This window comes from Procambarus clarkii, chromosome 73, assembly GCF_040958095.1.
Source record: "Procambarus clarkii isolate CNS0578487 chromosome 73, FALCON_Pclarkii_2.0, whole genome shotgun sequence".
Classification (NCBI taxonomy): Eukaryota; Metazoa; Arthropoda; class Malacostraca; order Decapoda; family Cambaridae; genus Procambarus; species Procambarus clarkii.
In genome coordinates, this window is record NC_091222.1 from 22,965,599 (window position 1) to 23,091,468 (window position 125,870).

At 41.6% G+C, this 125,870-nt stretch overlaps 1 protein-coding gene and 1 long non-coding RNA gene across 2 annotated transcripts; both read right to left on the reverse strand.

Annotated features, from left to right (window-relative positions):
- Nucleotides 1–18,961: 18,961 nt before the first annotated feature.
- On the reverse strand, nt 18,962–21,206 carry LOC123774183 (zinc finger protein 271-like). The gene has a single exon (XM_069312694.1). The coding sequence runs from the start codon at nt 21,141–21,143 to the stop codon at nt 20,109–20,111; it is 1,035 nt and encodes a 344-aa protein (XP_069168795.1). The 5' UTR covers nt 21,144–21,206; the 3' UTR covers nt 18,962–20,108.
- Nucleotides 21,207–21,391: 185 nt separating this feature from the next.
- LOC138356530 (uncharacterized) lies at nt 21,392–104,533 on the reverse strand. Its single transcript, XR_011224499.1, has 3 exons — nt 104,267–104,533; nt 57,752–57,907; nt 21,392–22,968 (listed from the first exon to the last, which is right to left on the reverse strand). It is a non-coding gene; the product is annotated as an uncharacterized lncRNA (long non-coding RNA).
- Nucleotides 104,534–125,870: the final 21,337 nt, after the last annotated feature.

The window sequence follows — 125,870 nt, forward strand, 5'->3', positions numbered from 1 at the left end:
TACATCAACAACCACTACAGTAACAAGAACCACACCAACAACTTCCACAACAAATACATCAGCGACCACAACAACAGGAACATCATCCACAACCAGTACAACAACAGGAACTACACCAACAACAACCACAACAACAGGAACTACACCAACAACCAGTACATCAACAGGAACTACACCAACAAACCCCACAACAACAGTAACTACACCAGCAACCACTACAAATTCAACTACTCCAGCTACTAGAACAGCAACTACTCCAATAACCACCACAACAACAGGAACTACACCAACAACCACAGCAATAATAGAAACTGTACCAACAACCACAACAAGAGGAACGGCACCATCAACCAACACAACAACAGAAACTACCCCAGCTACCACAACGACAGGAACTACACCAACAACCACCACAACAACAGGAACTGCACCAATAACAACAACACAAACTACACCAACAACCACAACAACAACAGGAACTGCACCAATAAATACTACATCAACAGTAATTTCACCAACAACCACCACAACAACAGCAACTACACCAACAACCACCACAACAACCACAACAACACCAACAACCACCACCATAACAGGAACTACATCAACAACCACTACAACAACAAGAACCTCACCAACAACTTCCACAACTACTACATCAGCGACCACAACAACAGGAACATCACCCACAACCAGTACAAAAACAGGAACTGCACCAGCGACCAAACAACAGAAACTACACTAAAAAAGAGTACAACAATAGGAACTAGACCAACAACCACTTCCACAACAGAACCAACTCCAGCTACTACAACAGGAACTACACCAACAATCTCCACAACAACAGGAACTACACCAAGAACCACAACTTCAACTGGAACTACACCAACAACCACTAATACAACACGAACTGCACCAACAACCACATCAACAGGAACTACACCAACAACCATAACAACAATAGAAACTGCACCAACAACCACCACAACAACAGGAAGTGTAATAACAACCACATCAGGAACTACACCAGCAACCACTACAACAGCAGGAAGTGTAATAACAACCACAGCAGGAACTACACCAGCAACCACTACAACAACAGGAACTACACCAACAACTACAACACCAACGGGATCAACTCCAGCCTCCACAAGAACAGGAACTGCACTATTAACCTCTACAACATCAGGAACTGCACCAACAACCACAACAACAGGTAGTTCACCAATAAGCACAACAACAGGAACATCACCAACAACCTCCATAACTGAAGGAACTACACCAACAACCCCTTCCACAGCAGAAACTACTCCAACTACTACAACAGGAACTACACCAACAACCCTAACAACAACAGAAACTAATGATTATTTTTATTAATACATTAGGTACATCTGCATTAGTGCAGCTACCCTAGACTATATGAAGTGGAGTACAGTGTGTCAAAAAAGCTAACTACGTGATGCTATAACATCCCTATCACACAGGATGGTTAATCATACAGAGGCATGTGATAGGTAGTCTGCACTGGCAGACTCCGGAAGCATTTTGAGGATATCAGCAACACAAGATTGAATAAGGTAGCAGTGGTAATAAAAGTCCCCATCTCGCAGGATGGTTAGTTATAAAGGGCCATATGTTTATTAAACTGCACTGGCAAATTTTGGGTACACTGTGAGGATATCTTCAAGAATACGAGAGTGAATACAGTAATAGCAAAGCTCCAGGTACCTCATGCCAACTGGTCTGAATGGTCTAATAACTGGGCAGAAACTAATGAAACCACCACCACAGCAACAGGAACTATATCAACAACCACAACAACGAAAGGAATTACACCAACAACCAACACAACAACAGGAACTACACCAACAACCACCAAAACAACAGGAACTGCAACAATACATACATACATACATACATACATACATACATACATACATACATACATACATACATACATACATACATACATACATACATACAATGCCTAAAGCCACTATTACGCAAAGCGTTTCGGGCATGAAAAACTTAAATGACTAAAGCTTAATACTAATTGAGCATAAAGAGTAAAATGAGTTGAGAACAAATAAAAAAAAGAGATAAAAAAGGGGGGAACATGGCTGAAAAAACAGCACAAATACAATTCTGTCGACAAACAGCGCCATTTAAAAAAAACAGACATTGGTTGACAATAGAGGGGTAAGGTAGGTTACAGGGAATTTATTAGGTAGTGCTTCGTTTTCATCTTAAACTGGTTGAGAGAGGTACAGTCTTTAATATGGTTGGGAAGGTCATTCCACATTCTGGGTCCCTTGATTTGTAGAGCATTTCTAGTTTGATTAAGTCGTACTCTAGGAATATCAAAACTGTATTTATTTCTGGTGTGGTGCTCATGGGTTCTGTTACAACCTTCTATGAGGCTTTTGAGTTCAGGATTGGCATTACAGTTCAGCGTTTTATATATGTATAATACACATGAGAGAATGTGCAGTGAGTTAATATCTAACATATTCAGAGATTTGAGTAGGGGTACCGAGTGATGTCAATAACAAAAACAGGAACTACACCAACAACCACAACAAAAACAAGAACTGTACCAACAACCACCGCAACAAAAGGATCGGCACCAATAACCATATCAGCAGGATCTACACCAACACCCACTACAACAACAGGAACCACACAAATAACCACAATAACAACAGGAACTGCACCAATAACCAAAAACAGGAACTACACCAACAACCACCACAACAAGAGGAACTGCACCAATAACCAAAAACAGGAACTACACCAACAACCACCACAACAAGAGGAACTACACCAACAGCCACAACAACAGGAACTGCACCATCAACCACAACAACAACAACAACACCAACAACCATAACAGGAACTATACCAGCAACCACCACAACAACAGGAACTACACCAACAACTACCACATCAACTGGATCAACTCCAGCCTCCACACCAACAGGAACTACACCAGCCACCACAACGACTGGAGCTACAAAAATAACTACCACAACAACAGGAACTTTACCAACAACGACAGCAACAATAGGAAACACACCAACAATCACAACAGAAACTATGCCAACAACCACCACTATACCAGGAACTACACCAACAATCCCCGCAAAATCAGCAACAACACCAGCAACAATAACAACAACAGGACCTATTGAAACAACCACCACAGCAACAGGAACAACACCAACACCCACAACAGAAACAACAACAACCACCACAAAACCAGGAACTACACCTAAAAACCCCACACCAACAGCAACAGAAATAACACCAATAACCATAACAACAACAGGAAATACTGAAACAATCACCACAGCAAAAGGAACTACGTCAACAACCATATCTACGATAGGAATTACACAAACAACCACCACAACATCAGAAATTGCACCAATAACAACAAGAGGAACTACAACAACAACAACCCTAACAACAAGAACTGCACGAACAACAACCACATCAACAGGAACTACACCAACAACCACCACAACAACGGGAACTGCACAACTAACCACCACAACAACAGGAACTGCACCAATATCTACATCAGTAGGAACTACACTAACAACCCCCAGAAAAACAGGAACCACATCAAAATCCACCACAACAACAGGACCTTCACCAATAAACACCACAACAACAGAAACTATAATTACAATCTAAATAAGAACTACACCAGCAACCACCACAACAACAGGAACTACACCAACAACTACCACAACAAAAGGAAATACACCAATAACCACAACAACAGGAACTGCACCATCAACCACTACAACAACAGGATCTGCACCATCAACCACTACAACAACAGGATCTGCACCATCAACGATAACAACAGGTAGTGGACCAATAACCACAACAACAGGAACTACACCAACAATCACTACCACAACAGAAACTACTCGAACTACCACAACGAAAGGAACTACACCAACAACCTTCACAACAACAGGAATTTCACCAACAACCACCACAACAACAGCAACTACAACAACAACCACGACAACAGCCAGAACTACACCAATTACCACGTAACAGGAACTACATCAACAACCACTTCAACAACAAGAACCACACCAACAACTTCCACAACAACTACATCAGCGACCACAACAACAGGAACATCACCCACAACCACCACAACAACAGGAATTACACCAACAACCACCACAACAACAGGAACTACACCAGCGACCACAACAACAGAAACTACACTAAAAAACAGTACAACAACAGGAACTACAGCAAGAACAACAACATCAACAGGAACTACACCAAGATCCACCACAACAAGAACTACACCAGCTACCACAACAAGAGAAGCTACACAAATAACTACCACAACAACAGGAACTTTACCAACAACCACTGCAACAATAGGAACTACACCAACAGCCACAACAACAGGAACTCCATCATCAACCACCCCAGCAACAGGAACTACACCAAAAACCGCAACAGAAACTATACCAACAACCACCACAAAACCAGGAACTACACCAACAACCCCCCACAACAACAACAACCAAAACAACTATCACACCAACAGGATCAACTCCAACCTCCACAACGAAAGGAGCTACACCAACAACTATCACAACAACAGGAACTGCACCATCCACCAGTACAACAACAGGAACTGCACCAGCAACCACAACAACACGTAGTGCACCAATAACTACAACAACAGGAACTTCACCAACAACCACCATAACTAAAAGAGCTTCACCAACAACCACTTCCACAACAGAAACTACTCCAGCTACTACAACAGTATCTACACCAACAACCATTACAACAACAGCAACAACACCAACAACAGAAACTACTGAAACAACCACCACAGCAACAGGAACTATAACAACCACAACAACGATAGGAATTACACAAACAACCAACACAACAACAGGAACTACACCAACAACCACCACAACAACAGGAACTGCACCAATAACAATACCAGAAATTACAACAGCAACCACCACAACAACGGGAAATGTACCACCAACCACCAAAACAACAGAAACTGCACCAATAACCACATCAGCAGGAACTACATCAACAACCACCAGAATAGCAGCAACCACACCAACAGCTCCCACGACAACAGGAACTACACCAATAGCCACAACAGGAAGTACACTAACAACCACTAAAACAACGGAAACTGCACCAACAACCACCTTTACAACAGGAAGTGCACCAACAACTGCCACAACAACAGGAACTGCACCATCATCCACTACAACAACAGGAACTGCACCAATAACCACAACAACAAGAACTTCACCAACAACCACTACAACAACAAAAGGAACTATACCAACAACCACTACCAAAGCAGAAACTACACCAACCACCACCAAAAACACAGGACTTACACCAATAACTACACCAACAACAGGAACAACAACTACAACAACAACAGAAACATCACCAACATCAACCGCAACAACAGGTACTTCACCAATAACCCCAACAACAAAAGGAACTACACCAACAACCATTACCACAACCGAAACTACACAAACAACTACCACCACAACAGGAACTACACCAACAACTACTAAAACAACATGAACTACACCACCAACCCCCACCACAACAGGAACTCCACCAGCGACCACAAAGCAACAGGAACTACACCAACAATCATTACAACAACAGGAACTGCACCAACAACCCCCACATCAACAGGAACTACACCAGCAACCACAGCAACAGAAACTACACTAAAATCCAGTATAACAACAGGAACTACACCAACAACCTCTATAACAACAGGAACAACATCAACAACTAATACAATAACAGGAACTACACCAACAACAACCAAAACAACAATAAGATCACCAACAACCAGTTCAACAACAGGAACTACACAAACAAGCAAAGCAACAGGAACTACACCAACAACCAGCACAACAACAACAGGAACTACACCAACAACCACCACAGCAACAGGAGCTACAACAACAACCACAACAAAACCAGGAACTAAACCAACAGCCACCACAACAACAGCAACAACAACAACATCAACAACAACAGGAACTACACCAACAACCACAACAACAGGTAGTGCACCAACAACCACCACAGTAACAGCAACTACACTAACAACGACCACAAGAACCAGAACTACTCCAACAACCACCACAACAACAGGAACATCACCAACAACCACCACAACAACAGGAACATCACCAACAACCAGTACAACAACAGGAACTACATCAAGAACCAGTACAACAACAGGAACTACACCAACAACCACCACAACAACAGAAACTACACTAACAACCACTACAACAACAGGAACTACACTACGAAAAACCACAACAACAGGAACTACACCAAAAACCACCACAACAACAGGAACTGCACCAACAACCACCACAAGAACAAGAACTGCACCAATAACCACCAACACAATAGGATCTACATCAACAACAACAACCACAACAAAAACTACTCCAGCTACTACAACAGGACCTAAACTAACAAGCTCCACAACAACAGAAACTACACCAACAACCAGTACAACAGCAGGAACCACACCAACAACCACTACAACAACAGGAACTACACCAAAAACCACCAACACAATAGGATCTACATCAACAACAACAACCACAACAAAAACTACTCCAGCTACTACAACAGGACCTAAACTAACAAGCTCCACAACAACAGAAACTACACCAACAACCAGTACAACAGCAGGAACCACACCAACAACCACTACAACAACAGGAACTACAACAACATCCACAACAACAACAGGAACTACGCCAACAATTGCTAAAACAACAGGAACTGCACCAGCAACCACCACAACAACATTAACAACACCAACAACCACCAAAACAACAGGAACTGCATCAATAGCCACATCAGCAGAAACTTCACCAACAACCACTAAAACAGCAGGAACTGCACCAACAACCACAACAACAACAGAAACTTTAAAAACAACCACAACAGGAACTACACCAGCAACCACCACAACAACAGGAACTACACCAACAACTACCACACCAACAGAATCAACTCCTCCAGCCTCCACAACGACAGGAGCTACAACAACAACTACCACAACAACAGGAACTACACGAACAACCACAACAACAGGAACTGCACCATCAACCACTACAACAACAGGGACTGCACCATCAACCACTACAACAACAGGGACTGCACCATCAACCACTACAACAACAGGGACTGCACCAACAACCACAACAACAGGTAAACGCTGCTCATACTATGGCTTTACAAGAGTGTAATTACTGTACTATACAATGTATTCTCACAAACCCAATGTACCTTCTTGTATATAAATAAATAAATAAATAAATAAATAGTGCGCCAATAACCACAACAGGAACTACACCAACATCAACCGCAACAACAGGAACTTCACCACCAACCACCACAGCAAAAAGAACCACACAAACAACTACCACAAAAAGAGGAACTACACCAACAACCTAAACAACAACAACAGGAACTACACCAACAACCTCCACAACAACTGACGGGAGCCGGTCGGCCGAGCGGACAGCACGCTGGACTTGTGATCCTGTGGTCCTGGGTTCGATCCCAGGCGCCGGCGAGAAACAATGGGCAGAGTTTCTTTCACCCTATGCCCCTGTTACCTAGCAGTAAAATAGGTACCTGGGTGTTAGTCAGCTGTCACGAGCTGCTTCCTGGGGGTGGAGGCCTGGTCAAGGACCGGGCTGCGGGGACACTAAAAAAAAAGCCCCGAAATCATCTCAAGATAACCTCAAGAAGATAACATGATCTACACCAACAACTTCCACAACATCTGGAACTACAACAGCGACCTCAACAACAAGAACATCACCCACAACCAGTACAACAACAGGGACAACACCTACAACCACCACAAAACCAGGAATTACAACAACAACCCCCACATCAACAGCAACAACACCAGCAACCATAATAACAACAACAGGAACTACTGAAACAACCACCACAGCAACAGGAACTACATCAACAACCACAACAACGATAGGAATTTATTTATTTATTTATTTATGCATATACAAGAATGTACATAAGGAATGTGAGGATACAAATATGGTAATTACAGTCTTGTAAAGCCACTAGCACGCACAGCGTTTCGGGCAGGTCCTTAATCTAAGAAAATTTTAAGGAGGTAAATACTTGCAAAATTTATAGACAAAAAAATGATAACAGTTACATGAAATGAAAAAAAGAAATTGAGAGAAAATTGTAGGTACAGTATATTAAAGCACATAGGTAGCTAAGATTGATTGCAATGACAGCTTGAATGGTAGTTGACAAAAATTGGTAGGCACAATACAGCAGAAACAATATAAGATTGATTGCAATGACAGCTTGAATGGTAGTTGACAAAAATTGGTAGTCACAATACAGCATATGGCTAGCACATAAAAGAAGACAGCAATGAACACAATGATAAGGTTGTTTGATATTACATAAAAATTAGGAGATTGGGTAACACTAGGTACAGAGCAAATTTAAAGCTCAGTGTAGGAAACTAAGAAGATGAAGTTAGGTACTTTTTGGTTTTGCTTTTAAATAAGGCAAAAGTTTTACAGTTTTTCAATTCACTTGGGAGTGAGTTCCATAGACTAGGTAAATTACATTAACATCCACCACAATAACAGGAACTGTAGCAACAACAGGAACTACAACAACTACTTTAACAACATGAACTTCACCAACAACACCACATCAACAGGAACTGCACCAATAACCACAGCAACAGGAACTACACAACCACCCACCACAACAACAGGAACTTCACCAATAACCACATCAGCAGGAATTACACCAACATCCACCACAACAACAGGAACTGTAACAACAACAGGAACTACAACAACTACTTTAACAACATGAACTTCACCAACAACCACCACATCAACAGGAACTGCACAAATAACCACAGCAACAGGAACTACACAACCACCCACCACAACAACAGGAACTTCACCAATAACCACATCAGCAGGAACTAAACCAACCACCACTAAAACAACAGGAACTGCACCAATAACCACTACAACAACAGAAACTTTAATAACAACCACAACAGTAACTACACCAGCAACCACCACAGCAACAGGAACTACACCAACAGGATCAATTCCAGCCTCCACACCAACAGGAACTACACCAGCCACCACAACAACAGGAGCTACACAAATAACTACCACAACAACAGGAACTACACTAACAACTGCCACACCAACAGAAACTACCCCAGCCACCACAACATGAGAAGCTGCACAAATAACTACCACAACAACAAGAACTACACCAACAACCACAGCAACAATAGGAACTACACCAAGACCCACAACAGAAACTATAACAATAACCTCAACAAAACCAGGAACTACACCAACAACCCCCACAACAACAGCAACAACACCAACAACCCCCCACAACAACAGCAACAACACCAACAACCCCCCACAACAACACAAACAACCCCCACAACAACAGCAACAACACCAACAACCATAACAACAACAGGAACTACTGAAACATCCACCACAGCAACAGGAACTGCATCTCCATCTATGTGAGTACTGTGCAGATAATGATTTACAGTAACGTGGCTGAAGATATGGTGACCAAACCGCACATCAAAAGAGGGAAAATGACGACGTTTCTATCCGTCCTGGACCATTATCATGCTGTATGTCTTGATAATGGGCCAGAACAGACCGAAACGTCATCGTTTCTTCATCTTCTGTTGTGTGACTACTACATGTGACTACTGTATTTATTAACGGGCCATAACACCAAAAAACGCAATAAATGAAAACTGGTTCGATTTCAATCAAACCTTTTAGCCTAATTGTATATAAAATTGGCTTCAACTTGTCCAAGTCTCAGCACCGTAGCATAAATAGGAAGGAAGAAAAAAATATTGAATTATGTCAAAAATTAACATCAAATACAAATGTCAACTAAAATGTCTATGACTCTAAGCTATCAATATAGCATATAATGAAGTATTTTAATAACTAGTTTTATCCCCCCCAAATTAGAAAAAACAAAATCAAATTAGATTTTTTATTTGTTCTCTAATTTTTTTGCATACTTTTTTCGAGCAATGTGCATGAAACTTGTACAACTTACTGAACGTATGCCTATCTGGGTGCCATTTTGGAGGAAATTGGTTGATGTCAACCTCAGCCACAGATGGCAGAATCTTTGACTTAATTTACTGTTAATTAACATAAATGGGTGTCTAATCTTTCGATTTTATTCAATTTGCATTAAACTTACACCTTATATGTAGAGCTTATGTCTCTACAATCTCTCTAAAACACTTTATTCCTAACTTCTTTTATCGATTTTATAAATATATAAAAAAACATGAAATATTTGCATAAATTTTGGGAGAACTTTGACTATTTGTATTAGTGAAACTAACCATATTTTGGAAAATCCGCATAGAGGAATCCTTTAATATATGCTAATGTGATAGATGAGTGTCATAGAAATTATATTATTTGAACACTGTGGTTGTAGACAATTTTTTTTAAATGTGTAAAATTCGTTGATATTTTTCTCCCTTTTTATTTAAGCTGCGATATTGGAACTTGGAACAGTTGCAGCCCTTTTTGTATATAACTTGTCAAAAAAGATTGGTTGACATTGAACAACTGTTAATATTCGGTGTTATGGCCCTATAAGACAGCAGTTGCTTTCCATTATTATTACTGAAATCATTGTGCCAAGCTAGTATTGAAGTCCTTACCAATGGTTGTTTGGTGACTATTGTGTGCACATTAACTAGTAATATTATAATCAAAAGATTTCTGAAAACATTATAATTATTACTTTCTCATCTGTTTTAATTTCATTAATCATTTCTTCCTCACTTCCCCTAATAACTACGAAGGAATACAATTATGATGAGAAAGCACTGAGATATATGAGGATAAAGAGCTGTGATATGAAGAAGAGATGCAAGGCACGAGGGCATCGCTCTGCTGTTGATCAAGATTGAGCAGGTGATCAAAATTATGACTTACAGTATATATATCTAAAAATCCTGCAAGGATAAATAAACTATGTTACATTAAGCACATTTGTTTATTAATTGATAGAATGCACTTAGTTACAGTGACTTTTATGTAGAGATAACAGTCAAGTTCTCTATAATAATTAAAGGACCATGAGTAAGGACCAATTATTATGCTTTATTCTAAAAATATAAATTAATAATAAACAATAACTATATTATTCGCATACATCAAAATAAAAATAAAAATTCAACGGTATATCAAGTACAAATAGCAAGGTAAGGTCAGGTAATTATCAGGAGAAAGCACTATGCCATTACAATTATTTAGCACTTTGAAGGAATATGAGGTTAAGTGTATGGAATAAAATGGAGGAAAGGAATGATACCCAATCATTTGGGCAGTTAGGAATTAAACGCTGACCTGCAAGAAGTGGGAACACTGATGTACCGTCTAGTCCAAGTGGGTGGGCAAAGTCACAATAATGTGGTTGAAAATTACACACCCAACCCAAACATCTGAAATACAATTAGTCTTAACATTTCAGCCCATTCTGGACAATTATCTAGTTTTAATAATGGTCCACGACAGACTGATATGACTTCACTTCCTTAATTTTAAGATGTGTGAATGAGGTGATGAATCAAATCAATATAGGCTACTTAGATACCTGGCAACACACACGCCTATAGCTTATGATTATATGCCTATATAGTCAACATTTAAACTTAAGAGCTATATTTTTAAATTGACATCACTTTTAATAAAAAGTAAATATCCTTGTAAATAATAGTTTATAAATAATTACATGAATAATAATAGCAATTAGTCCTAGTCTAAGGTACTACCATGAAATAAATGTTACCAGGATAATACAAATTCCAGTCACGCTAAATATAAATGTTCCATGTATAATACACATTCTGGTCAGGCTAATATAGATGTTCCCTGTATAATACACATTCTGGTCAAGTTAATATAAATGTTCCCTGTATAATACACATTCTGGTCAGGGTAATAGTGACGTTTCCTGCATAATACACATTCTGATCAGGTTAATATAAATGTTTCCTGTAAAATACACGTTTCGCTCTGGTTAATATAAATGTTCCCTGTATAATACACATTCTGTATAGTACATTATACAGGTATTATACAGGTTCCCTGTACAATACACATTCTTGGGGGTGAGCCACAAGTGGCTTCCCCAAAGATAATCCCAAATCCTAGGAAAAGTCAAATGATCCTTTGACCATAAGGAATAGAAAGTACAGTGGTACCTCGGATTACGAGCGTTCCTGGGTACGAGTTTTTTGGGTTACGAGCAGGATTTGCTCAGAAAATTTACATCGGGATACGAGCGTTGCCTCAGAATACGAGGGTGTTGATACGTGTACAGGCCGACCTAGCGCGTGGGGACATGATGATCGCCCCTCAGTTCACCAGTGCTTCGTGCCCAGTGACTATCCCACCTGAATTCTTCACCAGGAATTACAGTGTTTTGTTGGATTTTTGGCCATTTGACCATAAAAGTTGTTATTATATATCTCACCATGGATCCCAAGAAAACCAGTGGTAAGGTTCAAGGCAAGAAATCGCATGTGAGGATGACAATAGAGGAAAAACAAGAGATCATTCGGAAGCATGAAAATAGTGCACATGTTGTTGAACTTTGCAGGCAGTACAACAAAGCCATGTCAACGATATGCACTATACTTGCCAAGAAAAAGGGCATTATGAGTGCTAAAGTGGCAAAAGGCGTATCAACAATCACGAAACAAAGACCACAAATACTTGAGGATGTGGAAAAGTTGTTATTTATTTGGATACACAACAAGAAGTTAAAGGGTGAGTGTTTCAGAGGCCATCATTTGTGAGAAAGCCAGGATATTGCATGAAGACCTTGTAAAGAAAACCCCTGGAACAAGTGCAAATACGATAGACTTTAAGGCAAGCAGGAGATGGTTTGAAAATTTAAAAAAAAAGTGGTATTCACAGTGTTGCAAGGCATGGGGAGGCCGCCAGCTCAGACAAACCAGCGGCTGAAAGATTTATTGAAGAATTTAAAGAGTTTGCAGAGGCTGAGGGATACTTACTGCAACAAGTGTTTAATTGTATGAGACAGGACTGGTCTGGAAAAGATTGCCTAAGAGGACATACATTACCAAGGAGGAAAAATCATTGCCCGGACACAAGCCTATGAAAGATAGGTTTACGCTTGAGCTGTGTTCAAATGAGAGAGGCGATTTGAAAATTAAACCCTTGCTTGTGTATCATTCTGAAAATCCAAGGGTTTTCAAACAGTATAAAGTGCAGAAAAAACAATGTGTGTGATGTGGAGGGCTAATAATAAGGCATGGGTGACTAGGATTTTTTTTGGGAGTGGGTGAATGAAGTGGTGTACCCCTGGAAACACAAACCGTAACTGTCTCTATTTTGCACTTGTTACAACTTCTGGGTTAGGCACCCAGAAAGGTAAGGGCCCCTAAACCAACCCCTATTCTGGTTAAAATTGCTACAAAAAGCCAAACTAGTAGACAGAACTCCCCAAACAGAAACGAGCAAACTAGCACGACGTCACACAATCATCGCACCACTGTCTGCACAACTCCTCCCTCCCTGAGAGGAGGGAAGGGGGAGCCCCAGACCCCAGCGCCGGCAATCCACACCCAAGTTCTGAGGCTGGCTATCAAAACACGCGAAAAAACGCTGACTGGGGGGTAGGAGGGTTGCCGGGGAGCCACCGGGTCTCACCCAGAAAATCACATTTCATTACATTCAACACTGGTTTTCTGGGGGGGAGCCCCCGTTGACTCCACTGAGCTACCTACCGGAAAATGAAAACCAGAGGGACTTACCGGGAGGCGGTCACCGCTCACACCTCAATGCGACGAATAGACAACTGTTGCAACCGCCGACCAAAAGCGACACTGGCCCAACTAGGCCCAGGAACGTTTACCAGGTAATGTACAGCCAAGACCCTGTTCGACCACCAAAAACCCTGCGCCCGAATGTCAACCCAAGACATGTTGCCAAAAACAGCAATAAGTGCAGAAAACTTATGAACGTCATGGGCACGGGGATAGACCGCACACTGGCAGGACTGAAGAACCCTGCAGACGACCTGATAAACCCAAACCCTGGAACAGGGAAGAAGGGAAACCGGATCAACTCATAGCACATCCCCGGTCATGTAGTCCGTGGAGCGCAAATAATGGCGGAGAGCCAAACCGGACACAACACATGATGCACCTCTGGCCTAACAAATCAAGCATCAACAACCCAAAGACCCCTCAGGAAAGCAGCAGTCTCATTCTTCGCCAGAAAAGAAGGAGACGGCTGCAACCGAACAAAACTACCACCAAGACCAAACAAGCAGAAACACCTGCACCGGAGGAGAGCATTAAGCTCCCGACCCGACCCCCAGAGGCCAGTGCCAACAAGAAAAGAGCCTTGGAGAAAAAGTCCTGAGCCAAAGTGGCCACTACAAACTAAGGAGAAGAGAGATAAGAGAGCACCCTGTCCAACGAACAGGACGGCTCAAGCGGTGCACAAGCAGGCCGGAGGTGAAAGAACGCACGAGACAGCTTGCGAAACGGTACTGAAGTAACATCAATACCAAAAGCAAGCTGCCGCGGCTCCACCAGCACTGCACGATAGGGAGTGACAGTATTTGGCATAAAACGAAGGTCCTGGAACAACCAAGAAAGAAAGAAAGGACAAGACAACCTTGACAGACAGCAAAGTACACCTACGAAGCAAACGAAAGAAATGGAAAGATCGCCAGGAGACTTCATACTGCTGCCAAGATGAAGCCCGCAGGTGGGACACCATCAATGAAGCCACCTGATCACTATAGAGATGCAACCGGTCTTGCACTTTCTTTAAGTCAATATTGACTTATAGAATAAGTGCATATGTGACATACTAATTTATTGTGAATATTTTAGTTTACCTTGAAAAGCTTCATAGAAAACACCAACCTTACCTAACCTTCTTAGTATGTTAAGATAAGCATCTTATTGCTTCGTAATTACAATTATTACTTAACCTATTATAAGTATAGGCTAAGTAATAATTGTAATTACGAAGCAATAAGATGCTTATCTTAACATACTAAGAAGGTTAGGTAAGGTCGGTGTTTTCTATGAAGCTTTTCAAGGTAAACTAAAATATTCACAATAAATTAGTATGTCACATATGCACGTATTTAATAAGTCAATATTGACTATAAGAAAGTGCGAGAACGGGTTGAGAGATGATGATAGATACGAGTCAAATATACCATACGCAAAGACTCAAAGATCGAACCAGCCACGTGATGTACCGGACCAATCTGCTGAAAAAGACGGAGCCACGGGAAAACCTCTGGGTTTGGATACCGAGCAAACAGCCCCTGAAACCAAGTCTGGGCTGGCTACCACAGGGCCAAGAGGACTACTCTCCTCTGGTAAGTCTCCAAGCGAGTCAGGACCTGGAACAACAGCGGAACTGGGGGAAAGAGGTACAGGAACCCCCACCTTAACCAGTCCTGCCAAAAGACATCGACCCCGACGGCCTTGCAGTCGGGGAAGTGCGCCACATATATCGGAAGACGCCGCGACCACACTAAGGCGAAGAGGTCCATCTCCGGGCGCCAAACCATCTAGGAGAGCCAACTGAACGAGTCGGCGTCGACTGTCCATTCCATGGACAGAGGAATGAACCGAGACAGGCTGTCTGCCAGAACGTTGGACACCCCTCAAACGTGAACTGCCAGAAGAGCCATACCACGAGAACTTAGCAGACAAGTCACCTGAAGTGATCAGCCCCAAAGAGCCATGGACCGCATCGAACCCCCTCGGTTCAGACATTGAACCACCAAGGAGCAGTCCAAATGGAGCCTGATTGTCAATCCACAGGCAACTGAACCCTCTGAAGAGAAAACCACACCACTGCAAACTCCGTGCTGTGGGCTCAACGGAAGGACAGACCCCTCCGCCCCTGGCCGGCCTGGTGAGCACTGGTCACAAAGCCCCAGACGAGAGAGGACGTGTCTGTGAACACACCAAGTGAGGTCTCAGGTAGGCGCCAAGGCACTAAACCCTGGAAAACCTGAAGAGGAAGCCAGTGACACAGCAACCGACGCAAGGCCCCTGGGGGCGCGAGAGAGGCAGAAGGGACGTCCCCAAAGGAACCAGAACAGCTGACGAAGCCAAGCCCGACCCAGTGGGTACACCATCATCGCAAAGTTCAGGCTCCCTCACAGACCCTAAAGCAACAGCCGGGTGACCCAGGAGCCCTCCAGAAAACGGCAAAGGCGGGAATGCAGGCGAAGCAGAGATCCAGAAGGGAGAGACAAGGAAACGGTCCAAGAGTCCCAAACAAGACCCAGCCCAGTCCGAACCTGGGAAGGGATCAGATGGGACTTCCGCCGGTTCATCAAGAACCCGAACCCCGGCGAGCTGGGAAAGAACCAAATTCCTGGCGAGCAGACAAGCGGACTGAGTGGGAGCCCATACCAGCCAGTCGTCGAGGTAGGCTAGCATCAGAACACCTACAAGACGTAGACGGGCCACCTCGACCCGGGTAAGGCGTGTGAAAACTCAAGGTGCCAGGTTCAATCCGACCGGGAGACAACAAAAGCGGTAACCGACGGGCCCCGCCAAAAAACCAAGCCAGTCCCTAAACTCCGGATGAATCGGGATGTGCCAATACACATCCCAGAGGTCCAGGGACACCATCCAAGTGCCTGGCTAAAATAGCAGCCAGACCTGGGACAGAGTAGTCATCTGGAAGGAGGGGCAATGAACCCAAGGGTTCAGACAGGACAAGTCCAGAATGAACCTCATATCTGCACAGTCCCATTTTGGGACTGGAAACAGATGAGAAACCCATCTGAGAGATGTCGTCATTTCGACCATGCCCAAGTGAACCTACTCCAAGACGACCTGATAGAGCGCAGGAGAAGAGAAGTCCTGCTAGCCCCGAGTCCCCCGAAGGAGGAGGAGCCATTCAACGCCACCGCAGGCCGTCGGAAACGACCTGAAAAGCCCACGAATCGTGGAACCAGGTGTGAGTGAACAGAGCAAGCCTCCCCCTCCAATCACCACGTCAATGGGATGCACCATGAAAGGGCCTGTGACCCTTACGAGAACCCAAGCCTTGCATAGAGCGAACACCTCGCCAACCAGACGAAGACGATTCCAAAGGCCGCGCCTGCTCCAAAACTGGTACCAGTGGCCTACCCCGACGAGCAGAACTCCGAGCCCTGGCACGACCCCTCCGGGAAGGCCCCCCCTCCCCGGGACCCATTGAGAACCAACAAACCTAGACCCAAACAGAATGAAACAAATATCCAAACCTGAACGAAGACGAGTCCATAATAGAGGCCTAATCCGGGACGGCAGGAGGCAAGCCGCAAAGGAAAGGCTGGCGCAGCCGTAGAAGCCGGATGGAAGGGGGCCCACCATTCAGACCCAGATACTTCAGCAGGGAAACGACTCGAATGCCTCCGTCGCCACTCCGGAAGGGGCATTCCCCAAGACTGACCAAGTCTCAAGACCCTCTAAACCCTGCCCCGACTCCGAAACCCTCAGATGTTTCAGAGCCGGAAGCAGAGGAAAGAGGGGGGGGGGAACCAGATCGAACCACAACAGGGAAAGAACGAGGGGGTGCAGACTGAACCATGGCCGAAGCGACCAACACCCCTAAGTCCGGGTCCCTATAAGCAAAACAGGGCAGCCTTGGGGCTTCCGGCGTAGCAATCAACCTAGCGAGTTGCAACAACCTAAACCTAACATGCAACGCTTGCACCGCCTGTACCCGTATAATGTCAACAGTAAACTGGGTAAACTGAGTCACAAGCAAACAACAAAACTCGCAGGACTCCGGGTCGAAAGTGTCACTGACCCAACATGCAGCTTGACCGAGTCAAAAACAGTGAGAGTCACCCTGAGACTAGGAGACAGAGTAACACTCAAACTTGCACAAAGCGAAGGGGGGAGAATGAAGGGTCACATCCATCGAATCCGCATGCCCCTGTTGGGATTCCCAGGGTCCTGAGATGGAACTCACGATCAGGGAAGCCCAGGCAAGGTACTGCTAAGCAGCGCCCAATTCTATCAAACAGCTTTCAAAGTAACTGAACCCCAGGGACGTGTACACTCACAGAGACCTAGCCTGGGGGTACCACCAGAACAGATAAGCATACTCAGTACACAGGGGGCAACAACCAAGGCAGACATCCCCCCCAACCCACCAGATAGGCAACAAAAAGAAAACAATGCAAGAGGACAGTGTAACCAGGCAGAACAGAGCTAGCTGCTATGAATGATGAAAGCAAGCTGCGCAGTACCTTGTGCCCCTACCAGTACAAACTGCCTCTTACCCTAAGGCGAACCAGGGAGCCAGAACACCCTAGCACACAAAGGGTGGACGAAAACCGAGCAACGACCAAGCAGAGGCAGACCTAAGGAACTTGTGGAAGGTGTCCCCAATCCCCAATGACAGCACTTACCAGGCACCTAGGGAAGTGAACCCTAGGCGCATGCAGCCCGAGTACAGAAGAAATATACTACTGGCTTGTGCATACCCTATAAGAAAGCCGTCACCACACCACAAGGCACAGAGCCGAGACTAGATCTGGATTCAAAGCACATGACCTCTGCCTAGCGCATCAGCTTCAGAACTGGGGTGTGGATTGCCGGCGCAGGGGTCTGAGGCTTTCCCTTCCCCCTCCTGGGGAAGGGGGGGGGGGACTGCACAGACAGCAGCACAGCAATGTGTGACATCATGCTCATTTGCTCGTTTCTGTTTGGGGAGTTCTGTCCACTAGTTTGGCTTTTTGTAGCAATTTTAACCAGAATAGGGGTTTGTTTTGGGGCGCTTAACTTTCTGGGTGCCTGACCTGGTCGATGGCAGACACAGAATGCTTCCAACCATACGAAGGTTTCTATAGGTCATTGCTCCTCGTGCCTCTCTGAGGGGGCCAGGTTCTGGCTCATGGTCCCCGGTAGGCCTAAAGAACTCCATACACATGACTGATGCCAAAGTCTGACATCAGCAATATCAGCCGGGATAGCTCCGGGAGCCGACGGGGCTCCCCCAGAAAATACGTTTTATCCAGAATAATACTCATAGGTACCTTACCTATATTGAGGACTCTTGTTGGTGTATGGGAGACAGTGAGGAAAGGGGTAGGAGAAGAGGCGTTAGTGTTTGGAAGGGGAGTCCCCTTCCATTATTACAGCAGAGATGACATTTCTGGGGTACTCTCTCTCTCAAATTTTGCATGCATACCACTAGGACCTGGTTGTGGCTTACTGCTTGCTTGCTTGTCTTACTAAGAATCTCTCTATAGACACTTGCTTTTCCCAATGTTTTTCTTAGCTTGAGCTTTACCACTGAGTTTCTTGGAACCCATGGCGTGATATATAAGAACTTTTATGTTCGGAAACCAAAAAAAAACACAAAAACAATGAAATTGTTCACAAAGAATTAAAGCACAGTTGTCACTAGTTGGGAGGTACTGGTAAACTGAAGTGCGCCATGTGCTCGGTTCACCCATACGTATATCAACAAACTCAAGCACCGAGGCAAACTTCGAGCACTGAGTCGAAACGTTTCGAAGAAATTGAGCTCGAGAACTAAAAAAATTTGAAAACCGAGATTCCACTGTAGTTATTTAAATGTACAAGTTTCTGGTGCACCACCATTTGGAGAGTTGTATCCAGGAAAGAAAACCTAAGCTTAAGAAAGACATATATGCTTTGGACAAAGTTCCACAGAGCAACAAAAATCATCCCAGAACTCAGTCTTTCTAGGGTGGTGGAAAATGTCTTGACTCTAAAACCGTTGTCACTGAATGGGTTCTGTTACTTCTGTACTTTGCAACTATTAAGAATAACTACATTTAAATTGTGTAAAGTCACAATAAAAAGGTAATGCTATTGTTTTTCTACATAAAGCTTCATGTGTCTTACTAAACTTAATTGACATCCAGACTTTTACCTGTTGACACACTCAACAGTGATATGGTTTCTCTCCTGTATGAATCCTCATGTGTATTTTTAAACTTGATTTTTGTGAAAAATCTTTAAGACACACTGAACAGTAATATGGTTTTTCTCCTGTATGAATCCTCATGTGTATTTTTAGATTTGATTTTGTTGAAAAATCTTTAAGACACTCTGAACAGTGATATGGTTTCTCTCCTGTATGAATTCTCATGTGTATTTTTAGACTTGATTTTTGTGAAAAATCTTTAAGACACTCTGAACAGTGATATGGTTTCTCTCCAGAATGAATCCTCATGTGTTTTTGATGATCTGATTTTCGTGAAATTTTTTTAAGACACTCTGAACAGTGATATGGTTTCTCTCGAGTATGAATCCTCATGTGTATTTTAAGATCTGATTTTCGTGAAAAATCTTTAAGACATTCTGAACAGTGATATGGTTTCTCTCCTGTATGAATCTTCATGTGATATATTAGATTTGATTTTTCTGAAAAATCTTTAAGACACTCTGAACAGTGATATGGTTTCTCTCCTGTATGAATCTTCATGTGAAATATTATTTTTGATTTTTCTGAAAAATCTTTATGACACTCTGAACAGTGATATGGTTTCTCTCCAGTATGAATTTTAATGTGTCTATCAAGACTCGATTTTTCTGAAAAATCTTTAAGACACTCTGAACAGTGATATGGTTTCTCTCCTGTATGAATCCTAATGTGTCTATCAAGACTCGATTTTGTTGAAAAATCCTTTAGACACTCTGAACAGGGATATGGTTTCTCTCCTGTATGAATCTTCATGTGAGATATTAGATGTGATTTTTGTGAAAAATCTTTTAGACACTCTGAACAGTGATATGGTTTCTCCCCTGTATGAATCCTCATGTGTGATTTTAGGGCTGATATTTTTGAGAAGTCTTTTAGACACTCTGAACAATGATGCAGTTTCTCTCCTGAATGGGCATTCATATTTAGCTTTGGAGTATTTCTGAATATAGTTTTAGACAATGAATATTTAACACAGATTTTTTCTTTGTACATTTTTTGTAGGCTATTATATGAGACGTTTTAATATAATATTTTTGAATATTCAACACTGATTAGATTTTTCTTTTGAAGAAACATTTGTAGTTTACTTCAATTTAAAAATCTTTAAAGTTAGTTGATCCAAGAACTTAAATATTATTATCTAAAGAAATTTACTACATTTGATTACTGAAGTCTTGTAGACAATGATTATTATTATTATTATTATTATGAATAAATTCTTGTATGCTTTATAAATATTACAGAAAATTCTAAGTAACACATATTCATGATATGGTTTTTTAAAATGCCGTTATTGTGTATTATTAAAGGAAATGTTAAAAGATGCCAAACACTTGGATTGTGGTATGTGTAAACAACACAAATTACAACATTGTAGTTAGCAGAGACAATCAGATTATAGTGGTACCTCTGTTGTCAACAAATAGCCCGGAATGTCATATATTGTAACAAAAGTTACAACATTGCAACCAGGTTATAGTGGTACCTCTGTTGTCAACAGATAGCTCAGAATGTCAAATATTGTAACACAAATTACAACATTGCAACCAGGTTATAGTGGTACCTCTGTTGTCAACAGATAGCTCGGAATGTCAAATATTGTAACATAAGTTACAACATTGCAACCGGGTTATAGTGGTACCTCTGTTGTCAACAGATAGCTCAGAATATCAAATAAGCAACAGAAAAAAATCCAATTTGGTAGAAATATAAAGCAACTGAATTGTCAAGACATAGGAGAATGAAAAATCTGATTTGTAAATTGATGGTATGGTTGATTCATAAATAGTAAAATATTGTGCTTATTATATTATAAAATATGCTAGACTTAGAATATGCTATACAATATGTCCTGTGAGTTATCAAGTGTAAAACATATATACAGTACATATGTACTCCTCAACATGTAGTTCCCAACAGGAGATTTAGTGCATGTAAAACTTTGTAAATATGTAAAACAAACACTGTGGCAAGTTTGTTCAAGATTTTACAATGTCAGTGTATCACTTCTATAGATATATATCTATCCAGTCTTGTTCAAGTTTGTTCAAGATTTTACAATGTCCTGGTCCTGGGTTCGATCCCAGGCGCCGGCGAGAAAAAATGGGCAGAGTTTCTTTCACCCTATGCCCCTGCCCTACGGGATGCTTCCTGGGGGGTGGAGGCCTGGTCGAGGACTGGGCCGCGGGGGACACTAAAAAAAATCCCGAAATCATCTCCAGATAACCTCCAGATATATATCTTCTATAGATATATATATCACCCATACATACATACATAGAGACATGTATGTAGAGTGCTTTGGATGAAAGTGTGTTTATCGCAATGGGTAATAAGGAAACACATGACTATTCTATCTGAAAGAGTTGAGTAACATCCATCCACAGGATGTTGAGGATGCGGATGTAACAATCAGGATGTTGAAATTAGTTCAAGACAACGCCTTACCCAAATTCATGAAGTACAGTTTTTCTGACACTGTAATGAGTTTCATGACACTGCTGATGACAACCACCATGTATTCAGTCTATCTGACAGTGTTGTGCTTCATGTCACTGCTCACACTATGATGTATATGCAGTCAATCTGACTGTGTTGTGCTTCATGTCACTGCTCACACTATGATGTATATGCAGTCAATCTGACTGTGTTGTGCTTCATGTCACTGCTCACACTATGATGTATATGCACTCTATCTGCCAGTGTTGTGCTTCAACACTGCTCATGCCATCATGTACACAGCATTGTTGACACACATGAGCTCTAAGCCTAATGGGTGGTGACAGTGCAGGTGTCAGTCTTCTGATGACAGTAGGAGCTGCAAAAGAAACAAATGAGAAATATTTAGGTCCTTAGGACAACAAATATCAAATATATATAATCTTTGGTATTTAATAAAGCTTTCTCATACTAGGCAATTTTTATTTTCAGGACTGCAGAGTTTCTTCTGCAATGAATATATGGGTAAAAAGGGCTATACTATATACTAAACAAAATAACAGTACATATTAATGTAATCAATTATGAATCAGAGTTCAGTGTAAACTGATCAATCTGTACTATTTCACTCCAGAAAACAAGAACTATATATTGATTTTACTTTTTTTTTTTTTTGCTAAATATATTAACCCTTAAATTGCGCATCGCATCATATGATGCTTTGGAGTACTATGCAAGATTTAAACGGCCCGCGAATACACGGGGTTCACCACACCTTCATCAGGGCTCTTGTAAACAGACGCAATTTTTTTAAAAATTCGTGGGCCAAAATTCCCGGGTGTTAGGGGCCTCAGTATTGAGTGAGCTACCAAGCCTGACGCACGCAGCATGAGCTAACAGCACTGCTGTTCAGCTTGTGACCACAGCATCGCCTAAAAATGCCAAAATACACTTGTTCATGCTATTATATAGCGATGATATTATTACAGAAGACCCCTGACTGATAAACTGACCAGGGTTCTGATAATAGTAGGATTGTGGTGATATTTAGTGCTGTGCGCCATGGAGGGAGGAGTAATGCTGTGGGAGGGAGGGTGGTGGCGATGTCTTCTGACTGTGTGTGGCCACCTTTTATTGACTGCACTCACCATACCAGCTTAGTGGTTCGCTATGGTGAACACAAATGTAGATACTTATATATAACGTGTGTATAGAGGGTATAAACAGCAAGAGGAGTAGATTGGGAGCCGCCATTTTGGTGAGGGCAGTGGCGTCGTCTGCACGACTTATCATGTTGTTTACCAGTGACTACGATGGTCTTTGGGCACCATACCAGTTTACTTGTGCAAGTATGGTGAATAAAACAGGTAGATATTTATATATGTATGCATATAGCGTAATAACACCACAAACAGTATTGTTGGAGGAGAAATATTAGTGCGTCTGGCCTTGAGGGCGGCAGCCATCAGCTGACTGTGTGAGTAGCTACGTCTTTGTGCCTTTACTCACCATACAAGCTTAGATGTACAGTTATGGTGAACAAAACATATAAATACTTATATATAACGTCTGTATATAAAAGCAAAAACAGAGTGGTGGCAAGTCAGGTGAGGTGAGGTGAGGGAGGGAGTGGCAACCAGTGGCAGGCTGCCACTGGCACTGCCACTCAGCATGCCAACTTAGTGGCTCGTTATGGTGAACAAAACAGGCAGATACTTATGTATAACCTGTGTATATAGTGTAATAACTGACAAAGTATTTGTTCACTGTTTGACGAACATAATTGAATCAACAATATGCACACCATATTTTTGAGTACAGCGATGATTCACTCATTTTATTATATAAATATATCACGCTACACACTATTGAATAATATTACAGCAAAAAACTACAAAAAATCAATCAGAGAAAAATCAATATACAGTATGCCACTTACGATTTTTTTATTATTTTTCCCATGATCAGTGAACACAAATTAACAGGTTAGGAAGAAAAAAGATTTTTTTTTTTGTATGCACCTGTGGATGTCAAATGGTATATAGCCATGCGCCATTTAAGGGTTAAACACACTTTCGCATATTTATATACAATATATACATGCAGACATTTTGATAATATAATTATAATCAAACATAGTATTAATAACCTCTTCATTGTACAAGAGTTAATATAAATAAATAAAATGATACGTCAGCACTGATAGCTGGTACACTACCTTAGCACTGATAGCTGGTACACTACCTCAGCACTGATAGTGGTAGACACGTCTTTATATTTCCGATGACCAAACTGCTCTCACTGACCAATAAGTAAGAAGCTATTAGCTACTGACAATTGACGATCTGCAATGGCTGGAAATATAATGCCACGACACCAAACATACCAAGTCACTGACCGATAAGCAAGCAGAAATCAGCTACTGACAACTGACGATCAGCAATGGACAGAAATATAATGCCATGACACCACACATACAAAATCACTGACCATATGCTATGCAGACACAACACAACTAATTACAGGTTGACAATATGACTCACAAAGCACAAAATGAAACCAATGGAATCATACAATGGGAATACATCTGGTGTATCCAGGTAATGAAATCATACATTGGTAATACAACTGGTATATCCAGACAATGGAATCAAACAATGAGAATTGAACTGGTGAATCCAGAAAATGGAATCATACAATACCTGCTTGATGGGGTTCTGGGAGTTCTACTCCCCAAGCCCGGCCCAAGGCCAGGCATGACTTGTGAGAGCTTGGTCCAACAGGCAGTTGCTTGGAGTGGCCCGCAGGCCCACATATCCACCACAACCCGATAGTTTTCTTCAAGAAATGCCAGAATGATCTAGTTTTCTCTTGAAGATGTCCACGGTTGTCCCAGCAAGATTTCTTATACTCGATGGAAAGATGTTGAACAACCGTGGACCTCTGATGTTTATTCAGTGTTCTCAGATTGTGCCTATAGCACCCCCTGCTCTTCACTGGCTCTATTCTGCATTTCTTCCATATCGTTCATGCCAGTATGTTGTTATTTTACTGTGTAAATTTGGGACCTGGCCCTCCAGTATTTTTCATGTGTACATTATCTCTCTCGTCTCTTGTCTAGTGAGTACATTTGGAGATCTTTGAGATGATCCCAATAGCTATGTATGCCGTATATGTTCTCTGTAAGCCCTCTATTTCAGCAATTTGTCCTACTCTGAAGGGGGAAGTGAGTACTGAGCAGTACTCAAGATGGGACAGAACAAGTGTTTTGAATAGTACAACCACTGTGATGGGATCCCTATATTTGAGCGTTCTCATAATCCATCCTATCATTTTTCTGGCTGACACAATACTTGCTTGGTTATGCTCCCTACACATTAGGTCGTCAGACATCATCATTCCCAAATCCTTTACATGCTGCTTTCCTACTATGGACAGATTTGATTGTGTTTTGTACCCTGTATTATGTTTAAGGTCCTCATTTTTACCGTACCTGAGTACCTGGAATTTATCACAATTAAACATCATGCTATTTTTGTTGCCCAGTCAAAAACTTTATTAATATTTGCTTGTAGTTTTCAAAGTCTTCAACAGGGGAAATTTTCATGCTGACTTTTATCGTCTGCAAAGGATGATACGAAGCTGTGACTTGTATTTTTTGTCTATACCTGATATGATAATAAGGAAAAACGGAGGTATAAGGTCTGTACCCTAAAGTACAGACCTTTTAACTGCGCTTGGACTCAATTTTATATGGTTGACTGTTACTCTTTGTGATCTGTTCGACAGAAAACTGAGTAACCAGCATCCTACTTTACTGGCTATTCCCATTGACGTCATTTTATGTGCAATCACTCCATGGTCACATTTATTGAATGCCATTGCAAAGTACAAGTATATCACATCTGCATTCTGTTTTTCTTTGAATGCCTCAGTGACTTTGTCGTAGTAGTCAAGTAACTGTGATAGGCACGATCTTCCCGCTCTAAATCCATGTTGGCCTGGGTTGTAGAGGTCATTGGTCTCCATGAAACTGGTGACCTGACTCTTGATCACTCTTTCAAATACTTTTATTATGTGGGACGATTAGTGCAACTGGTCTATAATTCTTTGTCAATGCTTTGCTCCTTCCCACATGTAGAGGAGCTATGTCTGCTGATTTAAGCGCATCTGTTATCTTCCCTGTGTCCAACCTCTTCCTCCACACTATACTGAGTGACTGTACTTCTGGCACCTTGCATTTCTTTATAAATATTGAATTCCACGAGTCTGGACCTGGAGCTGAGTGCGTGGGTACGTTATCAATTTCTCTTTCAAAATCAGTCATGCTCATGTTGATATCAGTTATATTTACAGGAGTTTGGATATTATGCACACGCATAAAGAAGTAATTGTCAAAAGAAGGCACCAAGCCAGGAAGGCTATGTAGCATCATCAAATGTGCGGAATAATCATAGGGCGCTAAATATGACTAAGAATGTCAATATGAGAACAGAAACACATAAAGCAAATGATATCAAAGGAATCTGAATCATCAAAAATTCTATCGAAGGATGGTCGGGAAGCAAGACTCACATTCAACCTTGAAGTCAGGACTTTCAACAAGGACATGCACGACTGTAAGAAGGACAATGCAGTTTGGACAATAAGGAGCAGGGCGGTGCTCCATTAAGTGCCCGTGAGTTAAGCGTGTATGGCCAATACGCAACCTCGCCAGAGCCATTTCCCACCGCCAGTTACGGTGGTAGGAGGAAGGCCATGGGGACACACTACTCTTAAGAGCACGGAGTTTGTTACTAGTAACAGAAGAACAACAACCCTGCCAACAGGCAAGGTTGGAGGAATGAATAACTGGGTAAAAGTCGGAATAAGGAATACCTTTACAGGAGACGGGACAAGTACGGATGGCTTCCTTAGAAACAGTGTCTGCACGCTCATTTAACCAGTTAACTCTTTAGCCGCAGATATTTTACAGGAAAGAGATGGTTGGGTTGACTGCAGCTATCTGGATCTAAAAAGGCTTTCGACAGAGTTCCACGTAAGAGGTTGTTCTGGAAACTGGAAAATATTGGAGGAGTGACAGGTAAGCTTCTAACATGGATGAAAAATTTTCTGACTGATAGAAAAATGAGGGCAGTAATCAGAGGCAATGTATCGGACTGGATAAATCTCAGAAGTGGAGTACCACAGGGTTCAGTTCTTGCACCAGTGATGTTCATTGTCTACATAAATGATCTACCAATTGGAATACAGAATTATATGAATATGTTTGCTGATGATGCTAAGATAATAGGAAGGATAAGAAACTTAGATGATTGTCATGCCCTTCAAGAAGACCTGGACAAAATAAGTATATGGAGCAAAACTTGGTAAATGGAATTTAATGTGAATAAATGCCATGTTATGGAATGTGGAATAGGTGAACATAGACCCCACACAACCTATAAATTATGTGTGAAATCCTCAAAGAATTCTGATAAAGAAAGAGATCTAAGGGTCACACGCAGCATGAGCTCACAGCACTGCTGTTCAGCTTGTGACCACAGCATTGCCTAATAATGTCAAAAAATATATATAACTTGTATTATTTAGCCATGATAGTTTTACAGAAGAGCATGAGTGTGATAATGACTGTGTACAATGTTCAAATATTAGTGATTTAATGCTGTTCACGATGTTCACAGCACTAGCCACAGCACCACAGCATTATTTCATCCATCTAGGAATCTTCAAACGACTTCTTAGGTTTATTTAAAAAATAAACTTGTGGTCAATTATCTATTTACAGGATTTAGTGACCAGTATTGTGATAACAGCAGGATTGTGGTGATAATAAGCACTGTGCATAGTATTGTGGGAGGAGGAATTGTGGTGAGGGAGCGAGGGAGAGAATCGAAGTAACCTCACTGTGTGTGGTGGCAGCCACTCTTGTTTTGCTCATCATACTAGCTTAGTGGTTCACTATAGTGAACACATACGTACATGGGTATATACAATGTGTGTATATACCCATGTACATATATGCATAGTATTGTGGAAGGAGGAATTGTGGTGAGGGAGCGAGGGAGAAATATCGAGGTAGCCTCACTGTGTGGCAGCCACTCTTATTTTGCTCATCATACTAGCTTAGTGGTTCACTATGGTGAACACATTTGTACATGGGTATATACAATGTGTAAATATAGTGTAGTAACAACAACAGGAGTATGTTGGGAGGAGCTATTTTGGTGAGGGAAGTGACATAATCGTAGCGTCATCTGCTGGCTGCTGTGTGATTTCTCATGCAGTGTATGGTGGCCACTGTAAAGTTTGGACACAATACTGGCTTACTTGCATAGTTCTGGTGAATAAAACATGTAGATAGGTATACATAACATGTGTAAATAGTGTAATACAAACAATAACAGTATGGTGGGAGGAGCAATGTTGGCAAGTAAGATGTTGGAGGAGTGAGGGAGAGACTGGATGTTGGAGGAGTGAGGATGTGGCAGCTGACACTCGTGAAGTTCTGAGTGTGTTGGTGGTGAATGTATATAGTGTGTGATAGTGTATAGTGTGTAAATAGACTGTATATACAGGTATACATAAATTAGCATGATACAATGAAAATACGTGCAGGATATGTGTATACGTGTCATGCACGTAACACAGTGTCTTCGAACAGTACGGATGTTCTACTACCATTATATAGTGTACGTGTTCATTATACATAGGATTGACACTTAAAAGCCTATAAAACGTATTTGGAACTGTGCGCAGAAAATGAACAAAAATATATTCGCGGCAACTCACGCATCCTGCCCCAAGTACCCTACCGGCCTCAGGGGGGGGGGGGGCTAAGTCATGGGCGACCAGGGAATGATGACATCACGCACGAACTTACGGACCCCATAGCAGCCAAAGTACGTACAATTTCGACCTTCTGTTACTATACCCATTCTCAGGAATGGTTTTGATACTTTCAAAACAGAAAATGATTTTTCCAGAGATTGTATTTCCTGCGCACTGGGGGGTTGTCATATTTGGAGGCCGTGCAGTTAAGGGGTTATGGGGCCCGGTTTCATGTGCACTGAAAATTCCTCAAACACACTAAATTTTTTGTGTGCATAATCTTCATGGTAAATGCTCCAACTTTTCCTAATGGATCATCATCATACCCTGAAGACACAAAATGTTAATAAGGTTAAAAAAAAAAATCACAGCTTCGAATTGCTAAAAAATCTAATAATGTCACCAATTGTTATTTTATTCATTATAGTCTGAAGAATTGCATATAATGTTCAATTGCCAGCTAGCTAAGTGGGAAAATTATTCTTTATGAGTAGTTTACTGTAAAACATTTTGTGAATGTGGCCATCCGAATTTGCACCAAATTTATACACAAAAATATTTATAACTCCAAACGTTATGGCTTTATGACTAAACGATTCACTAGGAACCTTAGCACTAAGAACTTTGCACATAATATGTAAAAATGATGAGAATTGGTCAGAAACTGAATTTTTTACTAAGTCTCAAAGTTCAAAATGTTTTTCAAAGAGAAAAAATGCACTTAAAGTTCTCGACAATGAATATAGTACTTCTAGTTTATGACATATCTTGTAAGTTATAAGTAAGATTGCTTGGCATTCGTACTCGAATATGTAAAAGTTGTAGGTCAATACGTTGTGAAATGAAGTAAAAAAAAAAATGCCCTCCAAAAAAATGAAATACAGGGATTTGTCAAGGATAACTGAAAAGCAGACACTGGGCCCCTTAAATGTCTAATTGTAGGTTAGACATATATATGAATGAGATTGGGTGGATATAAATAGGAGCTGTCTTGTATGGGCCAATAGTCCTTTTGCAGTTGCCTTAATTCTTATGTTCTTATAACAAAACATTTATATTACAAAAACTTTATTGCCCATTTATTAGTGATAAGACCCTCATCTGGTCCTCATTCATCACTACAAGCAAGATAGACAAAGATAATAGAGTTTAAACTCTGTAAATAAATTGGCCAAAAAAAAAAATCAAAGTCACAAATTCTGTCACCTGCGGCTGATTAACCCTTACACTGCTCAAGGGTCCTTGGGACATTTACACCCCTGTGCGCAAGAAAAAAAAAATTCAAAATTTTTTTTTCGTCTTCTAAACATGTTAATTTGTGTCCCCTGAGCACGGAAAAAATTAAAAAAAAATCGTAGGTGACATATTTTGGGCGCAATTGACCGAGGAAGTCTGGCAAAAAGTGGGCGTTGACAGAGCGGTTGTCAGACCCGGTCAGCGTCACCCGCGTTGACAGATGGGAGTTGCCACAAAGATATTATTACCTAATTGTTTCAATGTCTCCGATTGATTTTTTCTTAGTTTTTTTGCAGTAATATTATTCAATAGTGTGTATTGTAATATATTTATATAATAAAAGTGGTTAATAGTCGCTATACTCAAAAGTATGATGTGCATATTAGTGATTCAATTATTATGTTTATAAAACAATGAACAAATAGTTTTGCTGCTATTACACTCTATACACAGGTTATATATAAGTATTGGCATGTTTTGGTCACCATAACGAACCACTAAGTTGGTATTGAGAGTCGAAAAGCAACGAGGAGTTACCGCCACACACCAGCCAGCCACTCGCTGCCACTCCCTCAACACACGCACTAAACTTTCTCCCCCAACAATACCATTTGTGGTGTTATTACACTATATACAGACGTTATATATAAGTATGTGTATATTTTGTTCACCACAACTGTACAGCTAAGCTGATATAGTTAGTTCAGGCACTAAGAGTCGTCGCTATACACAGATGGCGGCTGGCGGCTCCCTCACTCATTCAAAGTCACACGCACTAAACTTTCTCCCCCAACAATACCAGTTGTGGTGTTATTACACTATATACAGACGTTATATATAAGTATGTGTATATTTTGTTCACCGCAACTGTACAGCCAAGCTGATATAGTTAGTTCAGGCACTAAGAGTCGTCGCTATACACAGATGGCGGCTGGCGGCTCCCTCACTCTTTCAAGGTCACACGCACTAAACTTTCTCCCCCAACAATACCTTTTGCAGTGTTATTACCCTATATACACATATTATATATAAATATCTACATGTTTTATGCACCGTAACTGTACACCTAAGCTTGTAGTGCGCCCAAAGAGCATAGTGGCCACCCTCTAAACAGCTAGACAAATCGTGCAGACGACGTCACCTCCGTCACCCATATGGCTCCTCCCAGCATAATCCTTTTGCTGTTATTACACTAATACACACATTATATATAAGTATCTACATTTGTGTTCCCCATAGAGAACCACTGACCTGGTATGGTGAATGCAAACAATAACAGGTGGCCACACAGTTAGTAAACGATGCTGTCTCCCTCCGTCTCTCAGCATCACTCCTCCCACAGCGCTAATTATTACAACAATCCGGCTATTATCACAACCCTGGTTATTTATATCACAGTCATTGGTCATCTGTAATATTGTCATCGCTAAATAATAACAATTATATATTTATTTTGACATTTTTCGGCGATGCTGTGGTCACAAGCTGAACATCAATGCTGTTCGCTCATGCTGCGTGCGCCAGCCTTGGTTGCTCCAACAGTACTGTGCCTCTCACACCTGAGATATTGCCCACTATTTTTTTTCAAAATGGCATCTGTTTACAAGAGCCCTGAGGAAGCTACTGTCTCCACTCGATCATCTGGACTATATGGGAAGGACCCCCAGCCGGATTATCACATTTTTCGGATAATGGTACTTTTTCACCTACGAGTCCAAAAGTGACCATTTCCAACTATTTTTATACTACAAACAACATAATTTGAATTGCCTTGCCACATACAATTATTAAATATTCAACTAGAAACCTCAACTTACCTTGTTGGTGTTCGTCTTCTTGATTGATGCCACACATCTTGAAGTTAAAAATTCTTAACAATTTACGTAACCTATACTAACACAACACTAAAATTAACACTTAAAATTACTGTACAGTTCATTAAGCTAAGTTAGTTTTGACTGCCAGCTGCTGAAGCCTCACTGGTTGAGGGCATTTGGGTTGCCTGTGAGGCCTCACTTGTTGAAGGTGCTTGCTTGCACCTCACTTGTTGAAGCGCTTGCATGCCCTCACTTGTTAAAGGCGCTTGGCTTGCCTGTGACGCCTCACTTGTTAAAGGCGCTTGCTTGCGCCTCACTTGTTGAAAGCGCTTGGCTTGCCTGTGGCGCCTCACTTGTTGAAAGCGCTTGGCTTGCCTGTGGCGCCTCACTTGTTGAAAGCGCTTGGCTTGCCTATAATGCCTCACTTGTTGAAGGAGCTTGGCTTGCCTGTGGCGCCTCACTTGTTGAAGGCGCTTGGCTGCCTGTGACGCCTCACTGTTTGAACAACACGTAACTTGTCTTTAATTGCTAGGACAATCTTCTTCCTCTTAACACTTCCAGAACGATTGATGCTGCTACCAGACATATTCTTGGCCAAAAATGTTCAAAATTACTATGAAAATTAAGAAAGTTATTTAAAAAAATATTTCACTAATGGCGCAACACTGTGAGGCCGCACTGGTTGAGGCGTATAACTGTGACTTGTCTTTAATTGTTAGGACAACTTTCTTCCTCTTAACACCTCCAGAACGATTGATGCTGCTACCAGACATAGTCTTGGCCAAAAATGTTCAAAGTTACTATGAAAATAAAAAAGTTATTTAAAAAAATATTTCACTAATGGCGCAGCACTGTGTATAACACGAGGGACGGATGCACATGGGTTGACCAGTGTTGGACAGGTCCACTTGGGGCAGCCATAACGCGTTATGTAGGCCGCCAGGAGGAAAAAAATTCACAATATTTTTTAAGGAAACTTCAGCCTGTGCACAATGCTTTTAGGAAACTTATTTATTTGTTATTACATAATTACTAGTAGTTATTTTATTTGTTTTTGGCTATGATTAATTGTTCTAAAATTAATGGTAATTCCTGTACCCAGGTAGTCCCTCCTGACGCACCCCTCCCACCCTCCCAACACCACCCACCCACCCCACCCCCACCTACACCATGCGCCTCGAGTCTCGGGCAGACGGGATTAATACCGTATGGCCTGCCTCATGTTTTCATATACGGACAAAGGCACGATTATCTGGGGAACTGACCGGATAGTGTAATTTCTGCAGAAAACCTGCTTTAATCCGGTCCCTGTGGCTATTTTGGCCGGATATTGTGATAACTTTATCCATTCACGATTTTGGCCGTATAAGGGCGTTTTTCGGATGTTCGAATCCCGGATAATCGCGGGGTTACAGTACTGTGAACCCCGTGTAGCCGCAGGCCATTTGAATCAGGCCTGGCACCCTATGGCGTATATATACGCCATGCGCACCATGGGACATGTTACTCAGGGCGTATATATACGCCATGCGCAGTTTAAGGGTTAACATGTTGACCAATTTCGTTCAAACTTCACATTCTTAGTGCCGGATATGCATTCTCCAAGATGTAGAATTCACAACAAAATCCTCATAGAAACAAAGAAGAGAGAGCACAAAAAAACAGTGTTTAATGTAATGAAACGCCATTTTCTGGATGAGGCTCACCGGAGACTCCCTGGAGCTATCCAGGCTGATGTGTATTAGACTTTGGCACCAGTCAGTGTGGATGGAGTTCTAGGCTTACTGGGGACCACGAGGCAGAACCTGGTCCCCCTCGGAGAGGCGCAAGGAGCAATGGCCGATAGAAATGCACCTGTGATTTGGAGCATTTTATGTCTGCCATCAACTGGGCCAGGCACCCAGAAAGGTAAGCACTTCAAAACAAACCCCTATTCTTGTTAAAACAACAAAAAACTAACGAGTGGACAGAACTCCACATTGAAAAAAAGCAAACAAGCATGACATCACACGAGCCTCGCCGCATGACTGCGCAGCTCCCCCCTCCCCGGGAGGGGGAAGGGGGGAGCCCCAGATCCACTGCACCTGCGATCCAACGACCAGTTCTTAGGCTGGATGTCAAAACACACACAAAAAAAAACGCCCACTGGGGGAAGAGGGGTTGCTGGGGAGCCTACAGGTCTCATCCAGAAAATGGCATTTCAATACATTCAACGCTGGTTTTCTGGGGAAAGCCCCTTCGACTCCCCGGAGAAGAGATTCAAGCACCCAAAGACAAGGACAAAAGAGGGCCTAACCTGGGAGGCAGAAACCATGTACCCGAAACCCAAAAGCAAAACAACCAACAACACCAAAAGACCCCGTGGACGACCCGGGAGACCCGAACCCCTGGAACAGAGATAAAGGTAACCCAAGTCAACCCAAAGTGCGTCAATGGATTTACAGATGTAAATCAGGTCTTTCTATGGGCTACAGAAAATAACATGGTGTTTAACGAAGATAAGTTTCAGCTCATGCGCTACAGAAAAAAAGAAAATATAAAAACGGAAACCACGTACAAAACTCAGTCAAATCATAACATTGAACAGAAAGGCAATGTAAAGAATTTGGGTGTACTGATGTCGGAAGACCTTACATTTAAAGAACACAATAAAGTAGCTGTTGCAACTGCAAGAAAAATGACAGGTTGGATAACAAGAACCTTTCACACAAGATATGCTATACCAATGATGATACTTTTCAAGACGCTAGTGCTCTCTAGAGTGGAATACTGCTGCACAATGACAGCCCCTTTCAAAGATGGAGAAATTGCTGACCTGGAGGGCGTGCAGAGATCTTTTACTGCTAGAATCCACTCAGTAGAACATCTAAACTGTTGGGACCGACTAAAGAGCCTAAACCTGTATTCTCTTGAGCGCAGGCGGGAGATACATAATAATTTACACATGGAAAATAGTAGAAGGGCTGGTCCCAAACCTGCACACAGAAATAACAGCACGTGAGACCAGAAGGCATGGCAGGAGGTGCAGAATACCCCCGTTGAAGAGCAGAGGTGCAACAGGTACTCTGAGAGAGAACTCTATCAACATCAGAGGCCCGAGACTGTTCAACATGCTTCTGCTACACATAAGGGGGCATAACTGGCCGACCCCTCACAGTGTTCAAGAGAGAACTTGACAAACATCTCCAAAGGATACCTGATTAACCAGGCTGTGACTCATATGTCAGGCTGTGAGCAGCCGAGTCCAACAGGCAGGTTGACCAGTCCAGCAACGAGGAGGCCTGGTCGACGACCGGCCGTGGGGTCACTGAGCCCCCGAATCACCTCAAGGTAACCTCAAGGTAAGGTTTGGCCACAGAGGCTGCGGCACGCAGGCAAAGGCAGAGAGCCACAACCAGATACAAGAAGACGCACCCCTTGCCAAACCAACCAAGCAGCAACAACCCCAGGGACACCCCCCCCCCCAAAAAAAAAACCAGCTGTCCCAACCTCACCAGAACAGAAGAGACGGCTGCAAACAAACTTATTAACAGAATCCAAAGGAACAGAAACGTCTGAGAAACAATCCCGAACCGAAGAGGCCACAACAAACTGAGGGGGGGAGAGATAAGAGGGGGTGAACGATGCCAGAGACAGCCCGCGAAATGGAGCAAAGGGAACTCCAAAACCAAGCTGTAGTGGCTCCGCCAGTGCCACACAATACGAGGCAACAGAATGCGGCATAAGAGGACGGTCCCGAACAGACACGAGAGAAAGGACCAGACCACCTCAACAAAAAATGCAGTATACCTACAAAAGGACAAAAAGAAGGAAGGACTGTGTTATGATCCCAGGTGGCTGAAAAATGAGTCTCCCCTTTGAGAACTATTCTATCAGGCCTGACCTGACTAGGAGGTCAAAGAAATGTAGACATGAGATGCATACGTAAAATATTTAGTTGGATTTGATGAATAGTTTAACCCTCAAACCGCGCATATCATATATAAATGATATCAGTGACAAAACCGAAACCGTGCACATCATTTATACACGATTTCGTGTCTAGCGCTATAATTTAAACGCCCCGCCTGGGATAGGGGCAGCTATAGTACAGCCACGATCGATAGTTGCCAGATGCTACCTAGAAAAAAATCCAGGCCAACATTCTTGGGTGTTAGAGCGTCAGTAATTAGCAAGCCACCAAGGCTGGCGCACGCAGCACGAGCTCACAGCACCTCTGTTCAGCTTGTGACCACAGCATCACCATCAAATGCCAAAATATATTTGATACTGCTATTATTTAGCAGTGATAGTATTACTGAAGCCCCCTGACTGTGATAAAACTGACCAGGATTCTGATAATAGCAGGATTGTGGTGATATTTAGCGCTGTGCTCCATGGAGGGAGGAGTAAGGCTGTGGAGGGAGGGTTGTGGCATAGTCTTCTGACTGTGTGTGGCCAACATTTATTGACTGCACTCACCATACCAGCTTAGTGGTTCGCTGTGGTGAACTCAAATGTAGATACTTATATATAACGTGTGTATAGTGTGAGATAACAGCGAGAGGAGTAGGTTGGGAGTTGCCATTTTGGTGAGGGAGGAGCGTCGTCTGCACGACTTGGCATGTTGTTTACTGATGGCCACTATGGTCTTTGGGCACCATACCAGCTTATTTGTACAGGTATGGTGAATAAAACAGGTAGATACTTATATATAATGTGTGTAAAAAAAAAAAAAAAAAAAAAAAAATTAGTGCGTCTGGCCTTGAGGGCGGCCACCGATCAGCTGACTGTGTGAGTAGCTAAGTCTTTGTGCCTTTACTCACCATACAAGCTTAGATGTACGGTTATGGTGAACAAAACATGTAAATACGTATATATAACGTCTGTGTATAGTGAATAAATGCAAAAACAGTATTGTGGGAGGAGAATGAGGGTGAGTGAGGTGGTGTTGAGGGAGGGAGTGGCAGTGAGTGGCTCGCTGGTGCTTGGTGGTCAATCTCACTGTATGGAATAATATTACTGCAAAAAAACTAAGAAAAAATCAATCAGAGACATTGAAATAATTAGGTAATAATATATTTGTGGCAACTGCTGTCTGACAGCTCAGGCGGAGTAGACCTCGTCTGGCGACGGCTCTGCCAACGCCCCTTTTTTGCCACACTTCCCTATGCTATTGCGGCTAAAATATGCCACCTACGATCTTTTGTTATTTTTTCTGTGATCAGGGAACAAAAATGAACACTTCTATAAGACAAAAGAATTTTTTGGATTCTTTTTTTTTTGTTGCGCCTGTGGGTGTAATTATGAAAATAAAAAAGTTATTTAAAAAAAATATTTCACTAATGGCACAGCACTGTGGTATAACACGAGGGACGGGAGCAAATGGATTGACCAGTGATGGACGGGTCCACTAGGGGCAGCTATAGCACATTACGTAGGCCGCCAGGAGGAAAAAAAAATCAATATTTTTTAGGGAAACTTCAGCCTGTGCACATTGTTTTTAGGAAACTTATATATTTGTAATTATATAATTACTAGTACTTATTTCATTCGTTTTTGGCTATGATGAATTGTTCTAAAATTAATGGCAATTCCTGTACCCAGGTGGTCCCTCCCAACACCACCCACCCTCCCCACCCCACCCCTCCACCATGCGTCTCGAGCCACAGGCAGATGGGATTAATACGGTACGGTCCGCCCCAAGGCTTTCATATCCAGACAATTCAATGATTATCCGGCTGACTGTCCAGATAGTGTAACATCGGCTGCAAGTTAACCGGCTCTGATTTTTTATCTGGCTCCCATGGCCATTTTAGCCGGATATTGAGATAACTTTATCCGGTCACGATTTTGGCCTTATAAGGGCGTTTTCCGGATGTTCGAATCCCAGACCATCGCGTGGTTACAGTATATCCTTGCTCCTCTCGTCCTAATGACAATGAACCACAGGGAGCAGGAGTGATGGAATGGAGAACTACACCCACCTGCAGACATGTTAACACATCAGTTTGTATTGCTATATAGGGAAAAAATTAAAGAGCACAGATCCATAACTAAACACCGGGTCTGTTTAAAATCGGGGAACCGAACATGTACAGAGTCCAGCCGAGCACTATTATTATTATAGCCAATATGCACATACCAAAAACACAACAATGTGTATTACAAAGGTATGAAATATGTAAATATCTAAGGGAAGGACCTTAAACATGGTCCAAACACTGGTATCTGGGAACAAGAGAGTATATTCAATATGAGGAACTAATATGACTTAGTTAGCAATTGGTAATGGAATGTATATGATCAATTACATATAAAGAGAGATTCCAATGTAAATAAAAAGGTTCAGTCAGGCACTGAACGACATTCAATGAATGAGTGTCCAGTAGCATTGAAAAGATCCAGTCGCGATCCAGTCATATAATCAAATTCAAATTCAAAATTCAAATTCAAATATTATATTCAAATCAAATCAAATATATTCAATATTAGGAACTCAGATAACAGTTAGCAGTTGGTAATGTAATGCATATGATCAATTTCATATATAGAGAGATTCCAATGTACAGTATATAAAAGGGTTCAGTCAGGAACTGAATGACGGTCAATGAATGAGTGTCCAGATAGCATGGAAAAGATCCAGTTGCTGAAAGATTAAATCAAAACTTACTGAAATTCGGGGCTGTGCCCCACAGAATAACAATTAACAGCATATATGGACAATTGAAGAGTAAGAACATAAGAACATAAGAACAAAGGCAACTGCAGAAGGCCTATTGACACATACGAGGCAGCTCCTATCTATAACCATCCAATCCCACTCATATACATGTCCAACCCGCGCTATTTTCTACATTCATCCACGTTTCGGTAAGTGCAATAATATCTATTTTTTCTGAGCAGACAAGAGCATTTAATTCGTTAATTTTATTTCTTAGACTTCTACTGTTAGTGTAATATACCTTAAGTGAATTGTTATTTTGAGGCCCTTCTCTTTCCCTGATCATTTTGCCAATTCCTTTCTCCCACAAACACATACTTTTATTACCTCCTTCTTCCAAATCAATTCCCATACCTCTATCTACTAACAGTTTAAACCCAAACAAACACCTCTAACCACTTCTTCCAACGAGTTCGCAACAGCAACAACCCCAGCTCTCGATAGATGCACCCCATCACGAGCATACATTTCATTTCTTCCATAGAAGTGTTCCCAGTTGTCTATGAAAGATATTGCATTTGATTTGCAATATCTTTCCAGCCGGCAATTGACACCAAGTGCCCTCGATATCCATTCATTTCCTACTCCCTTTCTTGGAAGAATGCCACATATGACCGGGATTCCTCCCTTGCTCCTAACTAATTCCATGGCTGTCCTAAATCTCTGTATTAGTTCCTCACTCCTAACTCGCCCAACATCATTACCCCCTGCACTAATACAAATAATGGGTTTGTTCCTATTTCCCGTCATAATATCATTCATGTTTTCAACAATATCACCAATTTCAGCTCCTGGATAGCAAACCCTTAATCTGTTCCCCCTATCTCTGGCACAAAACGTTCTGTCTAAATACCTCACCTGGGAATCTCCCACAACCAAAATTCGCTTCGGTACCACCCTAACTTTCTGAGCAGCCTGAGGGGCCTGCGCTCTGCCGTTCCTCGCTGATTTCCTCGCTGCAGGCGCACTACAGCACTCGTCCTCCAACACGGCAAATGAATTTGCCGTCCTTAGGGCGTCTGTAGGCGGCCTTGTCAAGGTCTTCTTAACACCCCTTTCTTTCACTACTCTCCACGATGAGGTCTCGTCAACACTGGTCTCCTCCTTTGTTTCCTCTCGAAGTCTCAGCCATCGTACCTCCTCCCGCAGGGAATCAATTTCTGCTCTCAGAGCTCCAACCAAACTCACCAAATCATTCACTAATCCTTCCATTATTGCAATAATAATGTTACTCCAGAGCTCCAGCTAACACAACCTCTCACTGTGACAGCACCTGACTGACTGACTTCATGTACTGCATGAAGATGCAGTACATGAAGATGCATGCAACTTGGCCAATCAACATACCACAAACAATACCCAACACTCACCCAAAAATACATAACCAGTGCCTGGCCGATGGCGTCGCTCGACTGTATAACCTCTCTTGTTGAGTGTAGGCACTATAGCGTTATATCACAGCTTGGCAGTGTAAAATTCCGGGAGCATTATTAACGGATTATGTTGAGAGGTGCGTATGCAGTAGGAGGAGACTAGATGTGGTATAGAGGTGGGCCACGACACCCTTATTTAGAGAAAAGTACTAGGAATTTTCCTGATATATAAAGTCCAGAACTCCCCCAGCATCTTGGGGAGTTATGACTGGTGATATAAGATTAGGAAGTGCGGCGTATTACCCGTGAGAAAAGGAGCAGAACACCAACACGTTTACACTGTCCAGAAACAAAAGCATCTCCCTCAGGCCACGCCCAGGATGCATGAGGTCTGAGCTGGCTACTCTCATTTTTCAGGGAGGGTAACCTACAATGTTTATTCATTTATTATTTGTATTGTCGAGACTGATTATTGAGAGAAGTTGTGAGTATATGATAATTAGATATAGTTCTGAAAGAAGAGAAGGAGCACGAAGAGTGCCATCGATACTTATAAAGGATGGGAGGGAATCCTCACCAGAAATCAACAGAAGTTCCAATAGTTTTTTAATTACCAAGTTCTTCTCGAACCTTCAAGATCCTCGATAATCAAGCACAAAATCATGTAGGCTCATATGGGCCCAGTGACATACGCAACCAATGGACATGCAGGATCAGGTGGACGTAGGATATAAGGAATCGGAAGCGAGTCTGACACTATTCTGACAGGATTGTGATATGACTTTGAAAGAATACATGTCCTGTCCTAGAGAATAATGTTGAGAAAGTGGCCAAAATGACCCACAAGAAGGATAGGACCGAAGGACCCGCAGGGACAAGAAACCAAACCCAAACCCAACTCGTATGCAGAAAGGGGAAACGAAAACCCCGTTCCTTGTAACAGAAAGCCCCGCTCAGAGGGCTTGAAAACCCGGGCAGGGTCAAATGGGTCAAAGTCAATTCCTCCCCAACCCTGGGAACCTCCGCGTCAGGCCCTGGGGGCGAGTCTTCCTCGAGAGCCCCAATCTCACAGAAAAAAAGGGCAGCCAGAAAAGCAGGAAGAAAAGAGGCCCACTGTTCAGACCCCCAACACTACGACTGGAGGAAGAGACTCGAATGCCTCCATCGCCTCCCCAGAAGAGGCAATCCCCCCCGAAACTGCCCGAGTCTCAAAAACCTCTAAATCCTGCCGGACTTCAAAGCTCGCAGATGCTTCAGAGCCGGAAGGAAGGGAGGGAGGGAGTGGGGTGCAGAATGAACCAAAGCAGGGGAAAAACAAGGGGGTACAGACTGAACCAAGGCCGAAGCGACCAACATCCCCAAGTCCAGGTCCCTATATGCAAAGCGGGGCAGCAACCAACCGAGAACATTGCAGCAACCTATACCTAGCATGCAACGTCTTAGCCGCCTGCACCTGAATAATGTCATCATTAGATAGGGTGAATTGAGACACAAACAAGCGACAGTGCTCGCAGGACTCTGGGTTGAAGTTGTCACCGACCCAACAGGCAGCATGACGGAGGCAAAAACAATGAGTGTCGCCCTGAGACAGGGGGACAGAGCAACCTTAAAACTTACACAAGACGAGTGGAGATCCAGGGGTCGCATCCATCAGACCCCGTGTGCCCCTGCGGGGATTCCCAGGGCCCCCTAGACTGGTATCACTAAGCGTAAGCCCAGGCGGGGTACTACTAACCAGTGCCCAAGTCAACCAAACAAACTGCTAAAGCTGAACCTCCGGCACACATCCACTCATGGGGGCTAAGCAGGGGGTACCACCAAGCACAGAACAAAATCCTAACATAACAGGGGAAAGGGACACAAAGGTAGACCCCCCTACCAGGCCAAAACAAAAATTAAACGAAAAACCCTACAAGAGGATAACGTTTCCAGGAGGAACAGAGCCAGCCGCTGTAATAGGTGAAAACTAGCTGCGCAGTACCCCGCGTCCCACCAGTGCAAAAATTACCACTTACCCCAAGATAAACAAGAGAGGAAAATTCTCAACACTCAGGGCGATAAATCACCTAGCAGCAAAAGATCACAGAGATAGACCCCAAGGTGACTTGTGGAAGATGACCCTAAGAATCAAAGGCAGTACTTACAGGGCACACAGGGAAGGGAACCCTAAGCACACGTAGCCCGAGTACCTGTGAATGTTACTCCCAGCTCGCACGCCATCGTAAGAGCAGTACTGAACACAAGGCAGAGCACAACATGAGAGAATCAGAAGCTGGAGTCGCACAACTGAGCCACAATCACATCAGCCTAAAAACATATAGTTGGATCACCGGTGCGGTGGTTCGGGGCTCCCCCTTCCCCTTCCCGAGTAAGGGGGGCGGGAACTGCACAGACGTCATGCTCATTTTCAATTTGGGAGTTCTGCCCACTCGTTAGTCTTCTCTTGTTGTATTAACCAGAATAGGGTTTGTTTTGAGGCGTTTACCTTTCTGGGTGCCTGGTCCAGTCGATGGCAGACAAAGAATGCTCTAAATCATATATGAATTTCTATAGGCTCCTCGTACCTCTCTGAGAGGGCCAGGTTCTGGCTCGTGGTCCTCAGTAGGCCTAAAACTCCATCCACACTGACTGATGCCAAAGTCTAATGATATACATATCAGCCTGGATAGCTTGTCCCTTTTGTACAAAGGGACATAAGAAATATTGCCATTGGGGAATTTATTTATATGATATATAATAGAATACAGCATAATAACATACTAACTCATAATTTTGTGTGAAGTCTGGCCCTCCAGGTGGCACCAGCGGCACATCCACTTTGTGGACTCTCCTTACTTCTACTAATCTTCTTTGTGCATCAGACAGGTGCTTGCATCTCTTTAACCCTGATTTCCAGTAAATAGGAGGTGTTATTGTTGTTATCAGTACCGGTTGCCACCCGTCACGAACCCATTTATTTTGTAAAAATTTGTAAAAAATCCATTTCTTAACATATTGGAATGAAATTTTCACGATGCTGATGACAAACAATGGGAGATTTGTTTAAAATTTTCTCTATTTTTCATATTTGGAAACTTCTCCACATGCACCGGGCCCCCTTAACCCTTTGACCGCACATATTGAGGGCCTAGTAGCAAAAAATATTCAAGGTAAAAATAACTTAAAAATGTTAAACAAATCTCCAACTTTTTGGCTTCAGTGTCATGAAACTTTCATCAAAATATTTTCAGAAATTGATTTTAGACGAATTTTTGAAAAATAAGAACGTTTTGTTGATAAGGAGAACAGCTAATAACTGGAACTGAAGGATTATGCAGTAATAAAGAGATGCAAGTACCTGTCTGACGCTCAAATAAGAACAATAGTAGTAAGAAGTGCCCTCAAAGTGGATATGCAGCTGGTGCCTTTATATCATTGCTGAGTAATACATAATAATGCAAATAATAATGAATAACTATGCTAATATGATCTATTTTGTTATATATCATATAAATATATTGTCCAATGTTATTATATGTTACTTTCATCAATGTCCCAAAAAACAATTTTTAGGGGATTTTTTTTTTTTACGAATTTAGTTTTTTTTCCTGTGTTTATTATCTGATTTTATTGTAACCTTTACATCCTGGAGAATGCATATGTTTCCATAACTATGTGAACATAGAATGAAATTGGTCAACAAATAAAACAGTCACAACTCGCAAAACTTGGGACTGAATTTTTTTTGGCAGATTTTTTCTGATTCCAAACTCTATTTTCTTTGTCTCTTTAAGTTGTTTTGATGATTAGGGACCATATTAGAGCTTTTTCCCTTATGTAAAGTATACCCTAAATATATCCCCTAAATCATTATAATTATCCCTATATTTTGTCTTTTTTCGGAGTTATATTTTCTTGACTTCATTTCAACACATATTGACCTACAACTTTCACATATTCGAGTATGAATGCCAAACAATGTTTATTAAAACATACAATTAAATTAACAAAATAAAAATACCTTTATTTATTGTTGATAACTTCAACTTCAATTATCTCTGAAAATAGAGTTTTAATTTTGAGTGGCTTCTAAAATTTCAGTTTCTGACCGATTCTCACTATTTTGACATATTGTGTGCTCAGCTGTCTGTTCTACAATCCCTTCAGAATGGATTTTTCATAAACTTTATACATTTGGAGTTAAAAAAAAAAATTTGGTCTAAATTTGCTGCATATTTCAAATGCCCTATTGACGATTTTTTATAGTAAACTATACTGAAAACCTGTATTCTAATTTGATGAAAATGAAGATCATATGCTATTCTGAGAGAATAATAACATTAAATGAACAGTTAGTTTAGTTCATTTATTATGCACCCTATACCCATTTTGTGGGTGATAGTGGAAAGGGTTACAGAGGCACATAATGGGCTCAGGGACTGAACCCCAAAATTCATTTAGCTAAGCAAGTTACAATCTTGATTAGCTAGTTACAAAATTCAGTATAAGTTGTCACATCATAAATGGCTTCAAGATCGACCATAAGTACAGTTTCTAAGTTAACCCTTAAATGGCGCATGGCTATATACCATTTGACACCCACAGGCGCATACCAAAAAAAAAAAATATATATATTTTTTCTTCCTAACCTGTTAATTTGTGTTCACTGATCACGGGAAAAATAATAAAAAAAATCGTAAGTGGCATATATTGCCCGCTATAGGGCGGGGAATTCTGGCAAAAAATAGGCGCTGACTCAGCATGCGTCCCAGGCGATCTGTTGATCGCCAGCTGTCAGGCCGGAGTTGCCACAAAGAGATAATTACCTAATTATTTCAATGTCTCTGATTGATTTTTCGTAGTTTTTTTGCTGTAATATTATTCAATAGTGTGATATATTTACAGTACAACCTCGATTCAACGAATCTCCGGCTAGTTCACACACTTTTCAGGCCGAATTTACTCACCCGGTTCGAGGAACAATGGATCGCCGAACGACGGATGTTCGGATTTGCTTACGATGTCCAGACTTACGAGTTCACAGACTGGTGGAAAACTTTCCCATTCTATCACAGATTACAATTAATAATTCTCTCATATGACAAGTTGGATCACACAAATGGATCACACAAGTGGTCCACACAAGTGGATCACACATGTGAACCACAAGTGGTCCACAAGCTTACGATTTTGGGACAGAGTTCACAGAGTGGTGGAAAACTTTCTCATTCTATCACAGATTACAATTAATAATTCCTTCATAAGAAGTTGGATCACACAAGTGAACCATATGAACCAAACACCAGCCAAAATGGTACACACAAACACCAGCCAGAGTGATCCACACAAGTGAACAACTGAGTTTCCATGATTTTCGTTCACTGATTTGGGGCACACGTATCTTTGTACATTAATTTAAAGGATGAAGCGTGATTACCTAGCTACATGTGGTAAAATCTCCTTATAGACATTTTCTGTGATGAAACAAGATGAGTGAGGGTGGACAGATAAGAGAATACTATACTGTAAACCTCACTTTACAGTGAGGTTTCACTCACTTTCGTCTGTGTGTCGCCATAGTTCAGTGACCCATGACTTTTGAAAGTTTCATATTAATAAATAATTTCTAAAACCAGTGTTTTAATAGCTTTTTATTAACCTAAATAAACTAAACTAAATAAAACCAAAAATATACTGTAATATGATAGACATCTGCTCTTTGAGAAATTACTGTATGTTATTGGAACAACTCCAGCGTGATTGGACGGATCTAATCCATGTACACACACCATGCTTGTTTCATCCCTCCCTCCCTCCCTCCATACCTCCCTCCCTCTCTCCATCCCTCCCTCCCTCCCTCTCTCCATCCCTCCCTCCCTCCACCCCTCCCTCCACTCCTCCCTCCACCCCTCCCTCCACCCCTCCCTCTCTCCCTCCCTCTCTCCATCCCTCCCTCCCTCTCTCCATCCCTCCCTCCCTCCCTCCCTCCCTCCCTCCCTCCCTCCCTCCCTCTCTCTCTCTCTCTCTCTCTCTCTCTCTCTCTCTCTCTCTCTCTCTCTCTCTCTCTCTCTCTCTCTCTCTCTCTCTCTCTCTCTCTCTCTCTCTCTCTCTCACTCTCTCTCTCCCTCCCTCCCTCCCTCCCTCAATCCCTCCCTCTCTCCATCCCTCCCTCCCTCCCTCAATCCCTCCCTCTCTCCATCCCTCCCTCCCACTCTCCATCCCTCCCTCTCTCCAGCCCTCCCTCGCTCTCTCCAGACCTCCTTCGCTCTCTCCAGCCCTCCCTCGATCCCTCCCTCTCTCCAGCCCTCCCTCCCTCCCTCTCTCCATCCCTCCCTCTCTCCATCCATCCTTCCCTCCCTCCCTCTCTCCATCCATCCCCTTTCTCCCTCCATCCATCCAGAATTGAAGAAACAAATCAAGTTAAAAAAAAGTTAACTGGGTCAGAGTTAGGGTTATCACCGAGTCAGTCCCTTCACCACCACCGACACACCTCCCCCACCCCAACAGCCCATACACACACACACCCTCAAATCATCCATCCTTCCATCAATCCATCTCCATCCTCTCCTTCCCTGCCTCCCTCCGTGCCTGTCTCCCTCCGTGCCTACCTCCCTCCCTGCCTCTTCCTCACAAGTTCTGCCTGCCCGCCTCCCTTCCTGCCTCCCTCCCAAGCTCTGCCTGCCTGCCTCCCTCCCTGCCTGCCTGCCTGCCTGCCTCCCTCCCTGCCTGCCTGCCTGCCTGCCTCCCTCCCTGCCTGCCTGCCTGCCTCCCTGCCTGCCTGCCTCCCTCCCTGCCTGCCTCCCTGCCTGCCTGCCTCCCTCCCTGCCTGCCTGCCTCCCTGCCTGCCTCCCTCCCTGCCTGCCTGCCTCCCTCCCTGCCTGCCTGCCTGCCTGCCCGCCCGCCTCCCTTCCTGCCTCCCTCCCAAGCTCTGCCTGCCTGCCTCCCTCCCAAGCTCTGCCTGCCTGCCTGCCTCCCTGCCTGCCTGCCTGCCTGCCTGCCTGCCTGCCTGCCTGCCTGCCTGCCTCCCTCCCTGCCTGCCTGCCTGCCTCCCTCCCTGCCTGCCTGCCTCCCTCCCTGCCTGCCTGCCTCCCTCCCTCCCTGCCTCCCTCCCTGCCTTCCTGCCTCCCTCCCTGCCTTCCTGCCTCCCTCCCTGCCTGCCTGCCTCCCTCCCTGCCAGCCTGCCTGCCCATCCACCCACCAGTCAGCCATCACTGACACAATGAGTGCATTTGGAGCCGACATGGTGCACAGATGTTCCTTGATTGTGCCGATATGTCCAACAAAGTCGCGGAATGAACACTCCAGCCTCTTGACAAATCAAAATATAGTGTTAAAATTAAAGTTGCAGTAATTTTAGTGTACAATAGTTTTCATAAACTTTATTGTAGTACTCAACATGCAACAGAACTACTCAACACAGTGTTAACAGCATAATACACTACAGTATGTATTTACTGTACAGTATTCACAACTCCATGAGACTTCAAGATTAACTTAACTCCAACAATGAAGTAAATAACAAATGTAACAGTATTTGTTAGTAGAGTAATAATATATAGGTACAGTATATAATATGATAATGCATTTTTATTGTCTACAAGAAAAATAAAGACACTGATGCAAACGCCTCCTGAAAGTCACCTCTTGCAACGAATCCAACGAACGCTCCAACGAACTGGGGTCGGTCCCATATAGAACGTTGAATCGAGGTTGTACTGTATATAATAAAATTAGTGAATCATCGCTGTACACAAAAATGATTAAATTATGTTCATCAAACAGTGAACAAATACTTTGTCGGTTATTACACTATATACACAGGTTATATATAAGTATTTGCATGTTTCGTTCAACATAACTGTACATCAAAGCTTGTATGGTGAGTAAAGGCACAAAGACGTAGGACCTCACACAGCTGATGGCTGCTGCCCTCAAGGCCAGACACACTAATATTTCTCCTACTACAATACTGTTTGTGGTGCTATTACGCTATATACACATTATATATAAATATCTACCTGTTTTATTCACCATACTTGTACAAGTAAACTGGTATGGTGCCCAAAGACCATCGTAGTCATCAGTAAACAACATGGTAAGTCCTACAGACGACGCTCCACCCTCACCAAAATGGCGGCTCCCAACCTTCTCCTCTTGCTGTTTATACCCTCTATACACACGTTATATATAAGTATCTACATTTGTGTTCATAATAGCGAACCACTAAGCTGGTATGGTGAGTGCAGTCAATAAAAGATGGCCACACACAGTCAGAAGACATCGCCACCACCCTCCCTCCCACAGCATTACTCCTCCCTCCATGGCGCACAGTGCTAAATATCACCACAATCCTGCTATTATCAGAACCCTGGTCAGTTTTATCACAGTCAGGGGTCTTCTGTAATAATATCATCGCTACATAATTGCATGAACAAGCATATTATGGCATTTTTAGGCGATGCTGTGGTCACAAGCTGAACAGCAGTGCTGTGAGTTCATGCTGCGTACGTCAGGCTTGGTTGCTCACTCAATACTGAGGCCCCTAACACCTGGGAGTTTGGCCCACGATTTTTAAAAAAAATGGCGTCTGTTTACAAGAGCCCTGATGAAGGTGTGGTGAACCCAGTGTATCCGCGGGCCATTTAAATCTTGCGTAGTACTCCAAAGCATCACATGATGCGATGCGCAATTTACTGCAAGTCGGTCAAAGCATCATATGATGTGATGCGCAATTGAAGGGTTAAAGGCAAATTCTTTGGTTAACTTATCAGCTGAACAAATGTGATAGTTCATATTTTTTATACTGAATCGAATATCTGAAGTTCTCAATATTCAATTTTAAAATAAATTTTGATTCTCTTGCTTTTCAAGTTATGCTGTGATCATTTAGACAAAGTTGAAGCATTTGCCTAGTTGATTATGCAAAAAAAATTGAAAAGTGTTTGTGCAAGTTTTAAAAATTTATGTTAAATTATTTTTTGTCAAATCATATATATATGTATTGCGCGGTCTAAAGGTTAACCCTTAAGCTGCTCTGGGTTATTTGGACATCAACAGCCACAGACGCAGCAATAACAACAACAAAAAATCAAAAAAGTATTTTGTCTTATAAAAATGCTCATTTGTGTTCTCTGATCACGGGAAAAATAATAAAAAAAAATCGTAGGTGGCATATTTTGGCCGCAATAGGGTGGGGAATTCTGTCAAAAAATAGGAGTTGACAAAGTAAGTGCTAGTGGAGGTCTGCTCCGCCCAAGCTGTCAAGCTGTAGTTGCCACAAAGATATTATTACCTAATTATTTAAATGTCTCTGATTAATTTTGTCTTAATTTTTTGCAGTAATGTTTTTCAATAGTGAGCAGTGTGTTATGGAAATCCCTTGCTTAGGCAAGGAGATTGTGCCTATTCCAGCCCGAAACGCTTTGCGTAATAGTGGCTTTAGGCATTGTATGTACTAGCTCTATCTATAAATCTATCAATTTTTGTATAACCTCTTGTATGTATGTACTTTACCTGAATAAACATTGGAATTGGAATTTTTACTGCCTATTCAACAACATAATTTCTTACACTGGAGTATGCAGCTAACATCAAGAACAATAACAATATGTACTCAGAAGCCGTGTCTAGACAGACACCACCACTACCCTCCCCCCTCAAGTACCAGACTCACCTGGACACCTGCTGTCTGGGACCAACTTCACTCATCAGCCTAACCACTCGTTTAAGACTGCCACCGATAGTTACATGCACATCAGTGCCACCTACAATAAGGCCTGGTCGCCTATATAAGCAGCTCACCACCAGCCAGACTTTAGAATACTCTTACTGCTCCAAGCTGCAAGACCTACTCTTGCTCCTCTGGGTGTTGGTAGACTCGAGCAACTCTTGTATAAAGTGTATGTCCTGCACCTTTAATTTTGCTGTTAACGTAACTGTCACAGGTTTATATTTCTTTTGCATTGTTTTGTGTTCTTGCCAAGTATCATAGAGAAATTGTATTATTTGTTGTTAAAGTCATTTTGTTATATTAAATATTTAAGTTTTTTATTTTTTTTAAATTTTTCCTGCAACTCTCACACCATCAAGAGGTCAGAAGCAGTTTTATTTACTTTTTTTTATTTAATGTGATTGGCATTCCACCAGCTAGAATAGCCACTGCTCTATTCTTTCATTTTTACATCTCATTAAAAGTGGGTGCCTGTCCTAAGAGCCTTGTTCAGGTAAGGCTCCTAAATCCTTCACTTAAAGTTGTGTTAGTTGTACTTGGCTTTAACACATATTTGTTTTTTTAGAAGTCCTGTTTGAGTATTTTTATGGTGCTTAATACGTTAAACATTCCAGGTGTAGCAATTTATGACTGTTTGATTGACTTTGGATTATGTGGATGTTTAGTGGCCAAGTTCATACTTGTAATTGGTTGTCTAATAATCTTTGCTATATCCTGTGATTTCCACCTTATTCTCATTCCTACAGAAGAGGCTCTCACTCAGGCGGATCACCCCCTTGGGTACTCCAGTACTTTGGTCAGTCTCCAGGCTATTACACCTACTTTTTGCAATCCGAACTTAGGAGGAAGTACTGGATCGTAGTTCCTCTTGCATTTAGGACTTCCCTGTACGGTTCGGACCCATACAGCAGTTCTCGTCAGTATTGACACTCTCCGCACCCCTACACTCTGGTCAGAGATCATGGTACTTACATAGGTAGGGAGTTATAGGGGTACCTCGGTTTAAGAGTTTAATCCATTCCCAAAGACGGCTCGTATTCCAAAGCTAATTTCCCCATAAGAAATAATGGGAAATTAATTAATCCGTTCCTGACTACCCCAAAAACCCCACATCAAACTAAATTTTTATACCTAATTAATCTAAATAAACCTACAAAACTATGTTCAAGTTATTACTTACCTTGCTGTTGAATGCTGTAGGCGTATGGAAGATGGTGAGGAGGGGGGAGGAGGAGAGGAGTTACTGTTTGGAAGGGGAGTCCCCTTCCATTATCACATCAGGCAGTGAGGACCTTTCTGGTGTGCACTCCCTGGCACGTTTTATCTGAGTGCCACTAGGTCCTGGTTAAGGCTCACTGCTCGATTTCCTCACCACAAATCTGTCTATGGAAGCTTGCTTTTCCCTTCTTCGCAAGCTGTCTCTGTAGTAAGGCATCACATTGCCATTGAAAAGATTAAGGCAACGGCTTACTACAGCTTTCTCTGGGTGAGTCTTTTCAACAATTGTTTGAATCTCTTCCCACATCTGACACACCTTCCTAATTTCTGCAGAAGGGACATTCGCTACTACTGCCTCATCCTCCTCCACTGTAGAATCATCAGCTGCGTTGTCTTGCTGTTCCTGTTGAAGGGCTTGGAGTTCTTCGGTGGTCAGTTCTTCATTGTGTTCTTCCATCAACTCCACATCATCATCATCCAATTCCAAGCCCATTTGCCAGCCCAGAGTATCAATTTCGTCAATAATAGGCGCATCATTTCCAGGCTCAAACCCCTCAAAGTCTAGTTCTCTCACACATTCAGGCCACAATTTTCTCCAGCCAGAGATCAGTGTTTTTTGAGTCACTTCTTGCCAGGCTTTGTCAACGAGTTTTAAAGCACTACAAATGTTAAAATGGTGTTTCCAGAACTCTTTGAGGGTGAGGTTTGTGGCTTCAGTCACTTCAAAACATTTCCGGAAAAGTGCCCTTTCATAAAGTTTCTTAAAATTCGCTATGATTTTCTGGTCCATAGGCTGAATTAGAGGAGTGGTGTTAGAAGGAAGGAATTTAACTTTGAGGAATTTATTGTATCTGGGCAACAAATGATCTTCCAAGCCTGGAGGATGAGCAGGAGCATTGTCGAGGAGAGGCACGGCTTTGAGTGGCAAATGTTTCTCCTGCAGATATTTTTCTATGGCATGGCACACCACTTCATTCACCCACTCCAAAAAAATAAGCCTTGTCACCCATGCTTTTTTATTAGCCTTCCACATCACACACAAATGGGTTTTCTGCACTTTATACTGTTTGAAAACCCTTGGATTTTCAGAATGATACACTAGCAAGGGTTTAATTTTAAAATCGCTACTCGCATTTGAACACAGCACAAGCGTAAACCTATCTTTCATAGGCTTGTGTCCGGGCAAGGATTTTTCCTCCTTGGTAATGTATGTCCTCTTAGGCATTCTTTTCCAAAACAGTCCTGTTTCGTCACAATCAAACACTTGTTGCGGTAGGTATCCCTCAGCCTCTGCAAACTCTTTAAATTCCTCAATAAATCGTCCAGCGGCTAGTTTGTCTGAGCTGGCTGCCTCCCCATGCCTTGTAACACTATGGATACCACTTCTCCCTCTAAATTTTTCAAACCAGCCCCTGCTTGCTTTAAACTCTTTCGTATCTGCATCACTCGTTGCAGGGGTTTTCTTTAGAAGGTCTTCGTGCAATACCCTGGCTTTCTCACAAATGATGGCCTGTGAAACACTATCACCCCTTAATTCCTTGTCGTGTATCCAAATTAATAACAACTTTTCCACTTCTTCAAGTATTTGTGGTCTTTGTTTCGTCATTGTTCTTACTCCTGTTGCCACTTTAGCACTCATAATCTCATTTTTCTTCTTAAGTATAGTGCATATTGTTGATGTGGCTTTGTTGTACTGCCTACAAAGTTCAACAAAACGTGTACCATTCTCATGCTTCCGAATGATCTCTTGTTTCTCCTCTATTGTCATCCTCACATGGGCTTTCTGGCCTTGATCCTTACCACTGGCTTTCTTGGGACCCATGGTGAGATATATAATAACAAATTGTATAGTCAAATGACCAAAAATCCAACAAAACACTGAAAATCCAGGTGAAGAATTGATGTGGGATAGTCACTGGGCGCGAGACAACCGTATACTGAGGGGAGGAGGGGCAACGATCGCCGAACCACCACAAGCTAGGTCGCCCTGAACGTGTATCAACAAACTCGCGTTCCGAGGTAACCCTCGCCTTCCGAGACATATTTTCCAAGGAAATCCTGCTCGTATTCCGAAAAACTCGCATACAGGGACACTCGTGTTCCGAGGTACCACTGTACCTTTCTTTTCAGAGCACAAAGAGTGACAACTCTGTAAGTACTCTCTAGTTTAACCCTTAAATGGTGCCTGGCTATTTAGCATTTGTCACCCACAGGTGTATACCAAAAAAAAAAAAAAAAAAAAAAAAAAAAAAAAAAAAAAAAAAAAAAAAGTTCTTCTAAACCTGTTAATTTGTGTTCACTGATCATGGGAAAAATAATAAAAAAATCGTAAGTGCCCCTTACGTAAATCGTAATATTGCCCGCTATAGGGTGGGGAAGTCTGGCAAAAAACAGGCGCTGACTCAGCGTGCATCCCAGACGGTCTGTTGCTCGCCAGCTGTCAGGCCGGAGTTGCCACAAAGAGGTAATTACCTAATTATTTCAATGTCTCTTGATTGATTTTTCATAGTTTTTTTTCTGTAATATTATTCAATAGTGTGTAGTGTGATATATTTATATAATAAAATGAGTGAATCATCGCTGTACTCAAAAATATGGTGTGCATATTGTTGATTCAATTATGTTCATCAAACAGTGAACAAATACTTTGTCGGTTATTACACTATACAGTGGAACCTCTATTAACGAGTTTAATCCGTTCTGGCACCGAGCTCGTTACCTGGAAAACTCGTCTTTGGAAACAAATTTCTCCATTTAAAATAAAGGAAATAAATTTAATCCGTTCCACTCCCAAAAACATCCATACTTGTATGACTTTTTTTTATGTAAATATAATACTGCACATGTAAATATAAATGTTTTGTTGTAGTGTTTTAATATTTACTTTACCTTATGAAGAGTAGTTGCTGGCTTGAGGGAGACGATGGAGAGGTGGGAAGGAGGAGAGGGGTTATGGTGTGGAAGGAGAATCCACCTCTGAGTCAGGCAGACTCTCTCTTCTTGGGAATTTCACCCAAATTTCATTTCAAATGTCACACAAGGATGCGTTAGACCAGCACCAAATAAAAAACTACGTTGATTACACTCGGTGTGTCAACAATATAATAGTCTTACCCCGAAGATACAATACAATGCCGTTTTCTCAAATAGGGAATGTGGTTATTAAAGAAAACGGAAATTTCATGGCAAACTTGTATACAATCCCCAAGTCGATCGGATAAGAATTGGATTTTATAGAAATATTTGCTCAAATGACGCTTGAGCGCGGTGTTTGGGTGCATTCAAGAGAAAAAAAGTGTGTTATGTTCAAGCGACATATACCTGCGAAAGTGATAACACTTTCATAAAGTGTTATCACAAAGTGATAAATTAATTAAACATTTTGACACACCGGGTTGTCACTGCTTTATCAGGGCAGCTTTTCCAAGAATGCGTTCACCTTTTCAAACATTCCAAACACTTCCCTGATCTCAGTTTAAGAGGCAGCATCCTCCCTTACCTCCTCATTCCCTTACTAATGGTGTAAATTGTTGATGAGGACCTGCCATACTTCCTTGTGAGATCAATCACAGTCACCACACTCATGCTTTGCTATAATTTCCTTCTTTAAATCCACAGTAATTGTGTCTTTCTTCCTCTTGACAACACTATCTTTAGCAAGCAGCTTCTTTGGAGACATCGTGTGTTACAAATTGTAGTCGCAAAACCACTAAAAACCCAAAGAAAAGCTCAAATAAATCCAGAGGGATGCTTGTCGTGTGAGATACAACAACAACACTGGCGTCAGAGGCGTCAGAGAATTTGTGAGATCCCGCGAGACGCTAGGAAGCGCCATGTGGTTTCACTCGTTAATAGAGGCGAGCTCGTCAATAGAGACAAATTTGCTGCGAGTGGCTTGCTCGTTACTGGAAAAACTCGTTAATAGAGCCACTAGTTAATAGAGGTTCCACTGTATACACAGGTTATATATAAGTATTTGCATGTTTTGTTCACCATAACGAACCACTAAGTTGCTATTATGAGTCAAAAAGTAACGAGGAGTGACCGCCACAAACCAACCAGCCACTCGCTGCCACTCACTCCCTCAACACCTCACTCGCCCACATTCTCCTCCCACCATACTGTTTTTGCTTTTATTCACTATCAGATATTATATATAAGTATCTACATTCGTGTTCACCATAATGAACTACTAAGTTGGTATGCTGAGTGGCAGTAGCAGTGACAGCCTGCCACTGGCTGCCACTCCCTCCCTCCCTCCCTCACCTCACCTGACTTGCCACCATTCTCCTCCCACCATACTGTTTTTGCTTTTATATACAGACTTTATATATAAGAATTTACATGTTTTGTTCACCAAAACTGTACATCTAAACTTGTATGGTAAGTAAAGGCACAAAGACGTAGCTACTCACACAAGTCAGCTGGTGGCAACCGCCCTCAAGTCCAGACACACTAATATTTCTCCTCCAACAATACTGTTTGTGGTGTTATTACGCTAGATACACACATTATATATAAGTATCTACCTGTTTTATTCACCATACTTGTACAAGTAAATTGGTATGGTGCCCAAAGACCATAGTGGTCACCAGTAAACAACATGATAAGTCGTGCAGACGATGCACCTCCCTCACCAAAATGGCGGCTCCCATCCTACTCCTATTGCTGTTATTACACTCTATACACATGTTACATATAAGTATCTACATTTGTGTTCACCATAGCGAACCACTAAGCTGAATTGTGAGTGCAGTCAATAAATGGTGGCCACACACAGTCAGAAAACAACGCCACCACCCTCCCTCCCACAGCATTACTCCTTCCTCCAAGGAGCACAGCGCTAAATAACACCACAATCCTGCTATTATCAGAACCCTGGTCAGTTTTATCACAGTCAGGGGGTCTTCTGTAATAATATCATCGCTAAATAATAGCAAGAACATGTATATTATGGCATTTTTAGGCGATGCTGTGGTCACAAGCTGAACAGCAGTACTGTGAGCTCATGCTGCGTGCGTCAGGCTTGGTAGCTCACTCAATACTGAGGCCCCTCACACCCGGGAATTTGACCCACGATTTTTTTTTTAAATGGCATCTGTTTACAAGAGCCCTGATGAAGGTGTGGTGAACCCTGTGTATCCGCGGGCCGTTTAAATCTTGCGGGGTTCTCCAAAACATCATATGATGCCGAGCGCAATTTACTGCAAGTCACTCAACGCATCATATGATATCTTGCACAACTAAAGGGTTAAGTAGGACACCTCTTACCCTTTGTTAGAGATTGCATCTCTGGGCTAGCTTGCACATAGTAGATAGGAGAAAATTGATATTTTGACCTTAGAAATATCTGGAATGTGCACAGGTGTTCACAGGAACCTATCTCCCTTGGTATAGGAGATAGGAGGACAAAATTGGGGGTCTTTGGAAAGCCGGTGTATTCAGCATTTCAAGGAACCAACCTTTGATGCTGTAGCAGTTCTCTGTGAATAGCTACAGGTTTTGCCTGAATTCTGTAATATAGGCGCAAAGCAACAGGAAGGAGATAGACAGGAGGCCCTCGCCCGACCCCTGTGAGAGCCAACGGTCGCTGTCACGTCACATCACTGGCAGGTTTGCCCAGATTGGAGGGAGGCACCATTGGCCTAACCCAGGCTCGAATGCTATTGGTCGAGCCTGGCACCGCAAGGGGAGCCGCGGTGTCAGTCTTTCCCGCCCGAATGCGCTATTCTGAAGGACCTAGCCGAGCTGTGTGCATGCCTATACCACTGTTCCAGCCAGAGCAGGAGTCTATTCCTATCTACATCAGAATTCAACTAGCTGAAGTGATTCTACGCTGCTCTACGACTGTCTTTGCAGAATCCAGTAATTGCAGGGCGCCATCAGAAGTCATTAATGAAGATACGAGTGAAATCTCAGCTATCACATGCGTTACCTACAGGGGCAACTGGACTGTGCAGAGTAATCGTGTGTCATTGGCTTCACCGAGAGTGATACGTCATTTTATTGCTCAGTAAACTGTGAGAAAATAATCTGGAGATGCGATTCTAAGTGTTTGAGTGAAGATTGTGTCTTAATCTTGAAATTGTGAGAGTATGGACTCTGATTATTTTTCGTGCACTCTATTGTTCCCCGGTGCACCCCACGTGGTGCCCCAAATCCATCCCAGCGAGCATTCAGTTGGCCTTCAGTAATAAACACGCTTGTGTATAAACCGGTGTATAATTGTGAGCGTGTTTCCTAGTCTATTAGTGTGAAAACTAGGCGACTCTCACCTCTAGTGACACGCGCGTGGGTCCTACACCACCCGTCACGCCCGCTGTCTCAGGCCCAGGGTCTAGCCGCACCTCACCCAGCCACGTCTCACCTCGCTACCCTGAGTGTAGCATTCCGCCATCCAAAACCTCACCTCACTCAGTCATCTCCTGTGTCTACAATCAACAGCAGGGAAATTAATGAGTGTGAATGTCAACGAGTGTCATACTGGTATAATTAATGTGAGTACTTAATCCATTTCTCTGAATCTTTCATATGTGCCAAATTCCTAGTACTGATTTTATCAGCTGACCGGTGTTCATATTCTATAATTCCCCTATGGGACCGAGTTTGATTCCTCGATGAATCGAGGAATCAAACTCGGATAATATAAAATATTGATAAAAAATAATAAAATATTAACTCAATTAATTAAGTCCAATAAATGATTAATATAAATTAAATTAAGATTTAATTTAAAAAACAGTGTAACAAAGAGACTTTGGCTACCTAGCCCGCACTAGGTGACGAAGGGGTAAATTATGTTGACTCATTGAGAGGGATTTTTTATACTATATATTATATATATACTATACTATATATATTTATACTATATATTTTTATACTATATACTATATATCAACACATTTTATACTCTAATCTCAATTAGTATTAAGTTTTAGTCTTTAGTGTTTTTCCAGCCTGAAATGCTTTGCATAATAGTGACATTAGGCATTGTATGTACTAGGTCTATCTTATAAATTCATCAATATTTGCATCACACCTTGCATTTATGTACTTTACCTGAAGAAACATTTGAATTTTGAATTAGAATTTTGGATAATAAGGTGAGACAAACCACATTGGGAGAGAAAAGTGTTGAAGTTATCCTCATTAGCAATTGTAAACAATTTACCTTCAGAAGTCTTTCTCACTTTTATCATGCCATCTCTAACGAAGCACTGATGAATCGCATCAGGGTTTTGATTACGGATTTGATGCAGGCGGTGGAGGAGTTGCTGTCTTTTTCTAGTCAAGCACTCGTTGATGAAAATCCCCTTTTGTTGGGATACAGCTGTCCGGACAAGATTAGATTTGATGGACTGGGTAGCTAGCTTGAGGCGAACTTTTCTCTGGTTTTGTCTTGATGGATTTTTTTTTTGCCTACTCTGTAAGCAGCAATAATGTCTATTTTATTTAGACTGTAACGCAATTCGTCTTTTATGAGAGCATGAACTACAGTGGCACCTCGGAATACGAGTGTCCCTGTATGCGAGTTTTTCGGAATACGAGCAGGATTTCCTCGGAAAATTTGTCTCGGAAGACGAGGGTTTCCTCGGAACATGAGTTTGTTGATATGCATTCAAGCCGACCTAGCGCGTGGTTTGTCGCCCCTCCGCCCCTCAGTTTACCATTACCATACACTTAGGTAATTACACACAAAAGGTGTGTGTGTATAATATATATGTGTATAATATGTGTGTGTGTGTATAAGTGTGTGTGTGTGTGTAATTACCTAAGTGTAATTACCTAAGTGTAGTTACAGGATGAGAGCTACGCTCGTGGTGTCCCGTCTTCCCAGCACTCTTTGTCATATAACGCTTTGAAACTACTGACGGTCTTGGCCTCCACCACCTTCTCACTTAACTTGTTCCAACCGTCTACCACTCTATTTGCGAAGGTGAATTTTCTTATATTTCTTCGGCATCTGTGTTTAGCTAGTTTAAATCTATGACCTCTTGTTCTTGAAATTCCAGGTCTCAGGAAGTCTTCCCTGTCGATTTTATCAATTCCTTTTACTATTTTGTATGTAGTGATCATATCACCTCTTTTTCTTCTGTCTGTGTGTGTGTGTGTGTAATTACCTAAGTGTAGTTACAGGATGAGAGCTACGCTCGTGGTGTCCCGTCTTCCCAGCACTCTTTGTCATATAACGCTTTGAAACTACTGACGGTCTTGGCCTCCACCACCTTCTCACTTAACTTGTTCCAACCGTCTACCACTCTATTTGCGAAGGTAAATTTTCTTATATTTCTTCGGCATCTGTGTTTAGCTAGTTTAAATCTATGACCTCTTGTTCTTGAAGTGCCAGGTCTCAGGAAATCTTCCCTGTCGATTTTATCAATTCCTGTTACTATTTTGTATGTAGTGATCATATCACCTCTCTTTCTTCTGTATTCTAGTTTTGGCATGTTTAATGCTTCCAACCTCTCCTCGTAGCTCTTGCCCTTCAGTTCTGGGAGCCACTTCGTAGCATGTCTTTGCACCTTTTCCAGTTTGTTGATGTGCTTCTTAAGATATGGGCACCACACAACAACTGCATATTCTAGCTTTGGCCTAACAAAAGTCATGAACAATTTCTTTAGTATATCGCCATCCATGTATTTAAATGCAATTCTGAAGTTAGAAAGCATAGCATAGGCTCCTTGCACAATATTCTTTATGTGGTCCTCAGGTGATAGTTTTCTATCTAGAACCACCCCTAGATCTCTTTCTTTATCAGAATTCTTTAAAGAGTTCTCACATAACATATAGGTTGTATGGGGTCTATGTTCTCCTATTCCACATTCCATAACATGACATTTATTAACATTAAATTCCATTTGCCAGGTGGTGCTCCATATACTAATTTTGTCCAGGTCTTCTTGAAGGGCATGACAATCATCTAAATTTCTTATCCTTCCTATTATCTTAGCATCATCAGCAAACATGTTCATATAATTCTGTATACCAACTGGTAGATCATTTATGTAGACAATAAACATCACTGGTGCAAGAACTGAACCCTGTGGTACTCCACTTGTGACATTTCTCCATTCCGATACATTACCTCTGATTACTGCCCTCATTTTTCTATCAGTCAGAAAATTTTTCATCCATGATAGAAGCTTACCTGTCACCCCTCCAATATTTTCCAGTTTCCAGAAGTGTGTGTGTGTGTGTGTGTGTGTGTGTGTGTGTGTGTGTGTGTGTGTGTGTGTGTGTGTGTGTGTGTGTGTGTGTGTGTGTGTGATCAAAAGGTGACACCCCTAGGGTCAACACTTCCAGCAGAGGAGCTCCAGCATATTTCAACAATCCTAAGTATTGTAGTACAGGTTGATGGTAGTGAGTGGTGTCCCAGAGAACAAAGGTATAGTGCTCTTGAAAAATACGTGAGATAACAGGAAAGTGCTAAGGGAAGTGAAAAATTGGATGAGAAAAAGTTGCCCAAGTGTTTACAGTGCAGAGAAGAACATTCAAGATGGCCACTGGCAAGGGGAAAAACAAAACAGAGCTTGATTTTGAGGGATTCAATGAAGAAAGCATTGATATTAGCAGTCTACATATCAAGTTTGTAAATTTAGATACTATAGTGAACTCTCATGTAGAAATAATTAGTAAATTGAAAGAAAGTAATGACCATTTGAATAGCAAAGTTTTATGTCTTGAGGGTTTAGTGAAAGACTTGCGCAAGGATAAGAATCAATTGGAAACAAATTGCAAAGCCATGGAAGAAGAAAATAAACTCTTAAAAATAGCTTTGGAAGAAGTTAAAGTAAATTTAAACATAAATGACTACAATAGGTTAGGCAAGGAAATTCAACAGGAGAAACAGCTTTTGTCAGCACAGATGGAGGAAGTTACACAGGGAATAGAACAGTGCAAGAAAGATATGCAACTCACTTATGCACAAGTGGCCAAGGAGAAGGAAAAAATAGAAGAAGCAGTAAAGGAAGTCAAACACTGCAGCAACCAAGATAAAACAAACAATAGGCTGGAAGTGAGAAAAGAATTGGCATCTAACCCGAAGTTGGTGCAAAACACAGTTGATCGGAGTAAGTCCCTGATCATTTTTGGCTGCAAAGAAAAGGCGATAACATCTAGGTCAGAAAGAGCTGTAGAAGAAGCTAAAGTAGTAGATAAAATTGTTGGCCTCGTGGAAGGTCTTACAACCATAGAGAATGTGTGCGACTACAGGAGAATAGGCAGGTACGTAAAAGGGAAAGATCGACCTTTGAGGATCACCCTAAACGGTGCCAAACAGATGGAAGAAGTACTAAGGAATGCTAGAAAATTACAAAGTGATGAGGATGGGAAAGGGTGGTCGTTAAGACGAGATCTTTCAAAAGAAGATAGAGAGAAGCTGAAACTGAACCTCGCCGAGGCAAAACATTTAAATGAGAGCAGGAATGAAGAAGAAATAAATTCTTTTTTCTACAAAGTGATAGGGGTAGGCAAACCAGTAAAGCGGTACATAAAGGCAAACCAACAAAATCAATAGAGAGAGGGGGAGTGAAGAATAAGGAGAGGGGGAACAAGTTCCTGAAGATTGCAAACACCAACATAGATGGAGTGAGATCGAAGATACTGGAGTTAAGTGATGTAATACAGCTGCAGACACCAGACAATGTTGCACTCACGGAGACAAAACTTGAAGATGTAATTTTAAATGAGGTCATATTCCCAAGGGGCTACTCAATTTGGAGACGGGACAGAAAAATTAGGAAAGGCGGTGGTGTTGCTGTGCTGGTAAAAGAACACCAAAAGGTGAACGAAATAATGACTGCCAATCCACAAGAAGTTGACATAATAGCACTAGAGATTGTTACGAACCCGGATCCAGCATCCAAGCAAGGAGCAGTAACAACTACGCCATCTGTGGGTCAGCTCCCGAAACCCCCGCCAAACGGACGACGACACCTAGTGAGGACAGCGTGTACTGGCCTCGAGGACCAGTTTCCAGTCTGGTTCAGCGCTCAACACCGCCGCTCCTGACCTCTGGTAAGGTGGTGCTCCGACGTCAGCGCCATCTATGGACTGGATATGTCGGGCGTTTGTATCTGAGCCTGTGAGTGTGGTGTATTAGTGTCCCGGTTATTAATGACGTGTCTGCTTACAGAGCCAACCTGGGACCACTGTGTTGAAGGTGTAGTCAGTCTACCCGAGGCAGCCAGTCTCCATACTGTGAAGTTTGCTGCAGCTGTTGTGACGTCGTCCCCCCGGAAGAACACTGTGGTGTGTTAAGCCTGCCAATGGAGTGGCAGTGAAAGGATTTACCCGGGACCGACGGTTGGAGACGATAATCCACTGGGGTATTGAGGACAGGAGGGTGATTGGTGATATCACACGAGACTCCTGTCTAGGGCGTACCCCTTTTATCGTTCGTGGAGTGGCCGTACCAGCCTTGGTGGCTCAGTACCTGCCAGCAGACCTGCTGGACGTGTGGTTGACGGCCTCCACGACGGTGCCCCCAGTGGACCTGTGTTGTGGCTGACCTGTGGCCAGGGTAGGCTCGGTATTCTCAGAGGACACGTCGTGAGGCCACGAAGAAAGCACCAAGGACTCGGCACCAAGTGGTGTGGCACCAGCGTCTTTTGCAGAAGACCACGATGAAGAATTAATCCCCTTGTTAAGTGTTCATACCCTCCCCCTGTGCACGTTTGATTTTTATATATTTAATAGGTGGTGGTAATAATTATAATATTAAGTTCTTGACTTTCTTTCCCTACTCCCTTTTAAGTTACTTGCGTCACGGATCTCATCCCTTGATAGCCACTACTGGCTTGGGAACGGATACCTATATCTTCCTCTAACAACATCAGAGCAAGAACCCCGTTGCGTCCCGAGAGGGCCGTAACATAATTGGCATCCCCAGCGGGATCCGTCCCCTTGTTAAGTATGTTTGACAGGGGTGGTGAAGTGGCGTAATCCCTGTATATAATTCCCCCTGTGTGTGACGATTGTGACGTTATACGTCCTGTGCGGTGCTCAAGAGTGACTAAGTGCGATATTGTGCAGTGCGGTGCTCGCTGTGATTAAGCGGTTAAGTGCAATATTGACTAGTGCGGTGCTCAGTGATTCAGTGCAATATTGTAGAGCGAAGTGTTCGCTTGGACTCAGTGCAATATTGGGTAGTGTGGTGCCCGAAGTGATTACGTGCAATATTGGCAAGTGCAGTGTTTGGTGCGATAAAGTGCCATATTGACGTAGAACAGTGCTCGGTGCGTTAAGTGCTAACGTGTAAGCAGTGTGTTAAGTGCTAAGTGTTCCATCTGTGACAATGGCAGAAAAAGCTACCATCGATGATCTGGACGATGTTCAGGCTTTTCTGAACAGAGTGGACTGTCTTGCCAGATTAAAATATCTGAGCAAACCAGAGCTTGTACTAGTGAGCGCCTACCTGGAGATAAAGATCCGTGCCAGTGATTCCCGTGTGGAGATCTTGTCCAAGGTTCACCGGCACCTGAAGGCAGAAGAGAAACAGGAAGGCGAGACTCCTAGTACAAGGGAAGGTGAGGAAATAGCTTCCACGGAAAAGGAAGATAAGGGCAGTGACGTTGACAGTGATGCAGGTGAGCTTAATATCAGCTTCCTAACAGTCAAGATGCGTGCCTTAGAAATAAATCGTGAAATAGAATGGAAGAAATTAGAGATGGAACGAGACTTAAAAGAAAAGGAATTGGCGATGAGGCGTTTAGAATTAGAAAGAGAAGAGAAACGAGAGAGAGAAGAGAGAGAAAGAGAAGAAAGAAGAGAAGAACGAGAAAGAGAAGAGAAACGAGAAAGAGAAGAAAGAAGAGAAGAACGAGAAAGAGAAGAGAAACGAGAAAGAGAAGAACGAGAAAGAGAAGAGAAACAGCGAGAGAGAGAAGAAAAAGAAAGACAGAGACAACATGAACTAGAAATATTACGGTTAGGCGGTGGTCGGAGGCTAACAACGGACACCAGCGGTTTCGATCCGGTAAGGAATATCAAAATGGTCCCCAAATTCAATGAGAGGGAAGTCTCGAAGTTCTTTGCAGCCTTCGAGAAAGTCGCTGCCTCTTTGGAGTGGCCAAGGGAGAATTGGGCCATCATGATACAGTCAGTCTTGACTGGGAAGGCCCAAATCGCCTACTCTTCGTTATCCCTTGACGACTCCAGCGATTATGACAAGGTGAAGAAGGTTGTGCTCATGGCGTACCAATTGGTACCTGAGGCGTATAGGCAAAAGTTCAGAAACCTGAAGAAGACCTCAGAGCACACTTTCACAGAGTTCGCCACGATCAAGGAGCGACTTTTTCAAGAATGGTGTGCCTCTCGGAAGGTGGAGACCAGGGAAGACCTCGAACAGCTGATTCTGCTCGAAGACTTCAAGGATTGTTTGTCTGGAGACCTCAAGACATACTTAGAAGAGCAGCAGGTGGAGACCCTGAGTGCAGCAGCCACCATGGCTGAAGAGTACATCCTGACTCATAGGCCGTCTGCTAAGTACGTCCCGAGGAATTACCAGCGCCGGTTTGACAGACCTCACGACGAAGAAGAAAGACCCGTCCCACAAAGTGCTAAGAAGACGCCCCCAGGTAGCCCTCGAAGAACAAGTCCTAGTAGTCCGAAACACCGTAGTCCGAGGAGGAACATGGTGTGCTGGACTTGTGGGCAGAAGGGACACATAGCTGCTAGGTGCCGAGGCAGAAGAGGTGGCAGCGCACGAAGGGAGGTGATGTTGATGAGCTGTGTTACACCACCAGCAGGAAACCAGTCTACGATGACGCAGGAAGGACCAAGTTTGTTTGCCCCTCACACTTCATGCGGGTATGTAACGAGTGATCATACTGGTAGATCAGTTGTAGTGCTCAGAGATAGTGGAGCAGCCCAGTCCCTGATCGTGAAGAGCTCGTTACCCGAGGGAGTAAGTGTGGATGGGAGACCAGAGGTTATCCTGGTTGGGTTTCCAAGGACGCAGTACATCGCCCCCTTAGTGCCAGTACATCTCGACTCGCCTTATTTCAGCGGCACATGTGCGTTGGCAGTAGTCGATACCCTCCCTGTGGCTGGGATTGACGTGGTACTAGCCAACGACTTGGTGACCGATTGGAGCACCAATCATCCCAAGGTTGCGGACGAGTCTACCAGAACAGCACGGTCTGAGGTAACAGGCAATGGTAATGTCCAGGTAAAGACAGACCCGGATTTGAACATGTCTAATTTGTCCTCTCCCCCGCAGATCGACAGTTATCTAGCAGTGTCTCCTGATTCTCTCGACAAGGAACATGAGGTTAAGAAGGCAGAGGTACCTGAGCTAGAAGAGAGGCCTCGTGTGCAGACACCCACGGATACCAACGAGTCTGGAGCGAAGGCTGAGGTGTGCTTGCGGTATGGCAAGTTACAGCGTGTAGTGGACCAGCCAGAGATTCCCCAGACGTCAGAGGTATGTGAGGTATGTTCTAAAGGTCTAGTGCCCTCTTTGGTCCAAGCCAGGCTAGTGGATGGTGCCGGCTATGGACATGACAAGCTCAGGAAACTTATCCCTCGACTTACCAAATGTTTCCTATCGGTATTTTGTTTTGTTCTCCTATGTGCTCTCTGTGTTCTCAGTAAGGATCAGTGGACGACCCGAAGGATGATGGCTCCCGTGAACATCGAGAAGAGGTCCCAGGGATTGGAGAGTTGTACTGCAAGTGTTGCAGTTGAAGAAGGGACCTGGGAGGTAATAGATGATACAGGAGGTACGACATGTGATAATGTGAGTGACTGTTTCCGACAGGTTGACACCCCCCGCGTGACTGCTGAGCCTCAATGCAGCGTTATGTGGAACGTTGGTCGACCTGACGGTGGCAGAGCGAATGCCACCTGCGACGTACGAACAGCCCCGTTGGGACTAGGTGTGGACCTAGTAGAGTATGCTGTAAGTACTGTTTTACTCGAGGTCGCTATCACTCTGAATTATCAGACCCCTGTATTCCAGGTTCCTGTCTCCCTGAAGGACCATCGGACCGGCACCAGAAATGCCGTCTGTGGTCAGCCATCATCGGTGCCACGACATAGGAAAGTGTCGAGTCACCCCAGATCGTGTCGAAACCAATCCGTACTCGAGAGATGTGAGATGACGCCCCTGCTTGACATCGCAGTGGAGACGTGGAAGATTACGTCAGGCAGATCATTGCCTTCCATTTTCAAGCTCCCTTTGGGCCAGGGTTTCTCAGTAGAAAAGTTCTGTGGACAAGACAGCCTCATCACTCCAGTTCATAGTATAAGTAAGTCCATTTGGAGTTGTGTCGCCCTGCTAATTTGGTTTGTGTTTTTTATAGAACCCCAAACCAAATTCTTTTTGGTGGGGAGGTGTTACGAACCCGGATCCAGCATCCAAGCAAGGAGCAGTAACAACTACGCCATCTGTGGGTCAGCTCCCGAAACCCCCGCCAAACGGACGACGACACCTAGTGAGGACAGCGTGTACTGGCCTCGAGGACCAGTTTCCAGTCTGGTTCAGCGCTCAACACCGCCGCTCCTGACCTCTGGTAAGGTGGTGCTCCGACGACAGCGCCATCTATGGACTGGATATGTCGGGCGTTTGTATCTGAGCCTGTGAGTGTGGTGTATTAGTGTCCCGGTTATTAATGACGTGTCTGCTTACAGAGCCAACCTGGGACCACTGTGTTGAAGGTGTAGTCAGTCTACCCGAGGCAGCCAGTCTCCATACTGTGAAGTTTGCTGCAGCTGTTGTGACGTCGTCCCCCCGGAAGAACACTGTGGTGTGTTAAGCCTGCCAATGGAGTGGCAGTGAAAGGATTTACCCGGGACCGACGGTTGGAGACGATAATCCACTGGGGTATTGAGGACAGGAGGGTGATTGGTGATATCACACGAGACTCCTGTCTAGGGCGTACCCCTTTTATCGTTCGTGGAGTGGCCGTACCAGCCTTGGTGGCTCGGTACCTGCCAGCAGACCTGCTGGACGTGTGGTTGACGGCCTCCACGACGGTGCCCCCAGTGGACCTGTGTTGTGGCTGACCTGTGGCCAGGGTAGGCTCGGTATTCTCAGAGGACACGTCGTGAGGCCACGAAGAAAGCACCAAGGACTCGGCACCAAGTGGTGTGGCACCAGCGTCTTCTGCAGAAGACCACGATGAAGAATTAATCCCCTTGTTAAGTGTTCATACCCTCCCCCTGTGCACGTTTGATTTTTATATATTTAATAGGTGGTGGTAATAATTATAATATTAAGTTCTTAACTTTCTTTCCCTACTCCCTTTTAAGTTACTTGCGTCACGGATCTCATCCCTTGATAGCCACTACTGGCTTGGGAACGGATACCTATATCTTCCTCTAACAACATCAGAGCAAGAACCCCGTTGCGTCCCGAGAGGGCCGTAACAGAGATCTGCCATGAGGATGATAAACTAATGATAATAAATGCATATAGTCCACCGCCAAGCAGCACATGGTCAAAGGAGGAGCTAGATAGTAAACGTGAAGGTCTTATAACAATAATGAGAGAAATTATAGCGAGAGCGGATAACGATAGATCACGACTGTTGGTAGTCGGTGACTTCAACTTGAAATCCATAGACTGGGAAGCATATGAAGCTAAAACAGAAGATTTTTGGACCTGTAAATTTGAAGACCTCATCCTGGAAACATTCTTGTATCAACATGTTAAACAAGCTACGAGGATGAGGGAAGGGGACGTTCCCTCCATGCTAGATTTGATATTTACCAGGAAGGAGGAAGAGATATTTGACATTCATTCGTACCTTCCTCCCTTGGGTAAAAGTGACCATGTGTTTTTGGGAATAAAATATGCAATGCGTTATAAGCTGGAAGAAAATAAGGAGGTTGAAGCAGTTGAAAAACCAGACTTCAGGAGAGGACATTATGGTGACCTTAGAAATTTTTTTAGTGAGTATAATTGGACAGACTTGATGCTAGGCAAGGAAGTGAATGAGATGTATGTCAAGTTTTGTGAAATATATGATAAACGCACAACAAAATTTATACCAAAACAGAGATGCAGAACTAGGAAACAGGATTGGTTCAATAGAAATTGCGAGAGGGCTAGAGACCAAAAGACACAAAAATGGAATCAATACAGGAAGAGGCCGAACCCCCAAACATACCAGCAATACAAAGATGCGAGAAACAACTACACGGCAGTGAGGAGAGAGGCAGAAAGAAATTTTGAAAAAGGGATTGCAGACAAATGTAAAACAGAACCAGGTCTATTCTATAAATTCATAAACAACAAATTGCAGGTAAAGGATAATATTCAGAGGTTGAAAATGGGAAATAGATTCACGGAAGATGAAAAGGAAATGTGTGAAACACTAAACGAAAAGTTCCAAAGTGTGTTTGTACAAAATTAAATTTTTAGGGAACCAGATACAATAAGAATTCCAGAGAACAACATAGAGCACATAGAGGTGACTAGAGACGAAGTGGAAAAAATGCTCAAGGAGCTCGGTAAGAACAAAGCAGCTGACCCCGATGGCGTTTCACCATGGGTTCTGAGAGAATGTGCATCTGAGCTCAGCATTCCACTTCACCTGATCTTTCAGGCATCCCTGTGTACAGGAATCGTAGCAGACATGTGGAAAAAGGCTAACATAGTTCCAATCTACAAAAGTGGCAGCAGGGAAGACCCCCTCAATTATAGACCTGTATCATTGACAAGTGTAATAGTGAAAGTATTGGAAAAACTAATCAAAACTAAATGGGTAGAACACCTAGAGAGAAATGATATAATATCAGACATACAGTATGGTTTTCGATCTGGAAGATCCTGTGTATCGAATTTACTCAGTTTCTATGATCGAGCCACAGAGATATTACAGGAAAGAGATGGTTGGGTTGACTGCATCTATCTGGACCTAAAAAAGGCTTTCGACAGAGTTCCACATAAGAGGTTGTTCTGGAAACTGGAAAATATTGGAGGGGTGACAGGTAAGCTTCTATCATGGATGAAAAATTTTCTGGCTGATAGAAAAATGAGGGCAGTAATCAGAGGCAATGTATCGGAATGGAGAAATGTCACAAGTGGAGTACCACAGGGTTCAGTTCTTGCACCAGTGATGTTTATTGTGTACATAAATGATCTACCAGTTGGTATACAGAATTATATGAACATGTTTGCTGATGATGCTAAGATAATAGGAAGGATAAGAAATTTAGATGATTGTCATGCCCTTCAAGAAGACCAGGACAAAATAAGTAGATGGAGCACCACTTGGCAAATGGAATTTAATGTTAATAAATGTCATGTTATGGAATGTGGAATAGGAGAACATAGACCCCATACAACCTATATATTATGTGAGAAATCTTTAAAGAATTCTGATAAAGAAAGAGATCTAGGGGTGGTTCTAGATAGAAAACTATCACCTGAGGACCACATAAAGAATATTGTGCAAGGAGCCTATGCTATGCTTTCTAACTTCAGAATTGCATTTAAATACATGGATGGCAATATACTAAAGAAATTGTTCATGACTTTTGTTAGGCCAAAGCTAGAATATGCAGCTGTTGTGTGGTGCCCATATCTTAAGAAGCACATCAACAAACTGGAAAAGGTGCAAAGACATGCTTCTAAGTGGCTCCCAGAACTGAAGGGTAAGAGCTACGAGGAGAGGTTGGAAGCATTAAACATGCCAAAACTAGAAGACAGAAGAAAAAGAGGTGATATGATCACTACATACAAAATAGTAACAGGAATTGATAAAATCGACAGGGAAGATTTCCTGAGACCTGGCACTTCAAGAACAAGAGGTCATAGATTTAAACTAGCTAAACACAGATGCCGAAGAAATATAAGAAAATTCACCTACGCAAATAGAGTGGTAGACGGTTGGAACAAGTTAAGTGAGAAGGTGGTGGAGGCCAAGACCGTCAGTAGTTTCAAAGCGTTATATGACAAAGAGTGCTGGGAAGACGGGACACCACGAGCGTAGCTCTCATCCTGTAACTACACTTAGGTAATTACTTAGGTAATTACACACAGTATGCTTGGAACATTTAGAAGTAGATACCTTTAAGGTTATATTGGATGCAACGGCTGTTTGCCAGTGGATCATGACAGCCTCACAGAGGAGGATTGTCGAGAGCGTGTCGAAGCTCAACGGGCCGAAATGGAACGCCTGTTGCACGACCACGCGCTGCAAATGCTCGAAATGGAAAATGCCATCCGATGCTCGAAATGGAAAATGCCAGCTTCATCACAGTTGAGGAAGTCGACGCGAGTGAGCCAGGAGATGATACTCCAGGGATTGGCAACACTGCCATCTCAGTGGTGGCAGGTGCAGGCATTGGTGCAGACCCTGGTGTCTTAGTAACAGCAGGTGCAGGCACTGGTACAGACGCTGTTGTCTCAGTGACAGCACACCCAGGTACCAGTACGCCTTGCAGGAGATTGATTGAGGAGTTGCGACCTCAAACGGTGCTCTATGTTGAGTTTCCCCCTAGTGGGAGTAACATGTCTGTCAATAGACATATGCAGGAATCACCCTTGATTAGGAGGCCCATACAGCCTCAAGGTAAAGTCACCATAGATGATCTCAGAGATCAAGCAGCAGTTTTAGATCTCCGAGGGGATAGTGTAGCGAGGTATGTTACCGACATGTGGAATGCCCAAGAGAATAGACATACTCAGGAGAGGATTGCTGCAAATTGATCCCAGGCATGGCAGGGAGTTCAAACCAGCCCAGCCCATCTTACCAGGTTGAACCTGTGGTGAAGGTTAAGCTACCCCGGATGGAAGCCTTTGACGAGAAAGTAGACTCTATGGATGCTTATCTGAGACGTTTCGAACATATGGCATCCGATGCTAAATGGGCTACACATTTGTGGGCTAGGGTACTGGCCACTCTGTTGACAGGCCGTGCGTTAGAGATATATAATGGGTTGGGAACCCATCAACATGACAACTTTGATGCACTGAAATTAGCTTTGATGAAAGACTTTGGTATCTCAGCTGACAGAATGATGGCGACATTCCACCGTATAAGGTTGCAACCTAATGAGACATATGCATTAATGTTGCAAAGACTGGATTCTAATCTTCACAGGTGTTGCGAGTTAAGGAAAGTCTTCCTCTTGTCCCAGAGGAACACGAGTTCTTTGGCATGATAATAAGAGAGCATTTCCTGATAATATGGAGAGCTGGATCGCATGCTAAGTTGAAGGAGAGCATCATTGTCTCTAATGAGACTATGGCAAAGCAGGCTGATGTGTGGGCTGAAGCCCGCAGTCCCAGTACAGAGAGCATGACATCTGTCAAATGCTCGGCTTCACCCTCCAGTGGAGGGGCGAAGCCGAAGGATGATAAGCCTAAAGTAAGCCTTCAGCGAACCCCAGGCCGTAACCAAAGGTGCTATAACTGTAATCTGATGGGTCACTGAGCAGCTGCTGATTGCAGGAGACACACAGCTGGCTCTGAAAAGAAAATGAGCGCCTAAGTAGCAGGGATAGATGCTGCTGGGGTGCGCGATCCTTTGCAGCACACGTTGGAGACTGTTAAGGGTCTCGTAAATGGGATGTGTACCCGGTTGTTCAAGGACAAGGGAGCCCCCACCAATATGCTGAGAAAGAGTTTAGTGACTCCAGGGAGCAAACGGGTAAGACCATAAAGATCAAGTACCCCTGATGGTACCCAGAAGCAGATGGAGGTATTTCTCCAAGTAGACACACTGTATGTTAAGGAGAAAATAAGGGCTGTCTAGAGCAAAAAGGCCATGTACGGGTTATTGCTTGGAAATACCCAGGGAGTAGCCAATCAGACTGGCCCAGCTGCCGAGCCAGCTTCACAGAAAACGGAGCGGACTGGCCACTCTGGAATGCAGACATCAAGCGCTCAGCCCGGGAATGTCAAACCACCCCCGCATGCCCCGCCCTCTGCCTCTCCCCAGAGAAGGAATTGGCGTAAGCGCAAGGGAAATCATAAAGAGATAATAGACGTGAAGGGTCCACACTCTACGGGTCGGTCACTGATTGCAGCGGTGACCACCCGCTCGATGTGCCAGCAGAACGAGAGGCCAACAAAGCCTTTGAAGCTGCAGTCCATTAATGGGGTAAGCGCCCGAGATTTTCAGGAAGCTCAGGGAAAAGATCCCACGCTAACGAAAATTCGGGAACATGCTGCAGAAGGAAAAGTTTTCCAACAGAATGAGCAAAAATATCAGTATGTGGATGTCAGGGGAAAGCTGGTCCGAAGGGTGGAAACCCCACAGGACACCTGGGAACAGCTGGTTGTACACCCAAGAACACCGTAGTGTTCAAGCTAGGCCATGAAGGTATGAGGGGGGGGGTCACATGGGCCATGCGAAGACCAGTGAAAGGACTCAGTCGTCCTTCTATTAGCCCGGTATGACAGGTGACGTGCAGCGCTACACTCGATCCTGCGATGCTTGTCAGCATACGGCAAACCGTGGTCAAGTAATGCCAGGGAAGCTTCAGCCGTTCCCTATTATCAATCAGCCTTTCAAGCTTGTTAGTGTTGACATTATTGAACCTATTGAGCCCAGGGCGGGGGACGGCCGTCGGTATATCTGAACTATGGTCATCCATGCAACCCGGTACCCCGAGGCGGCGCTCATGAGAAACATAGAGACAATTATGGTCGCCGAAGCTTTGATTGGTTTCTTTAGTCGTTTGGGTATCCCAGAGAGGATCCACAGTGATAGGGGAGCCCATTTCACCAGTGAGATGATGAGAGAAGTGGGACGACTGCTCATGCTGAATTCTTCTTTCAATACCCCTTATCACGCCATTGGCAACGGGCTGGTGGAACGGTTCAACGGTACATTAAAGAGAATGCTGAGACGGATGTGCATAGAACAGCCCAAGGAGTGGCCTCAATATATCAACCCGGTGTTGTTTGCTTACAGGGAAGTACCCCAGGCCAGCACCAGGTTCTCCCCATTTGAGTTAATGTACGGTCACATTGTCAAAGGACCCCTCAATGTGCTAAAGAATTTGTGGGAGGAGGAAGACTGTATCCCGGAAACCAAGGCGACTTACAAATACGTCTTGGACCTGAGAGAAAGGTTGGAGGAGACCTGTAAACTAGCTAGGGAGGAGCTCGCCAAGGCGAAGGATTACCAGAAAAGTACGTACGATATGTGAGCTAAAGAAAGGAAATTCACAGTAGGAGATAAGGTACTACTGCTCCTGCCCACCAGCAGAAACAAGCTCTTGCTGAAATGGAAGGGACCATTCATGATCGTAGAATGAAGCCACGCATTGACGTACGTAGTAGTAGTGAAGGGAGCTCGGAAGAGATATCATGTGAAAAATGTTAAAAAAGTATGAGGAATTGTCCACTAAAGTTTCCCCAGCAGGGTTACAAGTTAATTCTCAGCCATTACCTACCCTCCCCAACATTGCTATTGCGTCTTGCATGATGCAAACTCCAGGCGAGGACAGGTGGCTTAGTCAGACAAACGGTTCCGAGGGGTTGACCCGGCCACGAGTCGAAGCTAAGGCTGATTGGCATCCTTTCCCAGAGTCAAGCAACAACCAAGTGGTAGGTCCAGCTGAGCTGTCAGATGGCAGAGCGGGGAACCCCCTCTCTGCGGAAGACAAGTAAATCTCAGATGCTCTGCTCACAATACACACAAGTGGCTACCCATTTTAGAAAACGGGTATACGTGCAAGCTAGCTGTGTTCTGAGTAAAATTTGCCTTTATAATTTGTAATTTGTATGTGTTAGAGATTGTATCTCTGGGCTAGCTTGCACGTAGTAGATAGAAGGAGAAAATTGATATTTTGGCCTTAGAAATTTCTGGGATGTGCACAGGTGTGAACAGGAACCTATCTCCCTTAGTATAGGAGATAGGAGGTCAAAATTGGGGGTCTTTGGAAAGCCGGTGCCTTCAGCATTCCAAAGAACCAACCCTTGTTGCTGTAGCAGTTCTCCGTGAATAGCTACAGGTTTTGCCTGAATTCTGTAATGTAGGCGCATAGCAACAGGAAGGAGAGAGACAGGAGGCCCTCGCCTCACCCCTGTGAGAACCAGCAGTCGCCGTGACATCACATCACCAGGAGGTTTGCCCTGATTGGAGGTGGCACCACTGGCCTAACCCAGGCTCGAATGCTATTGGTCGAGCCTGGCACCACAAGGGGAGCCGCGGCATCAGTCTTTCCCGCCCGAATGCGTTATTCTGAAGGACCTAGCTGAGTTGTGTAGATGCCTATACCACTGTTCCAGCCAGAGCAGGGGTCTATTCCCGTCTACATCAGAGTTCAGCTAGCTGAAGTGATTCTACGCCGCTCCACGATTGTCGTTGCAGAATCCGGTAATTGCAGGGCGCCGTCAGAAGTCATTTAACGAAGATACGAGTGAAATCTCAGTCATCACATGCGTTACCTACAGGCGCAACTGGATTGTGCAGAGTAATCGTATGTCATCGGCTTCACAGAGAGCGATCCGTCATTTTATTGCTCAGTAAACTGTGAGAAAGGAATCGGGAAATGCGATTCCAAGAGTTTGAGTGAAGATTGTCTTAATCTTCAAATTGTGAGAGTATGGACTCTGATTATTTTTAGTTCACTCCATTGTTCCCCAGTGCACCCCACGTGGTGCCCCAAATCCATCCCAGCATGCATTCAGTCAGCCTTCAGCAATAAACACGCTTGTGTATAAATCGGTGTGTTTACTAGTTGTGTTTTGCGGGGGTTGAGCTTTGCTCTTTCGGCCCGCCTCTCAACTGTCAATCAACTGTTTACTAACTACTTTTTTTTTTTTCTACACCACACACACACACCCCAGGAAGCAGCCCGTGACAGCTGACTAACTCCCAGGTACCTATTTACTGCTAGGTAACAGGGGCACTTAGGGTGAAAGAAACTTTGCCCATTTGTTTCTGCCTCGTGCGGGAATCGAACCCGCGCCACAGAATTACGAGTCCTGCGCGCTATCCACCAGGCTACGAGGCCCCTGTGGTGTATAATTGTGAGTGCGTTTCCGATTATATTAGTGTGAAAACTAGGTGACTCTCACCTCTAATGACGCGCGCACGGGTCCTACACCACCCGTCACGCCTGCTGTCTCAGGAGAGAGATTATGGTAAGCGCTGACAAAGATAAATCCCGATTGTTGGTACTGGGGGACTTCAACTTTAAGGCAATAGACTGGGAGGCCTACGAGGCAAGAACAGAGGACATTTTGACAGGCAGATTTGTAAACCTCATCTTGGAGACATATATCAACACATTATGCAGGCCACAAGAATGAGGGATGGGGATGTTCCAGCAATACTGGATCTAATATTCACCAGGAAAGAAGAAGAGGTATTTAACATCCAGTACCTCCCTCCCTCCCTTGGGAAAGAGTGATCATGTCCTCTTGAATGTTAAATATGCTTTGCGATATAATCAAGTAGAGAATGGGGACATTGAAACAGTTGTTAAACTCGATTTCAAGAGAAGACACTACAGGGAACTTAGAATTTTTGTTCATGTCTCCTGCAGGTGTTGCTACCCCTTCATTATTAGGATGGGTAACACTAGTTGCCCCACCCCCACCTGAAGGATCTTCAAAATTCCCTGTGAACCTTGGCATAAGTTGATCTGCTTTCATTTTCCAATTAATGTTCCCAAAACTCTGCACCTGCACAGTGAAATTCCTGCATCCCAAGACTGTCCTAATTTTTCCTTCTACCCAAGGCTTTCCAATTCCAAAATTCCTTACATTTACTGCATCCCCCTCATTAACCCTTAAACCCCACAAATCATATATTCATATATATATATATATATATATATATATATATATATATATATATATATATATATATATATATATATATATATATGCATGCATGCTTTCAATGACAAAACCGAAACCGCACATGTCATATATCAACCCGTTCTCACACAAGACAGCACATATATGACTTAATGCTTAAAGTCAATATGTTGAATATGAATTAGTAAATATGTGATATATTCCCAGTTACTTTTTTCCCAAGGCCCAAACTCTTCCTCACGTACCAATTTACGTCTCACAGTACCCGTCCGTCAACCTAGATAGCAGAATAGTCGTGATTGGTTCAATTATAAGGAAAATTGTAGTTTTCAGGTCCCATATGGGTTGTGAAATTTACCTACCATTGTCCATGCTCTTAGAATATTACAGATCAGCTACTTCCTATTGAAGGCTCGTAGTTTTGTTTTGAGAAATATTAGTTGTTCTTAGTAAATTATAATATGCACTAAAAATTATTACATAGAATAACAGTCCTTCACCAATCAATATTATATACCATAGTTTGTGCTTTACAAATCTTTAAAGGATGTTTTGTAGGAACGCTAACAGAAAACGATGTTACGTTGGAATGTCTATGGGGTAAACTACTGCAAACAGGATGGTATTGTGTCTACTATAGCAACTACAGGATGGGTATATTGTCCACTACCACCCGTTAGGTGGGTAAGGGGTCCAATACCACCCACAGGATGGGTATGAGGGTCACATCCACCCACAGGATGAGTATGGGGATCACATCCACCCACAGGAAGGGTATGGGGTCCAATACTACCCACAGGATGAGTATGGCGTCCACTACAACCCACAGGATGGGTATGGGGCTCCAACCACCCATAGAATGGATATGGGGCTCCAACCACCCATAGCATGGGTATGGGGCTCCAACCACCCACAGGATGGGTATAGGGCTCCAACCACCCATAGAATGGGTATGGGGTCCAATAACACCCACTGGATGTGTATGGCGTCCATTGCCGCGTGTAGATATTCGAACCCCAGTTGGAAACAGACCCAACTATAGGATGGGTTAACCCAAGTATCGTGCTTCCAAAAGGGTCGCCCAAGTTGGAAAAGACGAACGCTGAAAGAATATTGTTGAAAACATCTTGATAACTGATTAAACCAAAATTATTTATTAGTCAGAAGAAAGACAGAAAGGCGATCTATATGTAAAACTTCTACCAGACAAATATTTTAAGTAAAACCGAAAATATTTGTAGTTGTATAAAAGTGGCAGTTTTCATCGCTCGTCGACCTCGAAAACCGCAGCATTCATCTCAGAACCATGCCTATTTCACGCAGATTCCTTAATAAACGTAAGAGTTTTATATGTCACAAGAAAGATAGAAATATAAGCTTCATTCTAAATACCTTACCATGGGCATATTTAAATTTAAAGCAAAGATACGTGTACTTTTATAATAGCCGAGCTCCGACCCCGGACAGATCGATCGACCGAGCAACTCTCTCTCAGAACAATGTTTATTTCACGTGAATTCATTAATAAACATATATGTTTTATATGTCTCAAGAAAGGCAGACATATAAGCTTCACTTTAAACACTTTACCATAGACATATTTAAAGTTCTAATGAAGATACATGTATTTTAAATATTACGGAGCTCCCACCCCGTACAGACTGAACGACAGAGCAACTCTCTCTCAGCTCAATGTTTATTTCACGTAAATTCGTTAATAAACACAAATGCTGTATATGTCTTAAGCAAGATAGAAATAAGAGCTTCATTTTAAATACATTGCAATAGACATATTTATAGCTCAAGTGAAGATACATATGTTTTTATAGTAGCGCTCAGTAACTTGTCGGGCATGGAGTGCAGACGCCTACGCACTTGCCGATATATTGTATAATTTACAAAGATACGCTAATAAAGCCTAAAATCTTATATGCCTCCAGAAAGACCGAGATATGAACATTATTATGATTGCACCAAATGAAATATATATTATGTTCGAGAACAAAGATATATCAATTTTAAATTAAGTTTCGACTCTTGCTCGGGCGAGAGAGATGGGGCGACTCTCGCCCCATCTATTGGAGATTCTGTCCACTAAAGACCCAAAGCTACTCAAACCCTCCTTGCATTATTTAAGTAATGAAGTAATATGGTATATTTACTCACTATAATGTGGGTGCTGAATGCAGAACATGAGAAAACATATATTTACTCCAAACTAATGTAATTTCATTATGAAATAAGTAAATAAGTAGCATCAAAGGAAGTCGACGGTCCAAGCGTCAATGTTGTGGAGCGACTTATCCAAGATATATCGTTGTTTGGAAAGTGTTTGTTGGCATATCCAGTTGTCGCACTTCTCTGCACAAATTATCACAAATTTAAATTATAACGTTAACAAGTAGAATACGTATTTTTAATAAAATCTAACATAACTAGCCAGAAAACATTTAACATTTATTAAAAATATATGTTTGGAAGTTAAATCGACTTCATAGGACAATAGTTTTGTTATATATACTCGTTATTCATTGACATGCGTTCGCTACTTAAACTAACATGTACTGTACTCATGTAAAATCTCCCATGTCTCTTTGCTCATCTCACCGAACCCTACAGGCTCTGTGATATATTGTTTAATTGATTGAGATTCACAAATAAAGCTTATAATTGTATATGTTATCAAAAAGGCAGAGCTTAGTTTAGTTCATTTATTATGCACCCCATGCCCATCCTATGGGGGATAGTGGAGTGTTACAAAGGCACATAATGGGCTCAGGGACTGAGCCCCACAATTCATATAGCCAAGCAAGTTATAATCTTGATAAGCTAGTTACAAAAGTCAATGCACATTGTCACATCAACAATGGGCTCGAGACCGACCAAAAGTACAGTTTATAATTTAAGCAACTGACATATATGGAGGGCTAGTGTCACAATTGATATGTTTATCCTACACATAACCCCCTCTCCCTCATCCAATGGGCAGCGGTGGATAGGTTAAAATCAAGTCGTTTTTTGCGTTTTATTCAGAGATTAGATCTTATTGGGTGAGGAAAGATATTCATATTTTAAAGAAAGCTTCTTGGCTGATGCTCTCCATTGATGGAAAATATACAACCTTTTGAAAATCAATGTTAGTGTGATCTAGATATTGTAATTAACGAAAGTATTTATGTCATCAGAAAGGTAGAAATATAGGCTACATTTAAAATCCTTTGTCATAAATATAACTGAAGTGAAAACGAAGATATATGCGTTTTGATAGTTACTTGATGGCTAGCTCTGAGAGTGTGAAGCCCTGCACACCAGCCAATAAATTGTATAATTAGTTTCCATATATTTTAATTAATCTTAAAAATCTATATGTCAGAAGAAAGGAAGATGTAGCCGTTAATGTGACAACATTTAAAAATATATATCTCTTAAGTTAAATAAATGATACCACATTATCGCCGGTGTCCGGACACATGAAAACTACCTAGGTATCAGTATCCAGCCAGGCGGGGATCACAGTATTCTCTTATCTGTCCACCCTCACTCATCTTGTTTCATCACAGAAAATGTCTATAAGAAGATTTTACCACATGTAGCCAGGTAATCATGCTTCATCCTTTAAATTAATGTACAAAGATACGTGTGCCCCAAATCAGTGAACGAAAATCATGGAAACTCAGTTGTTCAGTTATGTGGATCACTCTGGCTGGTGTTTGGCTAATATGCTTTACTTGTTATGTGGACCATTCTGGCTGGTGTTTGGTTCATAAGGTTCACTTTTTGTGTGGTCCACTTGTGTGATCCAACTTGTCTTATGAAGGAATTATTAATTGTAATCTGTGATAGAATGAGAAAGTTTTCCACCACTCTGTGAACTGTCCCAAAATTGTAAGCTTGTGGACCGCTTGTGGACCACTTGTGGTCCACATGTGTGGTCCACTTGTGTGGTCCACTTGTGTGATCCAACTTGTCATATGAGAGAATTATTAATTGTAATCTGTGATAGAATGGGAAAGTTTTCCACCAGTCTGTGAACTCTGTCTGGACATTGTAAGCAAATTCGAACATCCCCCGCTTCGGCCAACCATTGCTCGCCAGCTATCAGGCCGGAATTGCCACAAAGAGATAATTACTTAATTATTTCAATGTCTCTGACTGATTTTTCATAGTTTTTTTGCTGTAATATTATTCAATATTGTGTAGTGTGATATATTTATATAATAAAATGAGTGAATCATCGCTGTACTCAAAAATATAGTGTGCATATTGTTGATTCAATTATGTTCATCAAACAGTGAACAAATACTTTGTCGGTTATTACACTATATACAGAGATTATATATAAGTATCTGCATGTTTTGTTCACCATAACGAACCACTAAGTTGCTATTATGAGTCAAAAAGTAATGAGGAGTGACCACCACACACCAGCCAGCCACTCACTCCCTCAACACCTCACTCGCCCACACTCTCCTCCCACCATACTGTTTTTGCTTTTATTCACTATATTCAGATGTTATAGATAAGTACAGTATCTACATTCGTGTTCACCATAACGAATCACTAAGTTGGCATGCTGAGTGGCAGTGCCAGTGGCAGCCTGCCACTGGCTGCCACTCCCTCCCTCACCTCACCTGACTTGCCACCATTCTCTTCCCACCATACTATTTTTGCTTTTATATACAGACGTTATATATAAGTATTTACATGTTTCGTTCACCATAACTGTACATCTAATCTTGTATGGTGAGTAAAGGCACAAAGACGTAGCTACTCACACAGTCTGCTGGTGGCGGCCGCCCTCAAGGCCAGACGCACTAATATTTCTCCTCCAGCAATACTGTTTGTGGTGTTATTACGCTACATACACAAATTATATATAAGTATCTACCTGTTTTATTCACCATATTTGTACAAGTTAACTGGTATGGTGCCCAAAGACCATAGTGGTCACCAGTAAACAACATGATAAGTCGTGCAGACGACGCCACCTCCCTCACCAAAATGGCGGCTCCCAGCCTACTCCTATTGCTGTTTATACCCTCTATACACACGTTATATATAAGTATCTACATTTGTGTTCACCATAGCGAACCACTAAGCTGGTATTGTGAGTGCAGTCAATAAAAGGTGGCCACACACAATCAGAAGACAACGCCAGCACCCTCCCTCCCACAGCATTATTCCTCCCACCATGGAGCACAGCGCTAAACAGCGTGCCACAGCGCTGTGGCACAGACCACAGCGTGGTCCACTACCACTGACAAGATGGGTATGGGGTCCACTACCATCCACAAGATGGATATGGGGTCCATTACCACCCACAAGATGGGTAACAAAGTTATCAATTTATGAAACAGATTGACAAATTTTAAGTTCCAAGTTTATACAATATTGTGAAATTGAGAGTCAGTGTAGTAACATAAATTGGTAAATCATAAATATTGTAAGTTAAGGATCTGATGCATGTGTGTGTGTGGAGGGGGGGGGGGAGGATATCCTTGGTAAGTGAGAGTGGCAGGTAACCTTAGACGTTCTGCGGTCAACGTGGGTAGGTGGGAGGGTCAAACCCACCCTCCAACATCTGGGCCAAATACCTGCAGACTCCACAACAAACCTCCTACAGCCTCCTGCTGATGCTTGTAGATGCCTCATCTAACCTCACTTGTCACAAATTAACCTACAGTTCCTGTGATATTTAAACTCCTCATCACAGTGGCGTCTCACCAATATAAACTATATTGGATTTTGTCCCGAAATAGCAATTTGCTGACTGGATGTGTATGTATGTATGTATGTATGTATGTATGTATGTATGTATGTATGTATGTATGTATGTATGTATGTATGTATGTATGTATGTATATATGTATGTATATATGTATGTATATATGTATGTATGTATGTATGTATGTATGTATGTATGTATGTATGTATGTATGTATGTATGTATGTATGTATGTATGTATGTATGCATGTATGCATGTATGTATGCATGTATGCATGTATGTATGCATGTATGTATGCATGTATGTATACATGCATGCATGTATGTATGTATGGGGAGCCGGTCGGCCGAGCGGACAGAACACTGCACTTGTGATCCTGTGGTCCCGGGTTCGATCCCGGGCGCCAGCGAGAAACAATGGGCAGAGTTTCTTTCACCCTATGCCCCTGTTACCTAGCAGTAAAATAGGTACCTGTTTGTTAGTCAGCTGTCACGGGCTGCTTCCTGGAGGTGGAGGCCTGGTCGAGGACCGGGCCGCAGGGACACTAAAGCCCCGAAATCATCTCAAGATAACCTCAAGAAGAAGATGTATGTATGTATGCATGCATGTATGTATGTATGTATTCCCAATCACGTTAAAGACTCCCCCTCCATCATCCAGTTTAAGAGAAAAACAACTATGTACTAAATAATCAACTCCTTGTAACTTTAATTATGCGGACCTTCCTGTCTGTATTCAGACTGAGCCTACCATCATTATAGGTGATTATAACGCTAGGCATAGAAATATTGGTAATTCGCAGTTCAGTAATCGTAACGGCAACCAACTGGTGTAACTATTAGGTAGTCACGATGATGCACAGATTGTGGGTGACCTTGAACCGACACATATCTACTGAGGTATTCTTGATCTATGTCTCAGTTTCAACGTCTCCCACACAGTGTGCGCCTCGTCAATATTGCCAGATATGGCGTCTGATCATCTGCCCATATTAGCCACTGTAAGCATTGGAAGCTCTATCCTCCCCGGCGGAATGTTCAAGCGGAAGAGGCTGGCTGAGCCCATCGATCAAAGAGACAATCTTGTTGCTCATGTGTCAGATTGGTGCAGTTCATCTGATCCTTCATCAGTTGAAGATTTTAACAATGAGCTCACAGATACTATCGAGCAGTTTATAGAATCACTTGATCCATCGTCCAGGCCACGTAACCCAAATTACACTGGTCATAGCACTTATGCCTATTATAATGATTCTAAATTGCATGCACTAAAACACACTGCCAGAATAATTGGACAAGCTTATAGAAGGACCCGCACTGCTGAAATGCTTCGGCTCTTTGAAACGGCTCTGGCTGAGGCCAGGGAATGTATGGTGGAGCTGAGGCAGACAGACTGGGAAACTTCTGTCAGTGGTCTCAATTCTCACATGCCACTAAGTCGGGCATGGAAGGATATCAACAAGATCAAAGGGAAAAATGCTGCAGAGATCTCGCACCCTAAACCTCTGCACAGAGCAAATGAGCTTGCTGATGCTTGGGCCACGACTTCCAGGTTTGACAGTCTTCCTCTACCCACACAGAATGAATTAAATAATAGATAGGCTGATAGAGCAAGGCTCCTTGACTTCATGCTTCATCAAGAGAATGACTGTGACATGCTTTTTACTGAATACGAACTAGACTCTGCTCTACATAAAGGCAAAGCTACATCACCCGGGGAGGATGGAGTTACTTACGGCATACTGTGTATGCTTCTGCTAGTTCCAGGGAATCCCTTGCTTCAATTGTATAATATGAGCTATGTAACTAGGGAGCTTCCAAAGTCGTGGACCAACAGTCTTATTATTCCCATTCCTAAACCTAACCAGCAGAGTGCTTTTCGCCCAATCTCCCTCACTAGTTGTCTCTAAGTGTCTTGAGAAGATGGTTCTCAACTGTCTCCTTTACAGAATTAGTAACATGTTGTCTCCCCAGATATATGGCTTCATGCATGGAAAGAGTGTACATCACTGTTTTACCACATTCCTCACCCTGCATACTGATAGGTCATATACTACTTTCCTAGATCTTAAGTCAGCCTTTGATATTACTAACCCACACGTTATTCTGAACGAACTTGCTAAAATGAGTGTTGGAGGATGGCTTCTATGGTGGATAAGAGGTTATCTATCCAACAGGAAGTCATCTGTACTGTACCAAGGGCATAGGAGTATAACGAGAGACTTTGAAATTGGCACTCCACAGGGAAGTGTCCTTAGTCCTACTCTGTTCAATGTGTTAATCAATGCACTTTTAAACTTAGTAACAAGAAGGCCCAGCAAACACATCATTAGCTATGTGGATGATATACTGATCCACACCAATAGGTATACCAACACCTAAAATGTTCTGAACTCTGTATTGTACACATGTCAGGAACTATGCTTAGTCATCTCGGTAGAGAAAACAAAGATCGTGAACTGATGCCTACCCAGACGGGGTGGGGCCATTCGCAAAATGCAGTTGGATGATGGCTCTCTGCTCGACTATGTAACCAGATACAAATACCTTGGTCTTGAGGTTCTACTGTACCGCAATGTTGTAGCCAGACTGGGTCGCCAATGTAGAGAGAGGCTCCGTGCTCTCAAGGCTGTGGCAGACTATCTTCCAAGCTATGGCGCAAATGTGAGAATTGTCAAAATGATGTATCTCTCATATATTAGGTCTCTGATTATGCTGCACCCATGCTTGCTCTAGTGCCTGAGAGAATGCTTGGAGGGCTAGAAAAGATGCAAAACGAAGCCATGAGGATTATCCTCAGATGCCCCCGTACAACTAAATTACTAAACTTGAGGAAGTAACTGATTATTTCATGTGTAAGTGATCGTATCATTGAAATTAATGCTTTAACCCTTAAACTGCGCATGGCGTATATATACGCTCTGAATAACATGTCCCACGGTGCGCATGGTGTATATATACGCCCAAGGGTGCCAGGCCCGATTCAAATGGCCCGTGGCTACACGGGGTTCACATTAGCTTCCTCAGGGCTCTTGTAAACAGACGCCATTTAAAAAAAAAATCATGGGCAATATTCTCAGGTGTAAGATGCACAGTACTGTTGAAACAACCAAGGCTGCACACACAGCATGAGTGAACAGCATTGCTGTTCAGCTTGTGACCGCCGAAAAATGTCAAAATAAATATAAAATTATTATTTAGCGATGACAATATTACAGATGACCCCTGACTGTGATATAAATAACCAGGGTTGTGATAATAGCATGATTGTTGTAATAATTAGCGCTGTGGGAGGAATGATGCTGAGAGATGGAGGGAGATAGCATCGTTTACTGTGTAATTACCTAAGTGTAGTTACAGGATGAGAGCTACGCTCGTGGTGTCCCGTCTTCCCAGCACTCTTTGTCATATAACGCTTTGAAACTACTGACGGTCTTGACCTCCACCACCTTCTCCCCTAACTTGTTCCAACCGTCTACCACTCTGTTCGCGAAAGTGAATTTTCTTATATTTCTTCGGCATCTGTGTTGGTGGCCACCTGTTATTGTTTGCATTCACCATACCAGCTCAGTGGTTCTCTATGGTGAACACAAATGTGGATACTTATATATAATGTGTGTATTAGTGTAATAACAGCAAAAGGATTATGCTGGGAGGAGCCATTTGGGTGACAGAGGTGACGTCGTCTGCATGATTTGTCTAGCTGATTAGAGGGTGGCCACTATGCTCTTTGGGCTAACTACAAGCTTAGGTGTACAGTTACGGTGCATACAACATGTAGATACTTATATATAATATGTGTATATAGTGTAATAACACTGCAAACAGTATTGTTGGGGGAGAAAGTTTAGTGCGTGTGACCTTGAATGAGTGAGGGAGCCGCCAGCAGACTGTGTGTATAGCGACGACTCTTAGTGCCTGAACTATATCAGCTTAGCTGTACAGTTGTGGTGAGCAAAATATATACATGCTTATATATAACGTCTGTACTGTATATAGTGTAATAACACCACAAATGGTATTGTTGGGGGAGAAAGTTTAGTGCGTGTGTTGAGGGAGTGGCAGTGAGTGGTTGGCTGGTGTGTGGCGGTAACTCCTCGTTGCTTTTCGACTCTCAATACCAACTTAGTGATTCGTTATGGTGAACAAAACATGCAGATACTTATATATACCCTTGTGTATAGAGTGTAATAGCAGCAAAACTATTTGTTTATTGTTTTATGAACATAATAATTGAATCACTAATATGCACACCATACTTTTCAGTATAGCGATTATTCACCACTTTTATTATATAAATATATTACAATACACACTATTGAATAATATTACTGCAAAAAAAAATAAGAAAAAATCAATCAGAGACATAGAAATAATTAAGTGATAATATGTTAGTGGCAACTCCCGTCTGTCAGCGCGGGTGACGCTGGCCGGCTCTGATGACTGCTCTGTCAACGCCCACATTTTGCCAGACTTCCTCGGTCAATTGCGCCCAAAATATGTCACCTATGATTTTTTTTCCCGTGCTCAGGGGGCACAAATTAACATGTTTAGAAGACGAAAAAAAATTTTGATTTTTTTTTCTTCTTGCGCACAAGGGTGTAAATGTCCTCAGGACCCCTGAGCAGTGGAAGGGTTAATTGGTATCAAGATGCTTAGGCTAACCCACCCTAACCCCTGCACTAAAGCCCTCCAAGCCTTCTTCCTTGAAGGTCAGCATACCTTACCTTGAGGTTACCTTGAGGTGCTTCCGGGGCTTAGCGTTCCCGCGGCCCGGTCGTCGACCAGGCCTCCTGGTTGCCGGACTGATCAAACAGGCTGTTGGACGCGGCTGCTCATAGTCTGACGTACGAGTCACAGCATTTGGAGCATCCCTCCAAATGGATTACCAAAACTGTCATTATGCTCAGAATGTATAATATTCATCACCTCTACCAAGAGAGACAACAACAACACTTTCCTGCCCCATGGGACATCACTCCTTTCCAAATTACTGTCCCCCCTTTCCCACTCAAGAAGCTGATTAAAGAACAAGCCTTGCTTCGACAAGAAGCAAAGTACAATGCCTTAAGCCAAATTTATGCTTAACCCTCAAACCGCTAGGGGCCCAAATGGAATTCACACCCACAGGCGCAACAAAACAAAAAAATCCAAAAAATTGTTTCGTCTTATAGAAGTGTTCATTTTTGTTCCCTGATCACGGAAAAAATAACAAAAATATCGTAGGTGGCATATTTTAGCCGCAACAGGGTAGGGAAGTGTGGCAAAAAAGGGGCGTTGGCAGAGCCTTCGCCAGACAAGGTCTATTCCGCCCGAGCTGTCAGACGGCAGTTGCCACAAATATATTATTACCTAATTATTTCAATGTCTCTGATTGATTTTTTCTTAGTTTTTTTGCAGTAATATTATTCCATACAGTGAATTGTGGTATATTTATATTATAAAATGTGTGAACCATCGCTGTACTCAAAATTATGGTGTGCATATTAGTGATTCAATTATTATGTTCATAAAACAATAAACAAATAGTTTTGCTGTTGTTACACTATATACAAAGGTTATATATAAGTATCTGCATGTTTTGTACACCATAATGAACTACTAAGTTGGTCTTGCGAGTCAAAAAGCAATGAGGAGTGACCGCCAAACACCAGCGAGGCACTCACTGCCACTCCCTCCCTCAACACCACCTCACTCACCCTCATTCACCTCCCACAATACTGTTTTTGTATTTATTCACTATACACAGATGTTATATATACGTATTTACATGTTTTGTTTACCATAACTGTATAAATGATACTGCTATTATTTAGCAGTGATAGTATTACTGAAGCCCCCCTGACTGTGATAAAACTGACTAGGATTCTGATAATAGCAGGATTGTGGTGATATTTAGCGCTGTGCTCCATGGAGGGAGGAGTAAGGCTGTGGAGGGAGGGTTGTGGCGTTGTCTTCTGACTGTGTGTGGCCACCATTTATTGACTGCACTCACCATACCAGCTTAGTGGTTCGATATGGTGAACACAAATGTAGATACTTATATATAACGTGTGTATAGAGTGTGATAACAGCGAGAGGAGTAGGTTGGGAGCCACCATTTTGGTGAGGGAGGAGCGTCGTCTGCACGTCTTGGCATGGTGTTTACTGATGGCCACTATGGTCTTTGGGCACCATACTAGCTTATTTGTTCAGGTATGGTGAATAAAACAGGTAGATATACTTATATATAATATGTGTATATAGCGTAATAACACCACAAACAATATTGTTGAAGGACAAATATTAGTGCGTCTGGCCTTGAGGGCGGCCGCCGATCAGCTGACTGTGTGAGTAGCTACGTCTTTGTGGCCTTTATTCACCATACAAGCTTAGATGTACAGTTATGGTGAACAAAACATGTAAATACGTATATATAACGTCTGTGTATAGTGAATAAATACAGAAAGAGTATTGTAGGAGGTGAATGAGGGTGAGTGAGGTGGTGTTGAGGGAGGGAGTGGCAGTGAGTGGCTCGCTGGTGTTTGGCGGTCACTCCTCGTTGCTTTTTGACTCACAAGACCATCTTAGTAGTTCGTTATGGTGTACAAAACATGCAAATACTTATATATAACCTGTGTATATAGTGTAACAACAGCAAAACTATTTGTTTATTGTTTTATGAACATAATAATTGAATCACTAATATGCACACCATAATTTTGAGTACAGCGATGGTTCACACATTTTATAATATAAATATACCACAATTCACTGTATGGAATAATATTACTGCAAAAAAAACTAAGAAAAAATCAGAGACATTGAAATTATTAGGTAATAATATATTTGTGGCAACTGCCATCTGACAGCTCGGGCGGAGTAGACCTCGTCTGGCGAAGGCTCTGCCAACGCCCCTTTTTTGCCACACTTCCCTACCCTATTGCAGCTAAAATATACCACCTACGAGTTTTTTGTTATTTTTTCCGTGATCAGGGAACAAAAATGAACACTTCTATAAGACGAAAGAATTTTTTGGAATTTTTTTTTTGTTGCGCCTGTGGGTGTGAATTCCATTTGGGCCCCTAGCGGTTTGAGGGTTAATCTAGCAGATAATTTTAAGTAGGTAATTTCAATCAGAATTGATAAATGATAAAGATACATTACAAGAGAAAAATGAGATGAGAGAGATAAGTAAGTATATTAAAGCACATTGTTATATTAAAGCTCTGATTGATTACATTGACAGCTTGATTAGTAATTTAAACAAGATTAATAGACACCATACAGCAGATTGACAGCACATATAAGACAGCAATGATCACAATGGTAAAGATGTTCAGATTGGGTACATAAAGATTGGGAGACTGGGTAGCAAAAGATACAGATAAACAAGATTTATAAACACCATACAACAGATTGGCAGCACATATAAGAAAACAGCAATGATCACAATGGTAAAGATGTTCAAATTGGGAACATAAAGGTTGGGAGATTGGGTAGCAATTGATACAGTGCAATTTTAAGGCAAAAAGTGAAAAACTATGAAGATGAAATTAGGTACTTTTTAGTATTGATTTTGAATGATGTGACTGTAAAGCTGCCGCCCAGTTGGATGAGTGTGGAGCATATGACTGTAAAGCTGCCGCCCAGTCGGGTGGGTTGATTTTGAATGACATGACTGTAAAGCTGCCGCCCAGTTGGATGAGTGTGGAGCATATGACTGTAAAGCTGCCGCCCAGTCGGGTGGGTGTGGAGCACATGACTGTAAAGCTGCCGCACAGTTGGGCAGGTGTGCAGCAAGACTAGTAACTGTATGACTCACCATAGATGTATAGTGACTGTTGTGAGCCTCTTGTTAACCCTTAACATGCTAGGGGTATAATATCCTTTCTTCCCCACAGGCCCGTGTAATTTTGAAAAAAAAAAAATTATTTTTTCTTCCTAACCTGTTAATTTGTGTTCACTGATCACGGGAAAAATAATAAAAAAATCGTAAGTGGCATATATTCCCGCTATAGGGCGAGGAAGTCTGGCAAAAAATAGGCACTGACTCAGCGTGCGTCCCAGGCGGTCTGTTGATCGCCAGCTGTCAGGCCGAAGTTGCCACAAAGAGATAATTACCTAATTATTTCAATGTCTCTGATTGATTTTTCATAGTTTTTTTGCTGTGATATTATTCAATAGTGTGTAGTTTGATATATTTATATAATTAAATGAGTGAATCATCGCTGTACTCAAAAATATGGTGTGCATATTGTTGATTCAATTATGTTCATCAATCAGTGAACAAATACTTTGTCGGTTATTACACTATAAGCACAGGTTATATGTAAGTATCTGCATGTTTTGTTCACCATAACGAACCACTAAGTAGCTATTATGAGTCAAAAAGTAACGAGGAGTGACCACCGTGTACCAGCCAGCCACTCACGCCCTCCCTCAAATCATCTGACTCAGCCACATTCTCCACCCACCATACTGTTTTTGCTTTTATATACAGACATTATATATAAGTATTTACATGTTTTGTTCACCATAACTTTACATCTAAGCTTGTATGGTGAGTAAAGGCACAAAGACGTAGGACCTCACACAGTCAGCTGATGGCTGCCGCCCTCAAGGCCAGACGCACTAATATTTCTCCAACAACATTACTGTTTGTGGTGATATTACGCTATATACACACATTATATATAAATATCTACCTGTTTTATTCACCATACTTGTATAAGTAAACTGGTATGGTGCCCAAAGACCATAGTGGTAACCAGTAAACTAGACCGTCGTCTGCACGGTGGCGTCGTCTGCACGACGCCACCGCCCTCACCAAAATGGCGGCGGCTCCCAACTTTCTCCTCTTGCTGTTTATACCCTCTATACACACGTTATATATAAGTATCTACATTTGTGTTCACCATAGCGAACCACTTAGCTGGTATGGTGAGTGCAGTCAATAAAAGGTGGCCACACACAGTCAGAAGACATTGCCAAAACCCTCCCTCCCACAGCATTACTCCTCCCTCCATAGCGCACAGCGCTAAATATCACCACAATCCTGCTATTATCAGAACCCTGGTCAGTTTTATCAGTCAGGGGTCTTCTGTAATAATATCATCGCTACGTAATAGCATGAACAAGTACATTATGGCTTCTTTAGGCGATGCTGTGGTCACAAGCTGAACAGCAGTGCTGTTAGCTCATGCTGAGTGTGTCAGGCTTAGTAGCTCACTCAATACTGAGGCCAATAACACCCTGGAGTTTGGCCCACGATTTTTTTTAAAATGGCGTCTGTTTACAAGAGCCCTGATGAAGGTGTGGTGAACCCCGTGTATCCGTGGGCCATTTAAATCTTGCGTAGTACTCCAACACGTCATATGATGTGATGCGCAGTTGACTGGAACAACGTCCAACACGTCATATGACGTGATGCACACTTTAACCCTCAAACCGCTAGGGGCCCAAATGGAATTCACACCCACAGGTGCAACAAAAAAAAAATTCCAAAAAATTCTTTCATCTTATAGAAGTGTTCATTTTTGTTCCCTGATCATGGAAAAAATTCAATTCAATTTACAATTCAATTTCTTTCTTTATTATGCATCCCATACCCATCCCATGGGCGGTGGTGTAAAGGATTACAGAGGCACATAATCGGTTCAGGAACTGAACCCTCTAGTTCGTTTAGCTAAGCAAATAACAATCTTTTGACGCTAGTTACACAATTATTAATGTTATATATACATGTACACATACTCATACATACATGTACATACATATACATATACATATATACACATACATATTCAATCACCTACACAAATACACACACATCAATAATCTTTTTTATCATAAGTGATTTAACCCTTAAAGCACAGACTAGTGTATATAATGTTGATTGGTGAAGCATTATTATATTATGTAATAATTTATAGTCCTTATTATAATTTACTAAGAACAAGTAATATTTCTCAAAACTAAACTATGAACCTTCAATAGGATGTAGCTGATCTGTAATATTTTAAGAGCATAGACAACAGTATGTAAATTTCACAACCCACTTGGGACCTGAAAACTACAATTTTCATTATAATTGAACCAATCATGACTATTCTGCTCTCTACGGCGATGGACGGGTACTGTGAGACGTAAATTGGTACATGAGGAAGAGTTTGGGCCTTGGAAAAAATGTAACTAGGAATATACCACATATGTACTAATTCATATTCAACACATTAACTTTAAGCAGTAAGTCATATATGTGCTGTCTTGTGCGAGAGCAGGTTGTCATATGAGTGGTTCATAAAACAATAAACAAATAGTTTTGCTGTTATTACACTAAATACACAGGTTATATATAAGTATCTGCATGTTTTGCTCACCATAACGAACCACTAAGTTGGTATTGTAAGTCAAAATGCAACGAGGAGTGACCGCTACACACCAGCCAGCCACTCGCTGCCACTCCCTCGTACAGCGATGGTTCACACATTTTTTATATAAATACTGTATATCACAATACACACTGTTCAATAATATTACTGCAAAAAAACATGGAAAAAATCAGAGACATTGAAATAATTAGGTAATATCTTTGTGGCAACCCCCGCCTGACAGCTCGGGTGGAGCAGACCTCGTCTAGTGACTGCTCTGTCAACGCCTCTTTTTTGCCAGATTTTCCCACCCGATTGTGGCGAAAATATGCTACCTACGATTTTTTTTTTATTTTTCCGTGATCAGGGAACACAAATGAACACTTTTATACGACTAAAGAATTTTTTGTATTTTTGTTGTTGTTGTGCCTGTGGGTGTTGAAGCCATTATGACCCTTAGCAGCCCAAGGGTTAATATCACCAATTAAATTTGTGACAATTTGAACAAAGAAGTGTGTTGACTGGATCATTGTGTACAGGAGGTTGATATGGCAGCACTCTCCAGGCGACAATAAGATAAGGTGTGGAGTGACTTGGATAAGTCACTCCACAACAATGTCGCTTGGACATTCGACTTCCGATGGTGTCACTTGCTACATATTTACTTCTAATTTTGTTATGAAATTATATTATTTCAGAGTAAAAATAGGTTTGATCATGTTCTGCATTCAACACCAACATTATAGTGAGTAAATATACCATATTTTTCATTACATACATAATGCTAGCGGGATTTGGGTAAATTTTGGTGGACTTGGGTAGAATTTGGGTAATTCTATGGACCCACCCAACCTAATCCTTACCTAACCTAAACTTTACCCAACCTAAACCTTACCCAACCTGAACCTTACAAACCTAAACCTTACCCAACCTGAACCTTACAAACCTAAACCTTACCAACTCTTACCAAATCTAATCCTTACCCAACCCAAACCTTACCCAACCCAAACCTTACCCAACCCAAACCTTACCCAATCCAAACCTTACCCAACCCAAACCTTACCGAACCTAAACCTTACCAAACCTAATCCTTACTAAACCTAAACCTTACTCAACCTAAACCATACCCAACCTAAACCTTATCCAACCTAATACTTATCCAACCTAAACCTTACCAAATCTAAACCAAACCAAATCTAAACCTTACTCAGCCTAAACCTTTCCCAAATAAAACCTTACCCAACTAAAACCTTACCCAACCTAAACCTTACCCAGCCCAAACCTTACCCAACCCAAACCTTACCCATCCCAAACCTTACTGAACCTAATCCTTACTGAACCCAATCCTTACCTAACTCAAACCTTACCCAACCTAAACCTTACCCAACCTAAACCTTACCTAACCTAACCCTTACCCAACCCAAACCTTACCCATCCCAAACTTACACAACCCAAACCTTACCCAACCTAATCCTTACCGAACCTAAACCATACCCAACCCAATCCTTACACAACCTAAACCTTATCCAACCTAAACCGTATCCAACCTAAACCTTATCCAACCTAACCTCTACCCAACCCAAACCTTACCCAACCTAATCCTTATCGAACCTAATCCTACCCAACCCAATCCGTATCCAACCAAACCTTACCCAACCTAAACTTTACCAACCAAAACCTTACCCAATCTAAAACTTACCCAACCTAAACCTTACCCAACATAAATCTACCCTAACCTAAACCTTACCCAACCTATTCCTACCCTAACCTAAATCTTATTAAACCTAAACCTTACCCAACCTAAACCTTACCCAAACTAAACCTTTCCCAAACTAAACCTTACCCAAACTAAACCTTACCCAACCTAAACCTTTTCCAACCTAAACCTTTTCCAACCTAAACCTTACCCAACCTAAACCTACCCTAACCAAAACATTACCAAACCTAACAAAGCTTAAACCTTACCAAACCTAATCCTCACCCTACCTAAACCTTACCCAACCTTACAAGGGTAAGGTTGATTCAAAAACAACATTCAACAAAATTCAAAACAATCCTCTCCGGCTGTGAGTACCAGTGCTTGCTGCCCGCCCCTGCCTGCTTCCGCGCCGCCTGACGCAAGTTTCAGCCACAACATATACCCCAGTCTATTCTCAACCAATCATGACTCCTAAAAACATGACTGCGCAGGGTAATAAGAGCAACAAAGCCCCTAACAAGGCATCCATCCCGACCAACACTAACAGCCTTCGTGTTTCTCTGTCTGGAAGCTCTGGGGTCCGAGGTGGCAGTGCTGCTCTTCCCTCCACCCCCATCTCTGAGCCAAGGAGCTGTGTCCTCTCAACCTTCTCCTGATTCCACGCTTACATCCTATTTTACGAAATTCAAGGGTGCTTCTAGTCCCTCACTGGATTTCCCTAACTGGGCTGAGAATCAGTGGTTCAAAAAGTCGTGCCTAGTCCTTGAGACTCAAAATACGATCATCCTGAGTCTTCAAACTGAGAATCAAGCGAACTGCGTGAACCTTCATCAACAACAACAAGAAATAACCCTTCTTCGTGAGGATATTAGAAACTATAAGGCTAGCCAAGATCAACTTCAGCATGACTTGAATGATCTCCGTGAGGAAAACATACGTCTGAAAACTGATGAAGCCATAAAAAAAACAAGAGGAAGCTCTTAACAAAATGACTGTATGTATCAGTACATTATCCGCCCAACATTCCATCTCCCAGGATGAACAAGACCAGCAAAAGCTGCTGGACTCTGTTGTTCTGTCATCCCAAGATATTCCTGTGGAACGTGAAGGTGAACAGTGTATTGAAATAGTTCATGCTCTCATAAAAGACAAATTGCATGTCACTCTAAATAAAACAGACATTATTGCTGCCTACAGAGTAGGCAAAAAGAATCCAACAGGACTAAACCAGTGTAAAATTCGCCTCAATCTAGCTTCCCAAACCATAAAATCACATCTTGTCCAGACAGCTGCATCCCAACGAAAGCAAATCTACATCAACGAGTGCTTGACTAGAAAAAGACAGCAACTCCTCCACCGCCTGCATCAAATCCGTTATCAAAACCCAGAACCCAAAAACCCAAAACCCAAAATCCAAAAACTGCAATTCATCAGTGCTTCGTTAGAGATGGCATGATTAAAGTGAGAAAGACTTCAGGAGGTAAAATGTTTACAATTGCTAATGAGGATAACCTCAACACTTTCCTCTCCCAATGTGGTTTGTCTCACCTTATTATCTCTCTCAATGAGTAAACATAATTAACCCCCTTGTCACCTAGAGCGGGCTAGGTATCCAAAGTCTCTTTGTTGCACTTTTTTAAATTAAATTTCAATTCAATTTTTATTAGTCATTTATTGGACTTAATTAATTGAGTGCATTAATATTTTCTTTAGTTCTTACTAATTACAGGATCATAACTAAACTATTTATAGTTAACAATCATTAGATTAAATTTGCCTATGTTTATTATTCACCTTTTTCTTTGCTTTCATTTATTACCTAAATTGCCTACCCTCGCCATACTCCCTTACTCCATTGTACCCCTGGCTTTGCCTGTCTCAAAATGCAAATTATTACATACAGTGTACCTGAGAGTACTTGTAAGCAATCTACCTCATTTTTCTTTTTTTTTTTGTGCTGTTCATTTTGTGTTTGTCTTGTATAGTCTTGTTTAGATTTTTATTATTTCCCCCCTTTTATATCAAAATTTTATTTTGTAATTCCCATTCTTGCCTTGTTTTCCTACAACCAGCCTTCTTATGCAAACAAGTATAGACCCAGCCAACCAGCAAACACTTCGATGATGTTAGTGCCTTCATTGAAACTATTGGCAATAAATTCTCTTTTATTATACTTACTGAAACGTGGTTAAAAGAGGATACTACTCAACTCTTTAACATGCTGAATTACTCAGCAATTCACAACTGTCGACTAATTCAGAGAGGTGGTGGTACTGCTCTTTACTACCACCAGGAACTAACATGCTTAAAAGTAATTAGAACCAGAGACTACTGTGGGAGTATATCTTCGCCAGTTTCAGAGTCTAGGTGCTGAGTCTGTCCTGACTGTGGGAGCAGTCTGTTCCTAACACTGATGTGTTCGAATTCAACTCTAACCTTAGAAATCTAATACTAGATAACAGACTCAACAAAAACCATCTAATTATCGCAGGGGACTTTAATATTGACCTCTGCGAGCCTGAAAACCCTACTGCTGCCAGCTTCCTCAACTGTATGAATTCCTGCTTCCTCATACCCTTAATCACAAGACCTACTAGAATCACTGGTAGTACTGCCACAGCTCTTGATCACATCTGGACCAACATAACCTGGTTAGCTTACAGCCTCTGATACTGTTATTGAATTAAATAGGTTCTTCTCTTCCATTGGGTCATCCCTTGCAAATTATATTCCATCTTCTAGTACTGATGTTCAGGACTATCTTACAGGTAACTATCCACAGTCTCTGTACCTAACGCCTGCAAATTCCAGTGATGTTAATGAGATAATCCTTTCCCTTAAAACTAAGTCTAGTCCCCTTGAGGAGATACCAACTTTAATTTACAAAAAAGCCTCCAGATTTTTAGCCCCTGCTATTGCATTGCTCTTCAACAAGTCACTTGAACTCCAAACCTTTCCAGATATTCTAAAAAAAGTGAGATTAACCCCTGTCCCCAAATGTGGTGATCTCACAGATGTTAACAACTACAGATCTATATCAATTCTGCCAAACTTGTCAAAAATATTTGAAAAACTGATCTACAAGCAGCTTTACTCTTATCTAGCCAAATACAATATACTTAGCTCTTGTCAGTATGGCTTCAGACCCCCAAAAAAGCACTAATGATGCACTTATTAGTATGATCAACTTAATACATGCAGCTCTTGATAAAATTGAGCTCCCTGTTGGTTTATTTGTGAACCTGCATAAGGCATTTGACACTGTCAACCACCAAAACCTTCTTCTTAAATTACATCATTATGGAGTCAGAGGTACAATATACAATAATTGCAATACAATACCTCAATACCTCAAATCTTACCTTACTGACAGGCTCCAGTATGTTTCTTTGAATAATTCAATTTATCCCACCCTACCCATCAACATTGGTGTTCCTCAGGGCAGCATACTTGGCCCTCTACTCTTTCTCATCTACATTAATGACCTTCCAAATGCCTCCCAACACCTCAAACCAATTCTATTTGCTGACGACCCAACCTTCATTTATTCCAGCCCTGACCCCCTTGCTCTTAATGTCACAGTGAATACTAAGCTAAATAAAGTCCATCTTTGGCTAACTGCCAACAAACTCACCCTCAACATTGACAAAACTTTCTATATTTTGTTTGGCAATAAATCCTCAAATCAAATAAATCTCAGGATAAATAATACCCAAATTTGTAACAAAATACACGGCAAATTCCTAGGCGTTCTCATTGATCACAAACTGAATTTCCAGGGACACATTCTAAATATATCAAAAAAAGTTTCAAAAACTGTTGGCATTCTTTCTAAGATCAGATATTATGTACCTCGCCCTGCCCTGGTGACACTCTATTACTCCCTCATCTATCCTTATCTCAATTATGGTATCTGTGCTTGGGGTTCTACTACCCAAAATCATTTACGTCCTCTAATTACTCAACACAAAGCTGCTATTACGACAATATCCAACTCTGGCACCAGACATCACTCAGTACCCCTTCTCAAATCTCTAAATATATTAGATATTAAGTCACTGCACATCCTCTCTTGTGTATTATATATATATATATATATATATATATATATATATATATATATACATATATATATATATATATATATATATAAAACGCTGAACTGTAATGCCAATCCTGACCTTAAAAGATTCATTGAAGGTTGTAACAGAACCCATGAGCACTACACCAGAAACAAATACCTTTTTGATATTCCAAGAGTACGACTTAATCAAACTAGAAATGCTCTACAAATCAAGGGACCCAGAATGTGGAATGACCTTCCCAATTATGTTAAAGACTGTACCTCTCTCAACCAGTTTAAGATAAAAACTAAGCACTACGTAATTAACTCCCTGTAACCTTCCTTACCCTTATAATGTCAACCCATGTCTGCTATTTTTAAACAATGCTGTTTGTCAACCAAATTATATTTTTGCTGTTTTCCTGCCATGATCCCCCTTCTTTTTTTTTTTTTTTTCTCAACACATTTTATACTTTAATCTCAATTAGCATGCTATATTAAGCTGGATTAGGGCATGGCTATACCAAAGGAAACAGAGTTAGTATAAATGGAGTCAAGTCAGAGTGGGAAAATGTTGCAAGTGGAGTGCCTCAAGGCTCTGTCCTGGGACCTCTGTTGTTTATAATATATATAAATGATTTAGATTCAGGTTTGAGTAGCAACATTTGCAAATTTGCCGATGATACGAAAATCGGTAGGGAAATTAATTTGGAGGAGGACTCACTATCACTTCAAGTTGATCTAGATAGGGTTTTGAAATTGTCGAAGGATTGGCAGATGCAGTTTAATGCTGATAAATGTAAAGTTCTGAAGCTAGGTAATGATGATAGAGTTACAAGATACGAGCTAGATGGTGTTGAGATTGCGAAGTCGGATTGCGAAAGGGATCTGGGAGTTATGATTAGTAAGAATTTAAAACAAAAGGATCAATGCATGAATGTTCGTAATAAGGCAAATCGGACACTCGGATTTATTAATCGCAGCGTTAGTAACAAGACACCTGGTGTGGTTCTTAAGCTATATGGTTAGACCTCTGGGGCCTCTGGTTAGGCCCCATTTAGAATATGCAGTTCAGTTTTGGTCGCCATATTATAGAATGGATATAAATTCACTTGAACGTGTCCAGCGTAGGATGACTAAGTTAATTCCCCAAATTAGAAATCTTTCATATGAAGAAAGATTAAAAAATTGCATTCACTGGAAAGGCGAAGAGTTAGGGATGACATGATAGAGGTTTACAAGTGGATGAATGGACATAACAAAGGGGATATTAATAGGGTATTAAAAGTATCAACACAAGACAGAACACGAAACAATGGGTATAAATTGGATAAGTTTAGATTTAGGAAAGACTTGGGTAAATACTGGTTCAGTAACAGGGTTGTTGATTTGTGGAACCAATTGCCGCGTAACATGGTGGAGGTGGGGTCCCTCGATTGTTTCAAGCATGGGTTGGACATGTATATGAGTGGGATTGGGTGGTTATAAATAGGAACTGCTTCTGTGTCTTAGTGTCACCAAGGATTAAAGGTTTAAGTACTTGCATTAAGTATTGCAATATGGAAGTTGTAGTTAAGGACCTGGTGACTCTAGTGGGAGCCCTGAGGACAGAGTTGGACTTTCTGCGGGAGGAGGTGCGTCAGCTGAAAGAACAACGAGAAGTAACGAAGGAGGAGACCAGTAGTAAAGGGACCTCGTCTTGGAGAGTTGTGAAAGACAGGGGCCTTAAGAAGACTTTGATAAAGCCGCCTTCAAACGCCATAGCAACTTCTAATTCATTTGACGTTTTGGAGGACGAGTGCTGTGGAGAGACTGTGGATCGCGCAAAAGGGAAAGCAACAAAGAGAAAGGAAGCGCAGGCCCCTCAGAGAGTAAAGGAAGTACCTAAGCAAACATTAGTTGTGGGAGATTCCCAGATAAGGTATTTGGATAGAACGTTTTGTGCTAGAGATAGGGGGAACAGGTTAAGGGTTTGCTATCCCGGAGCTGGCATTGGTGATATTATAAACAACATGAATGATATTATGGCTGGTAATGGGAACAATCCCATTATTTGCATTAGCGTGGGAGGAAATGATGTTGGTCGAGTTAGGAGTGAGGAACTGATTCAGAGGTATAAAACAGCCATAGAGTTAGTTAGGAGCAAGGGAGGAATCCCGATCATATGTGGCATTCTTCCAAGAAAGGGAGTGGGAAATGAATGGATATCGAGGGCACTTGGTGTCAATTGCCGGCTGGAAAGATATTGCAAATCAAATGCAATATCTTTCATAGACAACTGGGAACACTTCTATGGAAGAAATGAAATGTATGCTCGTGATGGGGTGCATCTATCGAGAGCTGGGGTTGTTGCTGTTGCGAACTCGTTAGAAGAAGTGGTTAGAGGCGTTTGTTTGGGTTTAAACTGTTAGTAGATAGAGGTATGGGAATTGATTTGGAGGAAGGAGGTAATAAAAGTATGTGTTTGTGGGAGAAAGGAATTGGCAAAACGATCAGGGAAAGAGAAGGTCCGCAAAATAACAATTCACTTAGGGTATATTACACTAACAGTAGAAGTCTAAGAAATAAAATTAACGAATTAAATGCTCTTGTCTGCACAGAAAAAATAGATATTATTGCACTTACCGAAACGTGGATGAATGTAGAAAATAGAGAACTATTAGCTGAATATCAAATATATGGATTTAAACTATTTCACACAGATAGATATATTAGACGAGGAGGTGGCGTAGCCATATATGTTAGGGACAATTTGAAATGTAGTCTCAAAGAGGGAATCAAAACAGAGCCACACACAGAAACTATTTGGATTCAATTAAATGAAAAAGCTAATAATATTATAATAGGAGTAATATATAGGCCACCAAATTTAGACAGAATGGAAGCAAAGCATCTATGGGATGAAATATCTAGAGCATCTAGATCTAACAGTATTTATGTCATGGGTGACTTTAATTTTAGCGGAATAAACTGGTTGAACAAAACAGGGAATAGTGAAGCAGAAGATTTTCTAGAATTAATTGACGATTGCTTTCTTACGCAACACATTAAGGAACCAACACGGGAAAATAATATTTTAGATTTAGTGTTAACTAACAGGGAAACGCAAATTAATGACATCGAAATAGGGAGTGAGCTAGGGAGCAGTGATCACAAAGAAATCAGATTTAGCATAGAATGGAATAGACCAGTAGGAGAAAATTCTGTTAAAGTGCCAGATTTTCGAAAAGCTGATTTTAATAACCTAAGAAATTTTTTGGGTCAAATTGATTGGAAAGTCTTGGGTATGGGGTGTGGGCCGGTCTTGGAGCGAGACATGAACCCAGCGATAGGTGACTTAAATGGGGATTTCGATGTGGATTCAATATATAACTTATTTAAGAATATTCTAAACAAAGCACAGGAACGTAGTATACCATACAAATTGAATAGATCGAATACTAATGACCCAAAGTGGATAACAAAGAATTTGAAGAACCTTATAGGTAAAAAGAGAGCTTGGTACAAAACGATTAAAAATGGGGAGGTCACTTTAGAACAGGAATTCGTACAACTGGTTAGAAATGTTAAAAAAGAGATAAGGAAAGCAAAAAGAAACTATGAAGTTCGCATAGCAAGGCAAGCAAAGACAAATCCTAAAGGGTTTTTTCAGTTATATCGTACCAAGACTAGGGAAAGGATAGGTCCATTAAAAACTGAGACAGGTCAAATAACAGATAGTGATGAAGAGATGAGCAGTATTTTTAATAAATATTTTGTATCTGTATTTACTAAAGAGGAACTTAACAATATGCCTTCAGCCGAACAAGTCTATGTGGGTGGGGACGAGGACAGGTTGACGAGTTTAACAGTTACCAGGGAGGATGTTCTTAAACAAATAGTAAAACTCAAACCAAACAAATCCCCAGGGCCGGATGAAGTGTTTGCCAGGGTGCTTAAAGAATGCAAAGAGGAGCTTTGTGACCCACTGTCAACCATATTTAATAAATCAATAGAGTCAGGCAGAGTGCCAGAGTTTTGGAAAGTTGCTAATGTGATACCAGTTTTTAAGAAAGGAGATAGATCACTTGCGTCTAACTATCGACCAATTAGCCTAACGTCTATTGTGGGAAAGTTACTCGAATCTATAATAGCAAATAAAATTCGTCTTCATCTTGAAAAACATAAATTAATAATTGAGTCGCAACATGGTTTTATAAATGGCCGTTCATGTTTAACAAATTTGTTATCTTTTTATTCTAGCATTGTTGAGGCAGTTGATAGTGGTAAGGATTGCGATGTTGTATACCTTGACTTTAGCAAAGCTTTTGATACAGTGCCACATGAAAGACTGATTAAAAAGATAGAGTCTCATGGTATTGGGGGTGCTATATTAAGCTGGATTAGGGCATGGCTATACCAAAGGAAACAGAGAGTTAGTATAAATGGAATCAAGTCAGAGTGGGAAAATGTTGTAAGTGGAGTGCCTCAAGGCTCTGTCCTGGGACCTCTGTTGTTTATAATATATATAAATGATTTAGATTCAGGTTTGAGTAGCAACATTTGCAAATTTGCCGATGATACGAAAATCGGTAGGGAAATTAATTCGGAGGAGGACTCACTATCACTTCAAGTTGATCTAGATAGGGTTTTGAAATGGTCAAAGGATTGGCAGATGCAGTTTAATGCTGATAAATGTAAAGTTCTGAGGTTAGGTAATGATGATAGAGTTACAAGATACGAGCTAGATGGTGTTGTGATTGCGAAGTCGGATTGCGAAAGGGATCTGGGAGTTATGATTAGTAAGAATTTAAAACAAAAGGATCAATGCATAAATGTTCGTAATAAGGCAAATCGGACACTTGGATTTATTAATCGCAGCGTTAGTAACAAGACACCTGGTGTGGTTCTCAAGCTATATCTTGCTCTTGTTAGGCCCCATTTAGATTATGCAGTTCAGTTTTGGTCGCCATATTATAGAATGGATATAAATTCACTTGAACGTGTCCAGCGTAGGATGACTAAGTTAATTCCCCAAATTAGAAATCTTTCATATGAAGAAAGATTAACAAAGCTTAAGTTGCATTCACTGGAAAGGCGAAGAGTTAGGGGTGACATGATAGAGGTTTACAAGTGGATGAATGGATATAACCGGGGGGATATTAATAGGGTATTAAAAGTATCAACACAGGACAGAACACGAAACAATGGGTATAAATTGGATAAGTTTAGATTTAGGAAAGACTTGGGTAAATACTGGTTCAGTAACAGGGTTGTTGGTTTGTGGAACCAATTGCCGCGTAACATTGTAGAGGTGGGGTCCCTCGATTGTTTCAAGCACGGGTTGGACAAGTATATGAGTGGGATTGGGTGGTTATAGAATAGGAGCTGCCTCGTATGGGCCAATAGGCCTTCTGCAGTTACCTTTGTTCTTATGTTCTTATGTTCTTAACTGCCTCGTATGGGCTAATAGGCCTTCTGCAGTTGCCTTTGTTCTTATGTTCTTATGTTTTAGTCTTTAGTGTTTTTCGTGCCCAAAACGCTTTGCGTAATAGTGGCTTCAGGCATTATATGTACTAGCTCTATCTATATATTCATCAATATCTGTATCACCCCTTGTATGTATGTACTTTACCTAAATAAACATTTGAATTTTTTTTGAATTTGAGGTAACCTTAGGCAACCTAAACCTAGGCCAGTCTAACATGTGATGTCATATACAAGACTGTTCACTGGACATTAAAACCTACCTAATATGGGCTGTGCAAGGTGGGACTGACTCTGCAAGGTGGGGCCAACTGTGCAAGGTGGGGCTGACGATGCAAGGTGGGGCTGACTGTGCAAGGTGGGGCCGACTGGGGCCGACTTTGCAAGGTGGGCCGACTGTGCAAGATGGGAATCTTCTTGAGGTTATCTTGAGATGATTTCGGGACTTTTTAGTGTCCCCACGGCCCGGTCCTCGACCAGGCCTCCACCCCCAGGAAGCAGCCCGTGATAGCTGTCTAACACCCAGGTACCTATTTACTGCTAGGTAACAGGGGCATAGGGTGAAAGAAACTCTGCCCATTGTTTCTCTCCGGCGCCCGGGATCGAACCCGGGACCACAGGATCACAGTCCAGCGTGCTATCCGCTCAGCCGACCGGCTCCCTTTGTAATGTAATATTATGGTGTAATAACAGGTGGGGGGGGGAAGACTGTGTATGGAGGACAGAAAGTAGGGCACCATCTTTTAACTCACCTCCACAGGGTTAAGGAGGTCCATGATAAAAGTTGTTATCTTGTGGTGTGAAGAACGCCGATAACGGCGTAAGTTATAATGACCTGGACTCGAGACAAATCACACCCAGACAATATGTTCTTTATGGTAGACGTAGTTTGGTAGAAGGTGTTCCCCTGGTGACGACTGCAGGAGTGTTGAGAGAGAGGTTTGAGCCCGGCCGTGATGACTGTGGTTGTTGTGTTGATTTAGGGGCGACGAAGCTGTGGTTGTTGTTGTTTTGGTGCGGATCTCGGACCGTCGCTTCTATTCCGCGTCTCGCAACCTTCACGTTTTCTATGGTTGCTTGTCTTGGAACTTCTAATTGTATGCATTGCTTATATTAGTTGACCGGGATATTTTGCCTGTTAAACTCATTAACGTAACCCTAAGCTACCTATTGACCTATCGTAGGATGCAAGCGACATATCTGGGAAACTCTCTGGTACCTGTTACTGCTAGATAACCACTGAAGCACACCTCACTTCTTTCCTGGATGACTGTGGGATATCAGCTGAATAACCAGAACATAATTTGTAGTCTCACATACAACCAAAGTGTACTTAAGCTCTGCCTTTCCTTTCCAAAGGTGTTTATTTTTATTTTTATTTTTATTTTTTTTTTTTTGTCATCTTTGCCTGTTTTATGCTCTTAATTATTTGTTCTTAGTTAATCCCCTTGTCACTAAACCTAGGGCTTTTTATTACCCTGTTAATTAACAATTACTAAGCTAATTATCTTCAAGATCATTTTTTATGATTATTATTTTTCTTATTATTTTTTATTTTACATTTATATTGTCAGTCTCTACTGATTTTTGTTTTTTTATTTTATGTAACTTCTGTGTCCTCCCTTGCTATCTATTCGATCTTTATTTTACTTCTAAATTGTTACTATTTTGTTGTATTTGCTTTTATTCTTGTGTTTTGCTTTATCGTGTATCTTGTATCGTGATCCCTCTGCATCTCTATGCACACTGATATTGATCCTGATCAAAATCTTCTGTCTCATATCTACACCAACCAGCACATTGATCATCATTATTGCAAGTATTTCACAGCACACTAGGCTAAAAACAAACTCCAAAATAGCACCTGTCTATCAGTTTATAACCAAAATGTTAGATCACTTGGTAAACATTTTGACGATTTAAATGCATTACTCTCAGCAATAGGTACTAACCTATCGTTCATTATTTTAACAGAAACTTGGCTAAATAAAGACTATACCCAACTCTACAACTTAGCTGGTTATAAAGCCATTCATAACTGTAGGCCTAATAAAAAAGGTGGTGGCACAGCTATATATTACCGAGATACATTTATCTGCAACAGTGTTATTAGTGACAGAGATGACTACTGTGAATATACTTTTGCTCAGTTTACAATTAAATCCCTTAAATCCTCTTTGACTATTGGAGCCATCTATAGATTTCCCAATACTAACATAGCTTCTTTCTCAGACAACCTAAGGAATCTTATTATAAACAACAATCTCAACAAAAACCACATCATTCTGGGAGGAGACTTTAATATTGACCTGGGTCAACAAAATTGCTCTCAAGTTGACTATTTCCTTAACAGCATGAACTCCTGTATGCTAATCCCCACAATCACCAAACCTACCCGAGTCACTCAAACATCAGCCACTACCTTGGACCACATATGGACAAACATAACAGCTCCCCTTGTATCTGGTATAATCTACGACAGAACAACTGACCACTATCCTACCTTTCTCATAGCGAACATGGACATAACACCACCAAAAAGCAAGAAACTTTCATTTAGGCTACACAGTGAATCAGCTTTAGACAATCTTACAGAGGCACTTTACAATATTAACTGGGATTCTGAATTCAATAATACCCATGATATAAATTCATTAGCTAACCTCTTCCTCTCCAAAACTCTAAGCCTCTACAACCTTCATTGTCCCCTTCTTACCAAGCAAGTAACTGACAAAAGATTAAACAATCCATTGCTCACAAGTAGCATTCTCAACTCAATCAACAAGAAACATGAATATGAAAAGAAAGTTAGGATTGGCCTAGTTTCAAAGGAAGTAGCTAAAAGGTACTCATCAATGCTTACCAGTATCATAAGAAAGGCAAAACTTGCATATTATGTGAATAGATTCAATGAAGCAAAAGGCAACATGAAAAGCACTTGGAAAACTATCTCTAGTATCCTAGGAATTAAACAACACTCACATAACCAAATAAAACTCTACAAGGATGGGGATATACCGTCAACTGATTCAGAAATGGCAAATGAATTTAATAGTTTCTTTTCATCGGTTGGTGCTAATCTTGCCAGTAAAATCCCACAGACTCAGACACATATTAACACATATCTCTCAGGCAGCTATCCAAACTCTCTTCTCCTTTCACCAATCAGCCCGGCAGATGTTGTGTCCATCATACACTCTCTAAAAACCAAGGCAGGGAACACCAGTGAAATTCGACTTGAGAATGGTCCAGGACGGACCGAAACGTCGTCGTCCCTTCAATTTCTAGTGTGTGGTCTGGTCAACATACTTCAGCCACGTTATTGTGACTCATCGCCTGCACCAGTGAAATTCCGTCCATTGTGTACAAGAGAGCCTCCCATGCCCTTGCCCCACCCATAGCACTACTGTTCAACAAATCTATAGAGTATCACACCTTCCCTAATATCCTCAAAAAAGCAAGAGTAACGCCAGTCCATAAAGGAGGCAATCCGGCGGACATAAACAATTATAGATCAATATCAAATCTACCCATTCTATCAAAAATATTTGAAAAAATTATTTACAAACAGCTCTATTCCTACCTCGTAAAATTCGACATACTCAGCCCCCTGCCAGTTTGGCTTCCGGTCCCAAAAGAGCACCAATGATGCAATCATTAGTCTCCTTGACATTATCTACTCAACCCTTGACAAAAATGAGTTTCCGATTGGACTCTTCATTGACCTAAGAAAAGCCTTTGATACTGTTAATCACAACTACCTCTTACTTAAACTCCAGCATTATGGAATCCGAGGCCTTGCCCTTGACTACATCCGATCCTATCTTAGTGACAGACACCAATATGTAACCATCAATGATACAACTTCTTCCACTCTACCAATTACCGTTGGAGTGCCACAGGGCAGCATCTTAGGACCTCTTCTATTTCTTATATAAAAAATAAAATAAAATAAATATGTTTATTCAGGTAAGGTACATACATACAAGTGATGTTACATTAATGGATTGATATATAGATAGAGCTAGTACATACAATGCCTAAAGCCACTATTACGCAATGCGTTTCGGGCAAGAAAAACATTAATATCTAGAACTTAATACTAATTGAGCATAAAGAATAAAAAGTGTTGAAAACAAATACAAATAAAGATAAAAAAAACGTTTATATACATAAACGATCTGCCTAATGTCTCTAATATTCTCAAACCTATATTGTTTGCTGACGATACTACCCTTATCTACTCAAACCTCAACCAACATACACTAAATAATGTTGTGAATAATGAATTAAAAAAAGTCCACTTATGGATGTCAACGAACAAACTAACATTAAACATCGAAAAGACTTACTACAACTTATTTGGAAGCAAATCATCAAATGCAATTCAGCTACAGATAGACAACATTAACATCAGTAATAAAAATGATGGCAAGTTTCTTGGCCTATTCCTAGACAAGAGACTCAACTTCAGCACCCACATTCAACACATAACTAAGAAAGTCTCTAAGACAGATGGTATACTCTCCAAAATCAGATATTATGTTCCTAACTCTGCTCTCCTCTCACTATATTATGCACTAATCTACCCCTATCTTAATTATGGTATCTGTGCATGGGGGTCTACCACTGCAAACCACCTTAATTAAGCCCATCATCACACAGCAAAAATCGGCTATCAGAATAATAACTAACTCTGCTTTCAGACAACACTCAGCTCCCTTGTTTAAATCCCTAAACTTGCTAAATATTAACTCCCTCCACACATTCTCTTGTGTCAACTACATTTACAAAACCCTGTTCTTAAATGCAAACCATGCTCTGAAACTCTCCCTGGACAGATGTAATAGGACCCATTATCACCACACCAGAAATAAATATCTCTTTGATATCCCCAGGGTCAAACTTAATCTGTGTAAACACTCTATGCAAATTAAGGGACCTAGTCTATGGAACTCACTCCCTAGTGAATTGAAAAACTGTAAAGCTTTTGCCTTATTTAAAAGCAAAACCAAAAAGTACCTAACTTCATCTTCTTAGTTTCCTACACTGAGCTTTAAATTTGCTCTGTACCTAGTGTTACCCAATCTCCTAATTTTGATGTAATATCAAACAACCTTATCATTGTGTTCATTGCTGTCTTCTTTTATGTGCTAGCCATATGCTGTATTGTGACTACCAATTTTTGTCAACTACCATTCAAGCTGTCATTGCAATCAATCTTATATTGTTTCTGCTGTATTGTGCCTACCAATTTGTTGTCAACTACCATTTTAAGCTGTCATTGCAATCAATCTTAGCTACCTATGTGCTTTAATATACTGTACCTACAATTTTCTCTCATCTTCTTTTTTTTTTTTTCATTTCATGTAATCTGTTGTCTCACCTTATCACTCCCAATGAATTAACTTAATTAACCCCCTGTCAACTAGTGGGGCTAGGTATCCTAAGTCTCCTTGGTTCATTTTCTGACTTAATTTTTAACTTGCTCTTACCTAGTCATTTACCGAAATTATTTAATTGAGTGTATTAAGTAGTTCTTCAGGTCTTTTTAATTATACAGTCATTACTGAACTATCTATAGTTATTAATCATTAGCTTAAATTTGCCTATGTTTATTATTCAACTTTTCTTTGATTTCATTTATTACCTAGGTTGCCTAGCCTCGCCATGCTCCCTTACTCCATTGTACCCCTGGCTTTGCCTGCATCTCAAATTGCAAATTGTTACTTACAGTGTACCTGAGAGTACTCGTAAGCAATCTACCTCATTTTTTCTTTTTTTCATTTTTGCTCAATTTGTTTTTTTTTGTTTTTTTTTGTATTGCTTAGTCTTGCTTATATTTTTTGTTTTGTATTTCTATATCTTGTGTTTTGTATAGTCCATGTTTACATGTTTTTTCTTTAATCTCATTAATTGCCTAGGTTGCCTAGCCTAGCCATACTCCCTTACCTGCGTCAACAATAACAAACCTTCCCAGCTGATTGAAGCGTCGTCACTGACTCGAGCCTTACAACAGTTATGTAACCATATGGAGCAACTTAAACGAGCTGCCTCCCCATGTACTGACTTTAAGCATCCCGCTGATAATCCATGGCTCAGATTATTGACTCAAATACATGATGACCAAAAGTCTATAATCCGAGAGCAGTCGGACCTGATAATGAAGCTTCAGAGTGATGCTTTGGCAATGCACAAGGCTAACCAAGATCTGTCTGCCAGAGTCGGCCACCTCGAACATGAATTAAGCTCTCTTCGGATCTCAGTTACTAACTTTAAACCAGCAGAAACCTCTAAGAAGCAAGAAGAGATGTTACAAAAGTTAGAGAACCACTTTAACTCCCTACAACAGCAACACACTGCAACCCAAGACGAATCAGACCAACTTAAGCTCCTTGATTCTGTCATCATCTCATCACAGGATTTTCCCCATGAAACTGACAGAGAAGACTGTACTGCCATCGTGATCCAGGAATTGCGTACTAAGTTGAATTATTCAATCGAAGCAAGAGACATTAAGTCAGCTTATAGAGTGGGTACCAAATCATCTGGTGCAAACAACAGAAGGATACGCGTGAAGTTAGATAGCTGCTCCCGCAAGTCAGACCTTATCACTGCTGCAGTCGCTAGGAAATCCAAGGTTTATGTGAACGAATGTCTTACCAGATTCAGACAAAATCTCTTATTTAAACTACGTGGAATTCGCAATAGATCCACTGCTATTAAACATTGTTTTGTGCGCGATGGTAAAATAATAGCTAGGAAGACTGACTCTGGAAAAACTTATGTCATAACCACTGAAGCACACCTCACTTCTTTCCTGGATGACTGTGGGATATCAGCTGAATAACCAGAACATAATTTGTAGTCTCACATACAACCAAAGTGTACTTAAGCTCTGCCTTTCCTTTCCAAAGGTGTTTATTTTTATTTTTATTTTAATTTTTACTTTATTTTTTGTTTGTCATCTTTGCCTGTTTTATACTCTTAATTATTTGTTCTTAGTTAATCCCCTTGTCACTAAACCTAGGGCTTTTTATTACCCTGTTAATTAACCATTACTAAGCTAATTATCTTCAAGATAATTTTTTTTTTATGATTATTATTTTTCTTATTATTTTTTATTTTACATTTATATTGTCAGTCTCTACTGATTTTTTGTGTTTTATTTTATGTAACTTCTGTGTCCTCCCTAGCTATCTATTGGATCTTTATTTTACTTCTAAATTGTTACTATTTTATTGTATCTGCTCTTATTCTTGTGTTTTGCTTTATCGTGTATCTTGTATCGTGATCCCTCTGCATCTCTATGCACACTGATATTGATCCTGATCAAAATCTTCTGTCTCATATCTATACCAACCAGCACATTGATCATCATTATTGTAAGTATTTCACAGCACACCAGGCTAAAAACAAACTCCAAAATAGCACCTGTCTATCAGTTTACAACCAAAATGTTAGATCACTTGGTAAACATTTTGACGATTTAAATGCACTACTCACAGCACTAGGTACTAACCTATCGTTCATTATTTTAACAGAAACTTGGCTAAATAATACTATACCCAACTCTACAACTTAGCTGGTTATAAAGCCATTCATAACTGTAGGCCTAATAAAAAAGGTGGTGGCACAGCTATATATTACAGAGATACATTTATCTGCAACAGTGTTATTAGTGACAGAGATGACTACTGTGAATATACTTTTGCTCAGTTTACAATTAAATCCCTTAAATCCTCTTTGACTATTGGAGCCATCTATAGATTTCCTAATACTAACATAGCTTCTTTCTCAGACAACCTAAGGAATCTTATTATAAACAACAATCTCAACAAAAACCACATCATTCTGGGAGGAGACTTTAATATTGACCTGGGTCAACAAAACTGCTCTCAAGTTGACTATTTCCTTAACAGCATGAACTCCTGTATGCTAATCCCCACTATCACCAAACCTACCCGAGTCACTCAAACATCAGCCACTACCTTGGACCACATATGGACAAACATAACAGCTCCCCTTGTATCTGGTATAATCTACGACAGAACAACTGATCACTATCCTACCTTTCTCATAGCGAACATGGACATAACACCACCAAAAAGCAAGAAACTTTCATTTAGGCTACACAGTGAATCAGCTTTAGACAATCTTACAGAGGCACTTCACAATATTAACTGGGATTCTGAATTCAATAATACCCATGATATAAATTCATTAGCTAACCTCTTCCTCTCCAAAACTCTAAGCCTCTACAACCTTCATTGTCCCCTTCTTACAAAGCAAGTAACTGACAAAAGATTAAACAATCCATGGCTCACAAGTGGCATTCTCAACTCAATCAACAAGAAACATGAATATGAAAAGAAAGTTAGGATTGGCCTAGTTTCAAAGGAAGTAGCTGTTATAAATATATGAGTGGGGCTTCTATGGGGTACTGGTACTATTAAGGGGTATAGGTAGTTAGAAGACAAGAGTATCAAATATGGGAGAGCTAAAAGGCCCGGCCCCCAAAATAAACTATCCACAGTAGTAATAACTTGCTACAAGACCATATATGTTAGTCTAAGGGTTAATCACTGCGCTCCCACCTTGGAAGAAGAGATACTCTGTAATGCATGTACTTATTTATTAACCCCTTAACAACCCCCCATATACACTCACACCAATAACAATAATAATAATAACTTTACCACACTATCTTACGTTAAAAGCCTTGGTCCACTTAGACAGGATACAAGGTTTACACTAATAACAAGCTAGGGTAAAGTACTACTGGATAAGCACTGAAGCTGGAAACAGCTTAGGGTAGTGAGACCATGTGGTACCCTAATACAAAACACAACACTTAGGGTAAACAAAACACTGGCAAATACTAACCCCAGGTCTCACCAATAGTTACTACCAGAGTAGGTACACTTACTGATGCCCCGTACTAAGCTTAAGGATACAGGAACTTCAGGTAAGGGAAATAAGTAAGAGGAGAAGGGAGAAGAGTAGGGATACAGCCACAGAGTAGGTCTTATCCTCACACACCAGCCAGAGAGAAGACCGAGCTAGCCACCAGCTGCCTCCCTCATGTTGTGGTGCTGGGAGGAGCCTAATTGATCGTGCAGCTAAGCACATTAAAGATCTTCCCCTATGCAACGTATTGTTACTTTATGAATGATTAGAAAGTATTAGTAAGCAAAGTTGGTGCCTATGTTATTATTTAATAATCAACCCCCAGCTCAGTCTTTAAATGCTCTTTGAGAAACAATAATAGTCTTACGTCTGGCAGGGAAGATACAAACAATTGACATTCTAGATGCCCAACTGTGCTACCAGGAAGTTTAATAGCTCAATTTTGACCTCTGGTTTCCACTGGAGAACCCAGGGTCGTAACACTCCTCCCCCCTTCAGAGAAAAAAAAAATGTGACTACTAGAATAGTAGTCATATTTTTTTGTAAGAGTATACAGAGAACAAAAAGAAAAATATATGACAAAAACAAAAAATCAATCAAAAGCAATTTCTCTGCAAAAAAAAATACAAAGGAGTTCTCTGAAAGAAAAAAACATACACAACAAAAATAAAAGAACAGGGAAGTAAATAAATTGGACACGGAATATTTAATGTCACAGGAGAACCTAAAAAAAAATTAACTAAAGCATGACGGTTGGTAAATGGCTTTCTGTGGCTCAGATGAATGTTATTCAGGCAACCGGGACAGAGCGTCGGCTATCACGTTGAGTCTGCCCGGTAGGTGGGTAATGGAAAGATTGAAGTCCTGTAGGTACAACGCCCACCTGAGGATGCGTTTATTCTTACCCTTCATCTGAGTCAGGAAGACTAGTGGGTTATGGTCCGTGTACACTTCCACTATATTACCTGTGAGGTAAACTTCGAACTTTTTACATGTTAACACTAGCGCCAACGCCTCTTTTTCTACCACTGAATAATTGCGTTGCGCCTTGTCGAATTTCACAGAGTAATAATATACTGGGTGTTCCACCTGATCATCCCCAGTTTGCAACAACACTGCACCAGCACCCGAGTCAGACGCGTCAACATGAATTTTAAACGGTCGGTCGAACCTTGGACTAGCAAGCACTGGGGCGGAAGCCAAGATCAATTTCAAATTTTTAAATGCCTCTGCACAGTCTGATGACCACTTAAATTTAACGGCTTTCCGCAACAAGTCTGTGAGAGGAGTGGCAACACTGGAAAAGTTCTGACAAAAACGTCGATAGTACGCACACATACCGATAAATCTTTGAACGTCCTTTTTAGACTTTAGTACTGGATACTCCAGAATGGCATTGATTTTATCTTGCCGAGGTAACACTTTTCCTTGGCCCACTTCATAACCGAGGTACGTCACTGTGCCTTGGCCAAAATGACACTTTTTAGCATTTAAGGTAAGATTTGCCCTTTTCAAGATGGCAAACAACTGGCGTAACCTAGCTATGTGGTCAGCCCAATTACTGTCAAACAGCACGATATCATCTAAATACGCCCGACAATTTGGCACCTTAGCGAGTAGAGAGTTCATGAGTCTCTGGAACGTGGCAGGGGCATTACGCAAGCCGAACGGTAACACTTGATACTCAAAAACACCCTCGGGTGTCACGAACGCAGTGAGCTGTTTAGCACGTTCAGTGAGTGGGATTTGATAATACCCCCTCGAGAGGTCGAATTTCGAAACGTACTTGGCATTTCCCAACTCGTCGATGCAGTCCTCGAGGAGGGGCAGCGGATAGGCATCCACAATGGTCACCTTGTTGAGCTGCCGATAGTCGGTGCATAATCGCCAGGAGCCGTCTGGTTTGGGGACCAAAAGGCAGGGCGAGCACCAAGAGCCCTGGCTCGGCCGGATGAGGCCGTGCTGGAGCAAGAAGTCAACCTCCTTCCGTACGATGGCCTTCTTTTCTGGACTCATCCGATAGGGTTGAAGGCGAATGGGAGTGTAGTCCGTCAACTCGACATCATGGCAAATGGCATCAGTCTGGGTCGGGACCTCCCCGAACAGACTGGAGAATTCATCAACCACGACTGCACCTCTTCACGTTGGGCCATCTGCAAATGGGACAGTTCCTCCACAGCATTCACAGAACTAGAATTATTGAAAATGAGATTAGTTGGGTCCCCAGAACAATCATCCCCTCTCTCACTGGAAATGGAAACATTGGTTAGTGCAATGGGCCTGGGGCCCTGGAACTTCTTCAGTCGATTTACATGTATGAGCATTACCTGGTTACGTTTGTCAGAGTGCCTCACTTTGTACGTGAGGTCCCCAGTCTTTTCTGTCACAATGTAGGGGCCTTCGTACTTGTGGGACATAGTGTTCCCTAGTCGAGGCTTTAACACCAGGACAGGGTCGCCAGGCTGAAATACCCGTAACTTAGATTTAGCATCGTTACGTTCTTTCATCATTTCTTGGGCCTTGCCAAGATACTTTAATGCAGCCGCCTTGCAGTCCTTGAGTCTCTGGTGGTGTTGCGCAAAGAAAGCCGAACCTTCGGATAACGTTACGTTCCCTAACAGATTCTCCTGTAACATTTGCAAGGGTCCACGAACTTTATGGCCAAAGACTAACTCAAAAGGAGAACAGCCCAGTGAACTTTGTAATCCCTCTCTAGCCGCAAACAAAACATACGGTAAATTCTCATCCCAGAAGGTGTGGGAACTCTCGCACGATGTCCTCAACATCTGTTTCAGAGTTAGATGGAAACGTTCAATTACCCCCTGACTCTGTGGATGGTATGGGCTGGAAACCTTATGAGTTATTCCATGTTCCTTACAAAATTGCTCGAAAACATCAGACTTAAAATTAGTACCATTGTCAGTTTGCACGACCCGAGGCAGTCCAAAAGTGGAAAAAAATTGCAACATACGAGCAACAACAGTTTTTGCTCGGATGTTCCTTACAGCAAAAGCCTCTGGGTAACGAGTAGTGATACACATCATCGTGATTAGGTAAATATTACCAGACTTAGTTCTAGGTAATGGTCCAACACAGTCCATTACCACATGAGAAAATGGTTCCTCTGGCACGACAATAGGCCTTAGAGGAGCTTTAGGTGGAGTCTGGTTTGGTTTCCCAACCAGTTGACAAACAACACACGCATTACAAAATTTTGCCACATCGCTTTTCAGCTTGGGCCAGAAAAAATACTTTAAAATTTTGTGATACGTAATATTAATACCTTGATGTCCCCCCATAGGATCATCATGAGCAGCTGCCAAAACTCTTTCTCTATAGCAGGTCGGCAACATAACCTGGTGGACTACCTCCCACTCATTTGACAAGGGAGCACTCTGTGGTCTCCATTTTCTCATCAAAATCCGATCATTGTAGTAGTACCCAGTTGCTGCGTCTACAATTTCCTCCATAGAGACGGCTGTTTCATGACAATCTGCAAGAGTGGGGTCAGCTTTCTGTAACTCACTCAAGGAGGCATCTAGGCCTTGGTCAGATGCCATTGGCCGAGGCTCAACAGTGTTCTCCACCTCCCCACTACTCTCAGTAGATGGCGGTGGCAGGCTCTCCACAATGTCCTCGGCCACGTCATCGAGTCGGGCCATGAATGTGTCCGCGAGGTCCACTTGGTTTTCACTACTCGGAAAGCTCCTCGTGACCTCGGGATTTACCACCTTGGCAAGCACAGGGCTGCCCTTACATTTAAGTCCCATAGACCTGGTCACCGCGCACGCAGGGTACACAACATTATCCTCTGCGGCGGGTGGATCCAGGCAAACCTTAGGGGTAGGCAACATAATCGGCAGTCTGGAGTCCCCTACCTTATCCCCTGCTAAATCATTACCAACTATTACATCAACATTAGGGAAGGGTAGGTATGAAGTGACTCCGACTGTACAAACACCCTTGTGGAAATCAGATTCCAGGGTAACCTTATGGAGGGGTACTGCCCGAGTATCACTAGTGACACCCTCGACCAGTACCACCTCTCCAGTGTCGAGAGTGTTGGCACCTTGCAACGCACTCTCTAAAATTAAAGTCTGGATGGCACCGGTGTCTCGGAAGATCACCACGTCCTTCCAGGAAGAACCCTCAGACAAAAGTAGTCTCCCTTTCGATAAGAATGGGGTAAGCAAGTCCAACCACTGTGGGTTGGAGGTCTTACTCCCTAACCCTTCTGAAAGCCTCAAGCCCTGTGTCACAACTAGAGCATTGGGTCTTTTTTCAGGGTGCAGTTGCCAACAACGGCTAATAGTGTGGTTTGGACGATTACAGTGACCACAAAAACGTCGGGGAGAAGAGACATTACTAACAGAATTACCCTTCGGTTCACCTTTAGGTGCCGTTGGGCTAGACACTTTAACAGGGTTAGTTATGTCTGAAACAGAAGGTGCATTAGGTAAAGGGTTAGAATGAGCTGGTCTGGACTGGCTGTGGGTATAAGGTTTGCTACTCTGTGGGGTATAATTATTTTTATTGGGCCTTTTGCCCGCCAATTGGTAGTTTTCTGCCAACTTGGCCAAATCCCCTATTTTAGAATTTAACTCTATCCTTCCTTTAATGTACTGTGATACGTTCTCTGGCATAACATCTATAAAATGCTCCATTAAAATTAAGTTCCTGAGAGCCTCGTATGTTTCGGCTTTCGCCGAGCGAATCCATCTATCAAATAATCGAATTTGATCATTCACAAATTCAGTGAGCGGTTGGTTGTGAGTAGGCCTAAGGTTACGATAAACTTGGCGGTGAGCTTCAGGAGTAATTTCATATGCCCGCAAAATACATTCCCTGACTTTATCATATTCGAAACACTCGTCGTCAGGCATGTTTATAAAAATATCTTGTGCTTTACCCCTAAGTCTTCCCTGTAGGATTTTCACCCACTCTTCCTTTGGCCAGTTCATGGACGTGGCCACTCTCTGAAAATGGTTGAGAAACCTTTCAGGGTCAGACTCGGAAAATTCAGGCAAATTATGCTTTTTCTCATAATGCCTGGGGTTTGAATCCCCGGCAGGTGGAGGTCCAGTGGCATTCGCTCTAATTCTAGCCTCCTCGGTTTTGAGTCTTTGCTCCTCTAATTTTATTTTTGCTAACTCTAAAGCTAATTCACTTTCCCTATGAGTTGCACTTTCTGCTTGGCTAGGCTGGCATAAAGGTGTATCACTTGCCAATAGTTCTTCATCAATACAATGTTCTAATATTTCATTTACCAAAGTCCACTTTTTATCTGCGACATTTAATTCTAGGCCAAATTCCTGGCCTAACAATACTAAATTAGACTTTTTAAGTTTCTTTATCTCTACCACTGAAGGCTCCCTTGCCAGTTTCTGCATTTCAGAAGACATCACTAATAATTTTAGCTCCCAGCCAAAGAAAAAATTAAAAAATAAAAATTGGAAAAAAACAAAAATTTGCACGGCCCCTAACACAAGGCCACACTAACCTTAATCGTGAAGGGATCCAGCTAGGTGTCCAGTCAGTGCAAGAATGTCCTTTGCTAGATGAGCTGGACCCTAGGCTAGCACACAACCGTTCTGCGGAAATAAAAAAATTTAATTTTGGCACTCAAGAATCTAATTTTTTACACTTATAATGTTCCTCCCGGACTGGCCAACCACTTGTTATAAATATATGAGTGGGGCTTCTATGGGGTACTGGTACTATTAAGGGGTATAGGTAGTTAGAAGACAAGAGTATCAAATATGGGAGAGCTAAAAGGCCCGGCCCCCAAAATAAACTATCCACAGTAGTAATAACTTGCTACAAGACCATATATGTTAGTCTAAGGGTTAATCACTGCGCTCCCACCTTGGAAGAAGAGATACTCTGTAATGCATGGACTTATTTATTAACCCCTTAACAACCCCCCATATACACTCACACCAATAACAATAATAATAATAACTTTACCACACTATCTTACGTTAAAAGCCTTGGTCCACTTAGACAGGATACAAGGTTTACACTAATAACAAGCTAGGGTAAAGTACTACTGGATAAGCACTGAAGCTGGAAACAGCTTAGGGTAGTGAGACCATGTGGTACCCTAATACAAAACACAACACTTAGGGTAAACAAAACACTGGCAAATACTAACCCCAGGTCTCACCAATAGTTACTACCAGAGTAGGTACACTTACTGATGCCCCGTACTAAGCTTAAGGATACAGGAACTTCAGGTAAGGGAAATAAGTAAGAGGAGAAGGGAGAAGAGTAGGGATACAGCCACAGAGTAGGTCTTATCCTCACGACACCAGCCAGAGAGAAGACCGAGCTAGCCACCAGCTGCCTCCCTCATGTTGTGGTGCCGGGAGGAGCCTAATTGATCGTGCAGCTAAGCACATTAAAGATCTTCCCCTATGCAACGTATTGTTACTTTATGAATGATTAGAAAGTATTAGTAAGCAAAGTTGGTGCCTATGTTATTATTTAATAATCAACCCCCAGCTCAGTCATTAAATGCTCTTTGAGAAACAATAATAGTCTTACGTCTGGCAGGGAAGATACAAACAATTGACATTCTAGATGCCCAACTGTGCTACCAGGAAGTTTAATCGCTCAATTTTGACCTCTGGTTTCCACTGGAGAACCCAGGGTCGTAACAGTAGCTAAAAGGTACTCATCAATGCTTACCAGTATCATAAGAAAGGCAAAACTTTCATATTATGTGAATAGATTCAATGAAGCAAAAGGCAACATGAAAAACACTTGGAAAACTATCTCTAGTATCCTAGGAACTAAACAACACTCACATAACCAAATAAAACTCTACAAGGATGGGGATATACCGTCAACTGATTTAGAAATGGCAAATGAATTTAATAGTTTCTTTTCATCGGTTGGTGCTAATCTTGCCAGTAAAATCCCACAGACTCAGACACATATTAACACATATCTCTCAGGCAGCTATCCAAACTCTCTTCTCCTTTCACCAGTCAGCCCGACAGATGTTGTGTCCATCATACACTCTCTAAAAACCAAGGCAGGGAACACCAGTGAAATTCCGTCCATGGTGTACAAGAGAGCCTCCCATGCCCTTGCCCCACCCATAGCACTACTGTTCAACAAATCTATAGAGTGTCACACCTTCCCTGATATCCTCAAAAAAGCAAGAGTAACGCCAGTCCATAAAGGAGGCAGTCCGGCGGACATAAACAATTATAGACCAATATCAAATCTACCCATTCTATCAAAAATATTTGAAAAAATTATTTACAAACAGCTCTATTCCTACCTCGTAAAATTCGACATACTCAGCCCCTGCCAGTTTGGCTTCCGGTCCCAAAAGAGTACCAATGATGCAATCATTAGTCTCCTTGACATTATCTACTCAGCCCTTGACAAAAATGAGTTTCCGATTGGACTCTTCATTGACCTAAGAAAAGCCTTTGATACTGTTAATCACAACTACCTCTTACTTAAACTCCAGCATTATGGAATCCGAGGCCTTGCCCTTGACTACATCCGATCCTATCTTAGTGACAGACACCAATATGTAACCATCAATAATACAACTTCTTCCACTCTACCAATTACCGTTGGAGTGCCACAGGGCAGCATCTTAGGACCTCTTCTATTTCTTATATATATAAACGATCTGCCTAATGTCTCTAATATTCTCAAACCTATATTGTTTGCTGACGATACTACCCTTATCTATTCAAACCTCAACCCACATACACTAAATAATGTTGTGAATAATGAATTAAAAAAAGTCCACTTATGGATGTCAACGAACATACTAACATTAAACATCGAAAAGACTTACTACATCTTATTTGGAAGCAAATCATCAAATGCAATTCAGCTACAGATAGACAACATTAACATCAGTAATAAAAATGATGGCAAGTTTCTTGGCCTATTCCTAGACAAGAGACTCAACTTCAGCACCCACATTCAACACATAACTAAGAAAGTCTCTAAGACAGTTGGTATACTCTCCAAAATCAGATATTATGTTCCTAACTCTGCTCTCCTCTCACTATATTATGCACTAATCTACCCCTATCTTAATTATGGTATCTGTGCATGGGGGTCTACCACTGCAAACCACCTTAAGCCCATCATCACACAGCAAAAATCTGCTATCAGAATAATAACTAACTCTGCTTTCAGACAACACTCAGCTCCCTTGTTTAAATCTCTAAACTTGCTAAATATTAACTCCCTCCACACATTCTCTTGTGTCAACTACATTTACAAAACCCTGTTCTTAAATGCAAACCATGCTCTGAAACTCTCCCTGGACAGATGTAATAGGACCCATTATCACCACACCAGAAATAAATATCTCTTTGATATCCCCAGGGTCAAACTTAATCTGTGTAAACACTCTATGCAAATTAAGGGACCTAGTCTATGGAACTCACTCCCTAGTGAATTGAAAAACTGTAAAACTTTTGCCTTTTTTAAAAGCAAAACCAAAAAGTACCTAACTTCATCTATTTAGTTTCCTACACTGAGCTTTAAATTTGCTCTGTACCTAGTGGTACCCAATCTCATAATTTTTATGTAATATCAAACAACCTTATCATTGTGTTCATTGCTGTCTTCTTTTATGTGCTAGCCATATGCTGTATTGTGACTACCAATTTTTGTCAACTACCATTCAAGCTGTCATTGCAATCAATCTTATATTGTTTCTGCTGTATTGTGCCTACCAATTTGTTGTCAACTACCATTTTAAGCTGTCATTGCAATCAATCATAGCTACCTATGTGCTTTAATATACTGTACCTATAATTTTCTCTCATCTTTTTTTTTTCATTCCATGTAATCTGTTATCATTTTTTTGTCTATAAATTTTGCAAGTATTTACCTCCTTAAAATTTTCTTAGATTAAGGACCTGCCCGAAACGCTGCGCGTGCTAGTGGCTTTACAAGACTGTAATTGTACCCCTGTAAGCCCCTTTTGTGTTTGTTTTGTACAGTATTGTGTATATATTTTTCCCTATATTATAGCTTATTTCTACTTATTTCTGATTCTACAAGCAGCTTTTTTTATGCAGACAAGTATAGACCCAGAACTTAACCTCTTATCCACTATCTATGACAATAATCACTTTAATGATCTAAATTGCAGATATTTTGCAGCACATGATGTAAACAATGTATTAACTCATAATCACAATATCTCTGTAATCAATTTGAACGTTAGATCCCTAGGTAAACACTTCGATGATGTTAGTGCCTTGATTGAAACTATTGGCAACAAATTCTCTTTTATTATACTTACTGAAACATGGTTGAAAGAGGATACTACTCAACTCTTTAACATGCCTAACTACTCAGCAATTCACAACTGTCGTCAACTTCAGAGAGGTGGTGGCACTGCTCTTTACTACCACCAAGAACTAACATGCTTAAAAGAAATTAGAACTAGAGACTGCTATGGGGAGTATATCTTCGCCAGCTTCAGAGTCAAGGGTGCCGAGTCTGTCCTGTCTGTGGGTGCAGTCTATAGAATTCCCAACACTGATGTGTCTGAATTCAACTCAAACCTTAGAAATCTAATACTTGATAACAGACTGAACAAAAACCACCTAATTATCGCAGGGGACTTTAATATTGACCTCTGCGAGCCAGAACACCCTACTGCTGTTAGCTTCCTCAACTGTTTGAATTCCTGCTTCCTCATACCCTTAATCACTAGGCCTACTAGAATCACTGATAGCACTGCCACGTCTCTAGATCACATCTGGACCAACATAACCTCTCCGCTTACTTCAGGTATAATCACCGATAGCACTACAGACCACTACCCCACATTTCTCTTAACTAACATTAGCACACCACCTCTAGAAACAAGGGAGTTAAGCTTTAGGCTGCACAATGAAACTGCTATAAACAATTTTATAACTGCTGCTGATAATGTCAACTGGGAGTCCGAGTTAGGTAACATAGGGGACATCAACCTAGCAGTGCAATCTTTTCTACAAACAACTCTTAGCCTTTATAACACCCACTGTCCTAGGCTTACAAAACAAGTCACAAGCAAAAGGCTTAACAATCCTTGGCTTACAAAGGGAATACTGAAATCCATTAACAAAAAACACGACCTTGAGAAGAAGTATAGGTTAGGAATTGTCTCCAAAGAATTCTCAAAGAATTACTCATTATTGCTATCTAAGATAATTAGACGAGCCAAAACTAAATACTACGAAGATAAATTTACTCAAATAAAGAGCAACATTAAACAAACTTGGAGCACAATTTCACAAATATTGGGATCAAAGAAATCTTTAAATAACAAACCGACTCTCCTGTCTAATAACGATGGTCAGCTTTCAGCCTCTGATTCTGCTATTGAGTTCAATAGGTTCTTCTCTTCCATTGGTTCATCCCTTGCAAATGATATTCCATCTTCCAGTACTGACATTAAGGACTATCTTACAGGTAACTATCCACAGTCTCTGTACCTAAAGCCTATTAACTCCACTGACGTCAATGAGATAATCCTTTCCCTTAAAACCAAGTCTGGTGCCCTTGAGGAGATACCAACTTTAATTTACAAAAAAGCCTCCAGATCTTTAGCCCCTGCTATTGCTTTGCTCTTCAACAAGTCACTTGAACTCCAAACCTTTCCAGATATTCTAAAAAAGCGTGAGTAACGCCTGTCCACAAATGTGGTGACCCCACAAATGTTAACAACTACAGACCTATATCAATCCTGCCAAACTTGTCAAAAATGTTCGAAAAACTTATATATAAGCAGCTTTACTCATATCTAGCCAAACTCAATATACTTAGCCCTTGCCAATATGGCTTCAGACCCAAAAAAAGCACTAACGATGCACTTATTAGTATGCTTAACTCGATTCATACAGCTCTTGATAAAAATGAGTTCCCTGTTGGGTTATTTGTGGACCTGCGTAAAGCTTTTGATACTGTCAACCACCATAACCTTCTTCTTAAATTACATCATTATGGAGTCAGAGGACACTCCCTACAATACCTCGAGTCCTACCTTACTGACAGGCTCCAATATGTTTCTGTGAATAATACAATTTCTCCCACCCTACCCATCAACATTGGTGTTCCTCAGGGCAGCATACTTGGCCCTCTCCTCTTTCTCATCTACATTAATGACCTTCCAAATGCCTCCCAACACCTCAAACCAATTCTATTTGCTGACGACACAACCTTCATTTACTCCAGTCCTGACCCTCTTGCTCTAAATGCCACAGTAAATACTGAGCTAAATAAAGTCCATCTTTGGCTAACTGCCAACAAACTCACCCTTAACATTGACAAAACTTTCTATATTCTGTTTGGCAATAAATCCTCTAGTCTTATAAATCTCAAAATAAACAATACCCAAATTTGTAACAAATTAGATGGCAAATTCCTTGGCATTCTCATTGACCACAAGCTGAATTTCCAGGGACACATTCTAAATATATCAAAAAAAGTTTCAAAAACTGTGGGCATTCTTTCTAAGATCAGATATTATGTACCACGCCCTGCCCTGGTGACTCTCTATTACTCCCTTATCTATCCTTATCTCAACTATGGTATTTGTGCTTGGGGTTCTACTACCCAAAATCACTTACGTCCTCTAATTACCCAACACAAAGCTGCTATTAGAACAATATCCAACTCTGGCCTCAGACATCACTCGGTACCCCTACTCAAATCTCTGAATATGTTAGATATTAAGTCACTGCACATTCTCTCATGTGTATTATACATATATAAAACGCTAAACTATAATGCCAATCCTGATCTTAAAAGCTTCATAGAAGGTTGTAACAGAACCCATGAGCACCACACCAGAAATAAATACAGTTTTGATATTCCTAGAGTACGTCTTAATCAAACTAGAAATGCTCTGCAAATCAAGGGGCCCAGAATGTGGAATGACCTTCCCAACCATGTTAAAGACTGTACCTCTCTCAACCAGTTTAAGATAAAAACTAAACACTACCTAATAAATTCCCTGTAATCTACCTCACTCCTCTATTGTCAACCCATGTCTGTTATTTTCTTTTTTTTTTTAATCAACACTGTCAACCTATTGTATTTGTGCTGCTTTTTCAGTCATGTTCCCCCTTTTTTTTTTTATCTTTATTTGTATTTGTTCTCAACATCTTTTATTCTTTATGCTCAATTAGTATTAAGTTCTAGATATTAATGTTTTTCTTGCCCGAAACGCATTGCGTAATAGTGGCTTTAGGCATTGTATGTACTAGCTCTATCTATATATCAATCCATTAATGTAACATCACTTGTATGTATATACCTTACCTGAATAAACATCTGAATCTGATTATTCAACAGAGTACATTGTAGCATAATTTGAGGAATATATCTAGGTATAGTGTAATAATAATAATAATAATAATTTTTATTTAGGTAAGGTACATACATAAAGAGATTTGACAAAGTTTGTTGGCTTAATAGATAGAGCTAGTACATACAATGCCTAAAGCCACTATTACGCAAAGCGTTTCGGGCAGGAAAAACATTAATGACTAAAGCTTAAAACTAATGGGTAAAAAGAATAAAATGTGTTGAGAACAAATAAAAATAGAGGTAAAAGAGGGGGGAACATTGTTGAAAAAGCAGCACAAATACAATTACAAATTATTACAGAAAATTACATTCAAACAGCGTTGATTTGAAAAAAAAAAAAAAAAAAAAAACATACATGGGTTGACAACAGAGGGGTAAGGTAGGTTACAGGGAATTTATTAGGTATAGCTTCGTTTTTAACTTAAACTGGTTGAGAGAGGTACAGTCTTTAACATGGTTGGGAAGATCATTCCACATTCTGGGCCCCTTGATTTGTAGAGCATTTCTGGTTTGATTAAGTCGTACTCTAGGAATATCAAAACTGTATTTATTTCTGGTGTGGTGCTCATGGGTTCTGTTACAACCTTCTATGAAGCTTTTGAGATCAGGATTGGCATTATAGTTTAGCGTTTTATATATGTATAATACACATGAGAGAATGTGCAGTGACATAATGTCTAACATATTCAGAGATTTGAGTAGGGGTACCGAGTGATGTCTGGGGCCAGAATTGGATATTGTCCTAATAGCAGCTTTGTGTTGAGTAATTAGAGGACGTAAGTGATTTTGGGTAGTAGAGCCCCAAGCACAAATACCATAGTTGAGATATGGATAGATAAGGGAGTAATAGAGAGTCACCAGGGCAGGGCGTGGTACATAATATCTGATTTTAGAAAGAATGCCCACAGTTTTTGAAACTTTTTTTGATATGTTTAGAATGTGTCCCTGGAAATTCAGCTTGTGGTCAATGAGAATGCCAAGGAATTTGCCATCTAATTTGTTACAAATTTGGGTATTGTTTATTTTGAGATTTATTTGATTAGAGGATTTATTGCCAAACAGAATATAGAAAGTTTTGTCAATGTTAAGGGT

Bases quoted from the DNA above. Each gene is read 5' to 3' on its own strand.
- LOC123774183 (XM_069312694.1), bottom strand. From the start codon at position 21,143: ATGTACAAAGAAAAAATCTGTGTTAAATATTCATTGTCTAAAACTATA.